The following is a 117059-nucleotide window of genomic DNA, read 5'->3' as shown; positions in this document are numbered from 1 at the left end:
GAGAGTGGGAGGCTGGCCTCAGAGCTCAACCATGTGCGGGGGAGGTGCTGGAGGGCTACGAGAAGAAGTGAGTGCAGTGAGAAGAGGGTCTGGAGAAACCAAACGGGATTAAGTCAAAGTATGATAGATTTGGGTTAGACCACAAGAAGAACTTCCCACCAGGAAGAAAATCCTGTGGGGTGGGGGGAATTTCTTTTCTAGGCTGGGAGTTTAAACATTGGAGATTCTGAACTGTTCCAGCTGCTTCATCATTATGTGTTTATTGCGTTAATTCATCAAACATTTTATTGACCATCTACTCAGTGTTGTAGGCGGGGAAGGAGTAAGGAAGCAAGAAAGAGGGGAAAGGAAAGGTGCCAGGGCTGGGCAGGGTTCCTCCCCCCACCAAGGGAGTTATAGTGCAGAAACAGAGAGGAGGTCTTTGGAAATGTGCAGGGCCCCCACCCTGACCCACATCAGGAGTGAGAGTCCCTGAAACAGAGCTTTGAGTAACATGGGTTGGTTTGAATGCCCACAAGAAAGGGATGGACAAGTTCCCTTTGGTCCGACACTTTTTTGAGTCTTGTGACAACCTCCGAAAGATCCAGTTCCTGGAGCGTGTTTACCTGTACCTTCATTCCCATTTTTCCCCCCCCAATCTGAACCTTGTGTATTTTGTCCCTAGCTATGAAGAAGAGGTGGCACTAAAGGGCACTGAGGCAGGCCATGAAGAAATGCAGGTCCAGTGTGGCCAGATGCTCTGAGCTTTTGAAAGAAGCCATGAATTTCAGTTATTGTGTTAAATTTCCAAAATCGAAGGCACTGTACAAACACTCCTGGGAGCACTAATTTGCAACCCCTGGCCTAGCAAATAGATAAGGCCTCTTCTTCCTCTGCTAGTCAATGGTCAGTGGTTACCTGGCCCCTGACCCTGAGGCCCGAACAGACACCCTTAATAACCCTTCCTTGCCTCCCAGAACTCCAAGCTGGAGGCCGCGGTGGCCCAGTCTGAGCAGCAGGGTGAGTCAGCCCTCAGTGACGCCCGCTGCAAGCTGGCCGAGCTGGAGGCCGCCCTGCAGAAGGCCAAGCAGGACATGGCCTGCCTGATCAGGGAGTACCAGGAGGTCATGAACTCCAAGCTGGGCCTGGACATCGAGATCGCCACCTACAGGCGCCTGCTGGAGGGCGAGGAGCAGAGGTGAGGACCACAGCTATGGGGAGGGTGTCCCCTCAGTTTCCCCAGGCCGTGCTGCAGTGCTTCAACAGCCAGGAGCATGTCTGCAGATCATTTACCTCTACCCGGAGGAGAGAATTTGCAGGTTAACAGATTTCACCAGCTTTGGTCCCCACAACTAATTTCTGTCTCTTTGCTTTCCCCATAAGGTTGAAGGCGTTGGTGCTGTTAAGTGTCTGTAAGTAATCTATTTTGTGGGTTCCCAAATAAGAGCTTGGGGTTCAGGGAAGGCAAACTTTTTCTTAAAGCTTTAGACAGTAAAAACTTTAGGCTTGTGGGCCGTGCAGTCTCTGCCTCGACTGCTCCGCTCCTACTGTAATGTAAAGCAGCCACAGCCAAAGCAAAACTTAAAGGAAGAGGTGTGACTGGGTTCCAAGAAAACTTGATTGACAGTCAGCCTGCGTGTGGCCATAGTTTGCAGACTCTAAAAAGAAAGACGGAGCGAGGCAGTGAGTGATTATGGTAACAATTAGCTACAGACAGGTACCACATAGGGATTTTTAGGTCAAGGGTGGATGAATATAGGACAGTAGTCCCATTAGATTCTAACACCATATTTTTACTCTACCTTTCCTAGGTCTAGCTCTGCTCAGATACACAGATACCTACCATAGTGTTACAGTTGTCTCCAGTCTTCAGTACAGTCACATGCTGTACAGATTTGTAGCACAGAAGCAATGGGCTGTGCTATAGAGCAAATTTGTCAAATCTGCGGCCAGAAAGCTGCATGAAGCCCAGGACAGCTTTGAATGTGGCCCAATACAAATTTGTAAACTTTCTTAAAACTTAAGAGATTTTTGTGTGTGTGATGGTTTCAAGCTCATCAGCTATCATTAGTGTTAGTGTATTTTATGTGTGGTCCAAGACAGTTCTTATTTTTCCAATGTGGCCCAGGAAAGCCAAAAGATTGGACACCCTTGGGGCCTGAGTGTGGTGACTTACACCTGTAATCCCAGCACTTGAGAGGCCAAAGCAGGTGGATCACTTGAAGTCAGGAGTTCGAGACCAGCCTGGCCAACATGGTGAGACCCCGTCTCTACTAAAAATACAAAAATTATCTGGGCGTAGTGATGGGCACCTGTAATCACAGCTACTAGGGAGGCTGAGGCAGGAGAATCGCTTGAACCCAGCAGGCAGAGGTTGCAGTGAGCCAAGATCACCACACTGCACTCCAGCCTATGCAATAGAGCAAGACTCCATCTCAAAAAAAAAAAAAAAAAAGATTGGCCACCATTGCCATACAGCCCAGGTGTGTAGTCAGCTGCACCATCTAGGTTTGTGTATGTGCACTCCAGGATATTCGCACATCATTAAATGATGACAAAATCATTTAATGCTGCATTTCTGAGAACATATCCCTGTTGTGAGGCAAAGCATAACTATGTCTGCCTAAGAGAGGACTTGGGCTAACAGTGTATCAAGACTACGGGAACCAGTGCCCATAGGAGGGTGTTGAGGGGAGCGGATAGAAACGGGAGAAGCTCTGAGCAGAAGGGGCCTCTGGCTGCCAGGAGCCTGATCCCTGTCCTCCCCCTCCGGCAGGTGTCAGCAGCTCCCGCGGCGGGGTCGTGTGCGGGAACCTGTGCGGGTCGGGCACCGGCCTGTGCGCACCCTGCGGCCAGAGCTGCGGCAGCGGCCGCTCCGTGCGCTTCGCCTGAGCACCCCGCTTTGTACCCATACCACCCCGCCAGCAGCAGCCGCAGCAGCCTCAGCCTCACGAGGCAGCCCGGAGCTCCCAGGGCCCCCAGAGGAGTGGAAGAAGGGCTTCAAGGCTCAGCCGCCCACTCGGCCCCCACGCCATGCTTTCTGGTTTCGCATCCCCGCCCGCTGATCCATCCCTTCACTGCTCCCGGGAGCACAGGGCTCCTGGTCCCAGCTCTCCCCACCCCGCGTCTAAAGGACTGTGTCCTCGCAGCCCAAGGCAAAGACTCGGGTCCAGAGGCCTGTGGCCTCTGAGGGACAGATGGGCCTGGAGCCCCTTGGTGTGGACTTACTGTGCCTTCTAATCCACGTGCGGGACAGGCTACCTCTCGCGCCTCACTGCCTGGCTCCCTCCCTCTCCTCTGTCTTTGTCTCAGCACTTCCAGTAAATCTCCCGGTGACATATAATGCGCCCTGACAGTCTCTCGTTCCTCCTGCCCGCTTCGTCTTCCCACCCAGGTTTCCCATCAGGGGCGGACAGAGAGCTGTGCGCAGCAGTGGAGGAGGGCTGACCCACCCCCACACCCTGCCTCACCCCGGTCCTGCGTCCTGAAGGGCCACCACCAGAGCCAGCAGATGGAAGGGCAATGCGGCAAGCCTTAGTTGGGAGGTGGGAGGGGCTGGATCTCCTGACAACTTGGGTGGGAACCTCATCACTGTGGCTGCTGGGACATCCCTGGTCCACTTCTTCCACTCTCCACCCTCAGCCCCCACCTCAGCACTTGAAAGTTCCCTGACCATCGGGTCAAATATACACACTTCCCCTCTGAAGCCAGCTCATCCCAGAGAGCTCCCCCACCCACACCACCACCATCACCCCCTGGGGTCCCAGACACAGAGACCTCCCCACTGCTCCACAGCGCCCATCATACATGCTGCTGCCGGTCAGGGACACATTTCCCCATGAATAGGCCCTGCCACAGAACACCTGCCACACTCACAGGCACACAGACCTGTGCGTTGAGGACCCTGACACATAGAGTTTCCCATCAAGCACTGACCTAACACACGGATGTCCTTCCCCACTCCCATGGATGCAAGTGCAAACCCATCCCTCCGCCAAGGTCCTGGGCACAGACCTATTACCAGGGATCTAGGCTCTAGGACCCGCCTCCATGCACACACACCTCCTCCCCCCAGCCACCACCCCACAGAATTCGAGATGCAGAGGACTTCTCCAGGGCCCCGCCTGGCTGGCCATGAGCCTGGCAGACCCAGCACCAGGAAGGGCTGAGGACAGCTGGCGTGAGAGTTGGCTAGGCCACCCGAAACCGGGGCCTGGGGCAGCTAAACGTTTGTGGCCTCTTCACAAAAGGAATGTGCTCTGGCAGCTCCAGGCATGGGGAGAGGGAGGCACACAGGCTTCCCACCCACTTAACAGGGCAGCATTCCAAGGCCCAGTTGCTGGCAGAGGCTGCATTTCCCCGTGGCTCTTCTGGGCTTCCTTAGGAGAATCTTTGGGATCAGCCCCAGCCCTGGAGACCAAGGCTCACCTTAGGAAAGCGTCCTGCCCCTTAGAGCAGCACCCCACCCCACCACGAGCCTTCTCAGTCTCCTGCACAAAAGGCTTCCTAGTCATCAGGGGGACCCTGCCTTCTCTAGTCCCCTGTCCTCCCCTGCCCAGTCTAATGAAGCCAGGAGACCAGGCACGGGCCACACAGATCACTCAGACCTCAGAACGAGGCTGCTTTACTGGACGCTATTCTGACATCACTTTCCAGACTGTCTCTCGGTCTTGGGAACAGGCATGGGAGGCAGGGAGGGGAATCTTCTGGGACTGTGGGTAGTGGCTGGGGGAATGGAGGGGTGGGAAGCAGCTCAGTTGCGGGCGCTCCTGCGACTGGTGGATGTGGTCCGGATGGAATAAGCCTTCAGGGGCCCAGGACCCACACTGCTGGAGAAGCTCAGGGCATTGCTGCCCATGGTTCCCCCGAAGCTCAGCCCAATGCCACCACCACTGCCACTGCCACTGCCTCCAGTGGAATTCACCACAGCTAGGAGAGAAAAGAGGGGGGCTCTCTTCAGTGCAAGACTCCCTACCAGGGACCCCATCCCTTCACTGTACCCCACCCTCCTGCCCCAGCTGCCTCTCTCCCTCGCCCCTGCCCCCGCCATGGGCCAACCCAGAAGGAGCCTCCGACAGGGGTAGGGCTGCCCCCCAGGTACTCCCGGCCCCACCCTGCCCTCTTGCACTTCTTCCTGGGCCATTGAGCCTGCCTGCATGTGCTCCAGGTGACCTGCCAGACCCGGGGGAAAGAAAGGAGGCTCCTGGCCCCTTCGGCAGGACCCTGGGCCAATCTGCCATTCTCTAGACCCAGCCTGTCTGAACAGCACAAGGGTTGCTTTCCATGGGCCGCAGCCAAGGACTTACAGATATTCACGGCTCCCACTCCATCTCCGGCCAACCTGGGGGCAGAAGACAGGCTGTGAGGGCGGCTCTTTCTAGCGCGGGAGGGAAGCACTCTCAGCCCCGTCTCCTTCCAGGCCCCAAGCAGGGTCATTGTTTTTCCTTCTTGCCCCACACTTCCAGCCTGACTTCAGCCTTGTAAAAGGATCGAGGAGGAGTGTGGGAAGGGGGTGTTCACCTTGACCCTTCTATCCACTGGCCACATGACCCCAACAATGTCTCAGAGCCTCCATTTCCCACTCATACCTTGAGCCCAACTACAGGACCAAATTCATGGGCTTGTGTGTGAGGGTTAAATGACATAATTTGCCTAACGCCCTGGGCACGTAGGATCCGGTGAATGGTAGCTGGGTGTAGTATTTACGTAGATCGCTGCCTTTCCTCACCATATCATAAAATCCTAAAGGTGTCTGTGGGCTATTGATACTTTTATCCCCAGCATGAGGCCTGGAGAAGTCATTGCTTACTATATGACAAAATAATTAGTGAATCATTGACTGATTGAATGGGGTTCCAGCCAGGACCGAGGAAGGAGCCGGGAGTGGGGGTGGTTTAAGCAGCCAATGGGGCTGAAACAGGTCTTGCAGTAGAAATTAAAATCCATTCAAGACAGCTGGGTATGTTTGTTTTGTGACTCACAGCCCCATTGTCACCAAGCCCTTGGCCTTGGGGATCAGTTTGCTCTGTGGGGGGAGGGAGAACCTCACTTTGGTGGAGGGAATGCAGACAGCCTCGCTGGCCTCTGTGGCCCCAAGCCTAGGAAGCAGGCAGAGCAAAGGCAGAAGGAAAGAGAGGTTTGCTGAAAGCTTGCAGGGCGCTCGCTTAAATGGCCTCTGCTGGTGCTGGGAGTTGCTGGCACCTATGGGTGGGGAGAGGGAGCCAGGTGGCATCCAGGCAGCAACTCTAAGAATCTCTGGTCCAATGCCTAAAGAATTCAGATAGAAGAGGCCGGAATGTCCAAGGCTCTAGTAGTCTGTGTGACTTTTCTCATTCTAAGTAAGTGTTTTTTTGGTAACTTTGTATTCTTAAAGTAGGCCATCTAGTTTGAGTGAGTTTCTGGACCACAACTCTGCTAAGTTAAGGGATAAAAAGCAAGGTATCCACCTCCATATCCCCCAGGGTTCGGGGGACAGTATCCTCTCAGAGTACCCGGATCTAAGCCTGGTTATAGCAGCTCAGACTGAGATTAAGGGGATGTCTCTGCAGGCTGTGTGACCTTGGGCACAGTACTAACCGTTTCTGGGCTTCAGTCCCCTTTTTTTCCCATGGAGGAAACTGGATCAGGTACTACTCTAGAGTCCCCCAACAGACTTCTATGAGGATGGAAGGCCCAGGGTATGGGTTCTAGAGAATATGGGGGCCTTGTGTCCATGGGGGAGGAGGAAGCAGAGAGAGGCATCTTGGCCGGAGCTCCCTGTGCCCAGATGAGCTTCTGTGTTCCCAGAGGCCTTTGGTGTTCAATTCCTCTTCCCACAAAGACGCGGTGCTAACCCAGGGAGGAGGCGGGTCAACGGCAGCACAGAGCCCCTTCCTCCCTCTCTGCCTCCCACTCATACCCGGCCGCCTATGCCTCCTCTCCTCCCACACCCAACCCTCCCCCAGCCCTAGCACCCCTCACTCCCCAGTCCCTTCCCCGCTGCTCCGTCCATCCTCCATCATGTCTCTCCCTGGCCCCGCAGGAATCATGCTCAGAAAAGAAAAGGTTCTTGTTTACACTCAGCATTTGACAAATGCGTGTTACTGGTCTCTGGGGGTTTCCTTGGCAGGTATTTTTTCTCCTCCACCAGTCGGCAACCTCCCTGAGGGCAGAAACGTGACCTACGTATTCTCTATCGTCATGGTGTCTTATAACAAGCCGAGAATGAAGAGGTTGAGTTCTAACCCAGCAATATGCACACGAAGGCCCAGCTGCATAGACAGAGGTGCCATGGAGTTCATGAAAAAGGTCCTATCAGACTCACCCACTCCAGCCTCCTCTCTGACTGCAAGTGATTCTGCAAATATCTCTGTAGACAAAATTATCCCCACCCTCACCACAGTCGGTCAACACCACATGACGTAGCACTTAGTTCTGTAGTGAGGAGCAGCCGGGCATCCTGGAAGATCCTTGGAGCGGGAATCGGCATACCCTGACTGCACACTGACCCTGTTTCCTCAATTAATGAAATTCAACCACAGCTTTCCCCTCTGGAGACTAAGGATTCAGTTGTCTCTGACCTGACTGCCTGAATGTGTGCTGAGGATCAAATACGATAATCCTAAGAGCCACACACACAAAGGGACTGTTGCCACTTCAACCTGCCCACTGAGCTTCACAATCCATGGTCTTTCCTTCTAGAAGGTCATCTCATTGAACGCAAAGACACAAGCATCAGCTCTGGGTTCCCTGCATCCCCACACCCAACGCCCTTCAGAGGAGGGGCATAAAGGAAATGCTTGTAAATGGATGAATGTCGAGTCCCAGACCCCACAGAGCCCCAGAAGGATCCCCTTTCCAGCTTCCTTGTCCTCACCGGCTCTCCTCGCCCTCCAGCAGCTTGCGGTACGTGGCAATCTCGATGTCCAGGGCCAGCTTAACGCTCATCAGCTCCTGGTACTCACGCAGCTGCCGTGCCATGTCCTGCTTGGCCCGCTGCAGGGCGGCCTCCAGCTCCTCCTGCTTGGCACGAGCATCCTTGAGTGCCAGCTCCCCGCGCTCCTCAGCCTCAGCAATGGCGGCCTCCAACTTGGCACGCTGTGGGCAGTAGTGCAGCTGTGAGCTGAGGCTCACCAATCAACCTTCCTGCCTACCCAGCCTGCAGTGAGCACCTGGGCAACTTGCTTAAGGTGGCTTCATTGGCACCACCTACTCCCCCAAGCACCAGAGAATCCCAAGGGTTAAACACATAGGTTTGGATATCCAGTGCCTTGGCTCTGGCTCTGCCACTTACTAGCTATGTGACCATGGATGAATCAACCCTGCTAAGCCAAAGTCTCCTCTTTTCTAAAAGAACAAAAATCGCAGTGTCTACCTCATCAGGAGGTTTTGCGGATGAAATGAGATAATATATAAGACGTCCTCGGTGCAATGTCTAGCACATAGCAAGTGCTTAATAAATGCTATTATGATCATTTTAATGAGTGCTACTATGATTTTCAAACTCCCAGTCCCCCAGCCCCAGCCCCCAGCGGCAGGAGCTCCAAGACCCTGGGATCTTAATTGAGTCCCCAAATGTCAGGCAGCTGACAAGGATGAGAAACCACCTATAAAATAGGAACCAAGAACAGGCCCAGAACAGGAGGGCTTGGAGCAGAGAGACCCTCCTAGATGTCCCCAGATGCCATGAGACGCATGACTCACAGCCCCCGGCTTTGGTCAGTGATGGTCTGGTTCCAGACCCATGCCTGCCTGGAGCAGCTGCCACTTCCTGCCTGGACTTAGAGTGCCCTCTGCTTGGGCTTAGCCCCCCACTGCCAGGAGCCTGAATAGTTCTAGGCCTCATCTTGTTTAGCTCAGAGAGCCACCATCCCTGTCCCCTGGGCAAACACTTCTCCTCTCCCTTCTCACTGGCCTTTCTCTGTCCTCAGATCCTCTTCCCTCCACGGAGGCAGCCTGCCTCTCTGCCAGAGACAGCATTACCCAGGAGGCCCTCTGATGCTCTGCCTCTCAGCCACAGCTCAGTGCCCGGCCCTGTCATACTGGTGCCCCCAGAGCCAAGGTCATCCCTGCTGCCTCTGGGGACTCCTTCTAGCTTCCCCTGATGCCCCTCAGTGGTGGTAGACACCAGCTCTAGGCCTGGATCTGCTCTGTTGTGTGAGAGGAGAACCGGATGTGGTGGAGGCTGTAGGGTTTGGGAAATCACCATTTGTTATTCTGGGCTTCCCCTCCTGGCCTGGAAGCTGGCCCACTTCATGGGGTGACTCGTGGCCCTGCATTTGTGCCACAAGGCAGGCTTCACCCTGCTGTAAACAGGCCCGCAGGGCCCCACAGGGAAGCTATTTCTAGATAAACCACTCCTACATCCCCCTACCCAGCTCATCTGGAAATCAGCTTTTCAGAGCTTCCACATGTGCCGCTTCCCCCTCTCTCCGCTGCAGACACCTGCACAGGCTGAGCTGCCCTGGCCACACTCTACTCAGCCAGGGCTAGGGGCCCTGCCCCCATCAACACCTCCAACCCCAGCTTCCAGCAAAGCTCATCCTCCCAGGCAGTCTCTCATCTGAGACCCGTGCCCCTGCCATGTGCCAGGTGCTGGGAGAGAGGAGCAATGAACCAGACAGACAAGGTCCCTGCTCTCCTGGAATTTGTTATATTCCAGTGGAGGAAGGGACCATCAATCACTTAATGAGTAAGATAGAACATTTCAGAGAGCAGCAGGGGCTTCACAGAACTTCAGACAGGCTGCTGATAGAGGAGCTGGGTGTTTGAGAATGCCGTCTCTGAGAAGGGGTCTTTTCCGAAACCCCGGGGAGGAGAAAGGAACAGCCGTGGACAGAGCTGGGAGAACCACATTCCGGGCGGAGGCAACGCCAAGGGCAAAGGCCCTGAAGCATGACCATGCTTGGCAAATGCAAGACGCAGGGAGCAGGTTAGCGTGGCCAGAGCATGAAGCGAGTCATGGAAAGTGAGGCTGGGGCGGGAAAGGGCCGTGTGAGCCATTATAAGGTCTTCCACTGGCCTCTGTCCCCGCAATGAATGATGAGCTCCCAGGGACAGCGCCCTGCACCCAGAAACAGGTGCGAGCAGAGTGCTCAGTACCAATGTGGAGCCAGTGGTGGCTTTCGTCTGGTCAGCCAGCCTGAGTCTCCCTCCACAGGCTCTGTGCACATCCAGGACCCTTATTCCATCAGCCCATGCCAGGACCTGGCCAAGAACATTCTGTCCTGGAGAGCTCACAAGGGAGTCTGAGAAAGCAGCACTGGGAGAGCAGAGCCTTTGGCCCGGAGAGGGGAGCCTCCTGCTCCTCATCCTGAGTTTGGCCTCAGCTGGCCACACCCACATGCCCCAAGGAGCAGATGAGGCCAGGAGGGCTTGTCCTACCTGGTTCTTGATGGTGTCGATCTCAGCCTGCAGCCTCTGGATGGCCCGGTTCATCTCTGCAATTTCATTTCGGGTATTCCGGAGATCGTCCCCGTGCTTCCCAGCCTGGGCCTGGAGGGTCTCAAACTGGAGCGGCCGTACAGAGGGTTACGGCAGGGAGGTGGACAGTGAGCACAGGTAACTCATCCCTCTCCCCACCCAAGGAAGGCTCATCCCAGCTTATATTTTCAGAAGGACCATCTGACTCCCATCAACCTTTGCCCCATGCCAGGAGACCAGACAGTGGGCAGCAGGGTGAGGAAGGGATTCAGACTTCTCCCAGCCAGGCAGGCGGACAGATGAGGCTCCCCAGACCCATCCCTACAGATCTCAGGGCTCTTCCACTCCCACCATGCCCTTCTGCTGGAGAATCACCGAGAGTCTAAGATTCTCACCTGTTCAACACCCAGCATGCCCATCTCACAGGTGGGGAGAGTGAGTCTCAGGAGAGAAAGAACCACCAAGGGACCACACAGCCAGTCAGTGGCAGAACAAGGGCCTGAGCCCAGGTGTCCTTGTTGGCACACCTGTGTTCTCTCCCATGCACGTGAATGACTCCCTATCTCTGCAGGGGCAGACCTCTCAACCCTTGCCTCAGGACCCCTTCTCTGGGAATGCTGGTTCACCCCAGAACCCCTCTTGCTCCCTCAGTCCCTGTGCCATCCACTGTCCTGCCACCATGATGTACATGTGATGATTAAGCCTCCCAGGGCTAGGGCCCTTGCATTCAGGATCTAGTCCCTGCTCTTCCATCTACTAGCTGTATACAGCTAGGCAAATTACTTAGTCTCTCTTTGCCTCAATTTTCTCATCTTTAAATGGGGCTAATAGGCCAGGGGTGGTGGCTCACACCTGTAATCACAGAACTTTGGGAGGCTGAGGCAGATGGATCACCTGAGATCAGGAGTTCCAGGCCAGCCTGGCCAACAGGGTGAAACACTGTGTCTACCAAAAATACAAAAAAAAAATTAGTCAGGCTTGGTGGCACGCACCTGTAATCCCAGCTACTCAGGAGGCTGAGGAATGAGGATCGCTTGAACCCAGGAGGCAAAGGTTGCAGTGAGCTGAGATCGCACCAGTGCACTCCATCCTGGGTGACAGAGCGAGACTCCATCTCAAAAAAATAAAAATAAAATAAAGTGCCGGGCACGGTGGCTCAAGCCTGTAATCCCAGCACTTTGGGAGGCCGAGGCGGGTGGATCACAAGGTCGAGAGATCGAGACCATCCTGGTCAACATGGTGAAACCCCGTCTCTACTAAAAATACAAAAAATTAGCTGGGCATGGTGGTGTGTGCCTGTAATCCCAGCTACTGAGGAGGCTCCCACTCAGGAGGCTGAGGCAGGAGAATTGCTTGAACCCAGGAGGCGGAGGTTGCGGTGAGCCGAGATCGCACCATTGCACTCCAGCCTGGGTAACAAGAGCAAAACTCTGTCTCAAAAATAAAATAAAATAAAATAAAATAAAATGGGGGTAATAATGCTGCCTATCTAATAGGGCTGTTCTGTGGCTCACATGAGTCAACAGTGGCAAAGCATTTGAAAATCGCCTAGTACTGTGTAAGCATACCACATTTTAGCTATTATAATCACTAATCCATATCTCTTTCCTCCGCCCTGTCCTCCCACCATGGGATTTCCTCCAAGGCAGAGCGTCACAAACTTCACCACTGGTGCCTGCCAGAACAGTGGGACCCAGGCCCTGAAGGCTTGAGACGAGTTGAGTAAGGGAGGCTGCCACCACGGATCCCGGCAGGAGAAAGTATGCCCCCAGTGGCTTCGTACCTTGGTCTGGTACCAGGACTCAGCCTCAGCCCGGCTGCATTTGGCCATCTCCTCATACTGAGCCTTGACCTCAGCGATGATGCCGTCCAGGTCCAGGGAGCGATTGTTGTCCATGGACAGCACCACAGACGTGTCCGAGATCTGGGACTGCAGCTCTGTCAACTCCTGCAGGGACCAGACAGAACATCAGGCTTGGGGCAGGATCCATCCCCACCCACGCCCACCTGGGATTCCCCACTCACAGAGGAAAGAAAAAAGAGAATATAGCCTGGAGTGGGCTGAGTCACCAGGCAACAAGGGCCAGACCCAGCACATTAAGTTATTTCATTCTGCCCACCGTTGGCTTCCTGAGAGCCCCTTAGCAGTGTCTCAAGCGAGAATCAGGTAGGATTAAAGGGGATAAGGAAAGGGACAGTGTGGTGCGCTGTGCGGACTTCGCACTGTGAGGTGCTGTGGGCACATGAGCTGTATTGTGAGGGAGGCCGTGGGGAATGGATGAAATTATCTTATCCACCCTGCTACAGAATACTCTGCAGTCTGTACACTGATAGTGCGGCTCCAAGTACCTGTGGGGAATGTGTCCATGATGTTCTGTAGCATTGAAAAGCATGATGCTATTTTTATTGAAAATATATATTTCTGTATCTCTATGTACATGTAAGCACAGAAAAGTCTGGAAATGTAGACACAAAGATGGTAACATTGGCTATAAGTAATCCATCTTCTCTTTTTTTTTTTTTTAGACAGTTTGCTATGTCACCCAGGCTGGAGTGCAGTGGCACAATCTCTGCTCACTGCAACCTCTGCCTTCTGGGTTCAAGCGATTCTCCTGCCTCAGCCTCCCAATTAGCTGGATTACAGGTGCCCGCCGCCGCACTCAGCTACTTTTTGTATTTGTAATAGACACAGGGTTTCACCATGTTGGCCAGGCTGGTCTCAAATTCCTGACCTCAAGTGATCCACCCACCTCGGACTCCCAGAGTGCTGGAATTACAGGCATGAGCCACCACACCCAGCCGAGTAATCCATTTTCAATTTATGATTTACTTAATTTTTCAGATTTTTTCAATAAGTATGTATTACTTTCACCATGAAAAGAAAACAACTCTATATATACACACACACACACACATGTGTGTGTGTGCACGCGCGCATGTGTACATGTGTGTTTACACATAAATAAACTATGTGGTAGACACAGGAAGACCTGTGTGCTGAGATTAGAAGCACCTGAAGCAAGCCTCAAAGAAACTTCCCCTGAAAGCAGGGCACAGTGGTTCATGCTTGTAATCCCAGCACTTTGGGAGGCCAAGGCAGGAGGCTCATCTGAGGTCAGGGGTTCAAGACCAGCCTGGCCAACATGGTGAAACCCCGTCTCTACTTAAAATACAAAAATTAGCTGGGCGTGGTGGCAGGCACCTATAATCCCAGCTACTTGGGAGGCTGAGGCAGGGAGAATTGCTTGAACCCGGGAGGCAGAGGTTGCAATGAGCCAAGATTGCACCACTGCACTCCAGCTTGGGTGACAGAGCAAGATTCTGTCTCAAAAAAAAAAAAAAAGAAAAAGAAAAGAAACTTCCCCTGAAATTCACAAATGTGTGGACATTTGCTCTGAGGGGCTAGTGGAGACTGGACGTGCAGACAAAGACTAGACTGAAGAACTGGTCTGTAAACTCACATGCTAATTATGCCCAGCCTAGCCTCTGCCAGGTGACTGGCCACCCTATCTTCTGCCTAAGGCCAGAGATTCACACTGATGAGAGTGGTGAGGTTTTTAAATCCCCTTGCAGAAAAAGAGCTGGAAACTCCAGAGGACAAGGATGAGAGGGAGAGAATGAGAAGAGAAGGGAGGACAGAAGAGTGATGAGTTGATGGGCAGCTACCCACCCAGCCCCTTCGGGAGTAAATGCTCAGGCACTCCAGTCTCTCCTGACTTGGGCTCTCTTGCTGGCCCCACCCAGCCCACCTTTGAACCCTGTTACAGCCCGGGGTCCCCTGACCTCCTCCTGGTTCCTTTCGGTCCCACCAAACCCCCTTCCTTAGAAATGCTTCGACCATCTCATGTCTCTCCAAAGTCAATCCTGATTGACTCGCCCCCCCAGCTCTTCCTGAACCCCTAGGCCATCTTGAATTCCTGAGTCCAGAAAGGATAAAGAGCAAGGTAAGTGCTTCCAACCCCTGATGAAGGAAATAATGTATATCGTGGTCCATTTCCAAGACAAAGTGCCTTAAATTGGCTTAGGTCAACAAACTACAGAAGAAATAGAATATTCTAGGCCCCTGCTTGGATAGCCAATGCCTGCTTGTCAACCCCCCCCCAGCCCCGCCTTTCTTGCCCTCACCTGAACCAAAGAAGTCTAGTCTAAGACGAAGGTTTACTAGCCTGCAAAATAGCTCACTTTGTCTGCTCCTATCGGCCTGTCCAGCCACCTAGGTCGTAAGTCAAATACTTAAATAGCCCTTGAGCTGACTAGGATTGCAATACATTGTGAGCTGCAACAAAAAGCAGCAAGCCAACCCCAAAGAAAACACCTAAAGCCTCTACCCAACAACCAATAGGCTACATCCAGGAAGATCGTGACCCCATAGTACTCAGCCTGTGAGGAACTGGGGAGGGGCCTACGCACTAGGGGATAAAGTGCTTGCTGTGGCTGTGTTGGGTGCGCCTGCCCATCAGACACCTGATCTTACAAGACCATCATTAAAAGCCTCACTTTCTCTGTTCTCCAGGTCTCTGAGTCCATGCTTTGGGTTTGGATGGGTGAGTTTGTTTTTCACACTGACACACATCTGGACCAGTCCAGAGGCAGGGGGCTGGACCAGACGGCTTCTTGGTTAGAATGGGTAGATAAGGCACGTCGCCCAGCCCCATGGTCCTCACCGTCTCATGGAGGGTCCTGAGGAAGTTGATCTCATCACTCAGGGCGACCACCTTGGCCTCCAGCTCCACCTTGCTCATGTAGGCAGCATCTACATCCTAGGGGTTGGGGCAAGATGGGGCAGAAGGAGACCATGTCCTCAGTACAGGGAACATTTAGTAGGGGTGGGAGCAGGCCTGCCCTGTCCAACCCACAGACCAAACGCTCCCGCCCTACCCAGAAACAGTTTCTCCAGCTGCCTGACATGGTCACAGCAGAAGGCTTGCCCTGCTGACCCTCCAGACTGCATGGTGGGCATCAGCACTGGTATCCCAGAGGAGCTGAAGCTCAACCTAGCACTTGACCGGTTCCTAAAGACCTAGATGGTTTCAACACACCCCTAGCTCCACCTACTAATCATATGACCTGGAACAAATCAGCTTCAATTCTGGGAGTCTCAACTTCTCATCAGTCAGTAGCAAAACACAAAGTCATTCGGATTTCCAGCCCTCCTCCCAGAGATAGAAAATCTCCAGCCTAGGTGTTTACTTTGCAGCCTGGTAACTAAGATACAGGTGGGCCTCAGATAACACCCCAGGTGAAGATGGTGTCTGGGCCTCTTCCAGCTGCACTTTCCTGAGGTTAAACTCCTATGGGCAGGCCTCACTTTTACTTATCCCTGAATCTCCAAGGGCCCAGCTCCCAGGGGCAAGTTGCACTTCTGTGGTTGGGCTTGGAATACCAAGTGCTCAGTGTTTTGAAGAGAATCTTAAAGGGCATGTAAACAAGACCCCTAAGATGCTTCTGAGGCCTTCCAACCTTGCACATCTCCAGGAACAGAGAGTTCATGCTGCCTCGAGGCAGCTCATTGCATTCATTCGGCAAATATTTCAGGCCAGCCAACTATCACTTTTGTGATGAAAATGTTCTGGCTTGAATAGAGCATGTCCTTATTCAGCGTTGAAATCTCCATCCTTTGCTCTTAGTTCTAATCCCTAGAGGCCTAAAAATGAGTCTAATCACTCATCACACACACACACACACACACACACACACACACACACACGCACGCACATGCACCCATGGGACAGGCCATGCAGTAAGGGCCTGGTTTCCAAAATTCTCCCTCCCCAAGCCTATTGCTTTCCTCTTGGACAGCCCAGGCAGGCCTTGGCCCCGGGTCCCCACTGGCAGCTCAGGTGAGAGGACTCTTTAGTCCTTTGTCCCATATGTTTTTGGACAACTCTCCTCCAGCCTGTCTTCCCCACTCACCTTCTTCAGCACCACAAACTCATTCTCAGCAGCCGTGCGGCGGTTAATTTCATCTTCGTACCTGCAGTAGAGGAGGGCCTGGTGTTGGTGCAGCTTTGCCGCCACCCCCTTATGTGTAGCTGTGAAATCTGCCCTGCCTCCCTTCCCCTACTCTTTATAGACACACCTGAAAAAAAAAACGTGTCAGCTACAAAACTAAATTTCCCTGACTTCCACGTGATCATTCTTAGGGCTTTGAGTTTGGGCACGGGGGGTTGTTGGCAGGGCACATAGGAAACATGGGAATCGCAGCACAAAGGCTGAGTGTCTGGCGAGAATGAAAGCAAATCGTAACAGCTGTATGCATGGCCTGGGTGCGGCAGGGCGCACACCATTATGTGCTTCCTGTGCATGAACTCCTTTCATCCTCACATCAAACCTGTAACGATGGGACTGTGGTTAGCAGAGAAGGGAACAGAGGCACAGAGAGGCAGAGTCATCTGCCCAGGTCACTAAGCTGCTAAATGGCACAGCCCAGACTTGAACCCTGGCAGCTGACTCCAGCCATGCCCTTACAACTACCTAATCTCACCCCTCAGGGGCAAAGTAGGGGTCTGATGGGGAAGAACCTTGTAGTATCAGGATGAAAGATACACAAAGTCCTGACAGAACCAGGTCCCCACTAGATGATCCAGCCCCCATCCCTCCTCCCACAGCTACCATCACTCTTCCTCCCAAGGAGCCACTCCTGGGCAAACAAGGCACAGAGGAAGAGACCACACCGGCCTAATCTAATGTTTACGTAGAGACTCCGAAAAGGTTGTTGGAAACAAGAGCTCCAAGAGCTGCTGGGAGCAATGGGGGCAACCTGGGGTAGAAAACAGGACATCCAGGTAGGCCAGGCCTCTCCAGAAGCCCAGACTCAGGGTGGGAGGTGCCCACACCCAAAAAGTTGCCCTCCTTCAAGTCCTATAGAAGCTGTAGCAATATCTGCAAGGCTGCCTGTCCACCCCTGCCTCGGCAGTGCACGGCCAGGTCCAGAGGGTGTACAGATCGCAACTCCTGAGCAGCTGCACACAGGGACCCTCCCTGTACCCGTTCCCCAGACCCCCGTCCAGCTCCTCTCTCAGTCCCAGCGCGGATCTCAGCCTGGCTCCACAGGAAGGTGCTCTGAGGGTTTGCGGTGGGGGTAGTACGCAGGGGTGGCAGGGGTGCACGCTCATGTACACAGTGTGAGTCCTGACAACAGGCCCCAGGCCTTCGCTGCTCTGCACCTGTCTGGTTCCACCTGCTGTGGGACTAATCCTGTTGACTTTTGCCCTAGGGAAGTGGGGGTGCGGGGGGAGGCACTCCACAGAGACCTTGTCTGCTCTCCTCCAGTCAGAGCCAATGTGCCCGCCCCTGCTTAGTCACACAGCCACAGGCAGGGGACAGAACTCACTCACTGCCCCGTGCCCCCCAGGTGTGGCTGGGTGGGACATCCAAGCTTCAGGATTTTGTTTCTATTCAATGAGAAAAGAGCGCAGGGAGCAGGGAGCACCTCAAAGGCCTGTCCTCAAAAACCCCAGTCCCGGCCTTCCTGGGCCTCCTCTGGCTCCTGCCATGACCAGACCCACCCTCAGCCTCTGTGGCCCTCTGACGGCTCACAATGACAATTTTCCCTCCCCACTTCTTTCCTCCCCAAGCTGAGTCCGTGTCCCCTCGTAGGAGTCAGGGACCTAAAATTCAATTCCCAGCTCTCCCAGCGACCTTTGCTGTGTGAGCTCAACCAACTCCCTAAACTCCTCTGGTCTCTAATTCCTCACCTGAACAAAAGAGAGTTGTTCTAGGGCAATCTGTGAAGGTCATACAAGTTCTGAAACACCCCTATCAGAAGACACCTTCTGCCCTCCTCTCTCTCGGGACCTTAGTCAGGCACGCAAAGGAAATAGTGCAGAGCTGGGCTGAGACATGTCACTGGGACTGAGTCAGGGGAAAAGACCAGAATGACTTGGAAACAGCCCCCAGGGACAAAGAAGAGAGAGGAGAGACAGGAAATGTGTGGGTCAAACTGGCCCCTTAGGGAATTATTAAACTGAGCAGTTTCGTGCTGACTCCTGAGGCAGGGGGACTTGCAGAAGGTCAGCTGATGAGTGCCACATTGGCCCGGGGCAGGGTCCTCACACGGGGCACTGGGGGCCTTACTTATTCTTGAAGTCCTCCACCACATCCTGCATACTCCGCAGCTCCGCCTCCAGGCGGCCCCCATCCACCTGCAGCGCCTCAAGCTGCCCTCTAAGGCCAGCAATCTGGGCCTCAAAGATGTCTGGGAGGCGGCTGCTCTTGGCGGACTTCTGCTCTTGCAGCAGCGCCCACTTGGTCTCCAGCAGCTTGTTCTGCTGCTCCAGAAAACGCACCTAGAAAGGGCAAGGAGGAGGAAACTCAAGAGGAGCCAGAGCATGCCACCCACCGTGGGACTGCGGAGCGTGGCCACTAGCCACTTAGCAGAGCCCTTGGATTCCAAATCGGGTGTCCTACCGAGTGATCCAGAAGCAGGTCTGCCTGGTTCACTGATGTGCCCTAGGGGTCTCCCTCCACTTCACTCCCCATCGCATTACAGGTGGTCTTCACCTCCCTCTCCGAAGGGCCACCTCTTCCCGTCTATGGATCATAAGGATGACTGGGCCTGGCCTCCCTCCGGTCTGGGACCTCGTCTCTTCTTTCCTCGGTATCCTTCCTCCCCTTCCCCTTTCTCCAGCAAGTCCTCAGGCAGGACAGGTCAATCTGTGGTCAAATGAGCCCAGCCCCAGAGCCAAAAAAGGGCCTTAAGGAGTAGCTGATTTGACTGGGGCTGGGAGGCTACAGAAGCCTCTGCAAAACCAGCAGCTCAAGGCCCCAGGCCCTGGGGACCACAGAGAGAAAGACGGTTTGGGGAGATCCCCACAGAATCTAAAAGACCCATCTGGATGAATGGTGAAGGAAAGAAGGACATGACCGGGGAGGTTTGGGAGTAAACTTGGTCTAAGCCTGAGGAAGGGGGCCCTGAACAGAAGGGCCTAACAGGGCTTTGCCTGAACTCCTCCCAAATCCACCAGTCAAGTCTGCCCCTTGCCCTCTCCGCCCCCAGGCCCTATATGTGGCAGAGGCCAACAGCCAGGAAAAATATTTCCAAAATGGCCCCTTTTGGAGGCCCCTCTCTGCCACTCCCTGCCCCCCACTGGGCTGTCTTCAAGCCAGGTGTAACCTCTCCTCCTGCCACCTAAAGGAGTCTGGAGGACCAGGCGGGTGGGGGCAGGGCGGGAGCTTCCCCCATCGAAACCTTCACCTCCAGCATCTGCACCCTCATCAGCATCTGAGTGAGCCTGTGTCTCCCGCGCTGGGAAGGGCGTGCCTCCTGACCCCTTCCCTGACTCCACACGGTCCCCTCTCAGGGAAAGGGTCCCAGAGAGAGAAACTCCTGGCCTTGGCCTCTGGAACTCCCAGCCTGATCCCGGGGACAAAACTGGTCCAGGGGACCCACACCCAGCCAGCGAGGGCAGTCCTGCAGCACCCAGGCCCGCACTCCCGGAGGAAAGGGAGGGGCAGCTGGGCAGCTTGCTGGCGGGGAGGGAGAGCTTGGAGACCGAGGCGATGAAATAGCCACGGGGTTCACGCGGAGGAGGAAGGCCGCCCAGATCGAGTCCCCAACATTGGCGGAAAGAGAGAAGGGTGGCAGAGCGCAGGCAGGAATAGTTAGGGCGGCTGGTGTGACCCGGGGCGGGGCTGGAGGCGAGGCGAGGTCCAGTCCCGCTCACCTTGTCGATGAAGGAGGCGAACTTGTTGTTGAGGGTCTTGATCTGCTCACGCTCCTCCTGGCGCACTCGCTGGAGGGAGGGGTCGGTGTCCAGCCGCAGCGGGGCCAGCAGGCTCTGGTTGATGGTGACCTCGCGGATGCCGGCGCCGACCGGGCCCCCATGGGCGGAGCGCAAGGCCACGCGCGGCCGCGAGGCGCCCAGGCCGTAGAGGCTGCTGCCGCCGAAGCCGCCGGGGCGCACGGAGCTCAGGCGCGCCTGGGCGCCGCGGCCGGAGAAGCCGGCGGAGCGCGAGCTGAACAGCGGGGAGCTGAAGTGGATGGACATGGTGGCTGGGCCGGGCTGGACTTAGCTGCGGGCGAGGAGGAGCGCGCACTCGCTGACCTCGGGGGACACTCGGCGCCTTTTATCGCAGGCGCGGGCCGCTGGGCTTCCACAGGTAGGGGCGGGGCTGGCCGCGGGCCACAGTTCTCTGCTGCCAGGCCCCTCCTGCGGCCGCCCTCCGCCCTCTGCCCGCCCGCCCCGCCGAAGCCCAGGCTTTCAGTCCTAGCAGGAACGGTCCGGAGGAGGCAAGAGCGTCATCCATAGACGGCCGCAGAGAACAGGGGGACCGCAGTTGCAGCGGATCAGTTAACAGGAGCCCCGCAGTTCCAGCGGCTCAGTGAGGGAAGGCTTCCCGGAGGAGGAGGCTTGGAGAGGAGGTGAAGAACATAGAGATTCCTGAGCCCCGAGCAGAGAGACCCAGTGGCAAGAGACTGGGGGAAGGGGTGGCCAGAAAAGTTCCAACCCAGGAGTCAACGCCCAGACGCCCCCACCCTCCAGGCTGCTGAAGCCAGAAAGGCATTCCCTCATGCTCTCCTTCACTCATTTGTTCGGGAGTTAGACCCCACCTGGCCCAGCTAGTTTCCCTGGCTGTGCTCCCTCCTACTTCATTTCCCATGGAAACTAGGCTGAGGGGGACACTGTGGCACTCCTGGCTCCTCCCCTCCCCACTCCAGTAGGCCAAGGAAGCCCAAGGGCCTTGGGAATGATTACCCCGGACCTGCACCTCCCCCACTTTGCACCATATTCCTGCCCATTTATTTTATGCGTCCCTATAGAGGAAGGGGACACGTGTGTATTTGTGACACTTTATGGATACGTATGCACGTCTGTGTGTACACACCTGCAGGCCTCTGCGCTCTGCTTTGCTCACACCCCCAGGCATATGCATGCGTGTGTCTGAGCCTGCTTACACAGATGGGGTCTGTGCGGGCATCCTGGGGGAGGGGGCAGCTGTGGCTACACAATGGCACACATTCGCATGCCTGCCTGAGTGCCTGTGCCTCTGTTGGCACTTAACACCCCTCCATCTCCCTCCACCATTTTTCTGTTTAAAGGCCCTCAGCGGTCATCATCTTCCTCCCGTGAAGCCACCACCAAACATTTCCCAGCAGTTTCAAACCCAGTCAAGGCAAGTGAACCTTGTGCTGGCACAGGGAATACCCGGCAAAGCCTGAGTGCTGGCCTCACTCCCCAGGAGGCCCAGCTATGCTTGTCACACCCTCTCTTCTCAGGCCTGGCTTCCTCTGCCTTTAGCCCACCTCTAGCCCCTCCCAATGAGCTGGCCAGGTTTGTCACCTCAGACCAAGCCCTTGGAGGAGCTGAGGGTGGGGACGGAATGTCCTTCCTGGTTGGCTATTTCAGTTAAAGCACGAGGACTTCCAGCAAGGCTAAAGAATGTCACCCTTTCTCAGTGATCTTAGTGGAGACTCACCAGCCCCCTCCCTGCCTCCTCTCTACCCTAGCCATGGGCGGGCGTTGGGTCAGCTTAGGCCAGAGGCAGAGGGGTGCTCAAGGAGACCTGCTGTGGCATTGGCTGCAGAGCGTGCATGTGTGTGTGAGAGAGAGAGAGTCAACCTGGAATTGCGCCTGGTTGTCGCTTGAAGAGTCCACGGATTACCTGGCCCTGTGATATTTGCATTCATGGGAATCTCATTGCCCTCATTCTTCAATGCCCAAGCAGGCAAAAGAGACCAATTGTTTAATTTACACACACGCACACACACACACACACACACACACACACTCACACTCCAACTTCCTTACCCCTCAGGGCTCATCTTCAACTCTTTTTTTCACTACTGCCTCTCACACCAACGCCTGCCTTCCCATACCTCCCCGACAAGTTCTGCCTCTGGCCCTCTCATCCCTCCCCACCTCCAGCCCCCTGCAGGATCTGCACTCTGGAGGCTGTGCCCACCTAGGCCAGGAGTTCCTGCATCCACTTCTCCCCTAAAGCCTGGCTGGGAAATCTTTGCCAGGACACTGCTGCTGCCTTGGGGCCCTGGACAGTCACTGCCCCTCCCTGGGCCATGGATTTTTTTCACCCAAGATGAAATCCCCAGATTCCATACCTGCAGAGGGCTGGGGAGGACAACGGGAAGGAGAAAAGGTCTCTGGGCTTTTTCAGGCCCACATCTGGCTTTGGGGGGTGGCACTTCGAGCAATATTTCCCCATTCCGGGGCCTGCCTGACATTCACCCCTTGGCCTCTCCTCCCCTCCCTGAAGCATTCCAGGCTGTTCCAGCCCCGGCCAGTCTCCTCCTGCCTCTCTATTCACAGGCCAGCACTAGGAGCCCACTCGGTGCCAGGCAGCGCACACAAACATCCTCTGGAGGGCTTCCCAAGGCACTGCCAACTCGAGAGGCTGCAGACAAGATTCCTGCCCGCAGGAATTCACAGTGCAGCCACGCATCCGGCCTCTGTCTCCATTGGCCTCACCAAGACCACCTTAGGAAATCCTGGGCAGAATTGTGAGGCAAGTTAATCCCACAGTCTTTCCCCATTGGTCATCTGCCCGCTCCAGACATAGGCTCCCATCTCCATAGCCCTGTGTTACACACACAGCCAAGCACACCCCCACTTTCTTCCCACTACCCTCCAGGCAGCCCCCAGTCCTCTTGCTTTGCCTGGCTCTGCTAAACCTGCCCTAGATTACTCTGTCCCCGCAGCCCCTGCGACTCCTTTCCCAGAGAGGAGGCATTCTGTTTGCCTCCTTGCTGTACTTTGAGAACTATTACTCATGGTCTATCCCCTAAAAACATGTACTCTGACTCATAAAGAAAAAAATATATTAATTTTTTTCATTATCTTGGAATGTGAATTGGAATGTGGCATATTTGTGAAAAAATAGAGATGTCCTAAATACTGTCCATAGGGAAGTGAAATGAATTGGTCAATTCATTTAATCCTGTGAATTGATCATCCACTGGAATACTGTTGGTTGAAAAGGAAATCCTTCATGTACTGATTGCGTTTTTAGCCTTTATATATTGATTGCACAGATCACTGTGGTTCTAAAACTCCTGTGGGCTCCTGCCATCCAGTTCCACCAGGCCTGCCTGAGGCTGATCTCTGCTGGCCCCACGCCCCCTCCTGACCGGGACTCCCTTCATGCTCACTGGGGACTCTGGCCCCTGGGTCCTGCCTCCTCTCCACCCTGAGTTCCCTCACTCAGTGCAAATGGCCCACCCCGCATCTCATCCTTAGAGTTCCTTGAGCTCCTCAATTCTCTGACTCACATCCTTTTTCTCTTGCCTATACCTGAGGTCACACTCTAGGTCCTAAACTGCAGGGCCATTGATAACAACTCTCACTGTCATGGATTCCTCAGCTACACCGATACCCCCAGTCCTGAACTTGCAGAGCCGTTGATAACAACTCTCACTGTGTGGATTCCTCAGCTACACCGGTACCCCCAGTCCTGAACTTGGCTGTTCCATTTTCTCCCCACACCCCACCCTCCTTTCACCTTTCTTTCCAGCTTGGGTTCCCTAACTTTCACCCTCACTCTCTCACCCCTGGCTCTTCAGTCCCCACCTGGATAAACCTCTAGCCCTATTCTGCCTAAACCTCAGACTCCTCTCCTCGAGCTCTAGCCTGCAGAGCATTAGTAGAGAAAGCACATCTTCAAGGTCTGGTGTGACCACCAATGCGGTCTCCAGCTCAGCGGCATCCGTTTTGCCACTGGGCACTTCTCTGGGCACTGCCTTTGGTCAGCAGTGTCTCTCGGGCCTCCTGGTTACTATTGCAAAGCTTCTCGACTCCCTCCCTATCCCCTACCCTCCACTCTCACCTCTCATCCTCAACAAAGAATCATAGCATCCTTCTTCACTGCGAAAATCAAGACTATCTGGTAAAAACTCCTGTACCTTCCTTTCCCCACCCTGCTACCCTTCCTCCCTCCCTCCAGCCTCTAGGGACAGACTCTCCTCCACCCCTGCCCCAGACACTGTTCTCTCTCACCTCCCCTCATACTGCAGCCCACCAATTGTTCCCCTTCCTGATACTTCCAACGCTTCTCTCTCCCCTCCTCTTCCTCTCCCTCTGGCTACTCGCCCCTTTCCCTTCATAGCTAAGTTTCTTGGCCGAGTTGGCTGCATGAATTTTACTGGAGCTGTGGGGGAAGAAGTCAAATGTCAGGAGCTGAGGTTTCAATGGGGAAAGGAAGGAGAAACAATGAGTGCCAATTACCAAATCTAAGCCAGTTCCGTAGGAAGAAGAGCTGGGATGGAAAGGAAGCTGGATGAAAAGCAAGCTAAAGGAAAAGATAGATTTTAGAATGGGGGAGACCGGAGCATGTAAGTTGGCAGAGGAGGAGACAGAGACATGTTTGAGATCTCTTAAACATGAGAGAGAGTGAAGCTAAGTAATAGAACAAGGTCCGGCGAGGTGGGTTTAAGAGTCTGGGTGAGGAGAGAGAGCACGGGGAGAAATGCCAGAATTAGGTGATGGGGAGGAAGGCAGCAAACCACACTGCCACGTGTGTACCTATGCAACAATCTTGCATGTTCTTCACATGTACCCCAAAACCTAAAACGCAATTAAAAAAAATAAGATAACAATGAAAAAAAGAAGAGTCTGGGTGAGGCCAGTCGTGGTGCCCAGGAGAGACACCTTGATCTCTACGACAAAAAGGAGGAGCTGATGGCAGCCAGCGATATAGCTATATATCCACAGGTGGAAAGGAGGCTAGTTCAGAGACGGCTTTACAGACTCTAAGAGAAGGACTAGTGCTGCTGCCAGGGGAAACAAACAACACTTTGTAGGTCTGTTCCCTCCAGCTTCTCTGCACCTGAACAACCTGCATACACTTTCTCTGGTCTCGTCCACGTGACAGTTACTCTCCATCAAGGAGATCAGTAGTCTCAACACTACGGTGCGGTGGCAGAAGGTGTGGACTCTTGTTTGACTCAGAATACCTCTTCCTAGCTACGTGACCTTGTAGCTGACCTCGGTGAGACTCAGTTTCTTCATCTGTAAAACAGGAACTCAATAGTGATTATCTCATGAGGTTTAAGTATGGAAGGAGGTAATGTATGCAATATACCTAAACCTCTCTGAACACATTTTAAAAAGCCAACAAACTGAAGCTGTTGTTGAAGTGATTATAGCAGATGGTCCTTGAGACATCTGCCATGTTTGTGGATATTCCTAGCCTCTCTTCCTGATGGGGGCCCAAGAAGAATGGGACTAGGGACATCACCTCCCTTAATTTGTCCCTTATTTGGCCACTACGTGGTTCTCAGGGAAGGGATTCTACAGTGTCTTACCTTCCCTCAACATGCTCCCCTCTTCCCCATACCTGTGCCTGTGGGTGCGCCTTCCTATACACTGACAGTCCTCACTCACCTTCTCTTTCTGGCCATTGGCATCCTGGCATTTCCCATGTACCTGCTGAACTTTCTGAGCTTGTGGAGCTGGATGTGCAAAAAATGGTTCCCCTACTTCTTGGTGAGGTTCTCTGTGATGTACAACGAACAGATGGCAAGCAAGAAGTGGGAGCTCTTCAGCAACCTGCAGGAGTTTGCGGGCCCTTCCGGGAAGCTCTCCCTGCTGGAGGTGGGCTGTGGCACGGGACCAACTTCAAATTCTACCCACCTGGGTGCAGGGTGACCTGTATTGACCAGAACCCCAACTTTGAGAAGTTTTTGATCAAGAGCATTGCTGAGAACCGTCACGTGAAGTTTGAGCGCTTTGTGGTAGCTGTCGGGGAGAACATGCACCAGGTGGCCGATGGCTCTGTGGACGTGGTGGTCTGCACCCTGGTGCTGTGCTCTGTGGAGAACCAGGAGCAGATTTTCCGATAGGTGTTCAAAGTGCTGAGACCGGTGAGTGAGCGGGGGAGGTGAGCGAAGCTGAATCAGTCTGCATCAGGACACCTGTGGGTTCAGGCACAGCTCACACTGAGGGCGACCTTTGACAAGACATTTTACTCATTTGCTTGTTCATTATTTATTCAGCAGACACTTTGAGAGATTTTAAGAGTGCTGACTATGTGCAACCACACGGTTTTCCTAGGGTGGGAAAATTGGTCTCAGAGGGCTTAAGTGAGCTACACAAAGACACATGGCTCACAAAAATGGCAGAGACACAGCTAAAACTGAGGCACCTTAATTTCTAGGCCAGGAATCTCAGCATGCTGCTCCACTGATGGCTTTTAGCCTGGTGTCTCCCAAATCCCATCACAGAGTCCAGTTTTCTAAAGGTGAGAATTACCAGTCCCCTGTAGTGCATGCCAGCACATCTCCCTTCCCTAACAAATAAAAACTTGTAAGTATGCAGAGAGCCATCTTTATTTGCATCCTATGTTACTCAGTTCTTACTCTGGGGCTTCATGAAGTCACCTACATGCCATTCTCTAGCCCTTTTCCCTAGTGACAGTCATTAGTCATTGTTTCTGGGTAGTGGGGAAAGCATACAGGGAAAGAATGTAAGAGATGGAAGAAAGCAGTTTCTCCGAAGACCTTGCTTATGTCACCATGGGGTGTCTTTGAACACTATTAACTTTGCAGTGTTTCTTACTTCATTATTTATAATTACGAAGGCAATTCATCAGGGCAGCCTCATCATTTAAAACAAGTCAAAAATTAAAGAACACTGGCCAGGTGTGGTAGCTCATGCCTGTAATCCCAGCACTTGGGGAGGCCAAGGCAGGCAATTACTTGAGCTCAGGAGTTCAAGACCAGCCTAGACAACATAGCAAAACCCTGTCTCTTCAAAATATACAAAAAAGAAAAAGAAGGAGGAGGAGGAGGAAGAAGAGAAGGAAGAGGAGAAGGAGGAGAGGAGAAGAAGAGCTGGGCGTGGTGGCATGCACCTGTAGTCCCAGTTACAGTTACATGGGAGGCTGAGGTGAGAGGATCTCTTGAGCCCAGGAGGCAGAAGTTGCAGTGAACCGAGATTGTGTCACTGCACTCCAGCATGAGTGACAGAGTGAGACCCTGTCTCAAAAATAATAATAATAAAATAATAATTAAAGAACATGGGAAGGAATTATAGCTACTCAAGTTTCCCCTCCCTGGTAGTTGGAAGTTTTTCTATCTACCACAAGCCTACTAATAGTTACTTTCATCTTTCAAGTTATATTTGAACCCATATTTCACTATCATCATACCAAAAGCATACAGTAATGTAATCCCCTCAATTTAGATCACACCTAGAGCACCTTTTATTTCTCCATCCTCATCCCCACAAGCCCCTCTATCCCAAATCCTGGGTTTGATGGGAATAATCCATCATTTTAGTTTCAAACTATTACTAAGGGTTTTTCTTCCTTGTCTTCTCTTTCAGAAACTCTTTCTAATTTACAGTAGTTGAAAATCACTTTCTCATCATTCATTTATTTAGTACACGCTTTGCTAGATTTATTGCTCTCCACTGTTTCTTGTGCTTTTTATCTTCCTCTATTGTGAGTTTTAAATTGTTTTATTGGTTTTTCAAATTTAAGTTTCTTTTTTTTTTTTTTTTGAGATGGAGTTTCGCTCTTGTTACCCAGGCTGGAGTGCAATGGCGTGATCTCAGCTCACCGCAATCTCCACCTCCTGGGTTCAGGCAATTCCCCTGCCTCAGCCTCCTGAGTAGCTGGGATTACAGGCACGCACCACCATGCCCAGCTAATTTTTTTGTATTTTTTTTAGTAGAGACGCGGTTTCACCATGTTGACCAGGATGGTCTCGATCTCTTGACCTCGTGATCCACCCGCTTAGGCCTCCCAAAGTGCTGGAATTACAGACTTGAGCCACCGCATCCGGCCTCAAATTTAAGTTTCAATTACCTAGACTACCTTCTTGGATAGTTTCCTTAGGAATCCTTCATAGGATATCTTTGTATATCTGAAAAGTCTGTCTTCTCTCCTCACGCTTAAATAGGATTTTGGTCATGATTCTTAGATCTGAGAACTTTCCCCAGAAATTTTGAGTATTGTTCCATGCTCCTTGGGCTTCCCAAGTTGCAAAAGACGCCTTCAGTGGCCTTCTGATTCTCTTTCCTTTTCAGGTAAATGGTTTTGTCGTTGGTTGTTTTTGCATCTGGAATTTTTTAGGATTTTTTTTCTTTTCCTTTGAAGTTCAGAAATTTCACAGCATGTGATCACGTCCAGGTCTCGTTTTGTGTTTCTAGGCACTCAAAGAATGCTTCTGAGCTCAAAATTCAAGTCTTCTCTGGGTCAGAGACATTTTCTTGCTCTGTTTCTTTCCTTATTGATTCTACTCCATTTGTTCCTTTCTCTTCTTCTGGAACAAATACTCACACACAAGATCTCCTAGCTTTAGCATCACCGCTCTTATCTTCTCATTCATCATTTCCATTTCATTATGTTTTTGTTCTGTCGCAACATAGTTTCTCCATTTGACATTCTAAATGACCTCCCCCATGGCCCAGCAGTATTTATTCTACATTTTACTTCCTCTGTTGAATTTTAAGTTTAAGATTTATTTTTTTTTTGATTGCCAAAAGCTTATTCTTATTTCCAGATCATTTCTTAGTAATATGCTGCTGCATGACCATGGAGGTTATATTTGGTGCTGTGGATTGTTTTAAAGTTCTGTTTTCTTGGTCAGGCACCATGACTCATGCCTGTAATCCCAGAACTTTGGGATGCCAAGGTGGGTGGATCACCTGAGATCAGGAGTTCAAGACCAGCCTGGCCAACATGATGAAACGCCGTCTCTACTAAAAATACTAAAAATTAGCTGGGTGTGGTGGCAGACACCTGTAATGCCAGCTACTTAGGTGTCTGAGACAGGAGAACCACTTGAACTCAGGAAGTGGATGTTGCAGTGAGCCAAGATTGTGCCACTATACTCCAGCCTGGGTGAAAAGAACGCAGCTCCATCTCAAAAAAAAAAAAAAGAAAAGAAAAGTTCTATCTTCTTTGTTCCGTTGTCCTCAAGTAGAAGGCACCTGTTTTACTGCTGATTTTCTCTTCCAGGCTAGCAGCACTCTGAAGAGTGAGGAGAACCCCCAAGTTATCTGGCTGCTCCAGGTATGAACAGATAAGCGCACTTTTCTCCCAGGTAAATAGAGTGAGTCTCTCTCTAGGGCAGCCAGCGTCCATAGATCTCACAGCCAGGGCTGGCTCCTTCTCTCGTCCTGAGAGAGTGGATTCACCCAACTCAGGTAACTCAGAGCGTCTTGGCTCTGCTAGACAAACAGGCTTCTCTCCCAAGGCCTTTGGCTCCAGGGTTCAAGAAACTCAAAGCCTCTGATGAAGCTGCTTTCAGCTCTAGCAAAAGACCAAACTTCCCCATCCACTGTCATTAGCGCATTAGCTTTTTATCCTGTTAGCTGAGTATCCTAGCACAATGAGGGGGAAAATGTCGCCTTTCTCCACTTCAGCCACCACTTTCCAATATGCTCCGCAGATAGATAAATGTCGATATGAATATATAGATTTTTATCAAAGCTATACATGCTGGCCAGGCATGGTGCTGGCTCACGCCTGTAATGCTAACACTTTAGGAGGCCAAGACAGAAAGATCATTTGAGTCCAGGAGTTCAAGACCAGCATGGGCAAATAGTGAGACCCTGTCTCTCCCAAAAAAAAAATTTTTTTTAAGACCAAAGTGGCATGCACCTGTAGTCCTAGCTACTCAGAAGGCTGAGGTCTGGGAGGATCACTTGAACCCAGGAGATAAGGGTTGCAGCAAGCCATGATTGTGCCTTTGCACAGCCTGGATAACAGAATGAGATCTTGTTTAAAAAAAAAAAAAAAAAAAAAAAGTTATACAAGTGTGGTTTAAAGAAGCGAACCATAAGACTCATTTTGAAAAATAACAGCTCTTACCTCCACACAATGTCCACTCCCCAATGGCAACCACATTCAAGTTTTAGCCTATTTTAAATTTTATATCCATATCTCTAAATAACATATTTATACTGCCACTTCTCAACTTCTTAGGTTTGAGCATTAACTATTGACTTCTCACTCTGCAAAGTAAGAATTTACTTCTCTTTAACAATGATCCCAAGACCACCACATCTCCCACCTCCCCTCATCCTTATAGAATTCTTTCATTAATTGATACTCAAAGCAAAGGGGCATAGTATACTTCACTTACTTTTGCAACCATTTAATCCATATGCTTCCCTACTTTTACTTTTCCCAGAGTTAATACATCATTCCAGAATCTCCTTCACTGATAGATTAATTGAACATATCAACTATTCTATCTGGAGCCATTTTTCCCAGAGTGTCTCCCGATTCCCACCTGGACTGGGTGCTCTCCAGACCTGATGCACTGTTCTCACCTTGGTACCTCATGTCACCATCATCAGGCTAGGATTCGTCTCTTGCAGGAGACTCTCTGTCTCCTACAGTCTATCTCTTCCTTAGTTTACTTTCTAGTTTTGATAGAGCATATCCTCTGGTAGCTTTCTGGGGTTTGTGAGGAAAATGTGTTGAGAGTACATGTCTGAATCTTTTTATTCTCAAGACTAATTCATAGTTTTGGCAGCCGTGGAATTCCGAGTTGTAAAATGCTTGCCCTCGATATTTTGAGGGTGTCCATTGCCTTCCAGCCACCAGTACCACGCTGAGAAGTCCGAAACCATTCTGATTCTAGATTTTTTTTTTTTTTTTTTTTTGAGACGGAGTTTCGCTCTTGTTACCCAGGCTGGAGTGCAATGGCGCGATCTCGGCTCACCGCAACCTCCGCCTCCTGGGTTCAGGCAATTCTCCTGCCTCAGCCTCCTGAGTAGCTGGGATTACAGGCACGCACCACCATGCCCAGCTAATTTTTTGTATTTTTAGTAGAGACGGGGTTTCACCATGTTGACCGGGATGGTCTCGATCTCTTGACCTCGTGATCCACCTGCCTCGGCCTCCCAAAGTGCTGGGATTACAGGCTTGAGCCACCGCACCTAGCCTGATTCTAGATTTTTTAATGTGAAATCTCCCCCCAGCCATAACTTTGTTGAATCTTCCTTGTCACCGTGAAATGTCTTGATCTTTTGGGGATTTAGGGGACTATTGCAATCAACAAACTTGTATCTTTATGTTCTGGAAATTTTCTCAGGCTATTTCTTTGAGTTTTCTTCCTTTACATTCTTTGTTTTCTTTTTCTAGAACTCTCCTCATTCAGTTGCTGGAACTAACTCCTGAACTGGGTCTCTGACTGTGTATTCTTTGCTCTCCTGTTTCCTAGCACTTTGTCTTTTTTCTCGACTATTTTGATTTCTTTCATATTCCCTTCCAAGTCTTTTACTAAATTTTGCATTTCCGCTATCCTTGTTTTAACTTCCTAAGGCTTATCTTGTTTTCTGACTACACCATTTTTATTGCATTTTGTTCTTGTTTCCAAGATGAAATATCTTCTTTTTCTCCCTGAGAATATTAATAAAAGGGAGAATATCAGTATTAACTAATATTGATAATTTCATTTTTATTTATTTTTACTTTATTTAAATAAATTTTAATATATTAATGTTTAAAATAATTTTTTTTATTTCCATCTTTCCACTTAGTCTCTGCTCACAATTTTTTATTTTTTTACGTTTTGGGTTGTTCTTGTTGTTGCTGTTTGTGGTCTAAGCTTACATGAGAGGCTCTTCTCTGATGAGGAGTGGCTTACGGATGACTCACGTTTCAGGGGGTATCACTGAAGCCTTGTTAGTCACTCCACAGGCATGAATGAGGCAGGTCAACCTTGGCGGACTAGCTAAACCGTTCACACAGAGAAATCACAGTGTCAATGTTTTGGGGGTTTCTTTCTCGGCTGGTCATGCACAGAGAAGAATTTTCCAAATCACTGCCTGGAATGTATAAGCTTGGCTTCTGGCTGTCTGAAAACAAAGTGAGGAAAGAGGATAGAGGGGTCTCAACATTCAGTTGTAAACTTTCACTTATTCTTTTATCTTTTCAGTCAAGTGTCTATGCCCTCAATAGGATGTACCATACCTTGTTACAAAGACCCTCTATCTAGCCATCTCCAGAGAATAAACTTCTGCTGAGGTGAGGATGAACAGAATTTGCTTATTCTGAGTGGCGAAAGGGATCCCAAGTTCCAATAGCTTATTAAACAGACTTCAACCAATCCTCAAGGATTTTTTTAAATCGACTTCTTTGAGGTACAATTTCCTCATGTCTCTGTGTACACTGTTAAATAAAACAAAAAGAACACATGTAGTTACCACAGGACCTCAGCCACTTGGGGACTCAAGGCCTGTCCTTTATCAGTCAGGTTCAATAGAAGAAAATACCCACATCAGTTACTTGAACGGAGAGAAGCAATGTAATTAATTATTAACTGAGGCTGGCACAATGGCTCACATCTGTAATCCCAGCACTTTGGGAGGCAGAGGCAGGTGGATCTCTTGAGCCCAGGAGTTTGAGACCACCCTAGGCAGCATTCCAAAACCACGTCTCTACAAAAAATTTTAAAAACTCATCAGGTGTGGTGGTATGTGTCTATAATTCCAGCTACTCAGGAGACAGAGGCAGGAGGACAGCTTGAGCCCAGGAGACAAAGGTTGCAGTGAACCAAGATCACGCCACTGCACTCCAGCCTTGGTGACAGAATGAGACCCTGTCTCAAAAAATAAATACATAAATAAGAATTATTAACTAGGTATAGAGTTGTTGACTGGGTAAGTGAAAGACTAACTCTAAAATATCACAGAACTAGCAGAAGTAGCTACCATAGCTAGTAGGGCTGTGGTGACAGAGGGAAGAAGTTAGAGGTTATAAAAACTTGAAAACTAGCCGGACGTGATGGCTCATGCCTGAAATCTCAGCACTTTGGGAGGCCGAGGCGGGCAGATCACCTGAGGTCAGGAGTTCGAAACCAGCCTGACCAACATGGAGAAACCCCATCTCTACTAAAAATACAGAATTAGCTGGACATGGTGGCACATGCCTGTAATCCCAGCTACTCGGGAGGCTGAGGCAGGAGAAAACCATTTGAACCCAGGAGGCAGAGGTTGCCGTGAGCCAAGGTCACACCATTGCACTCCAGCCCAGGCAACAAGAGCAAATCTCCATCTCAAAACAAAAAAAAAACTTGGAAACTTAGAGGAGAAGCCCCTGAAACTCGAACTTCTAAGTTGAGTTTCAGGGGTTCCTCCTCTAAGTTGGGTGCTAAAAGCAGGGCCCTGTGGGCCTGGGACCCAGAGCTCTAAGAAAGGGTATGAGATGGCTGGTGCTGGCATCTCTGAATGGGAGGGCACAATGAGGCTAATTCTCCAAGTGCAGGGAAAACTGCCAACTGGATGGCAGGGTGAAGACACACCGCTCACAGAAACAGCAAGCAGAGGGGACGCCCGCAGAAAGCAACGCCTTGCAGCCTCCCTCTGGCGCCCCCTATCTGCACATCCCAGCCAGGAGCCAGCTGACAAGGTGCACGTGAGCCATAGAGTGGACTCCAGCACCCCAAAGCTGAGAGTCTAAGCATGGGTTTGGAGCTAAGAGACAGTAACTTCATAACTGTCAGCCGGCAATGCCACCTAATCTGCATCACATTTTCCCTGAGCTGAGAGACCTACCCATTTTTTTTGGCATATATCCCCAGGGCTTCTCCAGCACAGCCCCTGAAACCATCAGCTGAGTCATGGGTTAGAGTGATTGAAGTGTCCCGGTTCTGGCTTTCTGGGGGAGTCATATCATACAAACAGCTGCCATTCCTACCATCATTCCTGGTACACAGCAGGTACCCCCAAATATTTCTTGAATAAAGCCAAGCCTGTATTAAACTATGTGCTGATTAAACCAAGATTCTTTTGCCTAAAAAAAGCATCAACTATTTTTTTAATAATAATATGCTATTATGGTTTAAGTCTGGCATTCAAATTAGGGCAACCCTTTAGAAAAACAATCTGGTTAAAAGCCATATCCATGAAGATGTTAATCATGGTGCTATTTATAGAGTGAGAGATAGTAGCTCACGTGTCCGACAACAGAGGCATGGTTACGTTGTGAAACCATCTCTCATTAGCATACTGCGTCTGCATGTAAAATCAGAGTTACGGGACTAGTGGTGTACTATCAAAAAAAATACTTATGCTTTGGGGTGGTTGGATACCACAATGGGTAGAGCAGAGATTTCAGAGTCAAAGCTGTCTGGGTTCCAATGCTAGCTCTATTGCTTATCCGAAGTACAACTGAGACTCCTTGAGCCTTGGTTTCTTTATCTTTCCTGTATCAGGAAAATGCCTACTTCCCAGGATTATGTTAAGGATTAAGTGAGAAAGAGAAAGCAAACTATACAAATCTTGGTACATGCCAGGTGTTTTTTAAGCCATGAATGTTTTTATTGTCTAAAGTAAATAAGCAGAATGGAAAGAGGTAGCAGCATTACATTTACAATTATGCTTACAAGAAAAACAGGTGCACTGCAGGAAAAAACTAAAAGGAAATACATTTAGATACTAAACAATGATTGTATTGAGGGCTGGAATTATGATTGACTCCCTTTCCCTGTTTTCCAAATTATGTCATAATTCAGTATATATATATTGGATCTCTGCCCCCAGCTTCTGACACAGAGCTCCTAAACCCTTGTAATATCCTGGGTGATGGGATGCTAGGAGCACCTTTTGTTCTAATATTTAGTCTTCGATCCCTGTTCCTGACACAGGGCTCCTAATTTCCTGGACAATAGAAGTAGGGTTTTTTTTCTAATGAGCTGACTGCTGGGGGGCTCCTGGATAGTATCAGGATAGGGGCTGGTCATAAGAAAGGTCAATGTCTGATTAGAAGCTTGGAACTTTCAGCCCCATTCCCCACACTCTGGGGAGGGGAGTAGAGCTAAGGCTTGAGTAATAATCTATCATGCCTATGTGATAAAGTGTCCATAAAAGTCACGCCTGTAATCCCAGCACTTTGGGAGGCCGAGGCAGATGGATCTCGAGGTCAGGAAGATTGAGACCATCCTGCCCAACATGGTGAAACTCTGTCTCTACTAAAAATAGAAAAATAGCTGAGTGTGGTGGTGCATGCCTGCAGTCCCAGCTACTTGGGAGTCTGAAGCAGGAGAATCACTTGAAACCGGGAGGCGGGGGTTGCAGTGAGCCAAGATGCACTCCCGCCTGATGATACAATGAGACTCTGTCAAAAAATAAAATAAAATCCCTAAACTACAGGGTAGGCGAGCATCCAGGTTGGAGAATACATCCACGTACCAGCGCCAGGAGGGCGGTGCGTCACAACTCCATGAGGACAGAAGCTCCTGCACTCAGGACCCTTCCAGACCTCATCCTCTTTCCTCTTCATCTGGCTATTCATTTCTATCTTGTACAACCTCCTCTATGATAAACCAGCAAACCTAAAGAAAGTGGCTTTGAGTTCTGGAAGACATTAATTATTGAACCTAAGGAGGGAGTGGTGGGAACCCTGGATTTGTGGCCAAACTAGACAGAGCTGTGAGTACCCAATACTTGCGATTGGCATCTGAAATGGGAGCAGTCTTGTGGGACAGAGCCTTTCACCTTCAGGCTCTTCCCTACCCTGAGTAGTTAGTGTCCAAACTAAAATCGTGGGACACACAGTTGGTGTCTGCAGAGAACTAGGGAATTGTTTTGTGTAGAAAACCCACATATTTGCCGTCAGAAGTGTTGGGCGTAGAGAAATGGTTTTCCTTTGCATACATTATTCATGAAATTTCATACTTTAATAATGGCAAAACAGGCCGAGCACGGTGGCTCACTCCTGTAATCCCAGCTCTTTGGGAGGAGCTCAGGAGTTCGAGAATGGCCTGGGGGAACATAGAAAAACCCCATCTTCACACACAAAAAATTAAAATTACAAATAAAGTATCGTTTTTAATAATAATAATTTAAAATTTTAAAATTATTATTTTAAAATTTAAATGTGGCATGAGCCTGTGGTCCCAGCTACTCAGGAGGCTAAGGCAGGAGAATGGTTTGAGCTTAGAAGGCAGTGAGCAGAGAGCATGCCACTGCACTCCAGCCTGGGTGACAGAAGTGAAACCTTGTCTCAAAAAAAAAAAAAAAAAAAAGGCAAACCTATCATTTTAAAGAAGTTATAAGCAAAACATTCCAAAGATCAAGAAAAGCAATGATTCATTGGTCAGCAAAAAGTTCAAAGAGTTGCCTGCCTTCCTGAATAATTCAGTCCCAAAGCTATTAGGTGGAGCCGGGAAGGCAGGCATCATGCCGGGACATCAGCAGGGAGGGTGTTTGTCCCAGTAGAGACAAGATACCCATGCTGGCAGTGGTGGCTACAAGGAGAGACTGGGTATACACACAGGCATGATGGAAGACACGCTGAAGGAGTATGGCTTTATAAGTATGGAAAGGGAGGAACTGAATTAACCATGTGATCATGGGTTTGGTATTAGAGGTTTCAGTGTGGACTCAAGGCCTTCAAGATAGACAAGCAGGTAGACAGACAGACAGATAGACAGATAAACAGATACACAGATATAAATTGTGTGGATGTATATTTACATAAACACATAGATATGTACATATACATATATTTGCTAACTCCACTGATGATTTTATTTCCTATAGAATATTATTTATTCAATCAATAGGTATTATATCTTTTTTAATTAAAAAGTCTCATTCTTTCCATGTTGCCCACCACCCAAACAAGCCTTGGAGTTGCTGGTTTAGAATGTTAACGCTTAAAGGCAACATCCTATCCCTGACTCCAGTCCAAGAATCACTAACAATCTCTCCAAAGCAATAGGGGAGCTAATGCCAAGATCTCTGTTTTCTATATCCCATTCTCCATCAAGAGAAACGACTGTACCTTGGAGAAATGGCCAATGCCACGGGTGGGACAGGGAAAGCACAAGATGAGCCAGGAACATCTTCTTTCAGAAATCGAGGAAGTGCCTAAAGAATGGAGTGGGGGTCGCAAAAGGACACAGAAGCCTGCTGAAGGGGTGACCCCTTGGCCACGCTGGGAGATTTTCAGCGTCAAAATAAATAATGAGGCCAGGTGCTGTCACCCCAGCACTTTGGGATACCAAGGCAGGAAGTTCACTTGAGGCCAGGAGTTCAAGGCCAGCCTGGGCAACATAACAAGACTCAGTCTTAAAAAAAAAAAAAAAAAAAATTAGCCCGGCATAATGGTGCACACCTGAAGTCCCAGCTATTTTGGAAGATGAGACAGGAGTACTGCTTGAGCCCAAGAGTTCAAGGTGACAGTGAGCTATAATCACACTGCTGTACCCCAGCCTGGGTGGCAGAGCAAGAGCCGATCTCAAAAATAAATTAATTAACAAAAACAAATTACAATTAATAAAATAAAACCAAAATAAATAATGAGTACAATAAAAATCCTTTAATCTATACTAAGTTAAATAAAAATATGAATAAATAAATGCAGAGAAGAGAAAGTATTTTTTCTTTTATTATACTTTTTCTGTGCAGAAGATGCCAACTAATAAACGCAGAAGTATTAGTGAACTTGGCAACTATCACAGTAATAATTAGGCCAAGAAACATCCGTGATGCCAAAACTAGTGGGAGGAAGTTTGCTGAAGATCAAGATACTTAAGGATCTCTCCATAAAGTGCTTTTTAATTACAAAGAGGAAAAAAAGTAATTTACCTTGGAGAAGACTGGCATACACCATCTTAATCAAGCCATCAGAGTTAGCATCACCGGTCATAGAACAAATTGAGATGGTGCAGGCCCTGACAGGATGCCATAGGAAGAATACAGCATGGTGTCCATGATTTTCCTGCCGGAAATGCAGAACCAGAATCGATTCATGAAGAAACATTGGCAAACCCCATCTGAGAGATGTTCTACTAAATAACTGACGTGTCACCCTCACAAGTGTCAAGGTCATGGAAATCAAGACAGAGGAACTATTTTAGATTCGAGAGCACTAACCAGACATGACAGCCGCACGCAAGCATGCCTGAGTCTGAACTGGAGCCTTTGCCCTAAAGGACATCGTCAGGACAACTGGGAAAACTCACGGGGTCTGAGGACATTGCGATGGAATTCCTGGTGTTAATGGCTGCATTGTGGTTATGTGAGAGAGAGAATGTCCTTGTTTGTAGGAAATACACATTAAAGAATTCAGGAGTGAGGGGCCATCAGGCCAGCAACTTACTCCCAAATGATACAGGAAAAAAAAGTTCTTGCAACTTTTTCATAGGTTAGAAATTATTTCAAAGAGAAAAAAAAAAAAGTCCGAAAACTTTATTTTGGCTGTGGCTGAAAGCTCCAACTCTTCCTTTATCTTACTAAAGGCAAAGGCTGCAGCCAGTTCAGGCGGCCAAACCTGTTCATCCTGACTGTCTCAGGGCAGGTTGCCAGGTGCGGGCAGACAAGCACCTCCCCGTGCAGGGGTTCAGGCCCCAGGCTGGCCAGGGAGGGCTGGCTGCTGGCTGCGGGCCAAGGCTCCAGTGAGGAGCCTCAGCACTGAGCACTCCAGGAGGAGCTCGGACGCCTGTGGCCTCTGGGGCTTGGAATAGGAAGCAAAACAAATGGGGACTTTTCCTACCCTCCACTGGGACCAAGACCTTCTCATCAGGCCCTGATGGCTCAGAGAAGGAGGAGCCTGGGGAAGGGAGGAAGGGAGAGGAAGAGAGGGAAGAGAGGAGCACTTTTGCTCTCTGGTATTGTCACATTATCTATATACATATATATTTGTATTCATTTTATCTAAGTCACCAGATCCTGTTGTCCTTGGCCCTCTAGGCCGTCTCCCTACACTGTTTCCCCAGCAGGTTGGCAGGGCCCGGCTGGTGCAGTTGCCAGTGGAACCAGGAGAGGGCTGCCTTACAAACCCGTGTTCAGTAGCCCGTCACTAAGGGTTTCTGAGGTTTGTTTTTCCCTACAGCAAAGCTGCTGCTTCACTTTTTGCGTATTTTAACAGGTTCGATGTTTTCCCAGGATAGTCCCATAAATTTCAGAAGTGGAAAAGCAGTATTTGCTGACACATATCTTCTCCATACAACTGTGAGCTGCTAAAGGCAAGTGCTGTGCAAACTCACTTTTCTGCCCACTCCCTCCCAGTGCCTAAGAAGGCTCGGTCCACAGCAGGCACTCAATGAACGCTTTGGTTCTCTGTTCGGGTGTGTGTGTGTTCCTACACTGCCTTTTTCTGCACATCTGGGAGGCAAAGAGAAAATCCCATCACCACGACACTTCCCTTCATGTTTCAGCCTGCAAAGACTCTCTCTGAGGCACCTAATTCCTAAATAAGGCCGTTCATGTTAGTGACTGTCTAGAGCGGTATGCTTAGTTCCTGAGAGATGGGCAAGCTATCGTTATCTGCCATAAGAAACAAGAGAGACAGTGGCTCCCAGCGATAAGGAGCCGGGCACTGGGCATGTGCCTAGTGTGGCTGAAACATTGACTATTGCACAGCATAAGCTCGAGCACTGTCCATTGTACTGAATAGTCACAGTTTGCAGCAGGGGATGATGGACCCTGCTCAGTCAGAGGAGTGAGAAAGAGGGTTAAAATAGGAATGTCCACTCCTCAGATGTTCTCTAAAACCTGGTAGAAAGTGCAACTGGGTCCTCACTAGTGAGTGCGATGATCTAGATAAAGAACAGAGGCTCTCCAGAAATCAGAGATGGGCTCTGAACTGGCAGGCTAGCTTCAGGAGCTCTGATGGAGGTGATGGGGATCCCCAGGCTGGGCAGGCTCTAGGGCTGGGGGTTCTGTCCCCAGCAGCAGCAGCAGCAGCAGCTGTGAAGGCAATGCCTTCAGGGGCTTGCTGGATCTTTTCAAGCTGTGCTATCTGAAAAGCATCTATGCATCATACAGCCCACATCAACAACATTTCGGCCCACAGAGCTGGAATGCTTCATTCAGCCCCAGGGCCTTAATTTCTGAGATCCAGTTACTAGCAACAGGCATCGTGATAAGGTGGCAGCCAGGTGCTTGTCTGATCCTGCCTGGGTCCATCATCTGACCCCAGTGTGACCTCCCTCCTCTCCGACCTGGGCCTGACTCATGCTACAGAACAGGAACTCGAGGATCCCTGCTGCCCAGCCACAGTTGACTCATAGCTGGTCCAGGAGTTGCTCTGGAAGGGGCTCAGGACAGCTGTCAGCTCTCGAGGAGGACACACCTGTCATTTCCTGAGCACCTACCATGTGCTAGGTACCAGCACACCTCTGAGTTTCATTGGTACCATTATCTAGTAGGGGATTTCTGATCTTTCCTAGAAAGGGGGAAAGTGAGGGTCAGGCAGAAGTGAATTCAAAGGCCAATCTCCCAGCACTGAGCACAGCCATCCACTCACCCTCAGTGCATTCCCTGGGGCCAGTCAGCACTATCCCTGGGAACTGCTGTTTCTTTAATTAAAAAAAAAAAAAAAAATGGGCAGGGCATGGTGGCTCATGCCTGTAATCCCAGCACTTTGGGATGAGGCCAAGGCAGGTGGATCACTTGAGGTCAGGAGTTCAAGACCAGCCTGGCCAACATGGTGAATCCCATCTCTACTGAAAAGAAATACCAAAAAATTAGACAGGAGTGGTAGCACATGCCTATAATCCTAGCTACCTGGGAGGCTGAGGCATGAGAATCACTTTAACCCTGGAGGCAGATTGCAGTGAGCTGAGATTGTGACACTACTCTTCAGCCTGGGTGACAGAGCAAGACTCTGTCTCAAAAAAAAAAAGTGTAGAGACAGGGTCTCACTGTGTCGCCAAGGCTGGTCTCCAACTCCTGGGCTCAAGCCATCCTCCTGCCTCGACTTCCCAAAGCCCTGGGATTACAGGTGTGAGCCACCACACCCAGCCTCACTGTTTCTTCACTCATTCCTCCAGCCCACAGTTATCGAGGGCTTTTTCCCCTCTGCTTCACGGCCAGTCAGTCCCAGTAGGCAGACTTTGGCAGGCCCATCAGCTCTCCTGAAGGAGCCGGGCTTGGCTGGGAAAGGGGGCACTTGGACCCCAAGTCCACCAAGGCAGAGACGGGTGTCCCTACTCATCACAACCCTCTCTCAGCCATGGGGTGGGGCTAGCATGGCCTCCGTGGCTGCAGAGGGGTCTCTGGCCTGGACTGCTGCATCATCTTGGCCGCACACCCCTACACCCCGCAGGTGCTTCGGGGAGGTATTCTTGCTCTTCCCTGGCATCAGCCCTACAGTGGGTGAGCAGGTGAGGAGGCAGCGGCAACGAGACTACCTCTCATTCCTGTGGTTTCGGGTGCCTGGCTGATGTCAGGCCTGAATGATGTGGCAGCAGGGTGGGAGGGTGTCACTGTGTCTGGGGCCTGAACGGGGCTGAGGCTTTTCCTTAAAAGCTTATAAATCATTAAATATGTCCCCTTTCAGCACAGCCGCTTCCCTCAGGCCCTGCTTACTGCTCACACGTGCCTTTATGGCATCACAAATCTCCCTGGGTGGGGGGGTCTCATAGCCTTCAAAAGTGCAGTGAATACAGGTGTGTGCACATAACTCACACAGGCAGATAGTCCCTCTCGGGCACAGAGGTGCATGCTATGAGCAGCCTTGTGCAAGGCCCCACAGCCCTTCCCACCTCACACTTGTCCACGTGGCTTCATGCTATTCCCGTGCTCACTGGCATCCCCAGGCACAGACGAGCACACACTTGGCAGGGCACTCAATCTCCAAGTATGCAAGAAACACCTGACTTTGTGCTATCACACATGCTCCCGAATATACACACTCACAAATATATAAAGTCCGCAGGAGCTTGAATTCCATCACACACCTGCACACTCATGTGCACTCAGCACTCACACACACACAGCGGTTCCCCAGGGTGATACTGGCTGGCTGTGCCCTGCCTGGGCACACCCACCCAGGCAGGAGGTACACACTCATATCAAGCACACACACCAGACGCACACATGCATGCATGAACAGTAGACTATGCCCAGGTGCAGGTGTCCACACAGCATTCACATGCTTATCCCCACTCCTAGACATACAGGTGGGACCTTCAGGACATCAGGAGTGAGAGTACAGCAGGGAGGAAACTGCAGCTGGCAGGATGCTGCAATTCCCAGCCTCACCTCTGGGGGCCGCTGTCGGGTCCACAGCCCAGCCCGGGGCTCCGAAGGGCAGGAGCCTGCCTGAGGCACAGTCCCACTGACCTGAGCCAGCAGGTGGCACAGCTCAGACTGGATCCAGCCAGCCTCCAGGAGGGAGGAGAGGGACATCGTGGTGGCCCTGGTCTCCCTGCAGGGTATGGGATGAACTCCGCTGCCCAGATGGGCAGGGGCTGCAAAAAGGAAGAATGGGCAGCTTGAACTCAGGGAGGGCGTCTGCAGTGGGACAAGTAGTTGAAGAGAACTCTGGAGGGTGGAGGAGGAGATGGGAAAGGGAAGGGCAGGGGGTTAAGGAAGAAATAAAGGAGGCAGAGGGCAGGACTGCCGGGAGGGAGACGAAAAGGTTGAGGCCAGGAGGGGAGTGAGAGAGGAGAGGAGAAGGAAACGTGAGGAGAGAAGAGGGGCCAGAAGGGGACAGAGCAGTGCGTGGGTGTGAGGAAGGAGGAGAGGGACGGGCACACCCTGCATCACCAGCCACCCAGCCTCCCTGTCCTGCCAGCCCCGTCTCCCATCAGGACAGACAGGCCAGGGCCCCGCTGCACTGCGCCGCCTCCCTTCTCCAGACCCAGCACCTCAGCATCCCTGGATTTTGAGATCCGAAAGGCAGAGCTCAACTTACCCTGCATGGAAGGCAGTGACACACAGATGAGCCTGCTAGAGCACCTTTTCCAGCAGCAGAGACCCTCCAGTGTGGATGGGGGCTTGCTTTCCCCTCTCCCGGGTCTGGCGGGGACACCCCACTCTTACCCCAACTTGCAGTGACCCCTAGAGGAGAAAGCCATGGGCAGCGCACTCTGCTCCAGCACCTGCCGCCTGCCTAACGCACACATGAGGACAGCTTCCAACAAGATGCAGGTGGCAGAGAAAGGTGTCCCAGGAGGGCGGGTGGGGGAGGCTGAGAAGAACTGGGGAATGGACACCCCTCATCTCCCACAGGCTCAGCAGCTCCCTCAGGACATGGGGAAAGCTGGGAACCCTGAGACAGCACTGGAAGTTCTTGCTGCCTAAATCTCTCCTGCCTGCTGCCCAGGGACCCCATTTCTTCCCATTCAGGGCTCTGCAGAGGCAGAAGATGAGCAGCAAAGATCTGATGACCTTCAGAGCTGGGTGAGTCCAGGGTCCTCACCCCATTATGCCTAAGCTATACCCCCATATTCCCTGTCCTCCCAGCCCTGAGGGACCTGGTCCCACTGCACAGGGGTGGCTCAAATGCCCAATGAGCTGTAAGGGTCTGAGAGAGCACCCTATGTCACAGAGAAGGGGAGGTGGCCTTGGACCTGGGATCTTGTTTGCGGCTCTTTATCATGGACACACTCCCAGAACTTCCAGTCCCTCCACCTCCTCCTGAAGTACTCCAAGAGCTGGCCGAGAGCCCACCTCTGGCCCTGGCATGGCCCTCGGGGGCCTGGTGGGTCATGGGCTTGTCTCTCCCAGTTCCTGTGTCCCATAACTCAGGGCCCAGTTGGAGATACCATGACTGTTGACTATTCAGATACCTGAGTGTGTAGGAGAAAGGCCTTGTCCACTCCATTCTTCAGATGAGAACACCGAGGCTCGGTGAGGTGGCATGTCTTTCTGATGGCCAGTGGAGCAGACCAGCCTGGGAGGACTAACGGAGGTGCCGGAGGAGCTGAGGCCACAGCTCCCCCACCTGCTCTTGCCGTCCAGCCCTCCACCTCACCCCTCCCCCTCCCTTAACCCTGCCCGGGGAGCAAACCCTGACCTGGTGGAGTCCCCACACCCTCCCACCTGGGCAGGCCCACCTCAGACTGCCTGCACCAGACCCACACACTCCATCCCCTCCTCCCTCCCCAGGAGCACGCCCCCCTCATCACTCCCCTGTTCCATGAAATCCAGCCACAGACACCCCCCATCCTCCCCATTCCCGTAGCACTGCAGCCGCCACATCTGACCACATCCCTCCCTGCTAAAAACCCCTCAACAGCTCCCAGCTTCCCTTGAGACAGAAAGCTCATCCCTCACAGCAGCATTCAAGAGCCCCTTGTACTTTTCTGGCTTCATCTCCAGCCACTGTCGCCATCCCCCACCCCTACCCCCAACCGCTCCACAACTCTTAACACCCTGGTCTGCTCTCCAGCCACGCAACTGCTGGCAGGTCCCCGGCTCAGCCTGCAGGGCCCAGCTATGTCTCATCCCCACGAAACTTCACACAGCCATTCTAGGGAGCCCAAGTGCACCCCTCAGCCTTCCCACGGCCCCCAGGCTTCCTCTCTTCCTGGTGCATATCCTCTGTGCGCTTGTCTGAAGTCCTTTCTAAACTGTAACCTCTCTGCAGGCAGAGGCCCAGCCAACCTTGCCAAATGATTATCCTCCACACCTAGCACACCACTGAACACCTAGTAGGTGTTTAAGAAATCCTGTCTAATATTAGACTCTAATTATTTCATTATTCATAATTATTTCATCCTCATGGACCAAGGAGACACTCAGTCGGGGGTAGGGGAAGCTGGCAGTCACGGTCCCCTCAGGTCCCACCTCTGTGCTCCCTCTCCGGGAGATGGGCCCCGCCACGAGGTTCCCCAGCAGCGGTAGGCTCACCACAGTGCCTGAGGCTCCAGGGACTGTCCCTGGGAGAAGCGGCTTGCCATCTTTTCATCACCAACCTCCCCAAGCTCCTTAATCACTTCAGACCCTACACAGCTGATGGGTGACCAAGAGGAAGTGAGACCCCCCACCACCACCACCACCCCGCATTCCCTCTCCACCTGCCTACAGGTCCCTGGGGACTCTGCAGAACCACCCAGAAGCCCCAAAGTATGACCTCACCAGTTCAGCAGCCATGCCCACTCCCATCACTTCCTGAAAGAGCCAGAGCAAGAAGATGATGCATGTGAGCCCTGCCCTTGGGAAGCTTCCAGGTTGGGAAATGAGGAATGAGCCTGACACCCAGGGCCCAGAGACCCAGCACAGAGGCGGGCCAGGAGGCAGACACGCGCTTCTGGGTGATGACAGCACCGTCATCACGGCTACCTCTCGTTAAGTACTTACTAAGTGCAAGACTCCAAGCTAAGCAATTAATAGACCTTTCCTTGTTTAATCCTTACCATAACTCCACAACTCCATAATCCTTATTTTACAGATTGAGAAATGAGGCCCAGAGAGATCTAGCAACGTGTGCAGGATCACACCGCTGCTCAGTGGTGGCGCTGGAGTTTCAGTCCAGCTCTGCCAGCTCCAAAGCCCGTACCCTTTCTACCCCACTTCAAGCTCCAGGTGGGGGTGTGTTACTTCCCTTCCAAAAAGCCTCATGGGAGCCCCATTACCAATAACATAAGCCCCCCACAGCTGAGGCTACCCCGGATCGACCCCTGCCCCTTCACCGTTGCTCCCAACCCCCCCCCCCAATCACACCTTAGATTTTCACACTGCCTTTTTTTGAAGTTTTCCCCTCTGAGTCTTGGCTTCTGCTGTCTACTCGGGCTCAAAAGCCAGTGCCACTAACAGATGACAAAACAGAGGACTAAGAATGTTAAGTAACTAGCCCAAGGTCACGCAGCTAGAAAGCAATTGGGCCTGGTTAGAACCCAGGTCATTAGAGCATCAAGTAATCAAGCATTAATTTGTATTACAGACAATTAGGGAACGAGAATTAGCAGGATGTGTCGCTAATGGTGCAGAAGATGTTAGGGGGGAGGAATCGGGCAGGTTTGAGAGTGAAGGAGGGCCAGGCTAGGCCTTGAGAAACGGGCAGGTTCTGGTGGGCAGATTCTGGCCCACCCACCTTGAAAGGGGAGGGCATGAGAAAAGTACAGAGATGACAGCAAAGAGAGGGAGGGGGAGGAGAAGGAGGTTGTCAAAATCAGGGGGAGAATGTGGCATGGTGGACAGAACTGTGACTGGGGGTCAGGGGACCCAGCTGTGTCCTTCAAACTTGCTGCGTGATCTTGGGCAAGGTCTATCTGTCTCTGGGGGGTGCCTTGCCTATCAATGAAGGATAGATGCACCTAGGTGGTCTCTAGGGCCCCACCTGGCCCTGACATCCCAGGACTTTGTGTGTGTGTTGCCTTTGGACCTTGAGACACAGAATCTGACCCCAGACCCCTGGCATGGGGCACAGGCTTGGACACCAAGGGCAGAGAGGGCCAGCAGCCTACATGACACCTCACAAGGAGCACCCGAGAGCTGTCCCCAGCCACATGCAGTCATTCACGAGTCCCTTCTCCCCATGCACCTGCGCTGTTAAGCGTGTGTGGACTTGCTGCAGTGGATCCAATTCTGTGGAAGCGGAAACGTGGCAGGGGCAAACAAGTCAAGGTGGGAATCGTGGTTAGAGGGAGGAAATAGGATACGCCCACCCCTAGCTAAAGTCCTAGACTCTCGTTTATCCTCAAGGAAAGGTGAAGGGAATGGGGGTCCTTGGAGAAGGGGCAGAGAAAAATTCCTGAAAGTAAGGGTGAGGGTTTTAGGATTGGAAAACACGGTCTGCCAAACTGGGGGACATTTGAAGAAAAAGAATGGTCCCCAATCAAGATAGCACTGCACCCAAATGTACCTCCCAGACCATCAGCAAAGGAAACAGTCCTCTCTCGGGGGCCTGTGCTCACAACAGACCCTGCAGGGGAGCTCAGAGCCTGTGGAGGCAGAAGACGCCTCGAGACTGTGGACACACATATCTGGCATGCACATACACACATGCACACACAGGTGCTCGCACTCAAGCCTGAACAAAGACCCCAGTGTGGGCTGCCCATCCTCCTACTTCCAGACTGAGCCTGGTAAGCAGCTCTCCCTCTCCGGGAGACACGCCCCTCACGTGCCAGGGACATGCAGCCCTGGAAGTCAGAACGTCTTGGTGTCTCACCTCGCTCCCTCTTGCCACAGTTCTGATGTGCGTGCTGCTTTTCTGACTCAAGAGGTGCCAAACAGAAACAAGCCCACCCACCTCCGCGTCCTGACTTTTGCCCTCTGCAGCATGAGGTCAGCTCTTACCTTCCCTACCTGTTTGACCTCCAGATCCCTGCCTTATTCACGACTGAATGCTAAATGATGGATGATGGGCACTCCGGATCCCACGTGATCCTCTAGTGGCCAGCTTCACTCTACCCTCAGGATTTATCCCACAGCTACAAGCTCAGAGCAAGCACGAGCTCCTCTGCTCACTGGCTGGCAAAGCTCGGCCTGAGTTTCTGTGTTCTACAAGGTCAGGTGAAGATTACATGAGAACCGCCTGCAAAGCACTCAGCACAGAGCAGGGCACAGAATAAGCCCTTGATGATGAGTAATATACTTATTATTAATATTTGTCCCCAGTTTTAACTCCCTGGGCCCTTATCCCACCATCCCATATGTTGAGTAGGAAGTCCTTCTTGAAGCCTAATCTCAGGCCTTCATGCCATGGCTTGGGCCAATGTTCCCCCTTTATCGGAGCCTGGGGACTGAGGTGGAAAAGGTAGAACTAGCTGGTTAAAGGAGCCACCTCCCTGCAAGGGGCCAGGTAGGAGATTACAGAGGCGCCAGGCCCAGAGCTCCAACATGCACCTGCCGCAGATCCAAGGGAGATCGGGGCCTGCCAATTTACCCCGCCCCATGATCTCATGGCTGTGTGTGCCAGGCACTGGCTCAGGGAGCAGGTACTGACAGCAGGGCCTGGGCAAGATGCCCAAGACAAGAAGACGGGAAGGCTGGAGAGAGTCGACAACAGAGCTGTCCCCATGGGGCTCAGACACGAGGCTCCTCTGGCCTCCACGTGTGGACTTTAGCTAGTGACTCACCATCTCTGTCCCTCCTCCCAGGCCCTTCCATGCTCCCCAGTAGCCTCCCTGTGACAGTGGGGGAGGGGAGGCTCTCCGCCTCAACAGGGGCCAGTCCCTCCCCCGCATCTCTTTCTGCTGACCCTGGACAAGACACCCTTGTTTTAAAAGCACAGGAAGTTTGCTGGGCAGGAGATAGGTGACCAAACGCTGTCACTCCTGAGACTGCTGCAGGCACAAACCTAAATGCCAGCTGTAAAGAAACTATAATCCCCAAAGAGATGCCTGTCTCTCTGTCTGTCTGTCTGTCTGTCTCTGTCTCTCTCTCTCTCTCTCTCTCTCTCTCTCTGTCTCTGTCTCTCTCTCTCTCTCTCTCTCTCTGTCTCTCTCTCTCTCTCTCTGTCTCTCTCTCTCTCTCTCTCTCTCTCTGTCTCTCTCTCTCTCTCTCTCTCTCTCTCTCTCTCTCTCTCTCTCTCTGTTTCAGGGCATCCCTAGAGGTCACACAGAGCAGGAGTCAACCCCAGCCCCAAGTTCTCCTGTGTCTTGAGCCTCAACCTCTCTTCCCCCAGCCAATTCCTGGATATGTCTCTCCCCAAATTAGCCCCTCCACCCACCCCAAAACCACTGCTAGGGGTCCAGATACCCTCCCCTGAGCCTGGCTGGACAGGCTACAGCTTCTGGAGTACAGCATGGGTGGGCCTGGCTGGCAGCCCCAGGGAAGGAGCTGTCTGGCCCTTCTGGACCACCAGGGGCTCCCTTTGCCTCCTGATTACAGGAAGAGGCCTCCACACGTCCCAGAGCTCTGCCCTCGGGGTGCACTCTCTGCTCCCCATTTCCCTGTCTGCTGTCAGGCCTTTAGCTCCAGCACAGCCAGACAGACGTGCCTCCTTGTCCCCACCAAGGAACTCCCTGCATAGGTCCTACCCCTTCCAGCTTCCTGGCCCTGCTTCCTGGCCTGTACTTCCTGCAGGGAGCCACCTGGGCTCTGCCTGTCTCTCCCTCCTCAACCACCACACCAGCACTAGAGCCGGGGTGTACTTGCTGCCCCCACCTCGGACCTCAGCCTCAAATCAGCCTCCCCCCACAAGGGAAGTCCTCAAAAATCAAAAACCTCATAACCTGGGTCCATCCAGCACACACACACACACACACACACATGCTCTATCTTCCCTTCCTAACCCCTGGCCCCTACCTCCTTCTCTATAAGGAAAGTGAGGAGACTCAAGTCCCCTCCCACCCAGGAGCTCTGTGAACCTGAGGTTTCTCTCCACAGCCTCAGGTCCGGGCTCCCGCCCCAGATGCAGCCGAGTCTGAAGGCCGCTGACCACAGGGCACACACCCTCCTGACTGGCCCCTGACTCCTGTGGAGGGAGGCGGCTGGCCTTGGTGGCACTCCCCATCCCGCTTCCCAGAGCCTCTCTCAGCCCCACCTTGACAGAAGCGCACTCCTGCTCTTTTCTTTCCCCAGCATCTCACAGAGAAGACACTTGGATGGGCCACAGGCCAAAACTGGGCCACAACCCTGGTGAAGAGGACCTGGCTCAAGGCCACACCACATTTCCACGTCATTTTCCAGTGGCACCAACTGGGCTGGACAGGCGTGTGGCTGAACAATCCCCACCCAGGAGGCAGGGCGAATTCCCAGAGTACCAGGTCACTGAGCCTTCTCAGGCGTAGGGCTCCTAGGGACTGGCTGGTTCTGGAATGATGCCACTGGGATGCCAGATGCCGGTTGCTCCCCCTGCCTGTCCTAACCTAAAGCCTTGTCCCTCCCAGACCATCACACACTCCCCGCTCTCGGAAGCCTTCCCCGGCCAACCCCACCCAACTCTTACCACTTACTCCACTGCTTACTCCGCGTCCCCTCGGCACTTAGATCCCAAGTTACCCTGTGCTCATTTGCCCTTGTTTACGTGTTACTTTGCAGATGTTCTCACGGAGCTACACATGCCACGATCATCACTATTTGTAAGAGTCTCCAGTGTGCATGAAGCCCATTTTGCTGGAGGATTAGTCCCCGCCCTTCAGGAGTGCCAAGGAAGACTCTGGATTCTACGTCGCATCTCTCCTGCTGCAATTTTTTCCTCTTGATAATCTCACTGATAAAACTTCCAATAAGGAACATTTCTCCCCATGAGCAAGTTCTTACCTTCACTGCCAGGGAGGCCCCAGCTAAGGTTATACTGGGGAGGGACTCTCTGGGGAGTACCTGGAAGAGGTCAGCTTCTCCTCAAAGGAAGCCTCTCCAGCTGGTGTACTGCAAGCCCTTCCAAGACCAAGATCCCCCCTCCTGGCCTTTGGAACCAGCCTGTGTGCCAGTGCTGTGTCCCCAGTAACACACATGTCCCTCGGAAGCCATAGGAGGATGCAGAGAGAGACCAAACTGAGATTGATTCTCAGCCCTAGCACTTACTCACTGTGTGGACATAACCGCTCTGGACCTCAGCTTTGCTGTCTATAAAATGAGCACCATAACATGAACACAGGGAGAGTCATAAAGACTGAAGTTGATCTGTGCTGCGCCTGGCACAGAGGCCTCCCTCGATAAATGGCAGCCATTGCTTTTGGGGTGCCCCAACACCCCTTGCCCCCACCCACCACCGGCTCCCACTTGGGCCCACACTGAGGATGTGGCTGTTGTGTTGGGGAAAGGAAAAAAAAAGGCCATGCCTGCCATTCAGGGTCCCCACCCCCAACTGGTCTGCTTCTGTGGGAAGCATTTTCTGATGCCCTCACCCTACCCCTGGGCTGGGTGGCTAAGTGTCCAGCACCATGGGGAAAGGACCAGCATTCAGGGACAGGTTGGTTCAGCCCAGAAGCTCGTCCAGGCCTAGGTCCGGAAGCGAGCCATGCCTGGGCTTCCCTTGCCCCCTCACCTGTCCTGCAGCAGCCGCTCCTGGATGGCGAAGCACCTTGGATGTCAAGTGTGGGCCTTCCCGGGCACATGACATGAGGGGGCACTTCTGTGGGTTGTTGGGGGCAGGAAGGGATCTGTCCCCAGCTGGATCTGGGTTCTCCCATTTTGGGACCCAGTCATGCCAGGGCAGCACACATGGGCACTTAGCACACACTTCATGATGGAGCAGAGGAGGAACAAGGCAGAACCAGGCAGTCCCCAGGCCCCTGCTCTTGCCCTGCCCAGAGACAGTAGAGCAGGTATCTCCAGCTCCTTAACCTCAACACACAGGAAGAAATACATTTTACAGCAACCGACAGACACATGCATTCACAAAACGATACTCTGTAATGCACTGGGATGGTTTTCTATCGTCACGACCCTCTAGTGAGTCACAAATGAGTCTGAGGAATCCCTCTGTAAGTAATGTAAGCAAGCCACAGTCCCTGGCTGGCAAGTGAGGGAGTGCCCCATCAGGATAGGGGCACCGAGGCAGCAATGAAAACAGCCGGGGCAACCACTCCGTCCTTTTTCCCCCACTCAGCCCCTCGTGGGTGAGGTGAGAAGTGGAGGACTCTGTGAGAAAGGTGCCGGAGCTGCCCCACTCTGCAGCAGGCGCTTCCCGTGGCTTCTCACTAATCCTCACCACAGCCCGAACAGCAGCATTTGTCTGTCCCGTTTTGGACAGGAGGCAATGCAGGCTCAGTGGCTTTAAAAAGATTCACTGCATGCTTGCCGTGTGCCGGCAGTGTTCTGAATGCTTTCTGTAACGCACAGCGTTTACCTAGTCCCCAGAGCGGTCCTAGGAAGCAGGCACCAGTGCAGCCATGGATAGCAGGGGAGGACGCCACAGTTCCCCAGCTCAAGGTCCCACGGCCAGTTCCAGGCCTGCATCTGTCAACCTGGAACACTTTTAAGGAGTCCCTCCTGCCCCAGACAGAGTCCTAGGCTTCCCTGCAGACCCAGGTAAACTTCAAGCCGAAGGAGGCCTGCCTATAAGTGAGAAACATCCATAGGAGGGAGCAGATTGAAAGCTAGAAGAGAATATGAACAAGCGGCTGTGGTTGTGGCCTCACAGAAAGGGGGCAGCTTTCCTCCAGAATCCAGAGGCTATTTTAATTTAATGTTCATCATTAAAAAAATATTGACGGCGTGACTGGATGAGGCTCCGTGGTGGCCTCCACGCAGGCAGCCTGCTCTGGACCCTGTGGTTCACTGGCTGCTCCAGACCCTCTCGCTCCCCAGGGTCAGCTGCAGACCAGAGCTTCCAGGGCACAGAGAGCCCTGCTCAGAAGGGACATCTCCATTCACAGAGGTGAGGAATTCTGGGGGTTTCATGGTGGAAAGGCAGAGCCCTGTCTTTGGGACCTGATGTGCAGCTGCCTGCCAGGGTCTAGGAGCACCTGTGGGGAGGGGCAGCAGCCGCCCAGCTCTGCCGGAGACAGAGGGCAGGGCCAGACCTGGGGCTTCCCGCCCAGGATGCCATCAGCCTGCTGAAATTCCAGCCCACACGGGCACCCCGAGGGCTGTCAGGGAGGGGTGGGATTTATGACTTCCCCACCCCCCAATACCCCAATGGGAAATGTTTTGAGCTGGTCAACATTTCTCTGGTCACAGGGCCAGTGATCCTGAGGCTCCTAAATAATGGGGCAGGAGCCAGGTCATTAGGCAGGGGAGACTGTCATTAGTGCAGGTGATGCCACCACCGCACAGACAATGACAAACAGTCATTAGCAGCTGTGTCACCGGGGTGAGGCAATGCTGGCTGGCTGGCTGAGGGGGTGGCCCCCCCCAGCCACGCACTCACACACACACACACATGGGGAGGAAGCAGACATGCCAACACTCACCCACACAAGGACATCTATAGACGCATGCACTTGCACACTCCCACAGCCACACATGGGGGCATGAGTGGGTGTGTCTGCACACTCACATGCTCACACATCCACGCACATTCACATGCAGGATGTGAGCCCACATACACTCCCACGTGTTCCCACAGTCACAGGAGCACGAGCAGACATCACATTTGCACAATCACGTTTTCACACACAGGAATGAGTGAGGACCCACGTATGTGCTCACACACATTCACATATGGGCACAGGGACACGTTCACACACAGTCATAACAAATTCACACACATACACAGGCACACAGCAGGGCCGTGAGCAGCGGACATACTCTCATGCTCACATTTCCACACTCACATGCAGAGAGACACGTTGTCCAGAGAGGCACACAGTGTCTGAGACACCCCCCAACACACACACATCACAGAGGCAGGGCCCTCGGATCCTCCCCACACCAGGCACCCAGACACCCCCTACCCTGAGATAGACACACAGAGCATCAGGGGCCCCCGAAGAGAGACTCAAAGACACCCCCTCATCCCACCCACCCCTGCTTCAAATGACGCAGCAGCCAGGAAGGAAAAGCCCAGCGAAGTGTGGACGCAGCTGGGGGTACCTCGGCAGAGGTCGTATCAGCTGTGCTGCTGCAGTACCCTTCACATCCCCAGCCCCGACGGCCAGCACAGACCTGTCCCCCACATGAACCCCCAAGAAAGTGGCTGCTGTAGGCATGTTTCTCTGCCCCTCACTAAGGGAGAGGGACAGGAAGTGGGAGGCTGGAGTCGGAGGAGGAGTGGGGAGGAAGGCAACTGAAACCCAGCCCCTGGCCCTGAGCTGAATCTCTCTCCCATACTCACCAGAAGGCTTTTCCCCACCAAGCTGTGGAGGAGCCGCCCTTCAGAAAACACAGGCAGGGAGTGGGACGAGAGGCAGAGAAAGTGGTGGGCACAGCTACCAGGCCAAGGGAGCAGCCTGAAACCCAGCCCTTCGCTCTGGGTTCAACGTCTAGCTCCACCACTTACCAGCTGGCGGGATTAGCTTCCTGCAGCTGCTGTCACAGATTTCCATGAACTTAGGGGCTTCACGCAACACAGTTGTATGTCTTTATTTAAATTAATCTTACTGGCTGGGTGCAGCGGCTCACGCCTGTAATCCCAGCATTTTGGGAGGCTGAGGTGGGCGGATCACTTGAGGTCAGGCGTTCAAGACCAGCCTGGGCAACATGGTGAAACCCCGTCTCTACTAAAAATACAAAACTTAGCCGGGTATGGTGGCGCATGCCTGTAGTCCCAGCTACTCAGGAGGCTGAGGCAGGAGAATCACTTGAACCCAGGAGGTGGAGACTGCAGTGAGCCGAGATCTCACCACTGCACTCCAGCCTGGGCAACAGAGTGAGGCCCTGTCTCTAAATAAATCTTACCACTGCAGCTCTGGAGGCCAGAAATTCAAAACTGTCTCAGGCTGAAATCAAGGTGCGGTGGGGCTGCGTTCCCCCTGGAGACTCCACAGGGGAGCCCATTTTCCTGCCTTTTCCAGATTCCCATGGCTGCCCACATTCCTGGTCTCCCGTCCATCTTCCTCATGCCACCTCAGCTCCTGCCTCCCTCGTCCAGTTGAAAGAACCGTCTTGACAACACTGGGCCCACACACATAATCAGGATAATCTCTGCACCACCAGATCCTCAATCCCATTTGCAAAGTCTCTTCTGCCAAGTAAGGGAACATGCTCACGCATTCTGGGGATTAGGATGTGGACATCTTTGGGAGGCTATAATTCTGCCTACACTGGGACAAGTCATTTAAGCTCTCAGAGCCTCCGTACCTTCAACTGTAAACTGGATGCCTTTGGAACAGCTTGTAGTAGGAAGGGGTTGGGAGGGACCCCTGAGGCCAGGGTTGGGCTTGGGCAAGGGTTGACAGTTGCAGTAAGGACTGGGGGTTGGGGGGGCGCAGGTGTCCATGAGGTTCCCTGGATCTGGGCGGCGATGAGCCCTGTGGTGAGGGGAGCCACCCTGAGCTGAGGACGCACAGCTGCAGTGACCCAGCACAGGGGCAGGGCGGGGCAGGGGTGCTTCTCCTGTCGGTTCCTGCCCTCCTCTCCCTCATCTAGTGCCATCTGTTTGCAGGGCCCCAAGGCCAGGGCAGGCAGGAGGCCCCAGACCAGGCTGCTATTACCCTGGGAAGTGCAGACTGCAGAACGATGACCCAGGCAGATAAACCCCACATAGAGGAATCGCCTGCTGGAAAACAGTCATTAGCCCCCGATCCCGCCCGGCACTGCTTGCCCTCTCAGGAGGTAGCCAGTGGCTGCTCACAGAGGACCTGAGGTCATTGGATTCCCACCAGCCCGCCCTGCGCCATCCAGCAGCCCAAGCCCGGGGCTCGGTCCTGAGCCCACCTGCGCCCACTGGCCCAGTCTGCCCCCTCCCTCTGCTCCTCACCTCATCTCCACTTGCTGCTCTTCCCCAGCCCAAACCCAGCTCTTATCCCGCCCAACAGAGGGACTGCAAGCCCGGGGAGTAGCGGGGCATCTGGAGACGTTTATTTGTAAGTCCGACTAGCTACCCTGAGCTTCAGCTGCTGCCTTTATCTGGCCCGATGATAGACTGAAACCATAGTCTGCTCCCTTTTGAGGGATCTGTGAGCCTGCCAGGGTGGCCGCGGCACTCTGAGTGCTGAAAGATGTGGTGGAACACCTGAGTGAAAACCCCATTCTTCTGCAAAATGAGGGTGCAAAAGCCCCAGGCCTGCCTGCTGGTGCTGGGGAAATGACAGTGGTCACGTGAGCGAGCACATGCTGCTCTCCTAGGCACTGAGGCTTCCTCCTGAGACACGGTGGGCAGGGCTGGCCCCACGGGCCCTTCACAGGCCAACTGCCTTGGAGACTCCCCACTCTCACTGCATCAAGGAATCCCAACAGGTGCTGGAGGAAGCATATAGAAGGATGGGGAGGGGAAAACACAGCTTCCTGCACATCACAGGACTCGGTAAATAGGCGCTGAATGCATAACGTTCAGCCATGGAGCTCCTACTATGTGCCAGGCACTGTGCTCATGGCTGGCAATACCACACACCACAATTGACAAAGCTGCCCTTCTCCAGATATGTCCTGCGCCTCCTGGATGGACGGAACGTCCCTGCATGGCAGGCAGCCTGCAGGCTGGTGGCTCCACACCCTGTGTCAGCTGGAGCAGTGCCCAGCGCCACCCTGGGCTGCTGCCACCCTGGCAGGCTCACAGATCGCTCGAAAGGGAGCAGACTATGGTTTCGGTCTATTATCGGGCCAGATAAAGGCAGCAGCTGAAGCTCTGGGGAGCTAGTCGGACTTACAAATAAGCGTCTCCAGATGCCCTGCCACTCCCCGGGCTTGCAGTCCCTCTTTGTGCTTTTCTGAAAGCAGCCCCAGGGAGGAAGACATCTCCTAAATAGCTGTGTACAGTGTCAGGGGTGGAAGGGCGAGGAGGCTGCAAGCAGCTGGCCCGGAGGCAGGGCTGGATGGAAAGAGACTTCCAGAGCTCCGAAATTGCTGGTCTCCGGGACAGGGAGCATCCAGAATTGCGGGGTGAACACCCATCACAACCCTGCCTCGCTTATCTTTATATTTGCCCCAGTGCTCAGCACAAGGGATAGGCACCCAGCAGAGACTCAGAAATGCCCAAATAGCAGAAGTAAGGAAGCCTGGCCGGTTTCTGCAGTGACCAGGATTCCAGGCATGGGAGACTAGGAGCAGGAGAAACAGGGTCCTCAGCCCTGTCCAACGGGGGAGGAAGGGAAGAGACCCCTGCCCAAGAGAGCCATAGAGAAAGTGCTAATAATAGAGGGCGTGCTGTGTCTTCATTGAACAACTGTTTACTGCATACCTGCCATGCGCCGGTGGCAATAGAACAGTGAACAACGCAGCCCCTGCCATGGGGGAGGCTGCTTTTGAGAGCTCTCTTGCTCAAAGGACAAGCAATGGGGCCTCGTGCAGGGAGGAAGCAGGCAGAGGTGGCTGAGGCCCAGAGTGAAGCCCAGAGACAGAGGGACAGAGGAGAGCTCCTGAGTGTTTGTCTGAGGCCTAAGAAATGAGGGCTATAGGAGCCTCCCTCCTGGGTCACACACAGCCAGGCACAATGGGTGGCATGGAGTGTGAGCACGACAGGACCCCTGTTGTTGGGACCCGGCCTCTCCTCCTGGGAGAGGACACAGATGCAAGGACCTGGTGTTTCCCAGGAAACCAAGGCCGTCTGTGCTGCCCTCGGCCCTCCCTGTGAGGTGCGAGCAGCCGGAGGAAGTGGGGCTCCCCTGCCAGTTTCCCTTTGTGCAATCCTCCTTCCTGCTCCTCTCCACCCAGAAGCAGGCCTGGCGGCCGTGCCAAAATGCCACTGGCATGAACCAAGCACCCACACATCAGGGCAGGGTCGAGGATTCCCCAGGAAGGCTGGGGCTGCCCTACACCTGGACCAGAAGAAACCGACCAACCCACACATGCTGCATCCCTGCATCCCACCTCTAAAGAGAGGAACCCGGGGGGCCTATGGCTTGGTCCCCACCCCACCCCATGTGCATGTCTGACAAAATTCTAGGCCTGCTAGGGCCTCTGCCATCTTGGGGAGGTTTCCTTCTGCTTCTTTACCTTGCAAGAGGGACCCTAATCTTCTCACCCATCCAAGGCATTTGGCCGTGGCCAGACTCTGGGCCAGAAGCTGAAGGAGGAGGATGCCAGGCCTCAGAGTCGAATGGCAGTGGTCTGCCTGATCCCTCCAGGCAGAGGACCCAGTGTCAACCCGGGACTCATCCCAGTGAGCCCAGTACAGCTAGCAAGGGTGGGGCAGGGACCCCAGAGCTGGCTTCCAGAGATGGGGGACACCCGCTTTGACTTGCTCCCACATCCCTCCCGGGCTCTGTCCCTCTACAGCATCCTGAAGCACTTGCTGTTGTACCCTGTGTCAAAATGCAGTGTAACAAGGGCCCTGGGAGGAAGGGTGGCCTTTTATTCATTCCAGAAATAGATAGTTATCAAGCAGCTCTGATGCATGCCAGGCATTGAGACACTAGAGAAACAGCCTCCACACAGTCCCTGTGCCCACAGAGCTGTGCAGGGAAGGCAGACGCAAACACGTAAACACCAACAATAAATAATTACAAATTGGGCTGAGCGCTGTGAAGATGGGAAAGTGTAATTAGCCTGTGCCACCTCTCCTGGGCCCCAGAGGCCTGGCCTCATTACAGAACACCCGCACCTGCCCAACCTCCCGGCGTGCTGCTTGGCCAGGGACCATGGATTGCCCTGGAAGCTAAGTACCCGGCAGAGCAAGAGGGTTCACAATAGTTTGAGGAACATTTGTTGAACTAAACTGGAAAAAAAATAAAAAGAAAAAAAGATTATCCGGTACAACCTAATTTTACAGGCCGTCGAGGCCCAGGGAGGCCAAGCATTTGGCCCCAAGCCACACAGCTGGTGAGTGGCAGAGCCCCAGACCAGAAACCAGGTCTCTTAAGTCCAGGTCCAGTGCTCCTGCCACATCCCATGCTGCCTGCTGGACTATCTCGAACCCTTCCACAGCCTCCAGGAATCTGCAGCCTCCTGGCCCATCTCAGATGCCTGCTTTACAGATCAGCAGGACCGATAGGACCATATGTGATGATGGAATTGTTCTATATCCGCGCTGTTCAAACAGTCACCTGGCACCGCTCAGCAAATGCAGGGAAAGGTGGCCAGTGTGGTAGGGTCAGGGGGTGGGAGAATGGGCAGGGCTGTGAAGAGAAAAAAAGGCATGGTGGAGGTGAGACACAGCAAGGAAGAAGTTTGACATTCCAAGGAATCTTCCATCCCCAGATTGGGTTTGACATTCCAAGGAATCTTCCATCCCCAGAACCACAGGGAGCACTGAAGGATACTGTGCCCAGAAAGGACATGCCTTGATCACAGCCTCCGTGGGACCCCAAGGAAACCACTGCTCCTCTGAGCTCTCCAGTACCTCTGGCACTCCAGTAACACCAGCTGGAGTGGTCATTCATTCATTCAGTTGTCATTCTTTGTCAAAACCCCACACAAACCATTTCTCACATCTGTAGCTCATAAGGCTAGCCAGCCTGAAATACCCTTCCCCTCCCCTGCCTGGACAGCTCCTGCTCTTCCTTCAGGCCTGAGCTTACTGTCCCCATCTGGGAAGGCATGTTAGATACCCTCATCTGGGCCAGTGCCTCTTCCGTGTCTCCATAGCCTGCCTGGCATGGGGAGGAGGCTTCATTTCTCCATGTTGGCTGTTACTTCTCCTTTCTTGACTCTTCCCACACCTACACAGGTCCCCAATCCCCAGCTCTGATACCCTCAGAAATTTTGACCACAGGCAAGGCGCAGTGGCTCATACCTATAATCCTGGCACTTTGGGAGGCCGAGGCGGGCGGATTGCTTGAGGTCAGGAGTTCGAGACCAGCCTAGTCAACATAGTGAAACCCCATTCCTACCAAGAAATACAAAAGTTAGCCAGGCATGGTGGCATGTACCTATAATCCCAGCTACTCGGCAGGCTGAGGCAGGAGAATTGCTTGAACTCGGGAGGTGCACGTGGCCTGGGTGACAGAGTAAAACCCTGTTTCAAAAATAAATAAATAAATAACTTCTAACCAAAGTTAGAGTCTGCCAAAGAAACTCAGTTCCCAGCCTAGGTGATCCCACTTCCAGGACCAGCCCCTGGACCAGCCCTGCTCAAAGGGAAGATCCAGAGAAAAGAAGCCAGGAGTTGCTGACTTCCTGAGGGAGATGGCACTGACAGACCACGACCATAGGTGGGGACACGCATTTAGGAGAGAAGATGAAAGACTGACAGGAGCTGAGCAGGCTCCTCTGGGAAGGCTTCTCGGAGGAGTGGCTCTCCTTCCCATCGCGTCCTGCAGTGATACGAAGATTTTTCCCTGTAGATTTCAAACCCTTTGCTGACTCCCCTGCCCAGAGAGTCCCTGTCTGTGTCCCCAAGAGTCACATCCTGCCCCAGAGCCCAAGCCAGGCTAGGATGTGTCCACTGGAACATTCAGCCAACAACGATGTCTTGCTATGCAACATCTCCAGAGACCTGCTGCTCCATGGGCCAGGAGGCCTCAGGCCAAATGGGGAGCAGGGCAGAGAGGAGGTGCTGAAACTCTGACACAGGGATACCATTCTCATAAGGACATCCAGCTGGGCTGCAGGGGCACAAACCCAGTGGCCTCTGCCCTCACCCAGGGCCAAAAGGAAGAGCCGTAGGCCAGGACTCTGAGTGGGCAGGCAACTGCGAGAGGGACAGGCAGACAGTAAGATAAGAGAGAGAGAGCACAAGACAATGGAAAACGCAGAGGAGGTGGATGAGAATGCCAGGGAGACTGATCACAGGTTGGGTGGGAGTGACGTGGAGAAGGAAATGGGAGGAGGAGAGAGGAAAAAACAAGAAAACGCCCCCTCACTTCAGGACCGGTTCCAGGAGGCTCTGGCAGCCCAGCCCAAGGCTCTTCCCCGCTCCTCACCTTCAGACAGCCCTGCCCCTCCTCTGCTCTTTCTCTGCCTCCTGGATCATCCGGATTGGTCCTGTCACCAGTGACAGGGGACCAGGGTAAAGGGGATAGACTCAAGAGGCAGGGAAGGGAGACACAGATTCCTGTCCCCGGTCCCTGTGAGAACATGAAGGGCAGGGCTCCGGAATCCCAGAGGGTACGGGATGCCCAGGTGTTCTTTCTAGCTGGGGTTGCCTGAACCCGTCCTCACCTGAGGACCCAGGCAGGTTGGTTGGTTTGTACATCCAGGAGGGAGTTGGAGACTGCCTGGGTACCTAAACATCCTCAGAGAGACTAAAACCTTTCCCTGCCTTCCATCTCCCACTTCCCAACCCCTACCAGGCCTCCTGCTTCCGTGGGTGGGGCTCCAAGGCCCCAGGTGGTTGAGGAGAGAGTGATGTCAGGTCCTCGGTGAGGGTGGAGGTTCGCACTGGCCAGGACAGAGAGCCCTGCTCAGAGACTGCAGCCTGGACCAGGACCCTCAGGATACCAGTTCCGGAGTAGAAGGAATAGAGCTCCTCATTCCAACTGTCCAAGTTCCCATTCATCACAATCACGTGGCTTAGCCTGGGCACTCCAGCCCTCGACGCCTCCTCCTCTGTCAATTGGAGTGAGAATTAAAGCATCCAACTCAAGTGGGGGTTGTGGGGAGGATCACAAGTACCCTGGGGGAGAAAAGGAGCCGAGAGATGAGGAGGGGTGAGGGAGGAGGCAGGGCTGGGCCATTTGTGGAGTTTTGTTTATTTGGGGCTTTTTTGTGGCTGTTCCTGTTTGGCAGCCAGAACAGTGACAGTCAGAGACATCACCGACTGCACCCAAGGAAGAATGCCAGAAAGGACGCAGCAGGCAGGCCCCACATACTTCCCCAGGCTAGCATGCCTTTCATTCCTCCAGGAAGGTGAAGGCTCTGCAAGGAAAGCCCCCTGGTGTGGGGCCCCAGAGGCAAGCCCTGCAAAGCCAGCCCTAGGAGCCAGGGACTTGGCAATTAACCGCCACCTGTCAACTCTCAGGGGCTGACTGAGGCCAGAGGAAGGAAGCAAGAAATAGATTTAAGTGACGCACAGGCACTCGTGAGAAAAAGGCATTCGGCTCCAAGAGAATTAGGTAGCGGTGCTGCCCTAAACTTCACCCCAACAGTAAGAAGGCAGCTTCCTTCTCTCAGCAGCTACCCTTTCTCGGGGTCCTAAAACTTAGAGGCTCAGATGAAAGAGCTCAGTCCCTCTGTCCAGTTCCATCATAATCGTGTGGCTTAGCCTGGGCACTCAAGCCCTCTGCGCTTCCTCCTCTGTCAACGGGAGTGATGAGAATTTGAAGCATCCACCTCAAGTGGGGGTTGTCAGGAGGATCCAGGAGCTAATTCATGCAAAGCATCTGGGACATACCCGATGTAGCTGCTGTTTTTCTGGCCTTGGCAGAGCACAGATGCCACTGCTGCCCCGTCCCTTCCCCACAGAGCACACAGGGGTGACAGGGTGGAGGGCAAGGTGCTGTGCTTGACTACATGCCATTCGGATACCAGGCCAGAGTGAAGACAGAGGGAGGCCGAGGCGGCCACGCAAGTGGGTGCAGAGTGGGGAGGGCAGCGCACCTCAGTCACCTGGCAGTGCCTTGCCACCGTACCCAGCACCAGATCCTGCGATCAGGCTCAGGATGGACCCATGGCCTCCAGACAGGGTCCTGTGCCCTTGTGAGCCAGAAGTGCCCAGTACGTGGGAAAGAGGTCTGCCCTGGGAGGTGCAGGCCCAGGTCCTGGCCAGTGGTTCTCCCCATCAGGGGCTCTCTCTTCCTCTGGGCCCAGCAGGGGGCTGCTACCCCTTCCATCTCTGACCATCTGTGACTCTCCCAGACACGCTCCTGTCTCTGCTCTGGCCCCTGCCACCCAGAGCAGGGGTAAGCCAGGTCCAGGAAAGACATGCAGAGCCAGCCACCAGGGCCAGAGCATCGGGACCATCAGGGTTACCCGCTGGTAACCCCCTGCGGGTAGGAGAGTGGGGTCTCAGGAACTGTGGGAAGATAGGGGGTGCCCTGGTCTGGGTGGGCCTCTGCTGCCCTGTGGGGGCAAAATGGTATCTTTTGTATTTCTACTTTACAGATGGTGTAAAAGTGATCAAAGGAGGCAGAGAAGGAAGAGAGGGAAGGAAAGAGTCTGAGGGAGGCAAGGATTCTCATTGCCTCGGAGCAGAGCTGCATTCGGCCACAGCCATCACCCCTGCTGGACTCCGCGCCCGGAAGGCAGCACCATTTATTGGGGTCAACTTTGTCCCTGGTCCTCCACCAAGTGCTTTGTGTACGCTACCTCCTGTGACGTGGGTGTTTTCATCCCCACTTTACAAACGAAGACGAAAGTCAAGTCACATGCCCAAGGTCACTGGAGTGGCGAGCAACTCCGCTGAGCCTTGAACCCAGGTCTCACATTTCCAAAGCCGAGAGGGCTTGACCTTGACTGTCTATGTCCTCCCAGCCTCTGAGACAGTGGCGTGTACCCAGTAGGTCCTTAGTAAATGCTAAAGTAAAGGAAAGAAGGGAGGAAGGGAGGGGGGTAGAAGGAAGGGGAAGATAAGCCAGGGAGAGTCTTTGGCAGCTAGAAAATAATACTAAGTGCTGTTTTCCAGTGCCAGGCTGGCACGGTGCCCAGGACAGCTGCTCTACACTCAGGAGCTCAAGGCCTACGCTTGCCTCATCTTTTCCAGAAGTATGTGAGCCCAGATACGTCAGCCTTCAGGTATGCAGTGAGGTCTGCGGTGAGGCTCTCTCTCTTCTCTCCTTCCTCCTTGAATGGGCCTTTCTTTTGCCAACTCCCCACCCCTAACCCACCCAGCCAGCCAAGCCTTGGCCCCCTCCCCAGAGCTAGGCCTGCTTTCTTGGGGGTGGAGGGTGGCTGTGGACCAGCCCCCTAAGCAAGGTAGATGCCTGGTGGGGAGGGAGCCCTGCCTGCTGCGGGGGGAGGGGCAGGAGCACCACATCATCCAACAGGTTGGTCAGGCTGGGAGGCGTCCCGCCCTCCTGCAGCTAATGAGCACTGTGCGACAGGTGTCTGCTCCTCAGTCCCCAGCCTGCCCCGAGCTGTGACCAGAGCAACCAGAGCCCGCCGCTCACTGCCCATCCCCAGGCCCACTCGCTCATCCCCCTCCTCCTGCTTCCGGCCGGGGGCGCCATGGCCTGCCGCTCCTGCGTGGTTGGCTTCAGCAGCCTCAGCAGCTGTGAGGTGACCCCGGTGGGCAGCCCCCGGCCTGGAACCTCAGGATGGGGCAGCTGTGGGGCCCCCGGGCCCGGCTTCAGCTCCCACAGCCTCACAGGCTGCTGGTCGACTGGCACCATTCCCAAGGTGACTGTGAACCCCAGCCTGCTGGTACCCCTGGACCTCAAGGTGGACCCTGCTGTTCAGGTGCAAAAGAACCAGGAGAAGGAGGAGATGAAGGTCCTCAACGACAAATTTGCCTCCCTGATTGGCAAGGTGAGCACAGGTCGGGATGGGGGGGTCCCAAATATGAAGGTCTGCCAGGCCCGAGCAGGTAGCCTGGCTCTGTTTCCCTGAGCATCGATCATCACGCCCCACCCCCGTGCCCAGCCAATGGAGAGGCAGCAGCCTCATTCTGAGCAGGGGCTGGAGGAGGGAAGTCCCTGATCCATCCTGGCATAGGGGGAGAAAGGGACCCCAGGATGGCCTTCGAGGGATGTCTACATGACAACATGCTGCATGGCCTGGGGTCACCCACCACCCAGGCAGGGACTGGGAAGGAGCCCCTAGTGTGGCCAGGGGTGCCCTCTCACAGGAATGGCTGATGGCGGCGTGCTCTGCGTCCTACTCTGAGGCAGGTGGATGGGGAGATGGCCTTCCAGGCTCCACGCTCCTGTTCATCCCTCAGGCCTCTGGCCCCGCAGCCTCTCTCTCAGCTGCCCCAGCAGAAGAGCCAGTGGGGTGGAGGGGGCGTATGGGGCTGCCAGAAGGAGGCTGCTTCCCACACTGCTGCGAGTGAGGGTGCAGCTCCGGTGTCAGGAGACAGAAATGCGGGGGACAAGACCTCGAGTCAGAACCAGGCAGCCAGCTGGTCCTTCCCACACCCCGCACCCCGACTCCCGCCTGACTGCAGGGAGCAGCACATCCTCGGCATCACAACCACACTGCCTAGACTCCGCCGCCCATGGCGGCAACAGGTCTGGGGCACGCGTGTCTATCTCTGCTCCCGGGGCAAGGGAGCGCCCAAGGAAGTCCTACCCACTTCCCAAATCTGCTCGTTACTTATCTTCTTCAAGAAACCCCTCCTGACTCTGCACCCTCCTGCCTTGCTCAGGAATAAGCACGATAGTACCAGCAGCCATTGGCTAATTGCTGACTACGTGCCAGGCACTGTGCTGATGCTTTTCATGTTCATCTCTATTTCTCTCAACAACCTTGTGGGAGAAGGGAATTTTATGCCCATTTCACAGATGAAGGAAACTGTGCATTTCTGACCCACCGAGTAAACAGAGGTCCAGCCTTCAGGCCCTGGCTCAGTCCTCATCTGCTCTTGGCCTCTGAGTCTGTGTCCCTCTGCATGTTGCTGGTTGCTCCCGTAAGGTGGGAGCTCACGGAGAGGGGCAGAGGGAAGAAAGGAACATGCCTTGAGCATCTACAGGGAAATTCAGGGAAATTCAAGCCACACGGCTACCCTGCAGAGGCTGTTATTTTCCCAACGGTGCAGATGAGGAAACTGAGGACCAGCAAGGCTAAGTGCCTTGCCCAAGGTCACACAACCAGCAGGTGGCCATCTGGATTTGAACTCAGGTCTGCTGAGACACGAAGTCAGTGGTCTCTGTGGCAGGAATCTTTTCTTTCCCTCTTCCATTCATGTGCCTAGACCAGAGTTTCCTCATCGACACCTGGGGTGCCTCTGAGTACACAGAGGGGAAGGACCACCATCCACCCAGCATCCCTTGCCCCAGCCCTAGCTGCACAGAGCCCTGCACTGCTGGGCTGGTTCTCCCTTTAAGAGCAGCCCAGCTGCCCTGGGGAGGCAGGTCCCTGCAGAGCCACCTTCTCACCAAACCCAGTTTAATCCCTTAGAAGGAATGCTTCACTGAGCTATGTAATTTGGCTCCGATGGGTGGCTTTTCTCCTGCAAATGCCAGCACTGTTATCACCCTGTGCCACTGCCACGGGGATGGGAGGATGTGAGCACAGGGAGGAGGCCCTCAGGGTTGGGGTCTTGTGCCCAAGACCAGGGCGATGCCCTTGAAGTTCTTTAGCAGAATTGGAGCCTCCCAATCCTTAGCCTTGACCGTGCGATGGGGTGCCTTTCAGGGTGGGAAACGGGGAGCTGTGGGTGCCAGCCCTTTGGGGGCCCTGGTTGCAGGACCTCTGCCCCAAGGAGTCCAAGCTGACTCTTCAACTCTACGAAAAAGATCTGTTAGCCCCACCCTTACCTTGCCTCCTTGTGGAGGCTGTGAGGACCCAGGTGGAGGCAGGCAGTGGTTAAGATGTGAAATCTGGAGCAGCATTGCGGGGTTGCAATCCCAGTCCACCACTGACCAACTGTGTCATCTCAGGCAGGTTGTTGAACCTCTCTGTGCCTCAGTACACATTAGGTTAATGGGCTCATCAGAATCAAATTTTTGAAAAGCACTTAGAACATACCTGGTACATGTTAAGTGCATTATAACTGTTAAAAAATGAAATCAATGGGGCTGGCCCCGGGAGCAGCTAGCACCCAGTTAACCCCTTCCAGGCAGGAGTCTGGAGAAGAGGTGGGGAGAGGCTCCCTGTTGGACGGAGGAGTGAAGGGACTCGGTGGGCAGGGGTACAGCACCGGGCTGTTGAGCTATAGATGGGCCCAGAGGAAGGCCCAGGGGCGAGATGCCGTGACCAGCGGGTGGGGGCTCTGGACAAAGAGAAGAGAGGGGTGGGGGCCCTCTGAGGCACTGAGACAAGCCTGGGAGCACTGAGGAGGAGTAGAGACTCTCAGGAGGTGGCAGAGGCCAGGAGCCGTGTGGTTTCTTCTACTTGCTGGCTGTGTTTCCCTAGGCAAGCCATTCACCCTCTCTGGGCCCCAGATTCCATTGCTCCGCTCTGCTCTGCCGATGGCCCTGAGCTCGCACCAGTGGAAGAACCGGTGAGGCCATGGTCACCAGATGAAGGGGGATGAGGAGAAGCAGCAGCAGGAGGGGCCAGGGGAGGCAGGACGGGGCAAGGCTGACCTCCAGTAGAGGCTGCTGGCTGGGCTACTTGCCTTCATACATGGCATGTAGGACAAAAGAGGGCATGGAGAGGAGGCCAGGAAGCAGGACTGCCTAAGGGCATCCTGGGGAGGCTGTAGAGGGCAAACCCATGAGCAGTGGTAAAATGCCCAGAGACAGAGGGGTGGAGACAATGTCTTCACCGAGGCCCGTGGGACCTCTGAAAGGACTGAAGTCAGCCATCCCCCTGCCTGTATGCAGAAAAGCACAAACCAGCCACTCCTGATGAGACTTCGAGGCTCCCTGGCCAAAGCCAACATCTGGCTAAAACCCGGGGATTCAACGGCCCCGCTCTGAGGAATGGGACCTCCATGGCCTAGAGGCACTGGCCTGTAAGCGGGGGACTTCTGAGACATCTGGGCTGTCTCCCTCCAGGAGCTCCCGTTCCCCTACAAAACAACATGGCTCTCCCCTAAGCTCAGCCCCCGACCTGGCCCTACTTTTCAGCTGGGCTTCAGTTTCCTCATCTGTAAAATGGAGAGGTCCCTGCTACAGCTGCTACTGTCTGATCAGGGGGCCGCGCAGAACAGCGAGGAGGAGGAGGAATCAGAGGCAAAGGCTCGGCAGCCTTCATGGGTGTGAGGCAATTAACCTGGCACCTCTCAGGGCTCCAGGATTATCAGCCCTCCCTAGGTCTTTGCTCCAAGAGGGAGGAGGCTTTCTACAGGGAAGGTCCTGTATAGGGGATGAGCTCCATCCCCACCCACTGAGACAACCGGAGACTCCCCCAAGGGCAGCAGAACACGGGAGGCTGTCCCTAGTCCCCTAAGACCACAAATGCCTTCTGGCTGGACTGGCTGGCCAAACGAACACCATGTCCCAGGGAGCTAGTGCTGAAGCATAGGGAATTGAGGTTAGACTGAAGGAAGAACTTCCTGGTGCGAAGATTTTTCTGCTGCTCATGGGTGGAGGAAGAAGCCTCACATCGCTCCTCTCACTCCACCCTCAGTGTAAACATGGGGCTCCTGCTTGTCAAAACGGAGGGAAGGTGGGGTGAGCAGACACCTGCCCCCCCCCGCCCCAGCGCTCCCTCTCACACACACAAAGCAGGGCAGAAACCCTCTTGCCCTCCATCCCTACTGAACCTGTTTGGCTGTGAGTGCAGCAGGGAGCAGGCTTAAGGGTGGCTTCAACCAGAACCTACCAGTACAGATACGCAGGGGAATGGCAGCCCACAAATACTGTCAAATGCCATGATCCAGAATTCCTGCTGCCATTGTGTACTGTGAATGACAAAGGGTCATCAGAACATTTCAGGAAAAACAAGGACACCCTGAAGAAGCAGAGCAGCGGGAGAGAGGCAGGCCTCACCTAATCCTTCTGGAGCCCACCAAGGTGCAGAGTAGGCAGTGGCCATCAGATGGGCCTGTCTGGGAAGCTCAGCCACCCAGTTGCTTTGTGACCCTGGAGAAGTCACTTGATACCCCTGGCCTCCATTACCTCTTCTGTAAATGAAGGGCCAGCCCAGCTGATCCAAAAGGCTGCTGGCAGTTGTTTCGGACTACGATTCTGGGAGCCTGGGCCAGCAGCACCGGCAGTGGCGGGAGAAGGCCCAGCTACTCACCTGTGGCCATAGGAAGCATCACTGAGCTGGTTATCACCACATCCTCATGACAAACGACCCACACTGACAGGAGCCAGGCCCCAGCCGGGCCTCCCACCTCATCCCCTACCCACATCCCTGGCACTGATGGGGTAGAGGCCCCAAGGGGGAGCAGATGGCTCCCAGTGTGACGGGGAAAGTGATGGGTCAGGACAAATGAGAAACAGGTACATTGAGAACCTTTCAAGATATGGATCACGGAGGGCTTCCTGCAGGAGGAACAAATGGGAAGGATGGGAGGGCCTGGTGATGGGAAGGAGAGTGCCTCAAGGAGGCTGGAGCCCAGAGAGGACAGGCAGGGTGGAGAGGAGGGAGGCGGTGGGAGTCCCAGGCTGAGCTGGGCCGGACTGGTTGGAGGGAAGGAGAGGACTCGAAGGACCCTGCCAGCAAGAGGCATATGGGAGGCTGAGTTTGCGAGGAGCAGCAGGGCTCAGAAACCAGGGTTTCACCTCGAGGCAAAACTGTCCCTAAATGGAGGCAGAAGCCAGCCCAGGAAGGGTAGCTGGGGTCCCAGGGCCCACAGGGACTCTGGCAACACACAGGAGGCATGTGTCATAGTGGCTAAAACATTCTAAACTCAAAGTGCCTGGATTCCAGGCCTGGCTCTGCCACTTGCTAATTTTGTGACCTTGGGCAAGTTCCATCACCTCTGGTTTCCTCACCTGCAAAATGCAGCTTATCATAGTACCCACCCATGGGGGTGCTGCCGGGAGTTCGTGGGTCAAGCATTTCGAGCAAGGCCTGGCACTCAGCAGGGGCCACATGAGGACTTACTGTTGTTCCTTTCCCAAAGCACGTCCCCAGGTGTCCCCTCAGTCTCACGGGGAGGGTGGCGGGTCAGGACAGAGGAGGAACAGGTAAACTGAGGGTCTCGGTGCTGGAGGGAAGTGGGAATCTTTCAACATAGGAGTCACAGAGGGCTCTGGCAGGAGGGAGCTGGAAGAATAGGGAGGAGGGAGGGCCTGGTGATGGGAAGGAGAGGAGAGAGGACAGGCAGGGTGGGGAGGAGGCAGGGGAGCCCCAGGCTGAGCTGGGCTGGACTGGACTGAGGGAAGGAGAGGCCCATGCAGACAGGTGTTATCACTCCTAACTTCTAGCTGGGGAAACGGAGGTTCAGAGAGACTGTGTCATCGAGAGGATGAGCATTTAAGCCCAGTACTAACCAGGCCCTACCCTGCTGAGTTTCCAGGACAAGAGGAGACCAGGCTTGTCATGTCGGGAAGGGGGCAGAAGGGCCTCTGACACTCCATGTTCCCGGGGTTCTCCCGCCCCAGCCCCAGGCAGGCACAGAGAGCCTGTCGCATGCTCGGCACTCTCACCCTCATCCCCACTCTCTCTGCCAGCCCTGCCCTGCCCTCCCCTGGAAGCCTTTGCTAATTAATTGGCTCCACCTTGCCCCGATCCTGTCCTTATCTTACCATCTTCAGTTTTAACAATCAGTCATTGGAGATGCGTTCTGCTGAGTGAGGGCCCTGGGTGCTGTGCACAGATGAGCTGCCACTTCCCAGGGAGTCCCCCGGGGGCTCTCGCTGGTCAGCCTGAGACCTCAGCCCCCGACTTATCCACACCTGATCCCTTCACCACCCTCCTGCTCTCCCAGGTGCAAGCCCTGGAACAGCGCAACCAGCTGCTGGAGACACGCTGGAGCTTCCTGCAGGGCCAGGACTCAGCCGCCTGTGACCTGGGGCATCTCTACGAGGAATACCAGGGCCGGCTGCAGGAGGAACTGCGAAAAGTGAGCCAGGAGCGGGGGCAGCTGGAGGCCAACCTGCTGCAGGTGCTGGAGAAGGTCGAGGAGTTTCGAATCCGGTAGGCAGAGCCCCACGGGAGCCATGAGCAAGGCCAGAGGGCTGGGACCAAGCTATGCTAAGATGGGAGGCACTTAAGCCAGAGAAAGAAGAAAGACGTTCTGGAACGTTTCTCTACCTATTTATGAGGGACTGGTCTGTGCCAGGCAGTATTCTAAATACTGAGGCTGTGGTTGTGAACCTACAGCTGCCCCCTCCCTAACATCGACTCTTGTCACAAAGTCAATCTTACGCTGGCTCCCAGCTAAACCCATGCCCGCTGGCCCTGGGGCATGATCATAACCCACCCCCGGCCTCGAGCATCCTCCTCTTGTACCCAGGAGCACACTGCTCTTGCCCACACGTTGCTCTGGCAATGGGAAGTTACGTTGCTAGCTAGAACAGATGGGTTTCTGTTTTCAATGTGGCTTTAGATTTTGATCTCAGTTGGGTTGGAAAGGAGAGGAAAGCCACCAGGAGGCAGGCGGGGGATGGAAAGAGAGGGGTTCATTTGAATAGAGAAGCAATGCATGCCAGCCATCAGGGGAGACTGGGAACGAGACAGATACGGAAAGCAGCCTCAGTATGCAAGGCGCCTTTACAACTTGGTGGGCAGACAGACAGACAGACAGACAGACAGTGGCTGGGCAGTGCATCCCAGCATTTATGGACCCAGTTTGGGCATTAGACCAGGATGAGGTTTCATCTTTGCCCTCACCCATCAATAGCTTAGTGACCTCCAGTAAGTTGCTTCCTATCTGAACCCATTTCCTCCTGTGTGAAATAGGAATGGCGATGGTTGATGGCAACCTAAGGTAGGTATCTAACCTAAGCAGCGAGTTGAGAGTGTGGCACGGTGGCTGGCAGTTATGAACGGCAAGTTGTTTCTATCCCTAGAAGGCTGAAGTTCTCAGCACACAGCAGGTCTTTGACACGGATTTGCTGAACTGAATTTTCCAGTCTAAAAGGGAAACCTGGTCACACGGGCTGCTTAGAGGAGAGGTGACTCTCTCTGGCCAGGCAGTGGCCAGGGCTTCAGGAACAAGGAGGCTGAGGCAGAGGAGAGTGGCTGTGCCCTGCACCCACCTCCTTGGGTCTGGTCTCCTTGCAAGGAGACCGCCAGCCAGGGTGAGGGGAGGATGCTGCAGGCTGAACCCCTGGCCTCCCTCCTGCAGTGCTGTGGCCCAGCCCCAAACCCTGCCAATCCGAGGTGAGACCCACAACCTCCAGAGCAGCTGGCCAGGGCTGGAGGGTGGAGGGCACCTGTCCCAGGGTCCAGAGACCCGAGCTGTGGCTGAGTTTGGCTATCACCTCTCCCCAGCCCTGCCCTCACAGGCCTAGGGAAGCACACAGGGCATCTGAACACCCCTCCTGGGAGCCCCAGCTTCCCAGCACCTGACCATGACTGGGCGGTCAGGTCAGTTCACCAGAAGCTGTGACCCCCTTCCCTGATCCCTAGGAGATCTTCAGCCCTCAAAGGAACAGAGAATGCCAGAGCTAGAAGGAGTCCTGCTTCCTCCTTTTACAGGGAAGGAAGCAGGCCCAGAGAAGGCAGGACTTGTCCTCAGTTACACAGCCTGGCATGCTGAGCCCCATCCCTAACCTCAGCCAGCCGCTGGGTAAGGCTGCTCCCATGAGCTCCACCAGATCACATCTATGGAAGCACTTCACACTGGAAGTTCTATACACACACTACCTGTTGTGTTCATCTGGCTCAGCCCCCTCATTTGGCCTGCTGCCTGGTTTCTATCTGCCTGCTATCTGTCTCTACTGCTTCGGCTCAGAGCCTTGCTTCCTCTCTCTGGATAGGGGATCCACCCAAGTTGGGAAGGAGAGACTGTGCAAACAGCCTGGCTGGAGGGCTTCTGGGTCTTCAGACCAGAGGCAGGGGAGCTACAGTGTGGCTGGCTATGCAGAGCCTAAGGCCCCAGGAGCCCAGAGACGCCAAGCCGAGCCCCAGGAGGGAAGGGCTGTGCCCTGTCTCTACAGAGCCGATGAGATCAGCCTCACTCACTCCCAGAAATAAACAAGCTGGTGGGGTGGGGGCGGTGTGCAGGTGTGACGAGCTAAAAAAGGCCTGAGAAGGAGTTTGGGAGCTGGTGGCTGACAGACTGGCAGAGGACTGGGAGTGGAATAGGGGACCTAACCCTCTATGGGGACGGAGACTTCCAAAGGCTTTGAGGTGGCAGAAACTCCAAGGATCAGCAGTCTACCCCTCCTATTTACTAAGGATGAAGCAGCGACTCAGCAAAGGGAAGCAACTTGCCCAAGGCCACACAGCAAGTGACTCAGGGATGCCACATACAGCTGTGCAAGCTGTGCACTGCACAAGAGTGCCTGGCTGAGGCAGTGGATAGGGGCTGAGATCCAGTCAAGCATTAGGCCATCCGGACTGGTACAAGGTCAAACAGCCCATCAGGAAGGGGGCTTGTTTCTCACTGACACAAAGGCTGGAGATGAAACGGTATTGGCCTTAAGGGGACTGACTCTAGACTGGAACCCAGCGTCCTGCCTCAGCCCAACGTTCCCCACTGTCCTCTCTGCTGGGGCTCAGGGCTGGCTCCCACCCGACCCACACAGCACACCTAGAGGTCCAGGGCCAAGACAGACCTGGCCTAGGCAGGACAGCACGAGGATGTCCTCTCAGTCCACACTCCCGGTGTCCTTCCACCAGGAGAGGTTTCCCAGGGCAGCTGCCAGGCCTCTGGCCCCCTCGACTCACCTGCCTATGGTCCCCCAGGCGGGTGAATGGCACAGAGTCAGCCCCCTGTGCTCCGCAGCGAGGCTTCCCAAGCTGAGGCAGAGGGCCTGAGCCCCAGCAGCTGCTGCCCCCCCACCGCAAGCACCCTGTGGGTTGCCCTATTTAATCCTCACAGCAGCACTGCGATCATGGCCACAGCACATAGGAACTCACCCAGGGATACAGCTGGCTAGCAAGGAAGCCAGGATTTCAGCCAACGTAGCCTGGCTCCAGGCCCCTTGCTTCACCAGCACGCTCTAGGAGCCCCCAGCCCTTCTTTGAGCCTCCATTTCCTCATCTGTAAAATGAGACCGATGGGACTTCCCTAGCTGAGGGCCCTGAGGGCCAGAGGCGACAGTGCAAGTGAAGCCCCCGGCGCCTGTCATTCCCCTCTCCAGTCCCATTTTGTTCTCTCTGGGAATGCCTAGACAGCAGAACGTTCTCCCCAGCCCGCTCCTCTGCCCAGATCCCCAGGCCCTGCACCATGATGGCCCCTAACAGACTCTTGGCAGCCAAGGCAGTGGCCAGGGAGGGTGTGGGTCCCCGGCAGGCTGAGACCAGAAACCCACGTGCCCTGCAGCAGAGTCCACGCCCCTCAGCCCCTCGGGTGGGCTGGTGGGAGAGAAGAAGGCATGACGGAAGCCAGATACAGACAGCTCACATGGGTGACGAGTGACGTCGGCCTGCTGGGAGGCCAGGGCCTGAGGCAGGCAGGCAGCTATAATTAGAGCCTGCAGTGATTCAGCCATTCCCTGAAAAGGAGGGAAAACAGAGCTGCTGAATCCCCACAGCCGCTGGGGCCAGCGAGAAGTCTGGGGCCAGCAGACACCCACCCCCGGGGCTGAGACAAATGTTTTGACTGAAGGAAGACGGTCGGGCCAGGGATCTGGGGGTCCCGTCCTCCCCATCCGACAGTGTCCTTGTTCCAAACACAGGTGGGCATGAGTAAAGAGAAGTCCACACTGAGAAGAGCATTGCGCTTTGTTGAGCACGGCCTCTGCGGTGTGTAGCTAGCTGTCACTGCATCGGGGTGGGCTTTGTCAGCCCCCTGGACACATGGGCGCACACACCCCTTAGAGACGGGAAACCAAGGGAGGAGGGGTGAAGCAAGTTGCCCAAAAACACACCAGGGGTCCATCTGACAGCAAAGTTCACGCTCTTCCTATCCTCTCTTTGGAGGGAACATGATAGGACGGTGTCCTACCGGCTCACAAAGCAGAGGGGAGGCGACTGGGGCGGCAAGGAAGGTGTGGAGGTGGGAGAGGTGAGGTGTGAGCAGGCTGCTCCCAGCGGACTTGATTGAACCTGAGACTGTCAGGGAAGGAGGTCGGGTAAAGATGAGGGGACAAAGTGCCAGGGTGAGGGGCTACACAATCAGGGAGGCTTCCTGGAGGAGGTGGATGTGGAGCAGAGCCAGGAAAGGGAAGAAGCCGCTGGGAGAGGGCTGGGTCATCAGGAAGGAGTGGGGAATGGGAAGCCAATGCCAGGAGGTCGGGGGAGAGAGAGAGGACCTGTCATAGAAGACGCAAGAGGGAGAAGGACGGGCTGCTTTGTAACTGACAAGAGACCCCAAGTGGGATAGCAGAGGCCCTGAGCCCCAACCAAGGGGAGTTCACCAGGCCCCAGCCCCAGCCACATCCGGCTGAGCCACACCTCTCTCCCTGCCAGGTATGAGGATGAGATCTCCAAGCGCACAGACATGGAATTCACCTTTGTCCAGCTGAAGAAGGTAGCCTGCCCAGCCCGCTCCAGGGGCTCTTTCCTCATGGGCCCTGGGCCCTCTTTCCCTCTAGATCACCTACTCTCCTTTATGCCCAATCAAAGCCCTCAGAGGCTTAAATCCCAAGACCAACAGATAGGGAAATACCCCCTTCCCCATCCAGCTCCTTTTTCCAGGCTCTGAGCCAGATCTCCTCTGGAATCACCCCCATCTCACCCAGGAGGCAGTCTCCCCAGCCCACTCTCGCCCTGGGACCCTCCAATCCCTCTCCCACCACTCACCAGTGCTCCCAACCCCAGGACCTGGATGCAGAGTGTCTTCGTCGGACTGAACTGGAAACCAAGTTAAAAAGTCTGCAGAGCTTCGTGGAGTTGATGAAAACCATCTATGAGCAGGTGAGTGACATGGGGCCAGTGTCCTGCCAAGTCCAGAGCTGGCTGGTCTGTGGGTAAGGGACACAGGGGACACGCAGCCATCCAGCGGGGCATGGAGCCTCCAACAGTCACTTGCAATTTCCAGCCACAGCAGAATAATTTCGTGAACCCCTTCCTGTGACGATGTCACTGATCCTGCTTGAGCCCTGGCCATTCAGCTCACGGAACACGGGCCGCTTCCCCAAAGGCCACTCTTTTTGGAAGAATTGTACCTTTGTGTGCTAGAGTACTGAGGGTCTTGGGGGACCAAGAGCCTCTGGCAAGGGTCAGGAGGCTGGCCTCAGGGGCGTGGATCCCAGGGGCCTGGAACCAGCATTCTGATTGAACTGATCTCTCTCATCCCTGTAGCCTAAACCACAGGCACCCACGGTGCTAGTTCTGATAGGCCTGCCTTTCCCTCTTCCCCATTTTTGGCTAATGGTCTAGTAAACGCAGGCAGAGGAAACGGTCCCATTTGTTTCCTAAGTCCTCAGCCGGGCCCGGTGCACAAGGGCCCAGAACAGCATAGCCTGCGTCGGCACAGCCGTCAGATGGGCACAGCCGCTGGCTTCTGGGCATCGCTGCCCCGTGCCAGCTGCCGACTCCCAGGCCCCCTTCAGGCTATGCATCCTCCTCTCCACACCGCTTCTTTCAGGGGTGAGGAGGTTTAGGAGTGGCGCTCCTGGGCCAAAGTTGCTTCTGCAGAGGTCTTCAGCTCAGCTAGGAGCAGGCAGCACCTCTACGGAGGATAACAGGCCACCTAAGTGCCTCACACTGCTGGCGCCAAGCTATGGCACTGCAGCCAACGTCAAGGCAGAGATCAAAGCCACCACCACAGCCTAAAGATTCTGCTAAAACGGCCCTCTGGTCTGCTGACCACAGCTTCATGGCTGCGTCCTGCAGAAAGGAAGATCGGGCCTCATGGCCCTGTCATGGGCCACACCCCTTTCTAGCAGTCCCAGCCCACAGATGGGGCTTCCCTGGGGCTGAGTCTTATTTGAGGCCATGAGATGGAGCATAGGAGAGAGAAGAGCAAACCCTTGGGAGCAGCAGGAAGGCAGCCCTCCCAGGCAGTCCACTCTCCCCACAGCCCTGAAAAGCTTCCCGGCCCTAGGAAATTCTCCTCCACAGCCAGGCCAGCCACTGTGGAGCCGACCAGGGCACGATGTCCACTGGCTGGGTGGGAACTGGGCTAGGGGTTCCTCTGCTCAAAGTCACTGTGGGCTGGTACAGCCCAGACAGGCATCAGCAGGGCCGTCTCCCGACTCCACTGAGCTGGATCTCCGCCACTCACACCGCCTCTGAGAGGCTGAGCCTGTGGGTGACTGCAGAATCGGCCGAGCCCAGGAGTTCAGAATCTGCACTCCACCTGCTCACTGATTTCTCGGCAAGCTCAGAGCTCAAACTCTAAGCCAGGATGCCGGCCCTGCAGCCGTAGAGACATAACTAGAAGGCTGGGCATAATCAATGATGTTCCTGAGCCTTGCCGGGTTGCACCCTACAAAACTTCTTGGCTCCTGCCCCAGCAACCAGGCCTGTGGGTTCCCTTTGGATTTTGCAGACCTCGGACCCGAATCCCAACGTGGTCTCTTTCTTTTTTACTATTTCTGTGACTTTAGGCAAGTTATTTCTCCTCTCTGTGCCTTCACGTCCTTATCTGTAGCATAGAGAGAGTAGCAGGTCCCGCTTCAGAGGAGTGTGAGGAGGACCCAGCCTGCTCATTCATTTAACAAATGTTTACTGCATGCCTGCTAAGTGCCAAGCACTGATACCACAGCCTGAACAAGGTCTGTTCTCTCAAGGAGAGCATGACTTACCTGAGAGAAGTCATAAGCAAGTTAGCAAATATCTGGACAAGACGCCTTCGCACGGTGACAGATGCTGGGATGCAAAGAAACTGGGCGCTGTGCTGGAGCTGGAGGGAGGGGAGGGCCTCAGAACCCATGGGTGGGGCCTCTCAGAGGTGGTAGGATCGGGTAGAGGCCCAAGGGTGCTGGAGATCCAGCCCAGTGGGGACTAGAGATGACACGAAAGAGCTGTGCGAAGCCCCTAAGGCAGGAGGGAGCCTGGTGATTAAAGGAAAAGCAAAAAGCCTCTGGTCAGAGCAGACAGGGCAGGGTGGGAGCCTTAGGTCAGAGACACCTCGCAGGGCTGGTTCATGACTTGGACCTCATTCTGAGTGTGACAGGCAGCCTCCGGCGCGCACTGGGACAGGGCGGCACACCGCGGGTTTCAGCTGTGGTTGTGCTATCCTGAGCCTGCCATGAAGAGGGGCCTGCAGTGAAGGCAGTAATTGGACGGGGCACCACAGCAGTTATTATTACTTCTGGAAGCAGCAAGGTGGGGCTGAAACATGAGGTTTGTGTTTCTCTCCATACACCGCTGCAGGCTAAGAGGGCAATGCTGACTCTTTGCCAGAAGGATTCCCCATCCCAGGGGGTGTCTAAGCCGGTGCCGTCTGATAGAAATACAATGTGCACTGCCTACGTAATTTTTTCTAGTTGCCACATTTAATAACAGAAAAATTAATTTTAATAATATATTTTATTTAGCCCAATATATCCAAAATGTAATTATTTCAACATCTACTTCATTGGACAGAACAGCTCTGAGCAAAGACTGTGCCAGTCACACCTGCCTCAGGTGGAAGAAAAAACTGGCAGAATGCGAGTGGCCAAGAGGCCCCAATACTCTCGTTTCAACTTTGGAGCAGACAGCAGATCAGAAATAGACGCCCACCCCTGTGTCCCAGAAAATAGCCCTCTCCTGTCTGCAACACACATATGCATATGCACATACATGCACGCACGCACGCACGCACACACACACAGAGCCAGGATCCATTCTGAAGAGCCCTTCCCAGCCAGCTGAGCAGGAGCTCACGGCCATGATCTGTTCAGGCCTCATCTACTGCAAACCCTCCACCTCTCTCCGCCAGGGGCACAGGCTGCTAGGTCCCCGCAGCTTCTGAGGCACAGTCCAGCTCCCAAGTGTGTTTGGGGCCTGGCTGCATCCAGCTGGAATGCCACCCACCCCACCCCTAAGCTCTGGCTCCAGGGAGATTAGCTGTGGAATCTGCTGACAACCCCCTACAACCAGGCACACCTGGTGGGAGGCCCATCCCTGCAGAGAGAAGCCGGTGCTGCCTATACTTTCACAGGGAGGCTGCCCAGGGAATGCTTCATCTCAGCTTTCTCACTTTTACCAATGACCATAATAGAGAGTCCTTAACTACTGTTTAGTGAGCACCTAATGTATTCCAGACACTGTGCTAAGTGCTTTGCAGACTTAATCTCAGTTAATCCTCACGACAACTCTATGAAGTAGAGATAACGATTAAGAGAGCACAGATTTTGAACAGCTTGGATTTGAATCCTGGCTCAGTAACTGTGTGAACTGGAGCAGGCTATTTTAATCGCTATATGCCTCAGTTTCCCCATCTATAAAATGGGGACAATCATAGCATCTACTTCACTGGGCTGTTGTGAGGATTTGTTTTGTTAACATATCCTAAAATGCTTAGAACAGTAACTGGCAAACGGTAAGCATTCCATAAACATTAGCTGTTTTCAGATCTATAATTGGACCCATTTTACAGATGAGAAAACCAAGGCTTAGATACATTTAAACACTTGACCAGGGTCACCCAAATAATAAGAAGTGATGGTATTCAGAGAGTAACATTTTACTCTGTTACCCCATAAAAGCCACGATCTGCCCGGATGTGGGGAACACAGTGAGGGTCCTCACACACACAGCAGCATCCTCAGGGAAGCCCTAAACTGTATTTTGGCTTAATTCTTACCCATTTGGAGATGCACGTGCTCTCCAGGGCCCACCCTGTGGGGCACCTCCATACCACACAAGCCAGCATTGTCATACTCTGCACAGCCCGCAGGGGCCTGCATGTCTGAACAGGTCTGCGGATGTTCTGAATGCTCCATTTCCTGCTTTTGTTTACCAAGCTCCTGCTTAGGCTGCCTGTTCCCAGAAAATGTCTCGCTGGTCTTTTCGCCCTGACTGGGAAGTCCTGCTGTAGTGCGTCCACCCAGTGTACTGGCCTTTCCCGGGGCCGAGACAAATGCCAATTAGGCCCTCGTATAGAAGTGCGCTGGAGGGCTCTATCTGGGGGTCCCCACACCCACTGATGCTCATAACGTATCAACCAAAACAGCCTCAAAGCTGCAACTCTAAAACTGTCCCCAGCCAAGCCCACGCCAGGGTGCTGGTGCCACGTGGGAGATGTCGGCTAGTGGCCGGGGCAGCGGAGGTGAGGCTGTGGTAACAATCGATCTTATTCTGGCACGGGTTGGGCCATCAGCCTGCTTTTGCCCAGAGATTTCTATCTTCATTCAAAGAGCCACCAAAACCCCCAGCAGGAAACACCCAAGGGCAGCTGGCCACTGACCTCAGGGTCCTGCCAGCTCCAGGGCAGAGACAGGGGTCCCCCACAGGGGCTTCCAGATGCCCACTACTGCCCCACCATCCTTGCCACCAGGAGGCGCTGGTGGGCAGAGTCTGTTCCCCGACAGGCCTTTGCAGCTGCCCACACAGCCCTAGCCGGCTCCTCATCCCCGTTGTCTACAGCTCAGAAGTCCAGCCTCTGCCTGGGACAGAAACCAGAGGCCTCAGCACAAGCTCTCTGAGCAGAGCAGAAAGAGGGATGGAGGATCAGGAGGAGGCCCAGAGTCAGGAACCAGGGTCAGAACACAGTCAGGAACTAAAAAGCTGAGCCTGGATCCCAGCAGGCCTCTGGGTGCACCGGCCAGTTTGCAGGAAATATTGGGGCTGAAAAGCACGTAGAACATTAGCACAGGGTACAACGATAAAACCCAGCTGTGAGGGACTCCGCAAGGCAGACAGCCAATGTGTTCAATAAGAATGATTGCAAGGAACGGAAAAGAGAGAAATGGGGATTACAGCGCCCAGAGACATATGGACCAACTGCAGTATACAGCCTTGTTTGGATCCTGATTCAGACAAACACATTTAAAAAATGATGAGGCAGTCAGCAAAATGGGAACGCTGCCTGAAATGTGATGATTGAAAGAGGGGTCAAGGGTGGACCGTGAATGCCAGAAGGAGCACGATGTGTCTGTGCCCAGCACCTGCCCCCTGCCTGGCCCCTCCCCGCCACTGACTCGATCAGTGTGGTGCTGGGTTGACTCCCCTCACTCCTCCTTCCCACAGGGAGGCCCTACCCTTTTCAGTATCTCCAGGACAAGCTGCCCGGGGCCCCTTGCAACCTCTTCTAGAGATCCCTGGTCCCGCTGCCTCCCTCCACACCCTTGAGCATTCTGGCTAGAAAGCTGCCAGGCTGCGGGCAGGAGAGAAGGCCGATCTAGGGCCAGAAAGACAGTGAAGAAGGTGTCAGCCCCTTGTCTCTGCCCACTAAGGCAGCCTCGCAGCCACAGCAGCAGGGGCTCTGGGGCCAACCTCGCCACTCACGCGTCTCCACAACATCTTTGTGCCTCAGTTTCCTCCTCTGGGGCTGCAGCAGTGGCAGCCTGTTGAGGATGTGTGGAAAGCACTCAGCACACTGTCCAGCCATAGGGAATTCCTCAGGGAAAGGTGGGTTTGGCCATTACCAGAAGTCCCCAGGGATAGGGAGGAGACGGTGAAAATATTGTGGTCGTCTGGGCAGCATCCCTTGGCTAGAGAGGGAGCGGGTCGTGAGTCTCCAGGGGGACCCTGAAGTCAGAGCACCAGAGGCCACGCCCAGGCCCCTCACAGGCTGTCGGCTTTCAGTGGCACCAGGAGAGGACAGTGCAGGTTTGTCAGCCTCCAGCCCACCCCCACCCTGGTCACCCACCGGCTTCCCTCCCAACACTTCCAGATGAACTGAACCACTCCTTTGCCAGTCGCGGGGACTCAGGGATGAACACGGCTCTGCCAGGCCCACAGGGACCTGTTAGTGGAAGAGGCAGAGCTGTACCACACAGCACAGGAATAATGAAGCAGTGAGCAAAGGGACCCGACTTACAGCCCCAGAGCCTGACTTCTCGGGCGCTTGCCAATCAGCCAGGAGGAGGCTGTCCCTCCCAGGGAGAGGGCAGCAGGGCAGGCCGTGGGGAAGCTTACAGGGCGGCCTTTGGAGCCGACAGTCCCGGCCTGCCCTCCACTCAGAGAGGGAGACCATGGATGGGTAAGCAGTGGGCAGTGAACTGCCTTCCGAGAGTACTGGCTGGGGAGGCGTGGCAGGGAGGCATTCAGCCCACCATCATCTCTCCAGAGGGACAGGAAGGGAACAGCTCCACTCTCTGCTCACCCCAGGGACAAAGGGACTGTGTGGGGCTGAGGGTCCTTGTGCCCTCCCCACCAGCCCTGAGCCCCCACATCTGTGCCCCGCTAGGAGCTGAAGGACCTGGCAGCACAGGTGAAGGATGTGTCAGTGACCTTCGGCATGGACAGCCGCTGCCACATCGACCTGAGCAGCATCGTGGAGGAGGTGAAGGCCCAGTACGATGCCATCGCAGCTCGCAGCCTGGAGGAGGCTGAGGCATACTCTCGGAGCCAGGTGGGGCTGACCACGCAGGGCAGGAGCAGCAGCCTGGACAGCTCTCCGGGCAGCAGGAAGGGCTAGGCTGGCAATGGCTAAGGTCGCCTGCAGCTCTGTCATGAGAGTCTCTGAGAGAGGAATGGAGAAGCACAGGGGTGGGGCGGTGGGGGAGACCTGAGAAGCTGGCCTGTGCCCTCAAGGTGGTGCTGTTATCAGCAATGCCAGGCAAGATGTGGGCATGGCCCATGGAGCTCAGCTAGGGCAGCCAGGAGGAGGCCACCCAGAATGGGAGGTGGTAGGGGCCACAGAGGGAGCCTGGCATGGGGGTGGGCTGCAGAGTTGGAGATGGGAGCGGGCGATGCAAGAAAAGGCAGAGGCGGGTAACGGGTGCTGGGAGCGGCACTGAGCTGCCCCTCACTGAGACCTCCACACACCTCCAGCTGGAGGAGCAGGCCGCCCGCTCGGCTGAGTTTGGGAGCAGCCTCCAGAGCAGCCGCAGCGAGATCACGGACCTCAATGTGCGCATCCAGAAGCTGCGGTCCCAGATCCTCTCGGTCAAGAGCCACGTGAGTATCTGGGGGATGCGCCTGGGGGCAGGGAGGAGAGCAGAGAGACAGTCATGTGTGCTGAATACAGGCAAGACATGACTGAGTGACCCTGGGCAGGTTGCTGAGCGCCTCTGTGCCTCAGTTTCCTAACCTGTCAAGTGGGATAATAGCACAGCCTTCTGAAGTAGTTATGAGGATTATGTGAGCTTTGCATGCAAAAATGCTCTGTAAACTGGTCAAGGCTGCTGGAAGGTTAGAAACTCCGCTCCCCCCGCCACCGCCAACCATGCACACCCAGAGCCCACTGCCTCCCTCCTGGGGAGGTTTGGGGGACACTTAATCAAAGCCCCCCACCAACTACACAGAGAGGAGGAAGTAGAGGTCTAAGTCCCAGCTTCCAGTCAGACCAAACATTCAGGACCTGTAAGGACCGCTGCCCTGTAAGGACCGCTGGGAAGGGCTCCTCCACTGGCTTGTGGTGCTCTCCCTGGCCTTGGGAAGGTGTCTCTTCAGATCTAACTGAACTTCCTCTTGCTGCGTGCCAACCCATTACCATACGCGGTCATGCCATTGCTCAGCCCTCCCTCCCCACACCCACCCCACCAAGGACCGAGGTGACTCGTGGCCCTGGCCCGCTCCTCCTTCCCCTGCTCACTGGCCCTTTCCTTCTGTCCTCCTGCCTGCAGTGCCTGAAACTGGAGGAGAACATCAAGGCAGCCGAGGAGCAGGGTGAGCTGGCCTTCCAGGACGCCAAGACCAAGCTGGCCCAGCTGGAGGCCGCCCTGCAGCAGGCCAAGCAGGACATGGCGAGGCAGCTGCGCGAGTACCAAGAGCTGATGAATGTCAAGCTGGCCCTGGACATCGAGATCGCCACCTATAGGAAGCTGGTGGAGGGCGAGGAGGGCAGGTGAGAGCCAGGGCTGGTGAGGTGGGGCTGGAGGGGAAAGGGGGCTGCAGGCCCAGACCTACACAAGTTCTACACAACAACTACCTGTTCTCCTTCCCAGCATGACACAGTGAGCTTGGCAGGCCTGGGTTCAAGCCCTGGCTCAGCCACTTACAGACTGGGACCTCAGCCACTTACAGACTGGGCCCAGTTCATTTAATTCTGTTTCCTCATCTGGAAAATGGGCTGATAAACATGATTCACCTGTGGCAGGGATGATTAATGTGATTATGCATGCAAATGCCTGTCAACGCTCAGTGCTATTAGCCATTTATGCCACGGAGAGGGGACAGAGGCCCAGGAGGACAAGCTGGCTAGCCAGGGTCACACAACAGAGCAACCCCAGGGCTGGGAGGGACCACCAATAATTGGCCTCCACTTGCCAGCTCCCAGGGGAGTTTAAGCCACAGGCGCTCTTCACATCCCATCATATCCCCCTCTCCTACCCCACCCCCCAGGATGGACTCGCCCTCAGCCACTGTGGTCAGCGCTGTGCAGTCCAGGTACAAAACCGGTGAGTCCTCTTGCCCCAAAAACCCATGGTGGGGTGGGGGTTAGGGTGCAGGGGTATCATGATCTTAAAGACATCATTTTAAGTGGCCCCCCAAACCTCCAGCCCCTTCCCTCCCCTACCCCTTATGTTCCCTGTAGCTGCCTCCAGGTCAGGCCTCTCCAAGGCCCCCTCCCGGAAGAAGAGGGGCAGCAAAGGCCCTGTGATCAAAATCACCGAACTGTCAGAGAAGTACTTTTCGCAGGAGTCGGAGGTCTCGGAGTAAGGTGGCTGGACTCCAGGAACCCCAGGGCACTCCAGTGCAGCAGAAGGGACTTAAGCTAGACTCAAGAAAGCAGCTTGAAGCCTCTAGGTTGGGAGAAGAGGCAAAACCTGCCACTGGACCGAGCGGAGGAGGGTTGGAAACTGCCTGCCGTTTTGCGGGCTGCCAGGGCGGGAGAGGAACATCGCCAGCTGCTCAGAGCCACTCCGCTCCATCTCAGCCTCTCACAGCGCCAGCCTTCCCCCCTTCCGGCTGGAGGTGTTCCTGGTGGGTGAGCTGGAATTAGGGGTCAGTTTTGTCTCTATCTCCTCGCTCCTCTTAGGCTCCTCCTCCGGCATAGCGCTCTGCCGAGCCCCTGACTCTTGCCCGGGTCCTTGCCCTGGACTCCGATCTCAAGCCTTGCCTTGCCTGTGCCTCGGAACTGAGGCTGGGACCCGGCTTGCTCACCTGTGGGCTGGGGCTGAAGAGGACAGTGTGGGCCCTGTCCTGTGTCTGGAGTTCCTGGGAAGACTGGATGCTGAAGACTCTCTTGGCTTTCCTGTGCTCCTTGGGCTCCCCAGAGACCGGACAGTATTAGGGAGTGAAGGGAGGAGGGGCCCTGGGTGTTTGAGACCCGAGCCTAAGCCCTGGCGATCAGCCAGGGACACCCATGCCCCTCCCCCCTCCTGTGGGTCCCTCCTACTAGGCCATAGTCAGAACTAGAAGGGCTGCCCCCAGCCAGCTCCCAGACCTTCTCCAGAAGCGATTCTTGCCATAATCAGCTCCCTGGGAGTGGAAGCCAGAGGGCAGCTTGAGATTAGGCAGGAGCATCAGATCCTCCTTCCACCTCCCTGCCCTGCAGGTGTCCCACCCAGCCTGGGATCTGAGCTCTCTGCCCCTAGCCCAGGTTGTTCCCAGCCTGAACTCCTGGCTTTGGTGCACTAGGTCCTGGAGACCCCTGGTCCCACCGCTGCCATGAGGTGAAGCCCCAGGCCCACTTCCCATGAGTCCCACTTCTCAGAGCCCCTGTTCCCCTCTCCATTGGGCCAAACAGCCTGGTCCCCCCCCATCCCTGGCATTCACGGAGGGGCCCAGGAACTCCCCACACCTATGGGGTTAGAGCTCCTCCCTCCTTCTCACTCCATCCCTTTCCTCCCTCCATGCCCGCTCTCCCTGCCTCTGGCAGTCCAGGAAGAAGGCACGGTCCAGGCAAGTCTGGGAGCCTCCAAGCCCTTGAGGTCCAGCTGTGGGGCCCAAATGACAGCCTGACCAGGGTTCCCCAGAGAGGAAAAGTCTGCATCCCATCAGAAGACGGGGTGCTGGCAGGCATACTCCTATCTCCTCCTCTCGGCTCTCAACTCGGGGGCTTGTGGAGGCATCCCAGCAGCTCCAGCCTCCCACTGCAGAGCTTCCGTCCCTCCTCTCTCCTCTCCCCTCCCTGCCCGTCGCCTCGCCTCCTCTTCTAGACTCCGTTGGATTCATTCATCTCATTTTTCCAGGACATGCTGGCCAGAGGTCTGGGCCCATCCCAGGCCTCAAGGCCGACCAGGCCTGTGGGGAGCACTGGCAGGTTACTGACTCTCTGGCCATGGGAACTCAGACGTTCTCATCCCTGAAGTCCCAAAAGAGGGTGCTGATCGGTGCTTTTGCTCAAGCTCTTCATTGGTCTCCAAGGGAGCAATTCCTCAGTGGGGATACAAGATATATAAAGTGTATATTATTTTTTCATAACTTAGGTGGCTTTTAACTTATTGCTTCCCTTCCTGTTTCTGCATAATCCGTCTGTATGTACTGTCTGGGTAGATCACACGTGTTCCAGCCACCTCACCCGATGGGCAACCTTGGGGCAATGTTCCCTTCTCCCTGCCACAGGATGAATAAATGTTGAGATTTGTCCATGGATAAAGCTGTGTGTCTGCTTTTATCTCCCCTCTCAGGACTTGTCAGTCACTGTCAGTCAGGCTGACTACGGAACATTGGTAATTCTCCAATTAAGGGGAAAAGTGTCCAGGGACCTAGTTATACCTTCAGACCAGCGCAGCTTGGACACGCAAAGACCTCCTGTCTCACCATCTGATATGGTTTAGATGCTTGTCCCCTCCAAATCTCATGTTAAAATGTAATTCCTGGGCTAGGTATGATGGCTCATGCCTGTAATCCCAGCACTTTGGGAGGCCGAGGTGGTCAGATCAAGAGGTCAGGAGTTCAAGACAAGCCTGGTGGTAAAACCCTGTCTCTACGAAAACTATGAAAATTAGCCAGGCATGGTGGCACACACCTGTAGTCCCAGCTACTTGGGAGGCTGCAACAGAAGAATTGCTTGAACCGGGGAGGTGCAGGTTGCAGTGAGCTGAGATTGCACCACTGCATGACAGAGCGAGACTCTGTCTCAACAACAACAACAAAAAGAAATGTAATTTCCAGTGTTGGAAGTGGGGTCTGGTGGGAAATATTTGATCATGAGAGACGATCCTTCATGAAGGGCTCAGCACCACCCCCTTGGTGATGAAGGAGTTCTCACTCAATTCACGTCGATGTGGTTGTTGAAGAGTCTGAGACCTTTCCGCTCTTTCTCGTCATGTGGTGTGACTGCTCCCCCTTCACCTTCTGCCTTTGCTGTGAGTTTCCTGAGGCCCTCACCACAAGCTGAGCAAATGTTGGTGCCATGCCAGTACAGCCTGCAGAATTGTGAGCCAAAATAAATGTCTTGTCTTTATAAATTACCCAGCCTCAGGATGTGTGTGTGTGTGTGTGTGTGTGTGTGTGTGTGTGTTGTGTATTTGTGACAGAGTCTTGCTCTGTTGCCCAGGCTGGAGTGAGTGGCTCAATCTCAGCTCACTGTAACCTCGGCCTCCCTGGTTCAAGCAATTCTCCTGCCTCAGCCTCCCGAGGAGCTGGGATTACAGGAATCCACGACTATGCCCAGCTGAATTTTTGTATTTTTAGTAGAGATGGGGTTTCACCATGTTGATGAGGCTGGTCTCGAACTCCTGACCTCAAGCGATCCACCCGCCTCGGCCTCCCAAAGTGCTGGGATTACAGCATCAGCCACCATGTCCAGCCAGGGATTTCTTTACAGTCTGTTTAAGAACACCCTGTAAGCACAGCCAGGCCCCTGGGCTGACTAATAAGCTGTCCCATGTGGAGCCTGCACCCATGTTGACCTATGTTCCCAGAAACCTCCCGACATATCCAGATACCACATAGGCCATTTTAGCCAGCACATAATGCTAGGGATTCCCCAGTGGTGGCAGGTTACTCATGAGGTCATCAGCTGAGGCTGAGAGTGGCAAGCACCTTAACTCTGGTCACTAGGGTGGAAAAGGAAGCATTGTGGTAGCCTTGAACCGTTTCTTACCTACAGACTGCCTGCTATGGGGCAGAAAAAAATAATCCAGCCTAGGAGCTGGTGAGGCAGAGACCAAAACACAAAATGAAGGTAGGTTCGAGCAGGCACCCAGGAGGTGGTACCCAGCCTGACTCCCCAGTCTCAGCCTAGATCAGAGCCCAGAGGCCTTATGCCAGGACTGGCGAGTCATTGCCCTGCTGGCTCTAGAGAAACCTCCAAGAAAGACCCAGGACCAGAGCCCTGGGTAGGCCCTGTGTGCTGCGGGCTGGCTGCACCCCCGACCTGCCCCTTCTCCTGGTCTGTTCCGGCCTGAGGGAAAATAACACAGGACTGGGTGGGGGCAGGGAAAGGTGTTCACGTCCTCCAGCGCTGATGGTGGAGACCCACACAGAAGCAGAGAGACAGGCACAACTAGGGCCACCTGGGCAGCGTTTAAGACCTCAGTACTGGGGCCTGCAGTACCACCGGGGACGTTAGTCAAGGACAGATTCCTGGAGGAGGGGGGGAGGCTGCTGGGAAGGAGGGGTGATAGGTCTAGCAAAGAAGGGAGTAGAAACGGCCAGCCCAAGGGAGGGAAGTGGAAGGGATTTGCTCAGCCATCAGCCTGGGCCTGTGAGTTACCCAACAGGAGCAGGGGAGACCCGAGTTGAGAATGAGGAAAACTTGGGAGCACACGTTGTAATGCGGGGTGACCCCTGAAGTCCCCGCAAGGTGTAAGCCAACTGGTGCAGGGATTGCATCTTACTCAGCTGTGTGCCCCAGTGGCCAGTAGTATACCAAGCAGGCAGTCGGCACTTACTAAATGCTGCTACGTGAACAGAGGCCTAAGTGGCCAGTGGCTGCAGGTGCGGAGAGATGCGAGGTGGGTCTGTTGCTGAGGCTATTTCAGGCACCTGCTCTGTGCTGTGCCCTGCAGTCAGCACAGCGGGCAGAAGGAGGGAAGAAAGGGGAAAATGGGGTCCATGCCCTCAAGCGCCTCTGAACTGATGTGGAGTAGCCAGGATCTGGCTCGGAGCCCCCTGTTGTGCCCAAGCCCCCGCTGTCCTGGTCAGCCGTGAGCTGTGTAGGACCTGGGGCAAGTCATGTCCCTCTCTGGAGTTTCCTTTATCTGTGAATAAAGATGTTAGACTGAGTGACCCCGCAGATCCCTTCTACACCAGCACTGCGAAATTCTGTTCAGCCTCCCTACCCACCTCAATTTCTCGGGTGGTCCCTGCCCAGGAGGTAGCAATAACCATCACGGAGATGATGGTCTGTAAAGCAAACCCTCGTTCCAGCTGTGTGGTCTTGGACAGCCTCCAGGAGGTAAACGGTGTGTCTGTTTGTAGGTTTGTTGTGAAGCTTTAAAGCGATGATACATGATAAAAGAATTTAGCGGCCGGATCTGGTGGCTCACGCCTGTAATCCCAGCACTTTGGGAGGCCGAGGTGGGCAAATCATGAGGTCAGGAGTTCGAGACCAGCCTGGCCAACATGGTAAAACTCTGTCTCTACCAAAAATACAAAAATTAGCCAGGTGTGGTGGCTGTAGTCTCCACTACTAAGGAGGCTGAGGTGGGAGAACCCAGAAGACAGAGGTTGCAGTGAGCCAGAGCGACACTCCATCTCAAAAAATAAAGAATTTAGCACAGTGCCTGGCATGTGGTAAGTGCTTAATAATAACAAAATAGTAAGCACGAGGAACTTTGAGAGCCTTTCCCCTTTCCCTGAGTCGGGCTGGAATCCACCTGGCCCAGGGGGCCTAACCTGGCCCAGGGGGCCTAACCTGCTGACCACACAGACGGCCAGCCTCACCTGCCCCTTCCCTCCAAGAGAGGCCAGGGCTCCAAGACCTGTCTCAGGGGAGCTGAGGATTGGAGAGGGCGAAGAAAGTGGCCCAGCCCTTCCCCTTCCCTGCTGGAGCCGACAGCTCAGGCTGCATTCCATTCGGGCAAGGTCAGCGCCCGCCCTGCCAGCCCGCACCACAGCAACCACCGCCCTCTGCTGGCCATGATGAGGCCGTGCTCCTTAGGAGCCTGAGTGAGCCCTGCTGGGTTCTAGGGAGGGGAGGAGAGAAGACAGCTGGGGCAGGAGCTAAACTCACAGCTCAGATCCCACACACTTAGGCTCAAATTTCAGACCTAAACTCGGAATCCCCCGGGGCTGAGCCATCTCTCCTGGCCTGGCCTCGCCTCCCAGCAGGAGCAGGCTCAGTGCTTTCCACAAAGGGGGCTGCCACAACCCACAGGCCTCGGGAACCCGGACCCCACCTGGAATCCCCAACCCCAACCCCTAGATCTGGCTGGTCCTCATCTTCCAAGTCTCAGCTCAGATGCCTCCTCCTCACAGAGACCTTCCTTGAGGCTCACCTCAGATAATCCCCTCCTTCCTCCACAGACCTCTTCATTTTCACGTCATGGTTACCGTGCTGCGCTCTTCGTCACACTCAGCACAATCTACTTTCTCCGGTAGTTGATGTTTTCTCTAGTGCATCAGTTGGGGTCCCGCCAGGAAAAGAGAAATCAAGCTAGCTATTTCAAACACAGGGCATTCGATGCAAGGAATTGATAGGGAGGCTATTGAAGGCTGAAAGGACCAAGCAGGAAAGCCGCAGTGTTGCAGAAGTCAGCGCAGATGATACCTCCCCGAGAGCTAAAAGAAGCGGCCTCAAACTCGGGAGCACAGGCAAGGAGCCAGGGGCTGGTTCTTGGGCCTAGGGGCAGAGATGGGAGGGAATACAATGTTTTCTTTCTATTAGCAACAGCTGGGGCTTAAAGAACTGGGTAATTGTCCTGACAAGGTGGCCAAAATCAGTGCAGCTTTCAGAAGGTGGCTACACGTGTGCTCCAGGGTAATGTGTAACACCCATAGGTCCATAGGTCCCCTGCCAGAACCTGCTATTCACAAATAAAAAACAAGCTTCCGTTATTTGCTAGCTTTCTTGTATTTTCAATTTTCTTTCATTTTTGGAGACAGAGTTTTGCTCTGTCACCAAGGCTGGAGTGCATTGGTGTAATCTCGGCTCACCGCAACCTCTGCCTCCTGGGTTCAGGCAATTCTCGTCTCAGTCTCCTGAGTAGCTGGGATTGCAGCCACCAGGACCGGCTATTTTTTGTATTTTTAGTAGAGACGGGGTTTCACCATGTTGGCCAGGCTGATCTCGAACTCCTGAACTCAAGTGATCTGCCCACCTCAGCCTCCCAAAGTGCTGGGATTACAGGCGTGAGCCACTGCACCTGGCATTTAATTTTCTTCAAGGGGAGAAGCCTACCCCTCCATGTCCCAACTCAGGTATGTGAGTTTGGTAGATGTCCCCAAAAGACCCACTTCTGTCCTAACAAGAGCAAAACAGAACCAGAATGCCCCTGCCCCCTCGGGTGGTTTGAATGTGTCCCACAACAATCCCCAAGGAAACAGTGTTGAGAGGTGGGAACTTTGAGGGGTGACTAGGTCATAGGGCTCTGCGCTCATAAATGGATGAATGTGACATGGACGGGGGTGTGGGTTGTTAGAAAACCAGGTCTGGCCCTCTCTTGCTGTCTCACACACTCTCACCCTGTGTGCTTCCCCAGACACAGGCCCTCGATCTCGGACTCCCCAGCCTCCAGGACCATGAGACAAATCAGTTTCTAACCGTTTATAAATTACCCAGTCTGCAGTATTCTGTTATAACACCCCAAAACAAACTAAGGCAGGAAACTGGTACCAAGAAGTTCGTCTGTTGCTGTAATAAATACTCGGAAATGTGCAAGTGGCTTTGGAACCGGGTAATGAGTAGAGGCTGGGGAGCAGGCTAGGAAAAACCCAGATTTCTATAAAAGGAGGTTTAAGGGCAATTCCAGTGAGAGCTCAGAAGAAGACAACAGCTGTAGAGAGAACCTAAATCTCCTTAGGGATTACATACGTGGTCATGATCAGAATGTTGGCAGAAATCTGGACAGCAAAGGCCAGTCTGATGAGGTCTTGGGGGAAAAGCAGACTATCTTATTGGAAAACAGAGTAAAGGCATCCTTGCTATACAGTTGTAAAGAACCTGGCAAAAGTGCGTCTGTGACTGAGGACTTTATGGAAGGCAGAACTTTAGAGTAATGACCCAGGATATCTGGCAGAAGAAATAGCAAAGCAGCAAAGGGCCGACGGTCCCACGTGGCTTCTTTCATCCACTTACAATAGTGAGAGAAGAGAGAAGGACTCCAAGATGGAATTTATAATTTAAAAGAAAGCAGAACAGAAAGTTGAGGAAAACTCTCCGCCTGGCCATTTAAAGAATAAAAAAGTATGTTTGGGAGGGAACACGAAGGGTATCGCCAAGTGACCATTTGCTAAAGAGATTAATATGGCTAAATGGAAGCCAGGTTCTATTCATCAGGACAAATGGGGGAATGACTCTGAAGGCAGTTCAGAGATTCTTCAGCGAAAACTGGGAGCTTGAGGGCAAGGTTTCCATAGAGCTGCCCAGGGGAAATCAGCACTCACTGTCCCTTCTACCTTGAGACTCTGCTCCCCCAAACCCCGGTGCAGTGCCCCTTGGGTGTCCAGTCATGGCTCAGGCAGGCCAGGTGCAGTTTGAACCACCACTCCAGAAGGTACAAGCTGTAAACTTTGGTGGCCTCCCTGTGATGCTAATTCTGCAGGTGGGCAAACCGCAAAAGCTGTGGGACCTTGGTGGCCTCCACCTTTTTCTTTTTTTTTTTTTTTGGATAGAGTCTTTCTCTGTCACCCAGGCTGGAGTGCAGTGGCGTGATCTTGGCTCACTACAACCTCCACCTCCTGGGTTCAAACAATTCTCCTGCCTCAGCCTCCTGCGTAGCTGGGACCACAGGCATGCACCACCATACCCCGCTAATTTCTGTATTTTTAGTAGAGAGTGGGTTTCACTATGTTGCTAAGGCTGGTCTCCAACTCCTGACCTAGGGATCTGCCCACCTCAGCCTCCCAAAGTGCTGGGATTACAGGCGTGAGCCACCGCTTCCGGCCAACTAGATTTCAAATAATGTCATGGACAGCCTGAGGGTCCAGGCAGAGACTTTTGAGGGGGGCAGAGCCACCACAGAGAATTTGTGCCAGGAAGGCCTTAATGGAGCCATGGAAGCAAGGTCACCTCAGAGACCCCAGAACTGGAGAGCTACCAGTGTGCAACTCCAGCCTGGGAGAGCTGCTGCATGTGCCGAGTTCAGCAAAGCCATGGGGGTTGGGCTGCCCAGCCCTCTGTGGGCCTCAATCCCTCAGTGTGGCCAGGAGGCAGCACATGGAGTGAAAGATTATTCTGGAGTCTTAAGTTGTAATGTTGGCCAGGCGTGGTGGCTCACGCCTATAGTCCCAGCACTTTGGGAAGCCAAGGTGGGCAGATCACCTGAGGTCAGGAGTTCAAGACCAGCCTGGCGAACATGGCAAAATGCTGTCGCTACTAGAAACAGAAATTAACTGGCATGGTGGCACATACCTGTAATCCCAACCACTTGGGAGGCTGAGCCAAGAGAATCACTTGAACCTGGGAGGCGGAGATTGCAGTGACCCAAGAATGCACCACTGCACTCCAGTCTAGGCAACAGAACGAGACTCCATCTCAAAACAACAACAACAACAATAACAACAAAACAGATGTAATGTTATCTGCCATGTTGGGTTTTGGAATTGTTTGGGGCCTATTATCCCTTTCTTCTTGCCTATTTCTCCCTTTGGGATGTGAGTATCTGTCCTATGCCTGTCCCACAATTGTACTTTGGAAGTAGATCACTTGCTTTTATGTCACAGGCTCACAGATGGAGGGGAATGTGCTTCAGGGTGAATCATACCTTCAGTCTCATCTATGTATGATTTAGACATAGACTCCGGACTTTGGACTGTTGAGTTGATGCTGAACAAGTTAAGACTTTCAGGGCCATTAGGATGGAATGGATGTATTTCGCATATGAAAAGGACATGAATTGTAGGGGCAGGGGTAGAATGCTATGGTGTGAGTGTGTCTCCCAGATTCATGTATTAGAGCTTCATTCCCAAAGCAGCAGTGTTGAGAGGCAGGGCCTTTAAGAGGTACTTAGGTCATGACGGCTCTACCCTCATGAATGAATTTATATTACTGCAGGAACGGGTTTGTTATAAAAATGAGTCTGGACTTCTCTTGTTCTCTGTCATGCATTGTATAACCATGTGCCACCTTCTGCCACGTCAGGACGCAGCAAGAGGCCATCAGGCTATCACAAAATGAGGCCCCCGATCTTGGACTTCCCAGCCTCCAGAACCATGTACCAAATAAACTTCTATTGTTTATAAAGTACCCAGTCTATAGTCTTCAGTTACAGCTCAAAAGGGACTAAGACAACCCCAGGCCCTTAGCCCCCAAAAGGTTATGCCAGCATCAACTCACTGCAGCATTTAAGTCGCTTCCCACCCTGACCCATCATCAGCCCCCAACATGAAGGTGGGGGCCACTGCAGGGCCGGCACTCAACATTCACTTGACAAACAAAACATTCATTGACAAATAGTTATTGATGGTTACAGTGTGCCAGGTACATTCTATGCAGCGGTGAACAAATCTGCCCAAATCACTGCCCACATGGAGTTTATGTTCTCATGGGAAGAAAAAAACAAGGAAGAAATGTATTCATGTAAAAGATGTAGTTGACTAGCTGTTGATAAAAAGCACTATAAAGAAAACTAAAGCAGAAAAAGCATAGGAAATGTTAAGAGTAGAAGTGATTAATAGGGAGGTCAGGAAAAGCCTCACTAAGAAAGGAATATTTTGGCTGGGTACGGTGGCTCACACCTGTAATCCCAGCACTTTGGGAGGCCAAGTCAGGTGGATCACCTGAGGTCAGGAGTTCGAGACCAGCCTGGCCAACATGGTGAAACCCCATCTCTACTAAAAATACAAAAAATTAGCTGAGTATGATGGCAGGCGCCTGTAGTCCCAGCTACTGGGGAGGCTGAGGCAGGAGAATCTCTTGAACCCAAGAGACAGAGGTTACAGTGAGCTGAGATTGAACCACTGCACTCTGGACTGGGTGACAGAGTGAGAATCCATCTCAAAAAAAAAAAAAAAAAGGAGGGGGGTTGGGGGACATTTCAGCACAACAAAAAAAAAAAAAAAAAAAAAAAAAAAAAACCACAGGAGATGAAGAAGCGAACAGCAAGGGCAAAGGCCTGGAGGCAGAACCTGCCAACCCTGTTTGAGGATCTGCAAGGAGGGATGAGGGGAGGGGAAGGGGGTCCAGCCTATGCTGGGCCTCAGGGGCCATTGTTGAACCTCAGCGTTGACTGAATGAGATGGAGGGTTTGGATCTGACCTCAGCAGTAGGGGCAGGGGGCCAGGGCAATGCCATATTATCTGGACTTTTCCCAGCCTGCATTTGATAACCAATACAAGGGAAAGGGCCTTCCCTGTCTGTCTCTGCCTTTTATCCCACTTCAGAGAATCAAATGGGGGTAGCAGTGATCATGTTGATCCCAAGTATCCTAAGATGCTCCCCCAATTAGAATGTTAGCTCCTTTACAGTGGCAGGAGCCACGGGGTGTGACTTGGTCATCGCTGCGTCCCCAGTGCCTTGCAGTGGACCTGGCACTTAGGAGGTGCTTGGAGAAATGTGCATGCACACTGATGGAGGAGGCTCCGGCAACCTGTCATAACCTCCTGAGTGACGCTGTGTGTCAAGGCCTGAGCTGGACGCCTGGCAGACATGGCCCCATTCAGAGAGCTCAGGCCACACAGAGGCAGAGCTGGAGTGGGACCTCGGGCGTGTCTGACGCCGGAGCACTCGCCTTCCCTCCCCTCTTCACTGTCACTAAGGGCCAGTGTACCCCGCCTCCAGAAGAACGAGCAGGCCAGTGTGGTCGCTCTGACCTCCCTCCGGCTCATCAGTCCCAGCGTGTTGTCAGGGGGTGAGGGGCTGTCCCTGTGTCTGTCCCTCTCAGGCCCAGAGGGTCTGTTGGAGGGTCTGTGTCCCCCTGGGGAGGATGTGGATATCGGGCCCTCTTGGGAGTCTTTATGTATTATTCTTATTTTGCTAAAATGCCCCTCGTGTTGCAAAGTTCATGTTCTTCCACCTTTTCCTCACAGGTGGGTCTGTGCCCTTGGTTCAGCCCTACCCTCCCCACGCCCATCCCCAGCTGCCTGCGCCAAGGCTCCCCACCATCTGCAGGCGCTGAGCGCCCCCTGCTGACCACTTCCTCATCTACACCTCCCCGCCCAATGGGGAGCCGGATACCCACAGCCTGGGTCTGGGACAGTGCAAAGAGCTGGTCACAAGCTGGACTTTGGCCTTAGCCCTGCTCTTCAACACCTGTGAACCTCAGAGGAGGCTTAGCATTCCCATTTTGCCCCCTACCCCCATCTGTTCCTTCAGAATATTGCCTGGTACACAGATATGGGGACCAGGCACAAACATGTCCCCCTACTGGGGACTCTCCTGCAGGGTCCTTGGGGCATTTCCCTAGGTAGCGAGGATGAGTCTTGAAAGAGGTGGGTAGGCCGGGTTCGGTGGCTCATGTCTGTAATCCCAGCACTTTTCAAGACTGAGGTGAGAGGATCCCTTGAGCTCAGGAGTTCAAGACCAGCCTGGGCAATATAGTGAGATCCCATCTCTATCTAAAAATAAAAATAGAAAACAAGACAGAGGTACGTACAGGGGCAGGATCAGGGCTCCTATAAGGCCTCTGCCCCTGCTTGGGGGCTGAAAAACACCTCGGCCTGCCTCCACCCCGGGGCTTAATCCCTTTCATCCCATCTGTCACCTTCTTGTTCAATGCTCATCCCACCTCTCCCAAGTGCCCTTCCTTCAAATAATCCTCAGAAGTCCCTGTACCACCAGCAAGGCCATCCTGCCATGGCACTGACTCAGTGGCACTGACATGCAAATAGATTCCACACCTATGCTGAGTCAGGAGCCTAAGAAGGGGACAGAGGTGGGGCAAACTGGAGTGAGGTCAGCCTTTGGAGATGTCCATGTATACCTGGGGACATGGCTATCTGCAGATATGCACACACATGTGCACAGCCTATGCACATACCCACTCATAAATGCAGGCACATTCTGCACAAGTGTGTATTCTTACGCATCCGTTCACATGTGCACACCCACACATACATGTGTACCAAACATACATGCATTGTGCCAATGTAAGTGCATGTGAGTGTCTGTGTGCACACCTCCATCCCTGGGCAGAGGTGTCCGTGCCCGCATGCAGGTGTCCTTAACAGGCGCAGGCCGACTCAGGCCCACCGTCAAAGCACACATCCGCGCACATGCATACACAGCCCTGGATCAGTGCTCACAAGCACACAGGTGCCAGGAGTATAACTAGACTGAAGTCAGACAGACCTCAATGTGACCCCTGGCCTGGCTTTATCATTCAGTTGCTCTGTGACCCTGGGCATGTGCCACTTTCAGAGCCTCAGTTTCCCCACCTGTAAAACCGGGTAATAAGGGTGCCTGCCTGGAGGGTTGTGAAATGAAAGGAGACGATGCATGGAGCAGACACACCTGTGACGCAGTAAGTGCTCAGCAAGCGACAGCTCACAGAACCCCAGCCTCAGACCTGTGCATAACTGTGACTGTAAAGTAAGGCGAAGGGCCCCCATCTGTGGCGAGTCCCCCAGCACAGGCACGCACACGCACGCACACACGCACACACACACACAGAGGCTGCTCTGTGTTTCTGCTGTTTACAGAACTGCTTAGCTACGGAGATCAGGAACCCGTGGGCTCACTGGGAGCCCCACCCTTCCTCCCCAGCCTGTCAGAACAGGGCCTGGCAGGGAATCCTACATTCCTTCTCCTCTTGGCCACTGACTTTAGGGGTAAAAAATGGAGGCCTTGGAACCCTACTTCCCCCAGTCCCCCATAGGCTTTGCCCTGCTGCAGTGGATTGTGGCTGCTTTAAGGAGCTCCCTGAGTTTGGGGGAGCCTGGGGTCCCTCTGGAGGCTCTCCAGCCTACCTGACAGTCCTCTCCCCAGCTCCATCCCCCTACAAGCCTGTGGCTGCTAAGACTGTTTCTGGTGGGAGGAAGGCCCATGGTGTCCCACCACACACTCTCCCCATGACCTCCTGGAAAAGGAAGATGGCTAGAGTCCTCCTCTCCCTAGGATGCTAAGTCCCCTTGCAAAACCCCACCCTGATAGGCCACTGCCATCTCCACCCCCATGGCCACCCCAGTGCCTGAGCTTTGAGGGAGAAGAGTTCCCCGTGCTGTACTCAGAGTGGAGAACAACTTGAGTAAGGAACTAACTCTGAAGACCTTCCAGAGGACCAGGGATAGCCGATACCCATGTGGCCCCACATGGTTTCAAGGTCAACCCTCAAAAGTGTAGCTCTCCGGCCAGGTACAGTGGCTCACACCTATAATCCCAGTACCTTGGGAGGCCAAGGCAGGTGGATCACCTGAGGTCAGGAGTTTGAGACCAGCCTGGCCAACATAGTGAAACTCCATCTCTGCTAAAAATACAAAAAAGAAAAAAAATATATCCAGGTGTGGTGGCACACACCTGTAATCCCAGTTACTTGAAGGGCTGATGCAGGAGAATCGTTTGAATCCAAGAGGTGGAGCCTGCAGTGAGCCGAGATCCTGCCACTGCACTCCAGCCTGGGTGACAAAGCAAGACTCCATCTCAAAAAACAAACAAACAAGTGTAGCTTTCAGCTGGGAGCTGCTCATGCCTGTGTGTGATCCCAGCACTTTGGGAGGCCCAGGCAGTAGATGACTTTGAGCACAGGTGTTCAAGACCAGCCTGGGTAACATGGTGAAACCCCGTTTCTACAAAAAATACAAAAACTAGCCAAACATGGTGGCGTGCACCTGTAGTCCCAGCTACTTAGGAGGCTGAGGAGGGAGGATGGCTTGAGCCTGGGAGGCAGAGGCTGCAGTGAGCCGAGATCATGCCACTGCACTCCAGCCTGGGTGACAGAATGAGACCCTGTCTCAAAGAAGAAAAGAAAGTGTAGCTTTCAGACACCAAACACTCAACCTATCAAGCCTCAAAAGGCTAATATGGGTCCCTTCCCCTTGCCTGTCCTGACCCCAGGCAGAAGAGAAACACAGACTTGTGCCTGTTCTGTCTGGTACTGCTTGGCCTGGCCTCTCCTATCCCATGTCTCCAAGGGAAACTTAGGGCACATGGAGACTGGAAGAACCGCAGAAATTGCTGCCACACTTAGCAGACAGTGATCCTTTTCCTTTAGTCCTCTGAGAACTAAACTGGCCAAAAAGTAGCTGCTACAGCCCGGGGAGGCCCAGCTCCTTCCATTTCCCCCTAAAATAGGTCAGGGCCACCTCACACCTCAGGTCTGGGGGTGGAGTGGGTAGCACAGGCAACCTCCAGGGGGTGCCATCCTAAAACCATGAATGTAACCTACCCCCTCATTTTACAGATGGAGAAACTGAGGCCCAGAGAGAGGAAGGGTCTTGCTGTCAGCCACACAGTCTGTCTATCAACAGAGCAGGACTTTAAACCGGGAGCTGGACCTGCTGACTCCTCCCTACCATTTTTGGAGACAGTCAGGACTCCAGGTGACCCTCGAACACTAAGAGTTGCCCTGTGTCCTTGCACTGCCCTGCTGGTGGAGAAGAAAAAGAAAGAGGGGGTATGCCAGTGACGCAGCCGATGCTGTCTGTCAGGGCGCAGACTGAGGGGAGCCTGCCCCAGGGCTGAGCCTTAGGGTTGGTGGATTTACATTGCCCAGACAAGGTCCCTTCTGGAACTTCCAAGGCCGGACCATGGCCAGGAGAGTATCACTGGTATGGCCATAGCCAGGCCCGGGCTTGGGAAGGGGATCCGAACCTATTCTGAGACCCATACCCTCTCTACCACCATGGCTTGGCCATTTCAAACCACCCCAGAAAACGTAGAGATAGGGAAGCGGGAAAAGAGCACTGGGCTGGGAGTCAGCGACCCTGCTTCTCGTCCTGCTTCTGCCACTAACTTGCTGGTGGAAACTGGGCCTCAGTTTACCCATCTGTCAGGCGGAAATGAAGGTTGTACTCCCCTCCCCCAACCACTCTTCTATGCTGCCAGAGCCTGCCCTTCAGGGCCTCGGTCTCTCCCTCCAAATGCCAGGAATGTGCCTCCCACTCCCCTCTCTGTCCTGGCCCTGCGGGTCAAGGGCAGGGTCAGCAGCAGCTGAGGGGTGGGCCACACTCCAGCCCTGTCCAGGCTCCTCATGGCTGCAGCTTCCCCTCAGAGATGCCAGGCAGGGGAGGCCAAGCCAGCCAGTCCCACAACAGGCCAATGTTTGTGCATCTCCCACCTTCCACCCACCCGCCTAGCCGAAGAGCCACGGGATGTGGCTGGGGCCCCAAGAGGCCTCTTCCTGAGCAGCCTTGCCCTCGGGGAGCTGCCAGTCTGAGGAGAGAGGCACCCGACGTCATAAGCCTTATCTGCTGGTCAACACCACAGTGCTTCGAGGTAGGGTTATCACCCTTCTGTGTTCTGTTTTATTGGGATTTTGCGTTTTTTTAAGAGACAGGGCGTCACTATGCACAAGCTGGAGTGGAACTCCTGGGCTCAGAGGATCCTCCTGTCCGAGCCTCCCAAGGAGCTGGGACTACAGGCATCACTCTCTTTTAACAGATTAGGAAACCGAGGCCCAGCCAGGACTCCAGCACAGGCCAGGATAGGTCGGAAGCCATGAAACTGGGAACAGGGGCCTGGCCCCCAGCCACCCACCTACAGAGCAGGTGTGTCTCACGCCGCCCTGGGTTCCTGCCCGCGGAGGGTCCCCGAACCCGAAACCCAGGCACTTAGGACCTGTCCCCCGGGGCGGTTCCCTCCCTGACCACACGCCCGCGCTGCGCCCACCCTCAGGAGCCCGGCGAGGGGTGGGCACGGTGGGGCGCCAGGTCCCTGGGCGGGGCGTGGAAGCCTCTGTTCCCGCAGCTCCGACACCTGGTGTCCGCCCGCCCGCAGGCCAACGTGCCCGGGCAGGAAGGCCGCTCGGGGCCGCCCGGACGGGACAGGACGGAACGGGACGGGACCGGACGGGACACCGGCGGCGTCGCCACATCTGAGCCCCGCCGCCTTCGGGACGCCCCGCCTGGGGCAGGGGAGGGGAGTCTTGCAAAGCCGGTCGGGCACCGCCCCCTGCCGGCCGCCGCGGGCTGCTGCAGGCCCCGAGCAGGCCACGGGTGAAGGCGGCGCGGCGTCCACCCAGCCGCCAGCCCTGGGGAGCCTCTCGCGTCCCTCTACCCCCGTCAGTCCCTCATCAAACACTTCCTGCCTGTGCCCGAGGCGCGGGGGGTCCTTACCGAGGCCGCGCCCTCCACCCTCTCTGACCTGCCAAGGCTCTGAGCTTCTCCACCCGGAAGACCACGCCAGCTACACCCTCCGCACAGCCCCAGCCAGGCTGGAAGCGACCTCCAGTTTCTGGACTCCCCCTGCCCAGGAATTGGGCAGAGCTGGAGCCTCCTTTTTCTGACTCAGCATCTCCAGCACCTTTCCAAACCCACCTGTCCTGCTACGCCTGACAGCCACTCCCGCCCACAACTCATCCAGCGTCCCCCACCGGCAACCCATCCAGGCCTTGCCTTGCCTAGGCTAAGACCCCTCAAAATAAGAGCACAGTACTTACTAGGGCAATACCGTTCTTCCTGCTTTATCACATTTCAGGCTGCCCACAACATACCCTGCACAGCCCCTGCCGCCCCAGAGTGGGCACATGTATATGCACACGGGCACACACACCCCTTGGTCCCTGTCGGTAGCTCCATGTTCCTGGAACTGGGCTTCTGCGCTTCTCCTTTCCGGGCCTCCTTGACACCGGCCGCCGTGCTTCCGAACCTTGGACACTGTCTGTTGCTCCCTGGGCCGGAGCGTCCCCTTCCCCAGCACTGAGTTCCCAAGGAGTTCAGGCAGTTCCTTGGGTAGTAGATGCTGGGGAAGGAACACAGGTCTCGAGTCCCAGCCACCACATACTGCTGTGTGGCCCAAGGCAGCACGTGTCCCTCTCTGGGCCCTCAGTCTCTGAGTTGGTTGGAAGAGGCCATTTCTAAGACCCACGTGAGACCTGTGCATCTGGGGTTCAGGGCAGGCCTGGGCTGACTCACTTTAAAATCTCTCCTCTCCTCTCCTGTCCTCTCTCCTCCTCCAGGGTCGTGGGGCTTTGCATCCAGTAAGTGCTCACTAACAGTTGTTCACAGACTGTAACTCTGCTGTCAGGTCTTCTCTGATCCCAGGCCCTGGGAGAAGCCACACCCTCTGGCCTCCATGCCCTGGCCCTCCTGGCTTCTAGAACCTTCTCATGAATCCTGGTCCAGGCCCAAAGAAGTCACATCAGTGACCTCGAGCGGATGGTGATCTGAAGAGGCCCTGCAGTCTCTTCTCTTTAACGACCTCCAGGGCCTAGCTAGCACCAGCCTACAGGCTAGGGGAAAAAGTCCAAGTTTACCTGTGGTGTTCAGATGCTCCGTCCCATGTAAAGCACTGTGAACCAGAGGTCCCGGTGAGTTGGACCTATAGGGATTTTCCATTTGAAGGTCAGGAAGAGTCGGCAGACCATGGTTCTCAGCATGCGTGTGAAGGGCTGCTGGCCTGGGAAGAGGGTGGAGACCCACCCATGTGCTTCCCCAGAATGGAGGTTGATGGGAGGCAGGTGTCAGTTCAGTGCCACCAAGACCTTTCTTTTTTTTTTTCTTTTTTTTTTTTTTTTTTTTTGAGATGAAGTCTCGCTCTGTCACCTAGGCTGGACTGCAGTGGTACCATCTCGGCTCACTGCCACCTCCGCCTCCTGGATTCAAGTAGTTCTTCTGCCTCAGCCTCCCAAGCAACTGGGTCTACAGGTGTGCATCACCACGCCCGGCTACTTTTTGGATTTTTAGTAGAGACAGGTTTCACCATGTTGGTCAGGGTGGTACCGAACTCCTGACCTCATGATCCGCCCGCCTTGACCTCACAAAGCGCTGGGATGACAGGCGTGAGCCGCCACACTTGGCCCAGCAAGACCTTTCTAAGAATTAGAGCTTGCCACAAAAGTTGGTGCCACGATGAGGGAGTGAGTTCCCCCTTGTGGGAACTATTCAAGCTCTTACACACTTGAGCACCAACTAGTGTCAGGCACCGGCGAAGGCACTGGAGACACAGGCTGGCTGGGGACACGGAGGACGCAGGCACCAACTATGTGCAGTGCCAAGGCTGGAAGGTGGGCAGCAGGCAGTGCTTCCCGGAAAGGAGAGCGTGTGTGAGGTGTGGAAAGCCGGGGAGCCAGTGGGCTGGGAAAGAACAGGGAGCAGGGCATCCCCAGGGGGAGCTCAGTATGCAGCCTCAGGCTGCCCAAACCCCACAGAGGGGGACAAACAGGAGAAACTACGGCCCTTGTACCTTTGACCTCCAACTTAGTGTGGCCTGAGCACTGGGCAGTCTGCTGCCTCCAGAGGACAGAGCAAGAAGAGAGGGGACTTGAAACACAGCAAGAGAGACTGCAGCCAGGCAGCAGGCAGAACTTCCTGCTAGGACTTCGTGGATTCCAAACTGACATGACACTGGGGGACTCCCTGAGCCCCAGGGCTTTCAGGAGAGGGTGCAGCCAGCCACAGGGTGTTGGAAGGGAGTGGTCCTTCACGAACTTGGGCAGGGGGGCCACAAAAAGCCTCTGAGGACCACTCTATACAGAGGAGGCTGAGAACGGGAGGGGCAGCTGTGCACAGTGGCCATGCTCACGTGTTGGGCCTCATTTTCTTCACACGGCAGAAGTTGCCTTGTCAGCCCTCCTGGAAAACGTCTGCGCAATTGCTGTGCTAGGAGTGGGCAGGCCAGGAGGCCCGCGGGACGGAGGCGGAGGGAAGGAAGGCCCATGGAAGGGCTCCTCCGTGAAGCCGAGGCTCGGAACCTGTCTCAGCCCTGTCTCCCCCGGCCTGACAGACAGGGAACAGCGAGAGCAGGCAGCCTCTGCCCAGGGCAGGGGACAGGAGGAGGGGGCAGGATCCTGGGCTCTAGGCCAATCTGGGCTCCACAGTGGGAGGCTGGACTAGACATTATCCAAGGATGCCCCCTCTCCAATCTTCCCAGGACCGCCGGAGACAAGACACGCCCCCTTCCCTTACTGTGCTGACCAGGGGTCCGAGGCAGAGAGCACTGGCCAGGCTATGAAACCTCACTTGCCAAAGTGTCTTGTAGACAATAGTCAAACTAGATCATGCTGGAAAGACACTTTGGAAATGTGGAGTCGGGGCTTTTACCTCCAAGGTCAAGTCCCAAGATGGTGCCTTGGCACCCACAGGTCACCAGCACCCGAAGATGTGAAACAGCTTTGTACCTAAGGCCTGGCCTGGGGGCTTTGGGGATAGTTGGTGAGTGAGGCACTAGCTGACGCCTGGGAATTGAGGCATTTCTGGCAGAGAAACAGGTCTAAGGAGGCAGCACCAGCTTCCCCAGGCCCTGTCTCTACAAGGCCCCGTGGCTTACATAGCCAAGTGGAGCAGGCTGCCCTGCCTGGAGAACTGAATTACTCTGAACGCCCAATCCCCTGGAACAGAGAGGGGAGCCCCATAGGGAAGCTCTGGGCTTGGAGCAAGGGGGCTGAGACTACGGCCCTTGGGTGCAGCCTGCCGGTGTTGGTAGCTGGAGAGACACCCTATGGGGCTAAGAAGCCTCAAGGGAATTCAAGGCCCTTCGAGCACCCACTGATTGTATGGAAGAGGAAGCTCAGGCTTGGGAAGCAGGAGACACCTGGCCAAGGTCACACAGTCCCCGAGCTGACACTCCATTCGGCCTGCCAGGTGGGAGGGCCAGGCTCTCCCATGCCAGGTGCCCCCAACCGAGTCTGGGGCAGAAAGGCCGGAGCTCCCTGAGGTGAGGGGGTGTGGGGTTGCTGGACTCGGGCCAGGACTGAGATGCCACAGAAGCTGGTGCCCTGCCAAGGGCGGGACAAGCAGGCCTGGAGGCAGAGGCGGGCCTGGCCTCTCCCCACCTGGCAGAAGCATTTCTTACCTAATAAGGTGCTTTCTCCTCTCCCTGAAACAGCTTCTAACAAAGCAGGGTGGTGCAGGGGGTGGGGCGGCTCCTGGGGCCACACCCCGCCTGCTCACCCCACTGTACCAGGCTAGCCCTTTCTGGGGGCAGCAGGGTCCACACCAGACCCTGGTCTGCCTGAGAAAAGCAGGTGAGCTCCAGCTGGCCTCCAGAGACCCAAGCCTGGCCCAGGATGCAGGGCCCCTGGGTGCCCACCCTTGCCCTTGTGGGAGGGGGCTGCCCACAGGCAGTTCAGGGCCCAGCTTCCCCTCACAGCCAGTATAAGCCAGGCTGGCTCTCCTGCCCCATCCCACACACAGACATGCACACACTTCCTGCACCGTCCCCAGGGACAGTGAGGCCTGGCTCCTCCAAGTAGGGAGCTGCCCCTCAGGGCCCCAGGACCTCCCGCTGTTAGCCCAGAGAAAGCAGGTCGGGGTCCCTCCAGGGAGTCCAGCAGGGCCCTGTATCTTCATCCTCAGAGGCAGTGGAAAAGCCTAGGTGCCAGGCCCTGTGCCTGGGAGGGACAGTGACACCATTCTCCACGGGAAAATCTGGCCCCAGGCCCTGTGGACCCCTGCCTGACTCTGAGCAAGGGGTGGTGTTGGGGTCCTAGTGATGAGCTGCATTGAAGTGGAGGAAGGGCCAGGCCCAGGCCACACAGAGCACCTGAGGAGGAGCATCCTGGTGAGACACACGTTCCTCGTGTGACTCTGGACAACTATTAGCCACCCTCTGTCCTCGTCTGTAAAGTGGGAACAATGACCCTCCTCTCAGAGCTGTGTCAAGGATCCAGCAGGTGCACAGTTTGCATAGACGGCACATGGTCACCTTTATCGGGCAGCTGGGGAAGGAAGGCTCTGTGTGCCCCTCGGGGTCTCCGGCTGTGCCCGCAGGTCCCCCTCCAGGCCCAAGCTAGGGAGTGCCCATGAAGAAAAGCTAGGCCACAGCCGAGTTTGCTCCAGGGGCACGGGGCCCCCAGTCTCCAAGGAGCTTCTTGGGAATGTCTCACAGCACCACCGAGGGAAAGGCACCAGCGACAGCACCCGCACAGGGGAGGGGCCCCTCCGCTGCAGGGCGCCGTGTCCTGAGCTCCAGTGTGTGGCTCTCTGTGAGTGTGGCTGTGTATTGACTCTGGTGTCCCGCCAGCGGCTCGGCCACACCCGTTGACTCAGGGCTGCAGCACGCACCCTACCCGGCCAGCGGGAGAACAAAGCCGCCAGCTCAGGGCCTGGGCATCCAGCCTGAGTCACACACAGGCACACCCAGCCAGGTGCCCCCACCCCTCCAGACCCACCCCAGCCCAGGGCTCAGGAGCCCCCCCCCCAACCCCTGCTGCAGTGGGGAAACTGAGGTAGCCCCTCACACTGACTGGGCATACCTAGATGCAGCTGGCTGGGAGGAGCTGGGCCCCGGGAAAGCCTAGAGGTCTCAGCTGAGACCAGGAGCCACAGCCCACGACCGGGCTCCCGACTCCAGCTCAGCCCAGCAGCAGGGAATAGGCCCCGGTACCGCGAGCATCAGGCCTCAGGCCCAGGGACCCCGCTTCCCCAAGGGGCAGACTTGGGGAGAAACCAAGGTCCTCGGTAAGAACGCCGGGCCTGGCTCAGTCTGGGCTGAGGACACACTGTGAACACAGCCCTGACTCGCTGCCCTCAGTCACTCTCCAATGTGGAGGAATCATGACAAAGAGAGAGAGCCAGGCTTTCAGGTGACCGCTCTGCTTAAGGCTATGAGGAGCAGCCCCAGACTCCCCGGCGGGACCTGGGAGTGAGGTTTGCGGGAGAGGGGCCGGGGCTGCTCTGTGAAGTGCCCCAGTGGCTTTGAGCAGTGGCTCAAAGAAGGCACGGAGGTTCCCAGACAAGGATCCAGAGTGAGGCCGAGGCAGGCGGGCAGGCAGCAGATGGTGGGGGAGGACCCTGGATTCCCTGGCAGGGAGGAACCCCAAACCCCAGGCCCTTTCCAGTGTGAAATGAGGGCCCCTGCTTCAGCGGACACCCCAGCCCTGGAGAGTCTGGGGCTCCACTACAGGCTGCTACCTCCTGGAGCCCCGGTCCAAAGCAGAGAGTGGAGGGGTCTGCCCACCAGCTGGGTCTCCAACCAACCCAGCTCAACCACAGCTCAGAGCACCCCTGCAAAAAGGGAGAAAAGGCCCATCAGGGCCACCACAGGCACAACAGGCAGATCCTCAGACACTCTCAGCAGGCCCCAAGCACCGGATCCTACCCCAGAAGCCCTCGCCTGATGCAGCCTCAGCCAACCACGAGCTGCGCCCAGTGCTGACTGTGAGTGCCCCTCACCCTCAGCCCTGAGCCCATCCCTTCATCTGCCACCGTACTATTCCCAGCCCTAGCCCCAGTCTGAACTGTACCCCAAACTCTACTTGCTTCTCTCCACTCAAGCTCTGCTCTATCCTCAAAGCCTAGCCCCAAGCCAATCCCATCATAAACCCCAGCTCTGACCCTCACCCATCTCAGATCATCTGTGTGCCCAAAATTCCATTGACAGCCCTTCCACTGCTCCAAAGCCTAACCAGCTCTCCCAGCCCTGCCTTCCCAGGCCCTTCCTATTCCTCCTCCCCACCCCACAGCCCAGGAGCACTGCACCCCTCTATCCTCCCAGTAACCCTCCACTAAGCCCCCCAGCCTCCACCCCACCCCCCCCCCCCGACAAACGCACTTGTCCTCAGTCTGCCCGCATTGTTCCCATCCTGGCCCACTGTCCAAACATCAGGAGCATCTGCTGCACGCGGCTGTGCACACTCGGGCTGGGAGCTGACACAAAGGACCCTGGCTGAGGACATGACATGTCCCCCAGTAAGAACAGGACACGACATGTCCCCCAGTAAGAACAGGAGATGTGCTCCCAGCACCCGCTGCTTATGACAAGACTTGTATGGGGTTATTCCTACTCAAGCCTGCTGGCTGGCCCCCGCCTGCCTGCCCTGCAGGGGTGGGGGACGGCTCAGAGCAGGCACCTCTGTGCCTTTCCAGCTCAGGGCCCCACTGCCCACAGCCCCAAGCCCGCTCCTTTACCCCAGGCCCTGGGAACAGGCACCTCAGGGGAGGAGTCAAACCCAGGCCCCTGGAATGGGTGCCAATACACCGAGGGGGCTCACTCCCCCTCTCCCCACACTCCTAGCCCCTGCCCCACCCCCAGAGCACCCCAGACCCTGCCCTGCTCTAAAGGCTGAGCAGGCTGAATTGATGACCCCCCACTCTCCCAGCAAGACCGGAGCAGGTGGGAGCAGGGGTGCAGGGCCCCTGGCTGGCCTCCCTCACCTGCCCTCGGCCCAGGCTGCATTCCCAGAAAGACCAAACCTGCCACCAGGAGCACAAAAGCCGAGCTCAGCACCCTCCTCCGCTCCCCAGGAAGCTGCTGGGGCTCCTCCCTCAGCCTCAGCCTGAAGCCCCCATGCTGCAGTCACTGTCACAAGGCTCCAGGGACCCCGCTCAGGCAGGCCCGCCCAGCCTTCTCTCACCCCTCAGCCTTCGAGGCAAGGTAACCTTGGTAGGGCCAGTGTCCTGTCAGAGGCCCCGGATCATGGAGCAGGGCCCCACGCCCCCACCGTGGTGGACAAGAAAGACCCAGAGAGGTGAGAGTTATCACTCAGTGCAGCTGGAACATAACTCTGTCACCCTGCAGCAGATCTCACCCCGGAAGCCCAGACAGGGGCAAGGGGTGTCTGAGGACAGTGGGAGCTGGGGAGAGGCAGAGGATCCAGGGATGGGTAAGGGCCAGGCCCCTGGGCAAGGGCATCCCCAGATCTGTGCCAGGAAGTTCTTCTAGTCCTCTAACCTCGATTCCCTGCAGTGCAGTCCAGGAGGAAAAGGAGATTCTGCTCCCAGGGACCTCTCCCTCCCTCCAGCTGCCATCCAGGCCCAGGCCCCGGCACCTCTGGCCTATTGACCCCTGAGGCCCCCACCCCTACCCAGCTGGTCTCCCTGGCTGTGGCCCTGCCCTCCACTACAAGCTCCTCACTAGCAGTCAAGGCCCCAGCACTCAGCCACCCCATGCAGCAGCCGGACCCCCACGGAGCCCACAGCACCAGACCCGTTGCTCTCCTAGAGATCCCACAGTTTCCACCTCCCTGGTTTTGCTAGGCCGTCCATGGCCTGGAGAACACTCCCCAGTGAAATCCTGTCTTTCCTACGAGGGGAGCGGGCAGCGTCCCCTCTCTGAGCCCAGACCCCTGCGGTCCTGGTCTGATGGCCCTTTCCCCGACCCTGCCCCGTGGCTTTCGGTGGGCCTCAACTACCCTCCACACCACCAGCTTCCTGAGGGCACAGCCTCTCTGGCACAGCTCTCACTGCCTGGCACAGTCCTTGGGGACTGGCTGTGACACCTCCATCCCTCCTGTCGCTGTGTGGAGGCCAGGCCCTGGGTGCTTCCCACTGTCCTTACAACAGTCCTGCAACTTTGCTGTCCTTGTCCCCATTGAACTTACAAGGACACCGAGGCTACAGCAGTTTTAGGGATGGACCAAGGTGAAGAGTGGGGATCACTCCTCAAAGCTGGCCCTCCAAAGGAGTCTGCTGAAGATCTGCCTCAAGTGGGTGACAAGGTGGGGCTGCCCCGGAGAAGGGGCTGGAGAGCAGACATGGCCAGGCCCAGACTTTCACCTAAGTCTAAGGAATCCTACCATGAGGTCCCCAGGCCTCAGGTCACAGAACCCACGCCATGACCTATGCCCCACCACACACAGAGCTAAGCTGCATGCACGCACCCAGCTCCTGTAGCCCCACACCCCAAGGCCCGCACCCGTACACAGACAACCTCCTCCCCACCCCCTCTCCTGGCCTCCACCACCCACACCCAGACCTGCCAGGCAGGCCTAGCCGGCCCAACTGCCAGGAGAGGCTCCCCGCCCCCACTTGGAGCCAGGATGCTGGAGTTCTGTGGGGCACGAGTGCCCCCAGCTGACAGGTGCGGGACAGACAGGGTACAAGGACCCAATCCAGGCCCCAGGCCAGAAAAAAAGTCCTCCTTGCCCCAGGCCCCCTTGCCACTCACTGCTTCTAGACCTTACTGAGCACCCAGGCCACATCAGAGGGCCTGAGCCAGGAGAAGAGGAGAAGGGAGGACAGGCCTGGCACCACGTTAGCAAAAGCACAGTGACCAGAGGCAGGCGGCATGGCCAGTGTGCAGGTGTCGGCCTGGGGCTGGTGATGGGAGGCCGGGGGCTGGAGGTGAACAAAGGGTCTAATGTGACTCCCGGTTTCTGGAACTGGGGATGCGGAGACCAAGGGGCTGGGAAGGAGGCTGAAGAGCTCCTCTCAGACATGCTGGGTCTCAAGGGCCTGAGCAGCGTCCTAGTGGAGGCCAGCAGAAGGGGACACTCATGTCTAAAGCTCTGCTGAGTCAAGGGACACGGCAGGGAAGTGGGAGATTCCTCATGGCCCACTGTCCCATGCCCGGGCGAGCCTTCTCGTCTCGAAATGGGCTTGCTACAGGTAAGCGTCTTCTGAGGTCCCTTCCTGCGCTTCTGCTTGTCATTACCCACCCAGCCCCTCTCCACCGGGCCTCAGTCCCCTGCAGAGCCCTTCTGAGGACACATGCTGAGGACATGGGTTCTATCAGCTCCTATTAATTGTGCACCTACTAGGTGTGAGGCACAGTGCTAGGAGGCCACCAGCGTGTGGGGGGTGAACATGGGTCACTTTGACATCAGTGCCCAAGTCAGAGGGGCTCCTGGGCCTCAGCTGCGTGCTGCAGGGCCTCGTGTGGTCCCTCAGAAAGTCCTCCACTTATTACAGAGTCCCAGGATACTGCCTTGCGCATGGGCAGGAGCAAAGCCACACTGGCTGTGCCAGCTCCCTGCGAAGACACCCCTGCCTCTGCGGCATGAGAACTCCGCTCTGGAGAGCACCCGTCCTCCACCCATAGACAGCTCAGTCCTCAGCCCGGAAAGCCTCAGTTGTCTGTGACAGGATGCTGAGGAGGAGGGATGGGGGTGACTCTTCCCTCTCTAAACACCATGCCCCCAGGCCCTGAGGCCACACTATTAAGGCCAGAATCTTAGAGGCCTTCAAAAACAAGGCTCCCTCGTTCCCTGCTCCCAGTCTTCTTAACCTCTAAGGGACCCCTCTGAGCAGCCCTTCGAGCAAGCAGAGCTGACACTGAGCCTACCCCATCCACTGAAGCCTCTTGCTCTCCAAACACCTGCTACACAGACCTCCAGCTTCTGCCACCAGCCAGACACCAAATGCACCATATACACCGGGTATTATCACTACTGTACCCAGCACTTTACTACTCTATGCTCTAGACCAGGCGTCCCCAGACTTTTTACACAGGGGGCCAGTTCACTGTCCCTCTGACCGTTGGAGGGCCGCCACATACTGTGCTCCTCTCACTGACCACCAATGAAAGAGGTGCCCCTTCCTGAAGTGCGGCGGGGGGCCGGATAAATGGCTTCAGGGGGCCGCATGTGGCCCGCGGGCCGTAGTTTGGGGATGCCTGCTCTAGACTATCCCATTCCCTATACTATCCCTATAATAAGGACAACTGAGGAGGAGACTGAGGGTCAGAGAGGTTAAGTCACCTGCCCAGGTCCCACAGGTGGACTGGAACCAAGCCACATGCAACCCCAGCCCAGTCCACAGAGAAGCAGCAGAGCCCGGGGTCTGCACTCTCCTACCCCTGTGCTTGCTTGCACTCATGCCCACAGGCTGCCTAGTCCCCGGCTGGCTTCCCCCAGCCCCAAGCCCACCTTTCCAGACCCGGCCCTCTCGTGTGTCCTCACTGAAGCCTTTCCTGGCTGAGTGGGGTGCTCCTTCTCTGTGCCAACCCCTAATGTGACCCCTTTCTTTCTCACTTTAAGAAATATTCGCTGAGGACCTACTACGTTCTAGGTGCTGCAGATCCTCAGATACGATCGTGGACGAAGCCCAGATCCCTCCTCTCGTAGGGCTTACCTCCCGGGTGAAGAAGAAGAACCATAAACCAGCACAACACTGTGAGGTGGGCTAAGCAGGCAGGAAGCCCAGGCAGCCGCCCAGGGCCCCACTCTGCTGTCGCTGCCTGGGAGTGCTTGATAATTTTGAAATGAAAGTCCCCACGTTTTCGTTTTGCACTGAGACTACACATTATGCAGCCAGTCTTAAACATAGTATGTTAGGCGGCAACTGCTATGGAGAGAAATAAAACAGGAGACGGAATGGAGGGATGTGAGATGTCATGGACCCCAAGTTTCTCTGCAAAGAATCAGTCTGTCAATACATTCAACTCTCTTGTTCTTCAACTCTCCATTGCAAAGTTTAACTTCCTTGTAGTTTCAGTAAACAACCCTTTCCACCAGTTCCGATCAGTAGTTCACATCTGTTCCCCGGGCCCCCTCCTCTGTCCTGACTCATCTCGGCCACCTGCTCCAGTCACCTGCTTTGACCCCGGTTACCTACTCTGATCTGTCCCATAACTGTCCTTCCCGCCAAACTACCCACCCTGCCACTCTGGCTGGTACCCCTGCTCTCTTTAAAATAGCCAGTGAGAATTAGCCTAAACCATGCGGTCTAACCCTACCCAATAGGGGAAGGACACAGGAGCAGGGGGCGACCTCTGACGGGCAGAAGTCCCCCTTCCCCTCCTTGTCCAGCTGTACACTCGCCATGGTTCAGTCTGTGAGCTGCAACCTTCTATAGATGTAAATTGCCTTGCTAGGAAATGTATATTTGAGTGCTACTTCTTTCGAAGTACCGAAAATTTACATATAACAAGGGACAAGGAGGAGGGATCATAAATGTAAATCGGGTGGTTAGGGAAGGCTTTACTAGAAGGTAATGTTTCTGAAGACCTGAAGGAAGTGGGAGAGCCAGCCATGGGGCCACGGGTGGGAGGGGGTGATGGATGGAGAGAGTGTGGTGGGAGGTGGGGGCTGAGAGCCTGAGAGGCTCACATTAAGACCTGGCTTTCCTTTGCTGAGATCAGAAGACGCACATCATAGCATAGTGGGCCACACAGCAAAGGGACATGATCTGAATAAGGACACGGCGACCTGTGCTGCAGGGGCAAGGGCAGAGGCTGGGTGGTCGCTTAACACTTTCTTTTTTTTGAGATGGAGTCTTGTTCTGTCTCAAGGCTGGAGTGCAGTGGCACAATCTCAGCTCACTGCAACCTCCGACTCCCTGGTTCCAGCAATCCTCCTACCTCAGCCTCCCAAGTAGCTGGGCTAACAGGCACATGCCACCGCTAATTGTTGTATTTTTAGTAGAGACGGGGTTTCACCATGTTGGCCAGGATGGTCTCCATCTCCTGACCTCGTGATCCACCTGCCTCAGCCTCCCAAAGTGCTGGGATTAGAGGCGTGAGCCACCACGCCCGGCCCAACACTTTCTTGAAATCACTTTTCTGTCTCCCAATAGGCTTATTGGACTGAGGTGGGGAGGGGGAATGCAGGCATTGGAGGGGATGTCCAAGTATCTGGTCTGAGCAACCAGGAAGGCAGAGGAGCCACTCAAACTAATCCAGAGACCATCATCAGATGACAGACTGCACAGGGTGAATGATGGGGACATGAGGGGCCCACAGATCACAGCTTTCACTCAGAAGCTGACCGTAGGCCCTGCCAGAGACAAGGGCCCACCCAAAGACACCTACACCCCACCCCATACTGAAGTCCAACCATTCCTAGATATTGACAGGGAAGATAAAGGTCTAGAGCTGCCTCCCGCCATCTCCCACTCTCTGGAATCAGGGCACCTTCTCCTCCTGATTCCCTCAGATCTTCCCAGCCCTTCCTGTCTCTCTGTCAACCTCAGGAAGCATGACGGCTCTGGCAGTAGTGAATTCGCATTTCACTCACAGAGTGGACCTCCAGATAGGACAGCACTGCCCAGTCCAGCCTGAAACCAGAGTCCCTCTGCAGCATCCTGCGTGGCAAGTGCACTCTGATTAAGTACTGCCAGTGCCCAGTAACTCACTCCCTCACCAGGAAGCCCTTCCATTCTTGAACAGTTCAGATTACAAATCTGCCCACCTGTCCAGCTCTCTCTAAGTCCCTGCTTGATCTCCACTGAAGACACTTGGAACGCAGCAACTCCCTCCTCCATGTGATGGGGGCAAGGTGGAGAGAGAACTAGCTCCTGAAGCATCTGCTGTGTTCCGGGCAGCTGGGACGTAGGTATCAGCAACCAGCTACGGTCTCTGCCCTCAAGAGAAATGGTATTCTCTCAGACAGATCACTACATGCAAATGAAAAAAGAAAAGAGGGTGGTTGCGGTGGCTCACACCTGTAATCCCAGCACTTTGGGAGGCTGAGGCGGGTGGATCACTTGAGGTCAGGAGTTGGAGACCAGCCTGGCCTACATGGTAAAACCCCATCTCTACTAAAAATACAACAATTAGCCAGGTGTAGTGGCGGGCGCCTGTAATGCCAGCTATTCGGGAGGCTGAGGTGGGAGAATCACCTGAACCCAGGAGGCAGAGGTTGCAGAGAGCCGAGATCACACTACCGAACTACAGCCTGGGCAAAAGAGCAAGACTCCATCTCAAAAAAAAAAAGAGAAAAAAGAAAAGAATATTGAATTTTATTGAGCAATGACCATGTAGCATACACTGTTCTAAGCACTTTATATAAAGCAAATTATTTCATTATTCCCAAAGCCCTAGGTAGGTCAGGTTCTGTTATTCTCTTTACTTCACATATGCAGCCTACCCAGTCATAGATACTGACAGTGGATCAGGATGTGAACCCTGAAGCCATGCTCAGAGGAGCAGGCAGCTGCAATTAGCACCTAACTCTGCTTGTGTTAAGTTTGGGCCACAGTTTCACATTTCAATTTAAAGCATTTCTCTCTTCCATCATCTCCAAAATACAAAATGCCTCTTTTCCCCAGATCACCTGGACCAGGTGGGCAGCAGCATGGTCCAGCAGTGCCATCTAGGGACAGAAGCATGCACTGCAGAGGTTTCGGTACAATGGCACTGCCCGGGGCAGAGACCCAGAATCCCCAGTGCCAGCCACCTCCCCACCACTGGGTACCCTTCAATACTGCACACTTGATCTGCTTCCTAAAGTTACCAGTCAGAAGACCGCTCACTGCAGAGCTGTGCTGCTAAAACTTTGCTGTTTGTTCAAGGGTCCCATCTCCTTTGTAGCATGAACACAGGTGAGTTTAAGAGTTCTGAAACTCAGTGGGGCATGGTGGCTCAGCCTGTAATCCCAACATTTTGGGAGGCCAAAGTGATCAGATCACTTGAGGCCAGGAGTTCAAGGCCAGCCTGGACAGCATAGTGAGAACCTTCCCTCCCACCCGCCATCTGTATTAAAAATGCAAAAAATAGCCGGGTGTGGTGGTGCATGCTGCTAATCCCAGACACTCAGGAGGCTGAGGCAGGCAGAAGTGCTTGAACCCCAGAGGCAGAGGTTGCAGTAAGCTAAGATGGTGCTACTGCACTCCAGCACGGGCAACAGGGTGAGACTCCACTCAAAAAAAAAAAAAAAAAAAAAGAGGAGTTCTGAAACCCAGTAGTTTAGCAAAAGGCCTCATACAGTCCCTGAGCAGCTAAGTTGTTCGTTTCTGGTGTCAGGCAAACCTGAAACAGTGACCTCATCAGGGCCCCGAAAGAGAGAGGGTGTCACCCACTATGTTGGCTACACTCTTCCTGAAGCTGCGTGGTAGATACATAGATGTTCATTTTATTAAACTTCGTATACATTTATAGATATTAAACATATTGTTTAAAGTTTATTAATTCTTTAAGACAAACTTTCCATTTTGGACCAACTCTGTATCATGCATTTGAACAGAGCACCCACAAGGAACCACAAACAGCCCTGGAGGAGAAGCCCACAGGGAAATCTCAGTCTGTGGCTCTGCACCACCCACCAGGGAATAAAATGAGCTGAGAGAGTAGATCCGGAAGTTGCATGCAGCTCCAGCCTTAGAAGTCTGCCCACGGAGCTGCTGGAGTTCAATATACAGAGCTGTACGGGGTAGCTTCTTCATTTGAAAAATAATTAGTGGCCAGGCAAGGTGGCTGATGCCTCTAATCCCAGCACTTTGGGAAGCTGAGGCGGGTGGATCACGAGGTCAGGAGATCGAGACCAGCCTGGCCAACATGGTGAAACCCCGTCTCTACTAAAAATATGAAAATTAGCTGGGTATGGTGGCATGCACCTGCAATCCCAACTACTCGGGAGGCTGAGGCAGGAGAATCGCTTGAACCAGGGAGCTGGAGGTTGCAGTGAGCCAACATAGCGCCACTGCACTCCAGCCTGGGTGACAGAGCAAGACTCCGTCGCAAAAAATAATAATAATAATTAGTAAACACCTACTATATCCTAAGCCCTGTGTGAGCTGCTGGGAATCCAAGAGTGAGCTGGACGTGTCTCCAGCCAACAGAGCATGACCTCTGTGTTAGAAATGAGTCCTGCCCATAGACAGCAACAGACAAGATAGAAAGTGGGAGGTGTCATAGGGGGATCGCTTCCACCTCGGGAAGATCTTAGGAAATGATTACTTCCATCTTGGGAAATCCAAAAAGGCTGCTAAAGAGGAAAGGCATAAAGCTGGGCCTTTAAAGATGGCTAGGGGCTGGGTGCTCACGCCTGTAATCCCAGCACTTTGGGAGGCCAAGGCAGGTGGATCACAAGGTCAGGAGTTTGAGACCAGCCTGGCCAACATGGTTAAAACACCCCATCTCTACTAAAAATACAAAAAAAAATTAGCCAGGCGTGGTGGCAGGTGCCTGTAATCCCAGCAACTCAGGAGGCTGAGGCAGGAGAATCTCCTGAACCCAGGAGGCGGAGGTTGCAGTGAGCTGAGACCATGCCGTTGCACTCCAGTCCAGGTGACAGAACAAGACTCCGTCTCAAAAAAAAAAAAAAAAAAAAAAAAATGGCTTTTTTGATTTGCTGGAAGGAAGAGATTCATTCCAGAAGGAGAGAACGGTGTCAGAAAAAACCCAGAGGGAGAGGATCCAGGAGGAGGTTTAGGGAACAGCCAGAAGGGGAAGGATTTTAGAAAAGGAATCCTGTATTCTCAGGCTGGAGAAGTAGCTGAGTTCCCTATGACGGCAGCCTTTGATGAACTTTAGACCTGACCCAGCAAGAGCGCGGAGCCATGGGAGATGTTTGATCAGGAGAGGGCTTCAGTCAGGGTTGCAGCTGTGTACTGGGCAGTCAGAGCAGGGAGCAACCGGAGGCAGGGAACCCCCGAAGCTGACCAGTGAGCAGACACCATGGGCCTGTGCCGGGAGGTGAGCAGAGGGGGAAAGGAGTCCCACCATGGGTCTGTCCTGCCAGTGAGTCTCTCCAGGACAAGGGATCTTACTCGGCAGGCCCTCCCCTAGTCAGAGCAGATGGGAGTTAACCAGCCCAAAGCCAAGGGTGCCCATCCCTCCCCTGCCTGGCTCCATTCACCACCAGCCCTCAGTCCTCTCTCAACATTTTTCTCAGTCCCTCAGCCTCACGCTACCTCTAGCCCTCTGAGCACCCTCGGAGAGGGGCAGACAGTTCCACATGCAGTGAGTACCTTGTGTGTGCACAGCATCCGCGGGCCCTAAGGGGAGAAGCAGGGAGAGAAGCTTAGGCCCACTCTTAGGAGCTTAGATCTGAAAGGAACAGAGGCAGCTAGATGGGAAAGCTACACTCTACAAGGCGGAATTTTTAGAAGTCCACAGGCCTCCTCCTCCCACTCAGAAACATTCTCCCACCCATGAGAGATGCATTGCTTAGATCCAAAATTTTGGTTCCTTATAGTGGATTGAATGGTAGCTCCAAAAAGGGCTGGGCACGAAGGCACATGCCTGTAATCCCAGCACTTTGGGAGGCTGAGGCAGGCAGATCACCTGAGGTCAGGAAGTTGAGACCAGCCTGGCCAATATGATGAAATCACATCTCTACTAAAAATACAAATATTAGCCAGGCATGGTGGCAGGCACCTGCAATCCCAGCTATTTAGGAGGCTGAGGCAAGAGAATTGTCTGAGCCTGGGAGGTGGAGGCTGCAGTGAGCCAAGATCACACCACTGCACTCTAGCCTGGGCGACAGAGCAAGACTCCATCTCAAAAAAAAAAAAAAAGAAAGAAAAGAAAAGAAAAGAAAAAGATATGCCCAGTCCTATGAATTTGACCTTAACTGATAGAAATGTTTTTGCAGATGTAATCAAGTTAAGCATCCCTAGGTGAGATCGTCCTAGGTTGTCTAGGTAGGACCTAATTCTAGTGACAAGTGTCATTAAGAGCCAGAAGAAGACACGGACACAGGAGAAGGAAGATGGAAGCAGAGTTTATAATGATTCAGCCACAAGCCAAGGAATGCCTGCAGCCATGAGAAGCTGGAG

General features: G+C 54.3%; 2 protein-coding genes, 1 non-coding gene and 1 pseudogene across 5 annotated transcripts; 3 read left to right on the top strand and 1 right to left on the bottom strand.

Moving 5' to 3' along the window:
• Positions 1 to 4576: 4576 nt before the first annotated feature.
• On the bottom strand, positions 4577 to 20502 carry KRT7 (keratin 7). Its single transcript, XM_039471823.2, has 9 exons — positions 20046 to 20502; positions 18457 to 18668; positions 16294 to 16354; positions 15045 to 15140; positions 12164 to 12328; positions 10342 to 10467; positions 7835 to 8055; positions 5286 to 5320; positions 4577 to 4908 (listed from the first exon to the last, which is right to left on the bottom strand). The coding sequence occupies exons 1-9, from the start codon at positions 20367 to 20369 to the stop codon at positions 4733 to 4735; spliced, it is 1416 nt and encodes a 471-aa protein (XP_039327757.2). The 5' UTR covers positions 20370 to 20502; the 3' UTR covers positions 4577 to 4732.
• Positions 20503 to 25550: 5048 nt separating this feature from the next.
• Positions 25551 to 29355, top strand: LOC101045207 (thiol S-methyltransferase TMT1A-like; annotated as a pseudogene).
• Positions 29356 to 42389: 13034 nt separating this feature from the next.
• LINC02874 (long intergenic non-protein coding RNA 2874) lies at positions 42390 to 51268 on the top strand. 2 transcript variants are annotated; one of them, XR_012518278.1, is made up of 4 exons: positions 42390 to 42457; positions 43374 to 43427; positions 49500 to 49629; positions 49959 to 51268. It is a non-coding gene; the product is annotated as a long intergenic non-protein coding RNA 2874 (transcript). The 2 variants fall into 2 exon arrangements; XR_005580031.2 differs by lacking the exon at positions 49500 to 49629 and having other exon boundaries at positions 43257 to 43427.
• Positions 51269 to 63294: 12026 nt separating this feature from the next.
• KRT80 (keratin 80) lies at positions 63295 to 85419 on the top strand. Of its 2 annotated transcripts, none has more exons than XM_003939186.3 (9): positions 63295 to 63746; positions 69709 to 69917; positions 74304 to 74364; positions 74655 to 74750; positions 81121 to 81285; positions 81708 to 81833; positions 82502 to 82722; positions 83220 to 83275; positions 83413 to 85419. In XM_003939186.3, exons 1-9 carry the CDS (start codon positions 63447 to 63449, stop codon positions 83535 to 83537), a joined length of 1359 nt encoding a protein of 452 aa, XP_003939235.1. In that variant the 5' UTR covers positions 63295 to 63446; the 3' UTR covers positions 83538 to 85419. The 2 variants fall into 2 exon arrangements, with proteins under 2 accessions (XP_003939235.1, XP_010348141.2); XM_010349839.3 differs by having other exon boundaries at positions 83378 to 83476.
• The last annotated feature ends 31640 nt before the right edge of the window (positions 85420 to 117059 follow it).

Source organism: Saimiri boliviensis, chromosome 7 (assembly GCF_048565385.1).
Source record: "Saimiri boliviensis isolate mSaiBol1 chromosome 7, mSaiBol1.pri, whole genome shotgun sequence".
In the NCBI taxonomy this organism is placed as follows: domain Eukaryota; kingdom Metazoa; phylum Chordata; class Mammalia; order Primates; family Cebidae; genus Saimiri; species Saimiri boliviensis.
This window is presented reverse-complemented; position numbering and strand designations above follow the sequence as displayed.

Bases quoted from the DNA above. Each gene is read 5' to 3' on its own strand.
- KRT80 (XM_003939186.3), top strand. From the start codon at position 63,447: ATGGCCTGCCGCTCCTGCGTGGTTGGCTTCAGCAGCCTCAGCAGCTGT. The intron at 63,747-69,708 runs GTGAGCACAGGT...CTGCTCTCCCAG, and splicing joins TTGCCTCCCTGATTGGCAAG to GTGCAAGCCCTGGAACAGCG. The intron at 74,751-81,120 runs GTGAGTGACATG...GTGCCCCGCTAG, and splicing joins TGAAAACCATCTATGAGCAG to GAGCTGAAGGACCTGGCAGC.
- KRT7 (XM_039471823.2), bottom strand. From the start codon at position 20,369: ATGTCCATCCACTTCAGCTCCCCGCTGTTCAGCTCGCGCTCCGCCGGC. The intron at 18,669-20,045 runs GTGAGCGGGACT...TGCCCTTTCTAG, and splicing joins TCGCCTCCTTCATCGACAAG to GTGCGTTTTCTGGAGCAGCA. The intron at 10,468-12,163 runs GTACGAAGCCAC...CGGCCGCTCCAG, and splicing joins AGTCCTGGTACCAGACCAAG to TTTGAGACCCTCCAGGCCCA.